Source organism: Tenrec ecaudatus, chromosome 13, assembly GCF_050624435.1.
Source record: "Tenrec ecaudatus isolate mTenEca1 chromosome 13, mTenEca1.hap1, whole genome shotgun sequence".
Lineage (NCBI taxonomy): Eukaryota > Metazoa > Chordata > Mammalia > Afrosoricida > Tenrecidae > Tenrec > Tenrec ecaudatus.
The window spans coordinates 58,430,261-58,574,439 of NC_134542.1; the positions used below are offsets into that span (position 1 = coordinate 58,430,261).

Consider the following 144,179-nt stretch of genomic DNA (forward strand, 5'->3'; position numbering starts at 1 on the left):
TGCCAGCTTTGCATGGAACCTGGCACAGAAAAGAGCTTTGCAGCAGGTCTGGGCTGTGACACAGCAGCATTACAAGGGCCATATGTGGGGCAAACACTATGATGTTAGAGGTGTCAGTTGTGGTTGAAGGTGCAGTATGGAATTTATGGAGCTCTCCGTGAGAGAACTGCAGTTCAGGCTGTGGGGCCATCCTCTGCAGAGGACAATCGTATGCCTTTTGAGAAAACAGTTTTTGGCCTACCTCAAGTCGAGAGGGACTGCTTGACCATGGGCACATCATGAACGTGTCTTGTGGGGCATACCCTATCGTGAATTCTGAGGGCCCAAGTCACAATCCTTCATAAAAGGATGTCTTACATTTGGAAAAAGTATTAATTTTTTAAAAAAGTGACCAGGAGGCATAAGAGATCTACATGAGGATGTAGCATAGATTTCATGTTAAGACCAATACTCCTCCCTCAGTGAATTCACATTGACAGCCTTATGCCAAGGCGGGGATCTCAACCCACCAGAAAAAGGAAGATAAAAAGGGGCCAAGCTTAGTGTATGGATGGGTTGGCTCCGCACAAGGGTAAAAGCTGAAAATAGACTGCAGCTATGCTCCGGTCCCATTCAGGAACCGCAGAGGGACAATCTTCTGAGTAAGACTGTGGGAAAATGGCCAAGTTATTTTTATCTCTCTGTACTTCTCCTTTGAAGTTCCCTTTTTGACTTCTTCCCTTTTCTTTAGCATGCCTAACTTTTTCTTAGTATCTGCTTCTTTGAGGATTTAAGGCATTGATGACTTAACATGACAAGCCTAGTCTTTCCTAGTTCCAATAAGTCTCCTAGTCTCAATCCCAGCTTTCTTATTGCCAGTAAAAATTGTAGAAGTGTTTCTTTCGGACATGTTTACTAGATTCATCTCCTATGCCCCTCTTGGCACAAATAAAATATATTCACTTACATATGTCAAAGTGCCAAAATATAGCTTTAATTATAGCCAACTCTCTATAGGAATAATAATGTTTGCTTGTTTGGGTAGCTGCCCTCCAGTCGGTTCCAACTCATAGTGACCTTATGTACACCAGAATTAAGCACTGCCCCATCCCGCCCCGTCCTCACAATCTCTGTCATGGCTAAGCCCTACTGTTGCAGCCACTGTGCCAATCCATCTGGTTAAAGGTCTTCCTTTGTTCACTGCCTTCTTCTCCTTCAAACAAGATTTTCTCCAAGCAGGAACTGGAAACACAGGGAATCCAGGACAGATGATCCCTTCAGGGTCCCTTCAGGACCAGTTTTGAGAATGATGAGGGCAACAAATGTACAAATGTGCTTGACATATGATGGATGGATGTACGGATGTGATAAGAGTTGTACGAGCCCCAAATAAAATGATTTTTAAAAATTGATGGTCTGTTCCACAGTCAGCATGGGTCTGGTTTAGCTGGGGATGTTGTGCTTCTCCATCATCTCTTCCCACAGCGGTAGTCAATTTGATTTCCGTGCATTCTATCGGGAGAAGTCCATGTGTATCATCACCAATTTGTTACTGAAAAGAGTATTTATGATGAGGAAGTTGTTGGTCTCGAAAATTCTATCACGTGATCTTATTCTTCATTTCTATCACCAAACCCATATTTTCCAATTAATGTTTCTTCCTTTTTGTTTCCAACTTTTGTATTCCAGTCACCAATAATTATCAATGCATTTTGATTGTTTGATCAATTTTTGTTATCAATTTCAGGCTGAAGATGTTGGTAGAATTCTTTTGAGGTTGATGAATAAATCTGAATAAGAGTATTGATTGGATTTCCTTGTATGTAAAAGGAGACATCATTGTACTTCAAGATAGATCTTGAAATGTCTTTCTTTTTTTTTTTTTTTGGTGATGAATGACATGCCATTCCTCCTGAATCTGTCATTCCAAGCACCATAGTAAACCATATGATTCTCTAATTCAAAATGGCAATGACAGTCCATTTTGGCTCACTATCACCTGGAATATCAATCTTTGTGCATCCATTTACTTTTTGATGAGTTCCAATTTTCCGAGATTCATAACTCATACATTCAAAGTCCAAATTATTAATAGATGTATACAGAGGTTTCTTCTCATTTTGAGTCATGCCCCATTAGGAAAGATACTTTCGCCCACCTGGGTCATTATGGTCAACTCTACTTTGAGAAGGCAGCTCATCCTCCGTCAGGCATATTGTGAGTGACTTCCGCCCTGAGGGGCTCATCTTCTTGCAGTGACAGCTGGTGACAGTCTGCTTGTAGTTATTCGAGTTTGGGCATTTGGCAATGTTTCGATGCCATCCAGGAGGTTTTCAGTAGCTGATGCCTCAGGTGTGGAGAGTCTATTTTTTCTTCCTATTGTTCTTAGTCAGGGAGCTCTGCTGCAATCTGCTCGTTTTGGGGGACTCTGCTGGTTTTTTGACATAGCGGTGACATGGTTTCAGACCCACAGCCTTACACAAGCCTCCAGAATACAACAAACAGACACAAGTGGTGGATAAATAGTACTAGGTAACATTATGATGATTCTTTTTAACTATGCCCTCGAGCCCAGCAGTTGTCTAACAGTTTGTCATACTGTGACTTTTCTACACCGAATAAAGAAGACCAAAGAAGAACACTGAATTTGAATTAAGTTTCTGGTGGAGAATTTTGAAAACACCAGAACAACAACAAAAATCTGTCTTGGGAGATGTAAAGCCAAGATGCTCCTCAGAAGCAAGGATGGCGAGGCTTTATCTTATGGACACATTATCAGGAGAGACCAGACCTTGGAAAAGAACATCATGCTTGGTAAAGTGGAAAGGCAGTGGGAAAGAGGAAGACTCTTGACCAGATAAATTGACACAGTGAAGGCAACAATGGTCTCAAATAAAAGCAACAGTTGTGAGGATGGTGCATGATTTGGGAAATGTTTCTGTCATGCATGGGATTGCCATGGGTGGAAACGGACTTGACCCCACCTCACAAGAACAACAGCCACTGAGTACTTCCTTAACAATGTGTGTCTCGAAATGACCAACTGCCTTCATAAAAAGTCACAGCCCTACTTGCAACACAGGGAACCCAGGACAGATAAAGTCCCCAGGACAGATAATAACGAGAATAGTGGAACCCAGAGGGGACGGTGTGGGGAGAAAGGGGGAACCGACCACAATAATTGACATGTAACCCCCTCTCTGGGAGACAGACAACAGAAAAGTGGGTGAAGGAAGACTGCAGTCAATGTAAGCCATGAAAACAATAATAATTTATAAATTATCAAGAGTTCATGAAGGAGAGAGAGGAGGGGGATGGGGGGAAATTAGCTGATACAAGGGGCTCAAGTAGAAAGAAAAAGTTTTGAAAATATGAAGGTAACATATGTACAAAGGTGCTTGACACAATGGATGGATGGATGGATTGTGATAAGAGTTGTAAGAGCCCCAATAAAATGATTTTTTAAAAAAGAAAGAAAAAAAAGTACAGCCTTAAAGATTATCTATTGCTGTTGAGAAGATCTTTACTCATAATAACCCTATTGGACAAGGCAGAGAACTGCCGAATTGTTTTTAACTTTTCCCATTTAAATTAAGTGAGAGTTTACACAGAAGAACATCAGCTTTGTATTCAACAGTTTATCAAAGATCTCAGTGGCTTGCACCGTTCTGTGTTTTGTCCCATCTCCTACTTTTTGCATACTGTCTTCTCCTTTTTCCAAGTTTACCCCTGTCTATGCTCTATAGTTTTCCAGCATCAAAATCCGTTTCTTTTAGTGTGAAAACATTTTTTTCCATTAAAGTTTTAAAAAATATTTTAACAGTGATCTCATCAATATTTCTCTGTGATTGACTAATTTCACTTAGCAAAATGTTTTCCAATTCCATCCACATCATGAGTATTTTACAGATTAATCGTTATTCTTTAATATTGCTTAGTATTCCATGGTATGTGTGTGCCAAAGGTTATTTAATCTCAAGAAAATAGCTCCTGAAGTTGTAGACGCTGGCAAATCCTAAGTCCATGAGTCAGATGTCAGTCCGGAGGCTTCTCCTGACTCCCATAGTTGCAGAGACTAAAACACTCAAGATTAGCAGGTAAGATAGTAGACTGCTGATTGTGGAGGCAAATGAATCTAGAGCTTTGCCAACTTATCCATATATATTGTAAGCAGGCCACTCCCAAGAACGCCCCTTTCATTTGAATGGCTGCATATAGCATAGTGCATCATGAAAGATGACAGTATCAGAACTATCAAGTCACTGAGAATCACAAACTGTGCTTTTGCTTCTCAATAGGACCCAGCCAAAGACACTCTTGTACTCTTCTTTCTTTTGAAATGGCATAATAGCAGAAGCATACTAAAAGTGGGGTGAAGAATCATTTGGGCAAACCAAATGTATTATATACAATAGTTGTCTGAAACCAAAACATAAACCTCATAGCAATGTTACATCACAAAGTAGAACAAATCCTTAACGTGTCCAAGCCTGTAATATTTACAGAAGCATACTGCCATGTTTCTTCTCCAGAGTAGTCGGTGGATTCCAACGTTAGGTCAGCAATTGTGGGATGAACTGATGTGCCCTAAGAGCACCTTATAGTTGTTTTAGGGAAGGAGAAGATCCTCACACAGTTACACATAGTTGGACTTTCAGTATTTGTTACTATTGGAAAAGTTAGAAAATGACAAGGAAACACTTTTACAGCTACCTTATCACCGAACTCCATCCATAGAAGCTACTATTTCCATATCTGATAGCTTGCTTAGCCTCATGCTATCATCCCAACTGGGTACCTTACCAAAATGAATCCATTGTCTTCTTTGCAGAATTATCTAATCTTCTTTAAATCACCCTGTTTTTTTAAATTCTGTATCCTCTTATGTTTAAGGAACACCAGGAGTCCTGGTGGCTGCTAGCCACTAGGTCAATAATTCAAAACCACCAGCCACTCCACAGGAGAAAGATGAGGCTTTCTACTCCTGTAAAGAGTTACGGTCTTTTTTTTTTTAAACAATTTATTAAGGGCTCATACAACTCTTATCACAGTTCATACATATACATACATCAATTGTATAAAGCACATCTGTACAGTCTTTGCCCTAATCATTTTTTTCTCCTCTTTTCTTTTTTTACATTTTATTAGGGACTCATACAACTCTTATCACAATCCATACATATACATACATAAATTGTATAAAGCACATCCATATATTCCCTGCCCCAATCATTCTCAAAGCATTTGCTCTCCACTTAAGTCCTTTGCATCAGGTCCTCTTTATTTTCCCCCTCCCTCCCCTTTCCCCCCTCCCTCATGTGCCCTTGGTAATTTATACATCGTTATTTTGTCATATCTTGCCCTATCCGGAGTCACCCTTCCCCCCCTTCTCTGCTGTCCCTCTCCCAGGGAAGAGGTCACATGTGGATCCTTGTAATCAGTTCCCCCTTTCCAACCCACTCACCCTCCACTCTCCCAGCATCGTCCCTCACACCCTTGGTCCTGAAGGTATCATCCACCCTGGATTCCCTGTACCTCCAGCCCTCATATGTACCAGTGTACAGCCTCTGCCCTATCCAGCCCTGCAAGGTAGAATTTGGATCATGGTAGTTGCAGGGAGGAAGCATCCAGGATCTGGGGGAAAGCTGTGTTCTTCATCGGTACTACCTCGCACCCTGACTGACCCATCTCCTCTCCTAAACCCCTCTATGAGGGGATCTCCATTGGCCGACACTTGGGCCTTGGGTCTCCACTCTGCACCTCCCCCTTCATTTAATATGGTATATATATACATATATATACATATACACACATATACACATACATACACACACACACATATATATACATACACACACATATATCTTTTTTTTTTGCATGATGCCTTATACCTGGTCCCTTGGCACCTCATGATCACACTGGCCGGTGTGCTTCTTCCATGTGGGCTTTTTTGCTTCTGAGCTAGATGTCTTTGAAACCCACAGAGGCAGTTCTATACTGTCCTGTAGGCTCAGTATGAGTTGGAATCTACTCAATGGCGGTGATTTTGGAGTTTTTTTGGAGTAGTATTTAGGATACGTGTTTGACTGCTAACCACAAGGTCCATGGTTCAAGTCTACCAGCTGCTCCATAGGAGAAAGATGACCTTTTCTGTTCTCATAAAGATGTACAGTCTTGGAAACTCTGCATAAGATCACTATGAGCTGGAATTGACTGTATGGCTTTGTTTTGGATTCTCCCCTTTGGAGGTGTTGGTTTGTCAACCTCAAGCTGGGTGGTTCAAACTCACCAGTGTCCTTCAGAAAACAAAGATGAAATTATTTGCTCCCATAAGATTTAATTTTGGAAACTCTATATATAGTTGCTGGAAAGCAGTGGATTGAGTTGATGGATTCTCCCACTTGAGCTTGAAATCCTGGAACTTTATATGCATTTTGGAAAGCTTAATAGGCTCTTGGCCAAATTTTGTGAGAAGCCTGAATGTTAGTTGTCTGCTGTTAAGGTTTTCATGGAAAAGTGGCTCTTAGTATTTTTATTCCAACCACAGAAAATAGTTACAAATAAAAGTAGCCAAAACCCTCATGATGAGATCACTAAAAATATGGGTACTACAACAGAATGTGGTGAAGAAACTAGATTGTGCTCAGGTATCAGAAAGAATAGCATCTGGGGTCTTAAAGGCTTGTTTTTAAACAAGCAGTGAATTGTCAGCTAAGTTCACATGGAAGAAAAACACCAGCATGTGTGATCCAAGGATTGTCAATAATATAATCCAAATCTGAAGGAGGTATAAGACCTTAAATTATAAACACCTGGTTTGCAGAAGAGTATGGATGGCAGTGGAAGCCCAAATCCATTTGAAGGATCTACACATAGATTAATCCCTTTGGTGACCGTAGTCGAGAGATGTGAATAGCCTGGTTATGAAAGAGCACTATAGAGATGATTAATGTAAATTAAAATGTAGCATCTGATTTGATCCCCTTTTTGATACATCTCCATGTTCTAGCAGTTAACAAAAAGTAAATGGGAAATAGATACAGAGGAAACCTCTGGTGAATCCCCTGTGAAGATAGACCAGGGATGTGAATACCCGTGCTATCATACAGAATACATTGGAAAGTGGATTATGATTTATGACACATGTAACTAGGCTGAAATCTAACATCTTATCATGTAATAACAAGTAGCACAAGAAAAAATAAAATGTTATAACACTTATTGTGATAGTTATTGTACAGAACTTCTTGATATGATCCAACTATTGAATTATATATTTGGACTATATCCCAATAAAACTTTATTTAAAAAAATGTTGTAAAAAAATCCACTGCCCATAAAGTTGATTCCAACCCATGGGGACCCTATTGCAAAAACAGCAATACTAAACTCACTGCCATCGAGTCGATTCCCACTCAGGGCGACTCTATAAAACAAGGTAGAAATGCCCCAGTGGGTTTCCCAGAAAGTAACTCCTTATGGGAGGTGAATGGGCCACGTTTCTTGGATGCGCCCGCTGACGCTTACCAAGGACTACATTTCCCATCACACACCGCGGCCTCGGGCCAAAGCTCCCCTTGCGCAACTGCTTACTTCCGCTCGTCCTGGCAGCGACTGACCGGGAAGTTAGTTGCCATCTTAGTAAGGGTGAGATGTAGACGGAAAAAATTATTTGAATGTAATCATAAAAGATAGTATTTAAAATAAGCCCAAAGTGTAGCATAATACAGCTAATTTTTAAGGACTGTCACGCCCCGCCCTCCTTCTAGGCCGCGTCTGGGCGCGGGAAGTGACGTACTTCCGGTGTGATGGCGACGCGGAGGAGCGCTAGGTAATGACCCAATTCTACAGACTCGTGGCCGGCCGCGGGCCGGTTACGTTTTCTTGGACGGCGGGAGGCGGAAGTGGCCCAGGAGGGTGCGGGCCTGCCAGTTTGTCGAGGCGGTGACGGGCCCGCGAAGTGGGGCTGTGGGCGCGGGCCGAGCGGGTGCGGAGGGTGGCCGGGGTGCGGAGAACCAGCTTCCCGCCTTCGCGCGCGGACCTAGCTCCCTTTTGAGGCACTTGCGCTGTTTTCTACCATTTCACTAACGCCGAGCAGCGGCGCTGGACCCTCCGTCCCCGCACAGCGTGAGGCTCGGGCGTCGGGGAGTTAAGCCTCCCTGCCTGCTGGGCCTTCCGACGCCCTTGTCTTCAGAGTCCTGGGTTCGTGGGGGGTGGGGTTGGCAAACTAGTTCTTAAACAAGTGGAAGTGAACACACTTCCGCCCCCTTCCGACTTCATATCCCCGACTACTTAATTAAAATCTCGTCAGTTTCTTTTCCCTCAATCTGTCAACCAAATACAGATACTTCTTGGTGGGTCGGTCCGAAGACTCGTTTCTTATTAAATGTGTTCTTCCTCCGTCATGCTCACCCTTGATAACTTGAACCACCTTCCAGTTTCGGGTCTCCAGTGCCTACCCATCCTCTGAGTTCCAGATCCAGCAATACATTTTTTGTATGTAATGGTAATCGCGTGTTAACCTTACGGAGTCTAATTTCAGTGATCGCTTTATTTCTTCATGTAACCCACATAGCAGTTCTTTGAGGTAAGTGGCGACGGAGGTCTTGGGAAAGGCTGATCCAGAAGGCAAGCATTGGTGTGATTGAGTGTTGTAAGAGTACCCTTGACTTGGTCAGATGTCACAGACTAGAAACAGCAGGTCCCGGTCAACTTGCCTATTCCTGAATTGTATTTAGGCTTCCCTTGTTTTAGTACTGCCTGCCAATTCAGAAGTTAGCTTCAATTATTCTTCTACATAAAAGCAACTTTCAAAGTGGCATTAAAACTGATTCACTGTTCCTGCAGGCTGTGCCCTTACCGAGGTACTCAGTACCCTGGTACTGAGCTGGGTAATGGTACTTGAATGGTTTCAGTCTTGGTCTGACATTTAATAGGTCTGTTACCTTAAGTGTCTCAGCTTCCTTATCTGCAAATGTAGATAATAACTTTCTTGTTAGACTGTTTTGAAGATGCAGGAAAATACTGTATATTAGGTAATAAACAACTAGTTTGGTGTATAGAGTTGCTGTTAAACAACTGTTACAGTTGCCGCCGTTACTACTGTTACTGTGCCTCAGTTCCCCTTCCTAGGTTTTGCATGTGTCCCTTCCACTATTAAGTGCACAGGCTCTTTTTATGGAGCCTTTCTCAGCTCATAGACTGCAACTTGTGGAAGACAGGGCTGGCATTCTATTCTCCAAAAGCAACCATTGACAACCCTATCGAATACAGTTCTGCACTGATACCCATGAGGTCGCCAGAGTTGGAATTGACCAGAGAGCACCTGGTTACCCGTTATACTAGGGTGTTGCTGTGCTCCTACTTGCTTTTCTATCAGAGGCCAAACCCCCTGACTGCACATCCTGGCCCAGTGGCTCTGCAAGTGTCTTTCCAAGCAACAACATCAGTATCTCCCAGGAATTTGTTAACATGGCTTATGGTTGGGCCTCACCCCAGCCCTATTGAATCAGAAACAGGAGTGGGAGCCCATTAGTGTGCTGATTAATAAACTGTCTGGCATTTTCTCATCCCTGTTTCCTTTGGGGACCATGTCTTCTGTTTTGCCTGACTTCGTTTTGTTTTCCAGAATCAGCTGCCACCCTCCCCAGCTGGTTGGCATAGTTTATCTCTGACCACTGCTGGAATTCAGACCCTTGGCTACTTAACTGCATTTCCTAAGCCAGTTTTCCTAACTGGCTGACGGTTACCTCCTCCCTGATGATTGTACATTGCTGAGTGACCTGAACCTGACGCCACTTGAGGGAGGACACAAGGGCACCAGGAAGTGCAACAAGAATGTTAGATTTTGATTGTTAACCACTTGGATTAGAACTAGTGTAAGAAGTGCTTATTGGTAATCTACTTCATCCCACTGATGACTCCCTTGTGGCTTTGCCTACTTTTTCGCTTACGTATGAGAGTGAGTACGGGAGAGTGTTGGAACAGTAGGTTTTTGCCATGTTCCTTTCTGTTAGCATCTAGCCTTAGTTCTTCTATCCTAAGTACTTTTTCTCAGTGTTTACTGATCCAGATGGGCAATTTGGAGGCATTTTATTGTAACGAAATACACACTTTTCAAGGAATTTTTTTTTTTTTTGCAGATTGAACATCTGAACTATTTAATCAGGAAAGGATTGCAGTGAATTTTGCAATTTATAGTCATACTAGCTACTAACCAGGAGCCTGCGTGGCAGCATGGATTAACTCTCCAGCTGCTCCTTGGGAGAAAGTGATGTTTTCTGTTTCCATAAAGATTTATAGCCTCAAACTCAGAGGGGCTCTTATACTCTATCCTGCAGGGTCCTGCGATTGGGGACATGAATGCATAGTAGTGAATTTTGGATATTAGGTATTAATTAACCAGTCTTTGCCAGTGGGTGGATACATACCAAAAAGAGGGCCCAGACTACCCTGATCTGATATATATATATATATATATATATATATATATATATATATATATATATAAAGACCTAGTTCCTATGAGCATAGAAAGGAATCCTGGTGGTGCGATGCTTACGTGCTTGGCTGCTAACCCAAAGGTTGGTGGCCTGAACCCACCTCATAAGTACAGGAAGGAGACTTGGTGATCTGCTTTGGTAAAATTGCTACCTAGAAACCCCTACTGGGCCATTCACCTCTGCCACATGAGGTCACTGCTGCCTGCCAACAGCAGAATGGTAGAATGAGTTAGCTAAGAGAAGTGAGAAACCTCCTGGTAGACTTCTGCCTAACCTCTTTGGGAACCTAACTCATTCATGTAGCTGGTTGGACTAAGTCCAGCATTTCTACCTGCCCTCTATTAGCACAGTTATTTTCCCATCGTACAGCACCGTTTTAATGTAGCTGATGACAAACAGCCTGTTGATTCTAAGAAGTAGAATTAATAGGGGAATCAACATGTCTGTGGTGCTTATTAGTTTGAAAGTTATCGAAATACAGAGAGTTTTCGGGTGGAGTGGACGAAACTAATTCTTTTGTTTTTCCTCCCAGAACTTTTTATTATGAATTAGGTGGGTTTACATACCAGTTATCATTTTTGTACTGAACAACTTCACATATCAAACAAATCCCTCTCAATGGCTTACCTTATTTCCTGCCCCTTCTGAAAGTGTTTTTCTCAATCACTTCTTTTAGGATATCCAAGTAGATGTTTCCAGTAGTCAATTGGACATAAAGACTAGGGACTGTAAACAAATCTGACTGGAGAAAATGTCAAATCTCATGTTGAAACTAAGGGATAAAGATGATCTATGAAGACAATATGGAAACAAAAGATATAGTAATACTTACCCAGGAATTCTTGTGAATCAGCAGTGACACACATTCCTGAGTACAGAGTGAACTCAGAGAAATAATGAATATTAAAGGAAGAGAGAGAAAAAGAAATAGGAAAACAAGATGAATGTGAATGCCTAGTAAGTCATCAAGTGAGGTGTTCAGGGGTTAGTATTATCAAACACTAAAGAAATACTGCATAAAAGAACTACTTCAACGTTCTGAGATTTTCACATGTTAGAGAAGAAACGCAGTACATATATTAGTAAGTAACACTGTTGGAGTCGGGCAATACCTTATACTCAAATCCATTAACTTTGTGTAAGGCATTTCAAAAATCACATTAAGTCTGAGATTCAAATAAATTTGCCACATGCTTAAAAAAAACAAACTATTTTCAGAGTTTTTAAAAATTCAAAATTGCAGAAAAGAGGTGGACTTGTACCTAGTGACTCTTCAGAAAGGAACGGAAATGTTCTATTTTCTTGACATGGACCTGTGTGATCACAATACAGCATCGAGTAAATGACATGGTGGCCACAACTGACCTCCACTGGCTTTAGGGACAGTTCATCTCCACAGCAGCCAAGACCAATTGCCAAATAGTGACTAGGGTCTGCCTTGTGTCCACCCTCCACCCTTCTTTGACCCTGTTCTGACACCCACCTGTTCCTTCTTTGACACTACTTTTCTGCTGGGCTTAATCATTCCTTCTAAGGCCACTCAGAACTCAGACTGTACAGTGAAGAGGGTTTATTAGGGGAGTTGACAAGCCAGGATCGGAAAACGTTGTACAATCATGGGTCCATACTAGCACCTCTCAGCCAGGAGCCAAATCTCTCTGTGGTCCTCAGCCTTTGACCCACGTGGTCCCTTGGCTTCTGCTAGCCAGAAAGCCCACCTGCCACTCCACTGTACTGTCCCATGATCTCTGCCTTGTCTTCTGATCTTGGTGTAGCTGGCTCCTTGGCTCTGTTCACTGGTCTTTTTGCCGAAGCTTCTGCCACTTTAGGCACAGAGACCTAAATCAAATGTGCTTCCCTGGTGATTTTCTTTGACAGTCCCAGGAATTCTCTCTGGTTTGGTTACCAAATCGACCATTTCCCCCTATTAGTGTTTCACATACTCAGTTTCCATGGTATCACCCAGGCGTTTGATGGGAGTTAAGGAAACAGAAAAATCAAACTCACTGCCATTGAATCAATTTGAACTCAGAGGGACCCTATAGGACAGAGTAGAACTGCCCCTTAGAGTTTCTGAGACACTTCACAGGAGTAGAAAGCCTAATCATTCACACCTGGAGTGCCTGTTGGTTTTGAATTGCTAACCTTGTGGTTAGCAGCCCAACTCGAAGTCCACTCTGCCACCAGGGGTCCTGGAGATACAGTAGAAGAGCCAAAGAAACGTTTCCCTTCACGGAATTGTATCATGATGTGGCATATCATGGGACAAGTTTCTTAGTCTGCATATATTAAAAAACAACTAAAAAATGCAAGCAAGTGGTTTCCTAAATCAAGACATTTTTCTTCAGTGCAGATAATGGTAACGTCATACGCACCTTGTCATATAGTGGTGAAGAATGTGACCATATCTTTATGTGGTCCCTGACAAGGAAAATAATTGTTTTTGAACTAGAAGTTCAGTATTTACTTGCTAAGTACACATTATTTGGTTCTCTTAACCAAATAAAAAAGTTTGACTTTTGAGTACACTTAAATATATATCATTCCCTTGTTCAAGCACGTCAAGCAGAATTGTACAATTGCTACCACAATCAGTTTGCAAACATTCTCTTTCTAAGTGGACTCGTTTTACTAAAAATGACTTATCATTGCATGTATGAAACCAGTGCCCTTTTTCTGCATCCTTAGCATTGTGGTTGGAATTTGCATTTCTTTGATGCAATACTTTTCTTTTGAGAAGGCAGAATGTGAGGTATTTAACCATCACTGCCTCCACACTTTGTTGTCCCTGAAAGATCTCTTAATGTCTCCAACATCTCCTCAGCTCTCTCCAATAAGCTAAGACTTGGAATGCCTCGCCTACTACTCCAGCCCCTCCCTTGTGCCTCCATCAAAAACCAGTATCCCCATAGATTTTGACTTTAGTGGCACGAGCAAATAGGCTGCATTCCTACACTTTAAAAAACCATTTTATTGGACATTCGTAAGGTTTTAAAGACAATCCATACATCCATTGTATCAAGCGCATTTGTACATGTTGCCATTATTTCCAGAACATTTTCTTTCTACTTTAGCTCTCGGTATCCCCTCATTTCCTCCCTCCCCCATTCTACCTTCCTCATGAAACCTTGATAATTTATCATTTTTTTCATGTCTTACACTGACCGCTGTCTCCCTTCATCCACTTTTCTGTTGTCTGTCCCCCTGGGAGGGGGTTTATGTAGATCATTGATATTTGGGGAAATCATTTTGAAGCTTAGCTCTTGTTTGGGGATTTTTCTGTTATATTTGGAATACATTGAAACCAGTTTTTACTTTGTTGTTTAATGTTACCATTTTCCCTGTTGCGCAACTAGGGTGGATTTTTTTTTTTTTTTGCTGTTAAAATATTTGAAATTCACCACACCTGCTGTTACTATGTGGGCTGCAGAAGAGCAAGGCAAAGGCAGTCCATCTTGTTGACTTCCTTTTAGTCAACTTTTTAAAATGACGTTTCTATGCATTTCCCTAACATGGGCCCAGGGGACTCCTGAGGGACAGTAGCAGAAGTTCTCTTCCCGAAATCACCGAGAAAGCAGTGCATTTCAGCACTTGGTGGAATGTTTTCTCATTTTTTACACTCTTGACATAATTGCAGAACTTACAATTACATAGCTTCCACTTAACAAACTAAAGTGTTCCTTCTAAATGTTATTAAACATTTTGCTTTGCAATGCCTCCAGGAATTGACAGATTGAAAAATCTTCATTATTTTAAAACAGGTCCTTTCAGCCCGACGTTTCAAGATACAATGTCCTCCCTGTTTGGGATAGCAAGTGGTTTTGCTGTGTTGTATACTGTGACAAGGAAAAAGAAATTTAATAATTCATCATAAAATCCACACAGCGATGTTCAGGAGGGCAGCAAGAGCTATAACTAGATAAATGGCTCTCGTTGCAGGAATTTCCAGTTAGAGTTTTTCTACAGGCATATCCTGTATGTATCTGGATGATGATAGTATTTTATGCATTTTTTTTCTTTTGACTAGAACTCGGCAGCCTGCAGCATTGTCAATTTCATACTCAAATTTTCGGCCACAGGAATATGATTGATTATACTTGATTATCAGAAACCATGAAGGTTAAAGGATCAAAAGGGGAAAGATGACACTGATTAGAAAGAAAGCTCATTAAAGTTTGCGTAGCATAACTTAAAACACATAGCGGTGCACTTTGCTGTTGTTTTGGGTAAGCAGTTGAGAAGGAGCTGTGGCATGAACATTGATTGGGTTGTTAGCCATCACCTCGCTAGTCACTCCGCAGGAGAAAAATGAGGCTGCCTGCTCCTGTAGAGAGCCACAGTCTCAGAAACCCTAGATGAAGTTGCTCTGAGTTGGAATTGACTTGAGGAAAAAATGGGTTTAAAACAAGGAGGCGAAGGAAACAAGGGAAAATGCGTAATCTAAGTTAGGTGATTTATTTTTTCATCTTGTACCTGGTCACAGCAAATTCTAGGCATGGTATATAAAGAAATCCTTACAACTTAGCTTGTTGAAAAGAAGTGCTTCATTCTATGAAGAACCCAAACCTGGCAACTGCCTTCAAGTTGATTCCCACTTAGTGACCCTATGTGTACAACACGGGTAGGGGACCTTTTTTCAATTAATTTTAATATCATTCTCAGGCCATACTAGCTGAGCATTTAATTAACTCACCTCTAATGTGATGGTTGGAACTGCTTCTCTTTGGTGAGCTGCACGATGTTGGCTGGTATTGCTGGACGTTCTCTAGCCCTGCACTACAGGGTTTCTGAGTAACTGCAGGGTTATTAAATATTTATGACAGCAGACGGCCCCATCTTTCTAACATTAAGCAGCTAGGAGATTTGATCTTTGGACCTTGAGGCTAGCAGTCCAACACCTCCACATTTGTGTTCTCCAAACTGTGGAGGAATTGATTAGGATAGGGAAATTTAGATAATAGAGACTGTACTCATTTACATTTGATTATTTCCTAGTTGGGTGAAGTGAACAAGAGGACAGTCTTCATGAGATGGTTTGACACAGTGGCTTCCACAATGAGGCTGGCGCAGCAGCGAGCGATGTTTCCTTCTGTTGTACGTAGGGTTGCTTTGAGTCAGCACACTCAGTGGTACCAACAATAATCCTGCATCAGTTTATTAAAGTTGGCATTGTCATTGGTTTCAGTATCAGATAGTTTTTGACATTGGATACACCTTGCTTTGACTTTTATCTGCTGTTCATTCGCTGTGCACCTTAGGCAGGTTGCATCAGCTCTCTGCATTCTCAGTTCTCATCTTGGAAAAAATAGGGCTAGAAATCACTACACAGTAATCCTGAGGATCAAAGAAGGCTGTGTAATTGAAGTGATTATTAGCAGAGGCTCTTTGTGGCTACATTGACTTATTATTTATTATGCTTCTAAATATAAATGTAGTTACTCTTTGGATATCTCAGCAACATGATTTTAATTGGATATAAAATCTATTAATGTAGATGGTAAGTTATTTTGTTACAGAGCTATTGTATATATGGTCGATCCTCCCAAATGCTTGCCTTTTAAAACACTTAATTGAACAGCAGTTTCATAATCTTGCTGGATTGAGAAGTGTTCTCTTTCCATGTTTTGTCCTTTATGCAGAGATGGAGCTTCATTAGAAAAAGGGCAGGTAGAGAACACTGGTTAATTGGGTTCCTGTTGGATTCAAGTTCACATAGGGTTCTATTGTATAAATAAATGCCTTTATAGAGTACAGCAGATTGTTCAAATCAGGATCTTAGCAAATATATTGCATTTATTGTTATAACTCTTAAGCTTATTTTATTCGATAGCATCTATTCCTCTCTTGTTTTTAAACCCTCTGTATTACTGGATATTTTGTCCTGTATGTTAAAGTCCACCGGCAATCAAAGTTAATTTTAATTCACTGTAGCAGCAAGGGAACAAGCACACAGTGGGGAATTGTAGGGCGTATTAAACAGGAACGAGGGGAAAGAATTTATTACAGAGTTTGTAGTATGAGAGAGCAACCCAGAGAACCCTTGTCAGGGCTTAGGCAGGATTTGTAATTTTAGGGTGATGCTGAAGCAGTCTGTGGCCATATCTCAGGAACTAGTTTGTCATCTGACTTTGGAACAGATGATTTGGACTGGCATAGGTTTCTGTTTTGCAAGTTAGTGGAATTCGTTTTATAACTGGTTTCTGTTTCAAGTGTTAAATAGTTCTTCAGAGTTGTCATCAGGGTGTTTTTAATTTATGAATACCCTTTTTGTGGTTACCTAGCTTAAGCTGAATGTTGGACCATTATCATCTGGAAAGGTGTTCAATCTGTGCAGTACTCTGTTCAATGGGTGCCAGACTTGTAATGGTAGTAGTTCTGGGCTCTAGCACCATGCTTTCTGGTCCTTTATGTTGTGTGATCGAGCGTGTGTTGAGTCCTTTGGTATCACAGCAACGGCACAACAGTACTTTCAGACTCTGGGATCACATTTTTGGCCATGGCAACAAGGACGAACTCTAGAATTAGGCTTATCATACTATCTCTTATTTATCATAATCTATAATTAGTGTTTCTGAAATAATAACCAAGTGACTTTTGCCATTGATTTGAATATAGATTACGAACTCAAATTTGCTTTTATCTGAAGAATTAGTTATATACGGGACTTGACAAGAATGAGAATTTTTAGAACATCGAGACTAAAGGTACAAGCTTCTACTAATCATGTAGAATGATGTTTTCCACAATGGAGCCATACATAGCTATATTTAAATTATTGAAGATAATGCTTGGTGGCTTTTGTAAAGGTTTGCAGCCAACAAATGAGGTTCCCATTCAAAACGTTTGTTCTCCTCATGCTTTATGTGCACTAACAAGACTGGCCTTTTGCTGTAGACACCCACTGCCTTTGTTTTCCCCTCTCAAGTTTTCATTTTTTATCTTTTCAAAGTAGCAATTTATAAACATCCTGTCATCTGGATGGCTCCATTTCAGCCTGCATTGGTGCTGGTGTTGGAATAGATTGGCTTGCTTGAGCGATCACAGAACATTCACTGTGGCAGTCTTCTCCTGTGATGATTGTCAGCCAGGAAACCCCCTAGAGCAGCCCTCCCTCTGTCCTGCACGGTTGCTGTGAGTGGCCATTGGCCCAATAGCAGTGGGTTTGCTTGGGCCTTTAAGGTGAGGAAATCGTGATGCATTTCATGATTTGTGTGAAATGTGCATTGGCCCCTTGTTGATCATTGAAGATTTGAGCCTTACAGCTAGATTGTGAGCATCACGTGAACCAGGACTTTTGTTAGTTTAATCCGTTAAGGTCTACTTCCTTTTCCCAGTGAAGCAATTATTATTTTATTTGCTGTTTAGTTGTTGTTGTTAGGTACGATGGAATTGGTTGTGATCCATAGGGACCTTATACGCCACAGGACGAAACCCTGCCCGGTCCTGCACCGTCTTCACAGTTCTTCCGTGCTGGAGCCCGTGGCTGCAGCCGCCGTGCCAGTCCATCCCCCTGAGGGCCTGCCTCTTTCCCTGCTCCTCTGCTTTTCCCAGCATAATGCCTTTCTCCAGGGATTGGTCTCTCCTGGCAACATGTTCAAAGTATGTGAGATGAAGTCTTGCTACCCTGGCCTCTAAGAAACACTCTAGCCCCACTTCTGAAACTGCTGTTTGTTCTTTTAGCAGCCCTTGCTATTTTGAATATTCTTTACCAGCACCACAATTCAGATGCACCCACTCTTCTTCAGTCTTCCGTATTCAATATCCATTGTTCACATGCATTTGTTGTAATTAAAATACCATGGTTTGAGTCAGGCTCACCGTAGTCCGCAAAGTACCATCCTTGCTTTTCAGTACTCTTCACACAGTCCAGCCCTTCTAATTACTTAGTGTATAATATAACTGAAATGACTAAGAATGGTGAGAAGATCCAACTTCGACACCTTTCCTGATTTTAAACCATGCAGTATTGTTCTGTTTGCACATCTGCCTCATGATCCATGTTTACGTTCCACAGGAACACTATAAAGTGTTCTGGAATTCCCATTCTTCTCAAGGTCATCCATAGTGTAAGACCCACACACTTGAATACCTTGGCATAGTCAATAAAACACAAGTAAACATCTTTCTATGTTCTCTGCTTTGAGCCAAGATCCATCTGACATCTTTTTCTAAATCCAGTCTGAACCCTGAGAGTTCCCTGTCAATGTTCTGCTTCAAATGTTGTTGCACGATAGCTGCATGTGATATCAGTGATACTGTTTTATAATGTGAACATTCTGTTTGGGTCACCTTTCTCTGAAATGGGTAAAAATGTGGACCTTTTCCAGTTAGTTGGTCAAGTAGCTATCTTCCAAATTTCCTGACATAAGCAAATGAGCGCCTCCAGTGCTTCATCAGCTTGTTGAGACATTTCAGTTGATATTTCATCAATTCCTGGAGACTTACTTGGTAACACAAGTTTAGTAGGCGAGTCTTTGTTTATATCAGAATAGACTAATAAGATAAGAGGCACTAAATGGCTCATACATACCCCATCCCCCGAGACTGATCTTACGAATTATTATTCTTATTCTAAATTGTTTATGTGAGTTGAAACAATAGGAACAGTTGTTCTGAAATGGAATTTAAACAAAAGTACCAGAGTTGTTGACATGATAATATTCTTAGACTGGCTGTTTTATGGTCTTTAAGGCTCAGGATCAGAGCAACTCTTAAAACAAAACAAATCAACCAGGAAGCAAAACAGCAAAAACAAGAAAAGGTTGGGGGCCATCTTGCCAGTCAAAATCAAGTCTGGACATTGCTTACTAATTAATTAACTTTAGAAGAACCCTGCTGTACATGGCCCCCCTCTATAAAGTTAGACACGTTGGCAGTTGTAAACACAAACTATGGTGTGTTTTAGATTAAAATTACATTTCATAGATTAAGGCTTTAAAGGAATCTTACATATATTCCTTTACTGATTTTAAAGCCATGTTAACCATTGTAATAGAAAATTTTCTTGATTTAATGATTTGTGTACTTCCCAACCACAAAATCAACCCTACATTGCTTTATAGCATGTCAAGACTAATTGGGTATAGCGTATCTAACCTGTGGTCTTGTGAAAGCAACATTTAACTGGGCACCACTAGACTAGGTTTCTATTTACATGCCTGCAGCTAACTAGTATTGTAACTTACAGCATTGAAATGACTTAGCTCCAGTGTTCTCGCTTTTATTAAGAAGGAATTGAATTAGATGACCAATAATGCACATTCTTGCACTATATTTTTCACGAAAAATTTCCCGATTTTATTCTGTTACTAGGGGGCATAGTCTTTTACTATGTTTACTATTTACTAACTTCTAATTATTTTACAATTTTTTTGCATTTTTTTGTGTGATTTCATTACCTTAGACTATAAACCATTTAAATTTGTGGCTCCAGTAAAATGCTTGAATGGCAGTTCTATACACATATAACTATTGATTCAGAATTTTGTAAAAATCACTGATTTTACTTTAACAGTTTAATATTAACAATTAACTAGGTTTAGTGTCAGTCAAATACGTAATTGTCAAGTGTATGTATGTAGTTTTAATGCTTTTGATCACATTGAATTATATTATTTTAGTTTTAGTACTTTATATTTCCTTGTAAAATACACTTAACCTGAGTAATTATATTAAGAATAATAGAGATTTCATACTTTATATGAAACATTGGATGTGCTCCATTCAGTTTATAGAATTCAGTTACATAGATTTTTTTTCCCATTAGTATGAGACTCACATATCATATACTTTCACAGTTGTGTTGTTTTTAAGAGTTGCGTGTACATCATCACACTCATTTCTAAGGCACTTTTCCCTGTTCATTATTTGCTTCCTGTTCCCCGTCTCTGATAAGCTATTACATCCATTATTAAAATACCAGGATAATTATTTTTGGATGTAGGTACCAGGTGCTTTCACGGGGATAGTTTGAATAAAGTTATTGGGCATCTATTTTTAAGTTGATTCATTTCTCTCAATATCAGACACATTACTCAGGTTTTCTCTCCCATGAAGAGGTAGTGTCTGAAACCCACAGCGGCAGCATGACAAGTTTGCTATGAGTCCGAATCAACTCGGTTACAGTGAGTTTTTGGTTTTGAGGGGTTCTCTTGTGCAGGGCTGTCAAACTGGTGGCTTGTGAGCCGCATGCAGCCCCCGAGGTAACTTTTTGTGGCCCACGATGCTCTGAAATAAAATGTAACGAGGTAATTGTGTGTATGGTATTGCCTCGATCTCCCCTAAGTGCTACTTTCTTCATACAATTTTTTTTCTATTTTCATTTTGTTTTTCTATTTCATTTCAGAGCATCATGGAACTAAAGGATTTACTGATTTAAAAAAAAACTTCAGTTATTGTGTATCTCTTTGCTTATTGGCTTTCTTTGGTATATTTTCTAGGTGATGACTGCAAGCAGGAAAGATACACTCAAGCGATCCAGGCGATTTGGTACTTGTTGTTTGCAAGAATTTAAGGGTCGTTAGATCAAGACAGTTGGCAACAGAAAATGAAAAGTAGTGTGGCACAGATAAAAGTAAGTGCTTACATCTTATAATAGATAAAGTAAACTTGCAGTCTGTTTCCTCATCTTTAAGCAAAAGACATCTATATCATTGTACCACTGGAACCATCCAGTAGAGATTATGCATTATTTAATGGACACACTTGGCCAGCTGAGAGTGAGAGTGGACAAGAGAGCATTCTGTCTGTGTGTGTGTGTGTGTGTGTGCATGCATTAGTGCCTGCACAAATCAAGGACGTGCGTGTGAGTAAGCTTATGCAAAAGAGAAAGAAATTACAGAACTTTGCAGTCTACTCTTCTGAGTCAACAGGAATTGAAAGACGGATTCCCTCCTTTCCTTGGTCTCACTGTCCACATGTTTCGCCGGTGGAACGTCTTAGTGCCTTTTTATATTGATAAATGAGCTTTTTAGTCTGTAACTGGTCATCTAGTCAACACATATTTATTGAATTGGTATGTCCAAGTCACTGTCCTTGGTACTTTATTTGAGTAAAACTGGAAAAAGAAAGCTTTGTTCTCGTGGAATTTACATGCTAGTGGATTTTAACATTCTTTGAGGGGAAAGTAGGACCCATTGAGAAGGTAGCCATTTGACAGAGGCAAAGAAATGCAGGAGTTAGCTGTGTAGCTCCCTGCAGGAAGAGTGTGCCAGGCAGTGAGAACAGCAAGCACAGGGGCCAGATGCTAAGTGTGACTGGTGCAGCTTGTGAAAAAGAAGGTTAGGAGATGAGATCAGAGCAGTCAGAGACACCGTTGACTCCAGCTGTTTTCAGAACGGTTCCTCTGTATATGAGTGTACTTGTTTGAAGAGAATGTCAACTACAGGGATCTACATTGTCATCCCCATCCACCACTTCCTGGGCCTAGAAATAAGTAAAGAGGAATGTGTATTGTGTGATTGTTAATCTGCAAATAAATATAACCATTCCTCATTTCATTCCTCCATCATCTGCCTCATAAAAGGTTCTCCTTTAAGGCGTACCAGTAGACTGACAGTTGGCAACTGGTTCATGGCCTGGTGTGTAGAGAGTTCTTAATAGACTGAAAAAATAGACCTGTGGACTAAGGCAGGTCTCCCTGCTGCTATCCTTTCCACCTTCCACTGGCAGGTAGCCTCTGCCAGTGTATTTCCAGTAGGTGAGGGTAAGTGGGTTTCTCACGAAGGTTCCATCTATGACTAGATACTTTCGCATATTGAATCCTACTCTGGTCCAGTGTCACACTAACGGTTACACTTCTCCAGGACAGCCTAGTAGATGACACCCTCTGTATTAGGACCTGGACTCTTAAAGACAAAAGCCCTCCTTTGCAGTGCGGACTCTCTCAATTGAGTCATGTTAGTCGAAGAGCTGCTGTCTTTCTCAGAAGCTTTTTCCTGCTGCCTTAGAACCTGACTCTCCGGGTGCACGCTTATGGTTCTGGCAGTCCTCTCTAGAGCGCCTCACCCCCACCCCCAATCTAAGAAGGGGGCTGTTTTTAATCAGCTTGATCTTCTCAGCTAATTTTCATGTAATCTTGCCTCTTTCCTTCACTCTGTTAGCCACAAACACTTCCACTTACTTATTCATTTCAGGCCTATTCTGACCTCATTGAAGCTCAGATCTTTCCTTGATGTCCTAAGGACACAACTGTTTAGAATCGTGACACTTCAGTTGAGGATTCCCCAGGTTGGTTGTTGTTCCTTGAGCCTTATTGTAGCTTCCTTATCAAGGTAAAAGCAAGCTCCCTGCTTGTTGTACTCCTTTCTCTAGATTTTGAAGACTAGCAGATGCTCATAGCCTTCTCTTCAGGCTTATTGTCCCACTCACCTTCTCACGTGTATCCTGTAGCTGAAACTGTGTATGCAAAACCATATTTGTTTTGTTTAATGAACAACAGAGAATTTTTCATGGGAATCCTGACTGTATATTATCTATTATGCTAGCGTATACTCTAAACTTCATGATAAGGGAAATGAAGAGACTCGGGATATTTGGATCACCCCAAGAATGGCTTTCAACAATTTAGTGATATCCTAAACCATCCACCAAAGTTCAATTGACATCCTTCCCCCAACATTATCACATAGTTCCTGTACCTTGGTGATTGCTCACTACTGTTAACCCTTCCTCTCTATGCCAATCACTTGGTATTTGATCACATTTAACAAAATCCTTCTGATTCACAACTTCTGTATTTTTGGTTTCTCCCTCTTGCTCACAGCAGATGTTGCGGAGATGTGCTAAAAGTCATTAGCACAGAATTGAGGCCCTTCTCCCTAATATAATCAAAATAAGTGGACTGCCTTGTAAGAGAAAAAATTTGGAACGCATAATCTGATATTTTTAGTTGTGGGATCTTTATAATTGTCTCTCTCTTAACAATATCATAAGGGTACTGAGAATCCCTCCTATCATTTGTATCCTTCAGAATTATCTGCACAAGAAGGTTATTGCTGGCAATAAGTCATGAGGAAATACTGTGATTTCTGCTACCAGTTTCAATTAAGTGAATCGTGTACATATTTGGTTTCAGATCTTGAAAGTTTTATGTAACCCTACATTGTATGTATTGAACACTTAAACATTGTGTTGCTAAGTAAAATAATTTTTTAAATTTTCTTAAATGCACTCGGAACAAGATTTTAATATGGTTGCATTTAGTTTAAAATAGCCAAAATCATGACTACTTTAAATCATAAATTTCGATTACGTCTCTTTAGGTTTTATTACCACCAGTCGCTGTCAGTTCTGATTACAGCAACTTCATGTGTGCCAGAATAGAATGGTACTCCACGGAATGCCAGTGGCAGATACATTTTCAGAAGTGGACTTCCAAGGAAGCCTGTCTTCTGAGTTAAAATTTTTATCTTAAGTGTTCACAAGCCTCCAACCTCAGTAGTTAGACTGTTTTAGCAATTGTAATGGTAGTCTCAGAACTGCTATGACTTTGGTAATCCTAAAGCCAGAGAAAGTGGGAGCCTGTTTACATCCCTGTGCAGTAGTTTTCTGTTTTTAAATGCTTCTGTTTCCCAAAAAAGTAGATAAGCATATAAATGTGCAAAACAAGTTATTTTTTTACCTTATATTTCAAGATGAGGTCATTTAGCAAATATACTCCCCACCCTTTCACCTTCTTGCTATAGTTACTTTAAATCTTAGAACACAAACAAAAGCATGTCAATCTGAGTATTGGCTTATTGTATATAAAATCGGCTACAGGGATCAATACTTTGGTTTCTTTAATTTGATTTGTTCTTTAGAATAATGTCCTCAAACTGTATTTTCTGTATCTTTGTAATGGTACCTTGAAGTTATTTATTTCCGTGTCCGTTTTCCAAAGAAACTGGCATCATACCAGTACCTTAACAGTGTTTCATTCCCTTTCGAAAAGTGCCATCCATATGTTGCAGACACTCAAACAGTGCTGATGGAAAACAAAATGAACTTTCGTAAATAAGCGTCTTTAATAGAGAGGGTTGTTTTTCCCCCGGCTGCTTGTTTTAATGTAGACTTAGTAACCTACATGAAAATTTGGTTTTCAAAGCAAAGGAAACGAGGGAAGTGCAGTATAATGGCACGTGAACATAACGCAAAAGTCAGCTCTTCACTGGAAACACGCGGCCTGTGGGTTTTGTTTTCCAGGAGAAGCTCTGTTCAAAAGCCCTCTGTCTAAGTTTAAAGTTTAGTATCTAGGAGGAAAATGTGAACTGGGGAATACCTAAATTTGAGAATTTTTTCCTACCTTGCATTTTTGTTTCTGGGGAAAACATAAATGACACGATGAAACCAACATTACCTTGTGTAACTGTGAAATTTGGTTCCCTCTCATGCGGTTCTGTTAAAGTGAAGTGATTTCTAAGGCACTTTGTATCATCCCAGGTACATATTTCCTTGTCTGTTTTTTTTAACTTTGCAAATAAAACTTGAAATGCCTCCTCTGCTTTTTTCCTTTGAAGCATTCTTCTGGTCATGACAGAAGGGAAAACTATAATTCATATCAGAGGACTTCCTCTCCAGAAGACAGGTAAGCACTTTGATTTGTTCTGAAATGAAAATTTTTAATAATAAATTTGTATTAAAACGATGGAAATACATTCATTATGTTTATTATAAATAAATTAATAAAACACTGGGAAGTTTCTATAATAAATGTAAGAAGTAAATGAGCTCATAGGCCCCTGGTTTTAGGATGAACAACTTCTTTTTCATGGTTTGACAGCCAGTTTGCTTCAATAAGCTTTAGGTGGAGTTTGCAGGGCGGCGGCAGCACCAGTGGCTCAGACATAACTGCGGTTAGGAGACTGGTACAGGATCAGGCCGGTGCTGGTGCTTGTGTCGCTGTGGGAGGAGCTGACTCCATGGCACCTGGCAACAGTGGAGGAATTCGCCTTGAACTCCACGTTCCAGCAAATAGCTCCGGGAGTTTGTGATATGTCAGGCGACGAAGGATCGTTTGAATAGCTCAGACACTGAGCACAGTGGGAGCTGGTGAATGGAAAACTGAGTTGGAATCAGCATTAGAAGTGCTGCTTCTGCTGTCAGCCACTATCTCTACGTAGTTGCATATTTATGAGAGATTTTTACATACATTTATCATGTATGGTCTAGTTCATAAAATGCTACCACTAGCGTGCACCATGCATTCATCTTAGGCCTTAAGTTGTGCCATGTTGTAAGCTAAGATCATTAAAAGGAACTTAGGAAGGGGGAAGCCTTGTCTAAACTGCTTCCAGTCTTCTGACTTCCTCTGAATTTCCTATAGCGTTTTTATTTCACTTTGCTAAGTGACTCTGAAATCTTTTGCTTTACAACCATCATATTGATTGTTATGGTTTGATACCAGCTACAGGATGCAGTTATATGAGTAAATTATTGTAGATCTGTGTATGTTCTCTGGTTTTATTGACTTTGAAGATTTAAACAACACATGTGATGCTCTTTTTCCATGCTAATAGAGTAAGTCTATTCTCGTTGCTGTCTTGCTAATGTAATTTGAAGAATAGCAGTTGATGAATATGGTTTTTTAGGATGGAGTTAAACTAGTGAATGACATTGGTCTCATTTGTATTATAGTGCAGTAAAATGGGCTGATTATGCAAAAGAAGTCATAAATAGGACAATTTTTGCACACTAAGTACAGATATAGTAGGGGGCTTCAGAGAGTTTATGGACAAACTGGAATTAAAAGATGACGGAACTTTACTAAGAGCTTTTGAAGCCCTATTATGCCTTCTATGAACGAGTTTGTTTTAAGTGAATTCCAGGAATCGTGTCTTTGCCACACTCTGGCAGCTTTGGGGACCATGGTTGCGTTGTCAGCAAGATGTATGGGTTGTTGAAAACTGGTAAACAACATTTGACGAGTTGCTCAGTCATAGGGTTGCTTTAGCACATTACCAAGGTACGACTTTCTTAAACTCAATCTTCAACAATGTGCAATTTTGATTTTCCTGTTTTATATGTTAGATATGCAGAACAAGAAAGATCCCCCCGGGAGAGAGATTACTCTGATTACAGATCAGACTATGAGTGTTCGAGAAGAGGACGTTCTTATGATCGTGGCATGGAGTCACGGTTAGTACTGAAATTTTAACTATAACAAAGCTGTATTCGTTTATGTTTTCCTTAAGCTTCATAGTAGCAAAATGGAAGCTAGCTTTTATTGGGTATTCTTAGGCACCAGCCTAATTTAGGATTAACTTTTTATTATACACAATAATTATGTGAAGCAGACAGTGTTATATATCTAGCTTACAGCTAACAAAACTGAGGCCAAGTGAAGCTGAGTAATTTCTTCATGTTTGTGAAGCATGTGGCAAGCCCAGGTCTGTCTGACTCTAGGGCCCCAGCTGTTAATCATAATTATATAGTGTGTTAAGAGTTGGCGTATGCGGTATTTTGAGATCTGTACTGAATGAAAGTAAACAATTTGTGACACAGAATGATATAAATTTAGTGTCTGTGTAATGGCTGAGAAGCTGCACATGGTGTTAGTATTCTGGAGTTATTTTCCTAAGTAAACATGATTTCCACTTGACTCGGGAAACTTGACTGCTAACGGGACCTACTGAACTTAACCGCTGGGGAGATGAGCAAGGAAACTGTAGTGAAGGCAGGTAAACCCTTTTTGTAAACAAAAAACAATAATAGATTGAGGTTTGGAAACCCATAGAGGTGATATTTAAGCCAAGTCAGAAGTAAGCATCATTTATTTTTAATTAAAAACTGTGGGGTGTTATAATTTCTTGTTATTAGTCTATATTGTCATTTCTTTTTCTACCTTGGAGGAATTAGTAATGATTTTTACAATTTGTATGATTCTTATATATATAAGAACATTAGAAAGAAGCTTACAAACCACACTAAAGGGCCTCTATATTTGCTTAGAAGCAAATTAAATGGGGAACGATGGGTCTGGAGCAGGAAATCAGCAGGTGGAAGCAGTGGTGGCATAAAGGAAAGTGAGGTGAGCTGTGACCTGGCAGGCTCACACAGGGTAACTATTCCTCCTGGCTTTGCTATTTATTAGTCTTCTGTTTTCAAAAGCTTGCTTCCCACATTCTAATTCTTTCCCAATTCTATATCCTTCTGATGTGTATCACATTTTACTCACCTCATGACTACCGAGACGATCCCTCCCACTGAAGTTTGATCAACTCTTTCAGCTTAAAGCTCATCAGTCTTTTAAGAAAAAGTATTTGCCACCCAAATTATCTTTTTAAAGCTTCCTGTTGTGATGATTCTAAACTATCAATTGAAATAACCCCACTAAAAAACTAGGCTTAGCTACTAGTCCCTTGATTAAAAACAACTAATAACATAATTAATTGGATGCCTATACATATTCTTTCTGTGCTAGGTATTTTGCATACTTTTTCAAATGTTCTTGCCAAGTAGACACTATTACTCCCAATTTACAAATAAGGAACTGTGTTTAAAGGGATGAAGCAGCTTCCCTGAGGTTGCAGTTGACATAGTTGATTTATCATCCAACTGGAATTTGAACTCAGTTTTACTTGACTCCAAAACTCATACACTTTGCACAGCTCTAGAAGTATACTGAAGTTATACTGGAGTATAACTCTAGGTGGCACATTATAGATGCATGCAGTCCCATTTTGAAAGCCCTGCTAGTACAAAAGTTATGGGAGAAAGACAAGGCTTTCTACTTTCATAACGGTCCTGGAAACGCACAGAGGCAGTTTTACCCTGTTCGATAGTGTCACCGTGAGTCAGAGTTGCCTCTAGCAGTGAGTTTGAGTTTTGAGGAACTTTGATTTTATCCTAATTCTGTCCTAACAGTCATACTGCGAAGTGAACAGGCTGTGTATTTTGGTAGAATGTAAAGGTTAACAGTCCAAAAGAATCTGAAGGGAAATAATTCTATTTAGAATCAAGTAAGACATGATTTCTGAACTATAAAGAAGCAAGCACAATTAATCTAAGGGCATGGTTTGATCAGATAGCCAGTTGCCTTACCTGATGTTTCTTAAGAGAATCATAACCCATGTCAATTCAGTCACTGCCATGGCTACATCTGGGAGCCTGGGACCTGACATGCAGAGTAAGTAGCAGTTCAGTTGCCAGTTTGTGCCTTATATTTGGAACATGTACTCTTTGGATTAGGAGCCCTAGAGGCATAGTAGTTACGTGTTGGGCTGCTAACTGCAAAGTCAACAGTTTGAAATCACTCGAGGAGAAGATGAGGGCAAGTTAATTGTCTTGCAAACCCACAGAGGCAGTTCTATTCTGTCTTACAGGGTCACTATGAGTCAGAATTGACTTGAGGACAGTGAGCATACAGCCCTTCGGACTAATTGCAGTTTATATTTAAATAGCCCCCAAACCCCACCTTTCCGTACCCTTCCTTACAATATACAGACTGTCTTCACTGACCGTCTCTCAGGGCTCTTTAAACCTTAGTTTCAAAACTGCTCCTCTCAGCTGCCTATGAGGTTAACTACTTTTTTTCTTTACATGCAGTATTTCTAAGCATTAAGGGAGATATCTCAAACATATCCTCCAGATTTGGCTAAAATGGTGCAGCAGTAATGTGAAACTTATTTTTGTGTACTATATTCATAGAGCATCCTAATGGTGCTGCGAGGTAGGCATTGGTCTGCTGATCTCAAGGTCAGCAATTCAAATGTATCAGCTGCTCTTATGGAGAAAAGTGAGATGGTCTAACCCATAGAAGTTTACTGTTTCTGAAATCCTACAAGGGGTCGCTATGAATCAGAATTGACTCGATTACAGTGAGTTGGTGTTCTTGGTATATACAACTCATGGTTTTCCAAAACATGGGAAGAAGGTGCTCTGAGTATCCAAGACATAGAAGAAAATGGTTCCCTGGACAAACTCTTCTCTGAAAAAAGATAGTAGAAAAAAGGACTTGGTCTTTGTCATATCTTTCCTGTTGGTTTCAGAGAACAAGACTGTTTTTTTTAAGAGTTCATTTAATAAAGTGTTCAGTGTGTAAGTTCATTTGAGGCTGGAAAATGCTTGCTTTGGGGTTTTTTTTTCAGATCGTTGTCAGATAAACTGAAAGCTTCTGCTGTCTTGAAATTTATAGTAAAAGTGTAACATTGCATTGTATCCTAACAGTCTTATTCCTAAGTTGTTTTTGATAACTGTTACCATTGTGTTGTTGTTGCTCTCGTGGCAGCCTTATAGATGGACGACAGAACAACACGTTGGCCACCAGGTGTTCCATCACTTTTGTTGGCTAACCTAGGAGACTCATCTTCCAGCACGTTCTAGGTTTTCGTTAGCTAATTTGTAGAAGTAGCTGGCCTGGCCTTCGTCCTCATCAGTCTGCATCTGGAAGCTTCCCTGGGATCTGTCCCCCTTCTGGTATTTGCAATACATGGGATAGAGCTTCTAGTATGAAAAGATGATCTTTAATGGAGAGAAACTCTTGATTCTCTTTTGTGTATTTTTTACTATGCATGGCAGGTTAATTTGTCTTACTTTTTTCCTGTCATTCTCCTATTTAGACACTTAATGATTCATGACTGTCATATATATATGCATGTGCACACACAAATGTACTCTGGTTTTTGTCTTTAAGATTTCTATGTCTTGACACCAACTCATTTTTCCACTTTTTAATATAAGCAGTTCTTTATTGTTTCCTGATTGTTCTATTCAATCTAAGGAGCCCTGGTGGCACAGAAAGTTAGCAACTCAGCTGCTAACTAAAAGATGGGTGGTTTGAACTCACCCATTGACTCTGTGGGAGGAAACCCTGGAAATGGGCTTCTGTAAAGATGAACGCATGTGAGCCCCAAGGAAGCAACTCTCCTGGGTCGCATGGGGCCGGTGGGAGTTAGAATGGGTTGGACCCACCCAACAGACACCATGGGTTCTGGCCCAAACACTTCGCTTTCACTGTTTAGTTCTTCTTCTGCTACTTTTAGAAGACTCTTCTCTTCATCTCTGTGCCCCTACTCTAAGTCCTATGGAAACTTCAAAGTTTACAAACCCTGTTGCCATCAAATTGATTTGTACTCATAGGTTGGTTTCCAAGGCTATACTCTTTCGGGAAGCAGAGTGGCGGCTCTGGCTTTCATGGAGTGACTGGAGTGTTCCAACCACTAACCTTTTGGTTAGCAGCGGAGCATGGAACCTTCCTCAGTCAAGTGGTATTTTTACTGTCAAGCACTTCCTCAGTATCCAAACCACTTGTCCTAGAATTTGTGGTCCTACTTGTGCTCTCATTCATTTCATGTACAGTTCATTTTAAGAAAATGTATATTTTTGTCTTTTCTCCATTTAAAAAATATTTATATTACAGAAGTAGAGATCGAGAGAAACGCAGAGAGAGAGAAAGAGATATGGATCGGAAAAGGTTCCGGAAATCCCCATCTCCTGGAAGAAGGAGCCCAGAGCCATCCTTAACCCGCAGTTCTGCTCAGGATGAGCCTACTTCCAAGAAGAAGAAAGATGAAGTGGATCCCCTCCTTACTCGCACTGGTGGAGCTTATATTCCTCCTGCAAAGCTCCGCATGATGCAAGAGCAGATCACAGACAAAAGCAGGCATGTTGGTCTTACTAAGTACAGTAGTTCCCAATTTGCAGTGAGGTTCTGTTTTGATGACTGTTGTAAGTTGGTTCTGACTAGTCAAAACCACAGAATTTTGAACATCTGGGAATGAATATGAGTCTGATAAATAACATCAGCCAATTTCAGGTGGCAACATTGCATGCAGTGCATATTACTAGTAGTTAAGTTGTACAGAAAACCCCCAAGGAAACTATCATATTATGCAGTGTGTCGAACTTGGCTGCATCTTAAATCAGGGCCAACGCTACAAAGCAAAGATTACCTGTTTTAAAAAAGAAAATAGTGTGTGGTTTAATTAACTTTGGTAGTTGAAAATGTATGTTAGTTCGGATAAAGAAACTTACAGCTAGTGACTTCTTTTTAACTTTACTTCACAAGCCCCAATGAAGCTCTGTATACTATTTGTCCTGGCATTAACTCAGAACTTTTAATTTTGGGAAAAATGAATTAAAAAATTTGAAGAATATCACTTACCTTTAAGTGGTTTTCAAACTCTTTCATAGTTGAATGTGTACATGTAGAGTCTTTTGTTTGTAGATCACAAAGAGTACTACTGATAGTGTAGACCTCCAATGACTTTTTACAGTTGTACTAAATCAGAAACTGACAAAGGTTTTCTGTTAAATGAAAATTTTAAAAACATAAAAAGAAAAAAATATACAGTCCGTGCATTCTGATGGGATGGCTGTAATGTAAGGTGTGCTGTTATGTAGATGTGTTCTTGAACATACTTCACGTATTTGCAGGCTATGATTTCATTTATTTTCTTATAATTATTATCATTTGTTTATAGCATAAAACCCTTTATTTTCTATAGTCATTTTTTATGAGAAGTGTCATAAAGTTGCCTGTTTAGCTTATATTTTGGCATTTCATTTTATAGTGTGTTTACCAAAAAAATGGTTTTCTTTCAAAAGATTTCCTTTAAAGATAACATTAAATAAGCATTATATGTAAAATAAGCAGGTGCTGATGCTAACTAATAATGTTATAAGTTAAAGTGTAGATCATAGACATAAGAAAAACACAATCCCGGTCATTTATGTTATTAAGAAGGGTGTGGTCTCTAGTTGAGAACCATAGATAAATACAAGAAATTGAATTGGGTTTAGAATTTAATCTGCTTCCTATAAGCCCCTATATTTTACTGTACTTTTGAGTCATTTTATGGGAAAATAATGTGAAAAGTAAAGAAACACTCAAGTATATTTTATGTTCCTATTAAAACTTTTGTTATTGGATTTTTGACCAAATTTTATCAGTATTGAAATCCTTTGTCTTTTATTTTTTTAGCTTAGCATACCAAAGGATGAGCTGGGAGGCACTGAAGAAGTCAATCAATGGTCTTATCAACAAAATCAATATTTCTAACATAGGTATTATTATTCAAGAAATTCTCCAAGAAAATATAGTGAGAGGAAGGCAAGTGTCATCTATTGTATATGTAGTATTTCATTGTATTGTTCCAAAGGAACATGAACTATAATGCCTGATTTGTTGTGCTACTTCATTTCAAAGGTAACTGAGAATATTTCATAGACAATTAAACATTTTCTTTCTATTTGAGCCCTTGGTATCAGCTCCTCATTTTTCTCACCCTCCCTCCATAATAGGTTTTCTACAGACATTTATTTATTGATTATCTCAAGTCAATTAATTAGAAATAATAATCCATTAGGAATAATTAATAGTAAAAAATATATAGAAAGCAACAGAGTTACTTAAACCAGTTTAATTTCCAATAGAGCCAAAATGAAAATATAAGAATAAAATTTATCTTCATTAAATTTTAGAAAAGGCAGTGGATAATGATTTCCCATTTCCTATGTGGTTTTTACCAGTTGGTGACATTTTAAACAACCAGGAGATAGAACTAGTCTCCTCTTATTTGGAACCTCATGGCATCATGGTCAAACACTGAGCTGATCATGGAAAGGTTGAAGGTTTGAACCCACTGCTAGCTCTGTGTCAGAAAGGTGTGTTTGCCTCCATAAAGACTGCAGCTTTGAAAACACTATGGGCAGTTCTACCCTGTAGTATTAGTGTGAGTTGGAATCAATTAGATGGCAATGGATTTTATGGTCTATGTTACTTTTTTTATGTGTATAAGCAAAAGCTTCTTCCATATCATTTCCCATTGCTCTGACTTACGATCTCAGACAACATTGATTAGGGTTTTACGGTCCAAGGTAGCATGCTGTCGATGAGGTCAACAAAGATACAGAAAATTGTCCTAGTAGCCACTCCATTTTACTGCCAAAGAAGGAGGCTTAGAAAAGGTTTATGATTTGCATGAGGTGTTAAAATGTGTAGGCCGAAGGACCACACTCCCAACTGGCCCTACTGTGAAGAAGAGGGCAGTGTGTTTGTGGGAAAAGGGACCCTTTCTCATGAAAATATATTCATTTCGCCAAAGGATACCTGTTAAAAAGCTTGGATTTAAATTCGGGTTCTGAGTAACCTAAACTTTGTGGCCTTGGATAAATAAATTTTTCGTAGGTCCCGCCTTCAGCATAAATCGTGAATATAAGATTTACAAAACAGCACAGACAACTAGAGGAAAGTGAGTTTCCAGCCCTGAAAATCGCCAGCAATAGATGTTTTTGAAATTTACTTGGTGGATGCAGGCGTTAGAAATGTGTCTTTGTATGCCTCTTACCTATAGATTAAAACATTTGAATACTACTTAATAATTTCAGGAAATTCAAAGTACTATTAGTATTTTTCTTCAAAGCAAAAAGCATTCTGGAAGCTATATAATAAAATTAAACCCATTTGTTGCTTTCTAGACATCTCCGACATTTTAATATCCCAATAGCTCTGAAGACTAAGGAGGTGATTATACAGGACCACATAGAACTATCCCTATGTGTTTCTTTCTTTCTCTGGAGGAGCAGTGGTAGTTTTGAACTGCTGATCTTGAGGATTACAGCCCAACACAACCACTACACCACCAGGGCTTGGAGGGTTATTATGTGGAGCACTTATATTGTAAGCATATTTAATGTTGAAACCACGATTAACAGCTTTCTAGCATAGTGTTCCATAGAGTGAAGTTTGTTAAAATCTGTACATTGAGTTGCCTTGCCCTGAAGTTTTGCTACTAAATATGGTGATATTCTTATAAACAACTGAGCTAAATATTTTTAGTGATACCTTTTAAGATTTTTAAAATATAATTTCTGATTTGTTGTGTAGCATTATTAATCTTAAAAAGAGGATTTATAAAATTTAGTTAAAATTAGAGCAAAACTAAGTAAACTAAAAGGAAAAAGTTTGCCATCAGTTTAAGTATTTTTAATGATCCCATTTAAAAAGTTTTCATAAATCCATGAGAAGTGAAAGGAATAGTGGAGTGTTGGACTGTAAGGTTGATTGAGAAAGACCGAGGACAAGACCTACGTGCACGTGAAGTCGCCTCTAATTGATAGCGACCAAGCTTTCCAGAGTCAGTTCATTGTCCCTGGGACAAGCATTGCTGTTTCATGTGTCTGAAGAGATAGTATAATACAGAAGTACAAAAAATTGTTACCTGGCCTTGTCACCATCATTGTTCACCTATTTGTTATTAATGGTTACTGAGTTATCTGCCAGGGCTTTTGCTAAGATCACCATATTTTTTCCTTAGAACCATTTTGAAAGATCAGCAAGGTTATGTGCCTCACCCAAGGTGAAGCAGAATAGCCTTACTTTTGCCTGATTCCTGGGCGCACATTCTCTGCATTTCGACTGGTGTCTCCTTTGGTTACCTCTGCTGTGTGATCTGGGATGCTTTTCTTGTTCCAGCAGTGACTCGCTTGTCAGACTAAATCTAATAGCTGTTAAAACATCATGTTTTGATCATTATTTGTTACATTGTTAAAAGTAACTTCAATTAGTGTATTATAATTTCTCATTAAATGTGTATAGCAGACATGGCCATTTCCAAATTAGCTAGCAGTCGTGTGTTCTATTTCTCTGCCATGCTTTCACATTGGACTGGCAGTCCCCTTATTGTATCTTTATCTCCTGCAGCAGTGTTCTCAACCTTCCTAATGCGCGACCCTTTCATACAGTTCCTCCTGTTGTGGTGACCACCACCCCCAACCATAAAATTATTTTCCTTGCTACTTTATAACTTTAATTTTGCTACTGTTATGAATCGGCGACCCCTGTGAAAGAGTCGTTCGACCCCCAAAGGTTGAGAACCGCTGTCCTAAAGGAAAAGTCTATTTTTAGTTGTGTTTTTTTCTATCCCTTAGGAATAGACTGCAAAATGGAAGCCAACCCGATTTGTCTTTTAATCGTTGAATTAATTTTACATAGTTCATGGACCTATAATAGAAGTTGTGTGTTAAATCTAAATGTAGTACTTTAAAAAGAACTGGCCCCCCCACTTTCATTTCTTTGAAAATGTTAAGTAAATTATTTCTAACAATTTTTTAATGCGTCAAGCTCCAAATTAGAGGTCAGAAAAACAGAAGAGGCATTCGAAGAAATTAAAAAAATTGTAAAATTTTAGTCTAATAAAAGCAGAAATTCAAGTTTTTTTTCTAAAAACTATTTACTAGTAAGACAAACATCTCTAGAGAAAGTTATGAAAAAAAATTTTAAACATTTTATTGAGGGCTCTTACAGGTCTTGTAACAATGGATAACGTCAATTGTATCAAGCACATTTGTTCATATGTTGCCATCATTACTTTCTATTGAGTGCTTGGTGTCAGCTTTCCCCCTTACCTCACCCTACCTCCGTGGAAATCTTGTTCTTACTTAGTGTTGGTCAGCATTATTGCAGAGCAGTGTTATTACTGGCACTTTAAATGAGGGTTTTTGTTCTTTGAATGAAATCAGTCATTATTTGTGCCTCATGTATTGTTTTTCTTTCATAAACAGGGGACTGCTGTCTAGATCTGTCCTGCAAGCACAGAGCGCTTCTCCAATTTTCACTCATGTTTACGCAGCACTAGTGGCAATTATCAATTCAAAATTTCCACAAATTGGAGAGTTAATCCTCAAAAGGTTAATTCTTAATTTTCGGAAAGGCTATCGAAGAAATGATAAGGTATGTATGTGATGGACTTAGGGACTTGTGAATTACCACAGAGAGACAAACTAACAAACCAAATGTCAGTAATAATAAGCAATGTTAATTCTGCAGAGGAATTTTTTTAAACATTGTGTAATGGAGTCATGAGAACTCATTAGTTCTAGTAAATATCTATGGCCACAAAAGTTATACCTAAAACTAGAGCATTTTAACTGGTTAGCCGGAAATACCACTCTTTTATTGGTATTGGTTTTTCACCTTAACATTTTCATAAAAATTAATTTGGGTGCATTGCGTGTTTCAAACAATGTGTTAGTAGCTTCTGTAGGTGTAAAATTCATTTTAAACGATAGATAAACTTTTGTCTCTCTCTTCACTTTCAGCAACTTTGTCTGACGGCTTCAAAATTTGTGGCTCATCTTATTAACCAAAATGTGGTAAGTTGTTCCATGCAATATGTGGTTCTATTCAGTGACATGTTTTTTTTCTTTTTTATTTGTATTTGAAATAAGTATCTAGGATGTTATTTTACTTTAAAGCTATTAGATTCATTTCATATTCTTTGATATTAAAAGAAACCACAACATTCTTAGTTAATCAAATTGATCTGAACCCTTAATATTGTATACAATTTCCCACAATTTAAATTTCTACAAAGAAAACAACTTAAGTGTTTTGCCTTTTGTTATTGTTGTTGAGACTATGCACAGCAGACAGCATGCACTAGGTCCGTGGTTTCTGCATGGACAATTCGGTGACATTGGTTACCTTCTTCAGGTTGTGCCACCATTTTCACTCGTTGCTGAATTGTTCTTACCTCAGGAACACAAGCCCATCGCCCTCTAAGTTTCTTTTCTAATCACGCTAGTTAATTGCTTTTATAGAACATCAGAATTCACAGTATCTTCTCCGTACTTCCTTCCTATACCTAGTGCACATGCAGATGTAATAAATTATTGGTATTCTACAAGCTTGATTTCTTGAAATTGCATATACATAGTGATATTTTTAGAATCAACTTCTCAAATATAGATTAAATTATCTTAATCTGTTTTAAATACAACCAGTTTTTTACTACTTTTGTCTTTGTGCCTATTTTGTAACTGAAGATTATTGGGGAATATTAATTTAGCTTCTCCTTGAACCTGAAAAATAGATACTAAAATTGTTCTTATTCTCGATTTCATTACATTTAAATGCTCAAGATGCATATTAAATTTAATATAAATAAGTGAAAGAATTTTGATCATACGTCATCTTGTTTTAATGGCATTTTTTTTTGCTTACATGAAATTGCTTCTGATGTTTATCTTTAAAAAATCTTTGGATTTTAACCCCATTACATATTTTATTGTTGCATAGTTGTAATTTTCTATTTTGACCTCATTAATACAGTGATGACCATGTAAACAATTTCACCTGCTACAGAACATAAAATATGGTTCAGTCTTTGACTGTATATTACACTTGAACTAGAAATAATTTTTGGCATTGTCACAAAAGTTGACTGGCTTGGGATAGGATTTTCTCGTCACTAATGAAAGACTTGAACCTCTTCTCTCCTCTCAGATGTATTTTATATGCTTTAGTGGATGGTAACAGGAAGTCTTTCTGAGTTGAGATTCAGTCACCTGATTTTAGAAAAACATGCATGAAGCTTTGAACATGCTTTCTAGTTCATGTTCCCTTCACAGCAAAGCTTCTCAATAGGATTTTATTCTCACTCTTCTGGATGTTCATTTTTAAACCAGTCCAGTTTATTTTTTGTTTGTTTGTTTAAAACTGTCCACCAATCGTGAAGATGTTTTTTTGGTAAAATTAGTCTTCGTATATATTGAGACTATTTTATATTTGACGGAATTACTGCGTGGATAACTTTGGAAATGAATTAAAAAAGTTATGGTCTTGGAAAAGGCTATAAAAGGAGACATTACTACTCAATGGTTATAAAAATAATTATTTTAGCTATTGGTTCATGATTTTTCAAACTGTACTTTGAAGTTATAGTGTTGCATGTCTGTAATATTAAAAGGTATGTGTGTGTCTCAAATGGATATACAAGGGGGTACTCCCCCAAACAGGAATTTTTTTCCCAAACCATGTATTTAATTTTTTTTTAACTAAACGCCCTTATCACCTTAAAAGTACTCCCCATTACACTTAAAAACATTTTTCAAATCTGCTGTTCCATTCTTGGAAACATTTTTCAAACTCATTTGTTTGGATGTCTTATAGCACCTCCCTCGTTTTTCCCTTCACCTTTTATATGTGTCCTCAAATCCTGCCCTTTAATGCCCCTCTTCATTCATGGAACAAAAAGAAGGCGCATGGAGTGAGGTCAGGTGAGTGAGGTGCGTGGGGCAAGAGAGGCATGCTGTTTTTTGCCAAAAACTGGTGCACTGAGAAGGCTGCATGAGCAGGTACATTTCACATTATCATTGTGGCAAAACCAGTCCCCCGTCTGCCACAAATCAGGCCTTTCTTGTCACTTACTGTTATGCAATCTTTCAGAACCTATAAATAGCTTGATTAACAATCTGACCTGGTAGAATGAACTCCATCTTCCTCCTCACATCAAAAATACAAACAAGTATCGGGGTTTGGGGGTGTCCCCTCGTATGCTGTGTAGCAAATGCACATTTTGTCAGCGTCACCTGGAAATTCTGAATAGGAAGATACTGAAAGTGAAAGAAAAAAATTACTCTGTGTTTGGAGAGAGTACTTATATAACATTTTGATATCATTTATGTATTTTTGTAATATACAGATTAACTAAGTTTGAAAATTATGTCAGCAGAAAGTTAATATACCTAAAAGCATTTTTTCTCTTTCAAATGCCTTCGTTTTATTCAAGGCACATGAAGTCCTATGCTTAGAGATGCTCACTTTGCTCCTGGAAAGACCTACGGATGACAGTGTTGAAGTAGCTATTGGTTTTCTCAAAGAATGTGGACTCAAATTAACAGAAGTTTCGCCAAAAGGGATTAATGGTAAGTGTATCCTCTCTTTGATATGGAGCATTTATTTGCATATTATAATACTGCTTATTTGTCTTACTCTTTATTTAATTGTCTTTTCTTTCTTTTTAACTTTAGCTATATTTGAGCGCCTTCGAAACATTCTCCATGAGTCTGAAATTGACAAAAGAGTTCAGTATATGATTGAAGTGATGTTTGCAGTTCGGAAAGATGGATTCAAAGATCACCCTGTGATCCTAGAAGGACTTGATCTAGTGGAAGAGGATGATCAGTTCACCCATATGCTCCCCCTGGAGGATGACTATAATCCCGAAGATGTTCTCAGTCAGTCTGGGGTAGCTGCGGGGAGTGGGGCATCAATAAATGCAGAGATCAAAAACAAACACTTAACTTTTCTGGGTTTCTTTTAAGATGTTTTCAAGATGGATCCCAATTTTATGGAGAATGAAGAGAAGTACAAAGCCATTAAAAAAGGTATGTAGAATCAACGCCTCAGGAACACTACTGGGAGTAGTGATACCATGAGGGTAGGAGGAAGGCGGGGGGGGGGGGGGGGGGGACAGATGGAACAGATTACAGTGATCAATTTATAACACCGCCACCCCTGCCGCCCAAAGGGGATGAACAGCAGGAACATGGGTGAATATAGACAGCAGATGGGGTAAGATGAAAATAATAATTTATAATTTTTCAAGGGGTCACAAGTGGGGGAGGTGGGGAGGGAAAAAAGAGGAGCAACTACCAAGGGCTCACATACAAATCAAATGTTTAGAAAATGATGGCAACGTATGTATAAATGTACTTGATATCATTGCTGTATAGATTATTATAAGAGCTTTAAGAGTACCCGATAAAATGATTTATTTTTTTAAGTATATAGACTTTTTAAAAGAATTTATTTTAGATAAGCAGAAATAGATGAGGGAACTACATAAATAGTGAAGGGAAACATTTATAGACCAGTGATCCCCACACGAAGGATCCTCGGTTTTTGTTGAGCCATTCTCTGAATTGTTGCCTGTGTTATTGTCTCGTACTCACTGGAGACCATTTTCCAAAATATGGTTCACTATAGCTCACCAAATTCCTTTTTCTAGTTTCCTAAGAGCTTCCAAGTGTTTTATAGAATTTATTTTATACCTCGGGTAGTCCTTTTTAATTTGGGAATTCCCCATCCATTTTTTTAGGGCCTGTGAGAGATTGGCTAATACCTGGAAAGTAGCCCTTTCCTGTATTAGTATAACAGTTCTTAATCTGTGATCGAACATTTTTTTGTTCTCCTGAAAATTAGCCTTTGTCTGTGCAGGCTGTACCTATTGGTATTTATTAGGGATTAAAACTGGAAGTTTTGAAATAATGTTGTAGGTCTTGTTACATTAAATAATCTATTTAAAAATAATAATGACAAGCCAATTCATGTTAATATCTTAAATATTTTTAGAAAAATAACTTAAAAAATAAAGATATAGTGAGAGTGCCATGTTTTATATTACTGCAAATTTGCTGAATGTGTGACTCAAAAGAAAACTGGATTTTCCCATCTACTTATACAGTCTATTGTAACATAGTTTTGATTGAAGCCATTGAAAGGGTAAGCCTGCACAGTACACAGTTGGGAAAGGTATGACTATTATAATAGTTTTTTCAGATAGTTGTGTGTCCAGAGGTTCTGCATCTGTAGTGATGGGGGTCCAGAAAGTAAATCCTGACTCTGTCATGCCCTGAGCACTTACTGTATCCACGTGAGTAAATAGATGTGTGAGCCAACTCTGCTGTAGCCTCCCTCCCACCTGCCACTGTTTCACAGGTCCCCCATTGCCCTCCAATACTTTTTTGAGCATTATTCCACTTGTGCCTCATTCCTCCACTACTTATCTTGTGACTGCACCTTTGGTTTCTGTGGATTAATGGCTACTTAAACCCAATTCAGTGGTCAAATTAATCCATCAATGAAGGAGTATAGGTGCTGTTATTTACATAGTTTTTCCATTGTACTAGGTATTATAAGTAATCTGAGATGGTTTTAAAGTACACAAGAGGATGAGAAGAGATTATATGCAAAAACTACACCATTGTGTATAAAGAACTTGGACGTCCATAGATTTGGTATCTGATTGGGGTGGGGATTTTGGGAACAACTCCCCTAGATACCTGTGGATAGCTATATATTCTTGATACTATGGCAGTATTCAGCAAGTGATTAACTTTTAAAGAGAAATTGTTATGGGATTCTTAAGCACTATTAATGCACTTTTTATACTCTTCTATGAAATTTCCTTAGTCTGCCTTGTTACATGCATCTTTTATTCCTGCATGATTTTATAAATGTTACATTTAAAAATTACGTAAACAACGTAAAAATATTATGTTTATATATCTGCGACATGCTGTTACACAATAACAATCGACATTTGTCGATACAATTAGGTGTTTTCAGAAACATCTTAAGTATTAAGAGACTGTCTAACTAACATTGGTTGTAATTTTTCTCTTAAAAACTTTGATTTTTATCATGGTGTCAAATACTTTTAATTGTTTTTCTTGAATGACAGGCTCTCTTTGAGAATTGGAGAATGCCTAATATCCAGTTTGTCAGCTAGTCTTTCAAATACAAAACTTAAAAAACAGCTAATTCATCCTGCAGCACAGTCTCTCACACATGCTTCCCTACAATGCCTATCACCATGACACATCTGTCTTTCGTGGAAGTGCTGTATGTGAACTTTGTGTTTTGTCACTCAGACTGCTACAAAAGCAACCTGAAAGCTTGCATTTTAATAAAATAAAGTATTACTTCTTCACCACTTGACATTATTAAAAAACAACTAGGCTTCTCCTTCCCCTGTGCCAGAGTGTGGCAGCAAAGAGTGTAGTGATGATCAGTGCAGTTTGGTGCGTTGGTTGTGCTGGAATTGCAGTCAGTGTAACCAACTGCTTTGGCTCCACCATTAACGGCATATGTCACCACCGTGAAACTGAATAATGCCCTGCTGGTATTAAGACAATAGTTTTGACCTCATAGATCACTGGACCCGACCTCAGGAGTTCATAGACCATATGCTGAAAACCACTTTATTCAATCCGTTAAAAAAAATCCAGTAGCCGTTGCCTCAGGGATTCCGATAAGTAGATTCTAAAGTGGAAAGATGAGAGGATGATGTAAACGGTTAGATAATTCATTTGACCTTCATTCTTTCATAAAATGTTGTTCTAAAGCTGGCGTGGAAATGTGGGCACAGCAGGGAGCGAGCACAGCTTTAGTAATTAGCACCTAGAGTGGCCCAGGAGTACTTGGGTTTTGGGTCTTACAGCAGTTGGGAAAACAGCAGGCGTGCCTCTGCCTACTGCTGAATGCTAAACATGCTTTCTCTCTTTAAAGCCTAAGCCATCTTGCATAGTAATAAACTAGATGTCACACATCTTGCATAGTAATAAACTAGATGTCTCCAAGTCCTGAAGAGGTGTGTGTATCAGATAAAATCTGAAAGAAACTGTTTTTGTTGAATAATTTGTTCCTCATAGTATCACATTTTCTCCAGATAGTAAATATTATGTGTCTTCTGATTTTTACTGCTCTCCTTAACTTGAAAGAAGTTAGAATTTTTCCCAAAATTAGTTAGCTCCCAAACTCTGATTAAAAATCAAAATGCAAAAGTGAAGTGTGCCCTGGTTATAAAAATACAATGCATACAAGAAAAAAAGTGCCAAATATCATTTCAATTTTTTGCTTGCTTACAGCTATGAGACTGAACTTGCCTCTTTGTACATCTCTTTTTGATCAGCTTCTAAAGGAGAGTTTTATTTTAAGAAGTTATAGATAATTCTGTAGAAGTGCTCATCTTACCAATTTTTGTTGAGTTTTAAACTTTAGTTTTTACTTACATATGAAATGTCTCTGGTTGGATTATATTACGCAATTTAATAAGTATACACCTTAATAAAAATCTTAGTACTTATTAAAAAACACTCATTTATGCAATTATGTTAAGTAAATCATTAACAAGCTTTTTCTATAGCTATCTTCACTTTTTTATAATTATGGTTGTAATTATAAAAAATATTTCACTCCACTATGGTATTTCCCATTCTATTTTTTTTCCGATGGTCTACTTTTGGAAAACTTAGATGTCCCTTTTCTTTGTTCTCATAACTGCTTTTTTTCAGTGGCCACCTTTTTTATCTGTCCCAAGAATACCCTATGGCGCCCTCTAGGCAAATTAGTTGTAATTCTCTCTTATCACCAGGCCAATAACGAAAGCCTATGTGGGTGATAAGTTAGTTTTGTTATTTGATACAGTATTATTTACTGTGGTTCTCAATGAATGGATAATTATCTTCTCAGAATGAGATGCCTGTGTATAACTTAGTAAGTAACTTTACCCTAAACTTTTTTGTTCTTAAAGAAATTCTTGATGAAGGAGACAGTGACTCAAACACAGATCAAGATGCTGGAAGTAGTGATGATGATGAGGAGGAGGAGGAGGATGAAGAAGGAGAAGAAGACGAAGAAGGTAAAGGTGCAGCTTATCAAATAACAATGTGAAATACTGTAATGTTCATTCACTAAAAGGATATTTTGCCTCTCGAGACATTTCACAACTACTGGAGATATTTTTTGGTTGGAGAGGGATGTTATTGGTATCTAGTGGGTAAAGGCTAAGGAAATTTTTAAAACATTTACAAGTCACAGGACTGTCATCCACAACAAAGAATTATTCAGCCCAAAATATTACCAAGTTTGAAAACTCTTTCTCTGAAAGTAATAAATGAGAAAATTCATCTTAACAGCAAGTTGATTTTTTTTGTTTTTTATTACTTTGGTTATATTGTAAAATACAAAGAAGGTTTATTCATGTTGAGTATGTGAAGTTTGTGCAGTTGTGGCAAAAAGGGACAATGAGATTGACTAAATATCTGCTTCACCGTTACGGTAAAATACACTGAGGAGGCCAAAAGCTGTATTTGTACAGAAGCAAAACTTGGTGGTCTTCATCTTCAGCTCTGGATTTCACTGTTCATGAAAAAATAAAGTCAAAACTGTACTTTGTAATACATATATTGCATCTCTGAGAGCATTAAAAGTGTATTATCCCCCTTAGAAAAACAAAATGCAATTCCATCGAGTTGATTCCAATTCCTAGTGATTCTACAGAAATTGCCCTTGTGGGTTTCCAAGGCTGTAAATCTTTACAGGAATAGAAAGCATCATCTTTCTCCCACAGAGTGGCTAGAGGTTTCAAACTGCTTACCTTGTAAGTAGCAGCCCAACTGGTAACACTACACCATCAGGGTTCCTCTTTAAAAGGGCATGTGTACATTCGGCCATCTAGCGGAGAAGCAACAAAGTTCACATGGGAAAAAGACACCAGCCTGTGTGATCATGAGGTGTTGATGGGATCAGGTATCCAGCATCAAAGACCCAGAACAGAAAAATGTCAATGTGAATGGGAGAGTGTGAAGACCCACAGCCCGTCTGTAGACAATTGGACATTCCCTTACAGAAGGGTCACACAGAAGAGACGAACCAGTCAGGGTGCAGTATAGCACCAATTAAACATACAGCTTTCCTCTAGTTCTCTAATGCTCCCCTCCATGACCTCAGTTCTACCTTACAGATCCGGCTAGGTCAGAGCATGTACATGGGTACAGAGTAGAGCTGGAGACACAGGGAGTCCAGGACAGATAAACCCCTCAAAATCAATAATGAGACTAGTGATGCCAAGAGGGTAAGGGGAAGGTGGGGAGATAAGGGGGAAACTGATCACATATAACCTCCTGTGGGTGAAGGGAGACATTGATCAGTGTAAGACATGAAAAAATAATTTATAAAGTGTCAAGGGTTCACGAGGGGGGGAAACAATGAGCTGCTAATCAAGGGCTCAAGTAGGAAGAAAATGTTTTGAAAATGATGGCAACATATGTACAGATGTGCTTGACACAGTGGGTGTATTATGGATTGTGATAAGAGTTGTATGAACTCCCAATAAAATGATGAAAAAAAAATAATAAAAGGGCATATGTATTTTAGTTCGCAGAGCATAACTCTTCTATAACATTTGTAAAAATAAGTTTAATGTCTTTTAATCATTTAACTATGTCTTAATTTTTCATTAGAATTTATGAAAGTACAATTCAACTAAATGTTACTATTAAATATCGAAGTAAAGCTATCATATTTTACAAAAAATATATTTGTTAGATTTGTCTGACCAATTATATTGATCCACTCTTCCTTCAAAGTGAATTTCTTCCCATGAGTTATTTCAAATGATTAAATTTACATACAAATTTATAGAGAAGCAGACTCTAGTGGAAAGATGACTATGATCGGAATTTGAAACATAATGAACGATATGTTACCAAACAACAGCAAGAATGCCATGTTTTATAGCCTCTAAATGAGCAGTAACAAACACAAAAGGTTTTCCTGTTTTGGTTCTTGACTTGAGTGAACAAAACTTATTAAAATTACTCTTAAGATAAACCTAAAGAAAACAAAAATCCTCACAACTGGACCAGTAAGTCACATCATGATAAATAGAAAAGGTTAAAATTGTGAAGGATTTCATCTTGCTTGAATCCACAATCAATGCCCACATAAACAGCAATGAAGAAAGGACGCATTGCATTCAGTAAATCTGCAAAAGACCTCTTTAAAGTGTTGAGAAGCATGGATGTTACTTTGAGTCTGACCCAGCCATAGTATTTTCAGTCACTTCACATGCATGTGAAAGTTGTGCATTGAATAAAGAAGAATCAATGAAGTATGTTGTTGGCGACGAATATTGAAAGTACCATGGACTGCCAAAACACCAACAGATCTATCTGTGTTGGGACAAATACAGTCAGAATGCTGCTACGAGGCCAGAGTGGCAAGACTGCGTCCCATACTTTGGACATGTTATCAGGAGAGCTCAGTCCCTGGAGAAGGACATCGTGAGTGGTGAAGTGGAGAACAGCAACAAAAGAGGAAGGCCCTCCACCAGGTGGATTGACGCATTGCTGTCGCAAGGGGCTGAAACGTAAGGGAAGCTTGTGAGGCCGACGCAGGACTGGGCAGTGTTTGTTCTGTTGTTCATGGGCTTGCTCTCTATGGGCTGGAGCCAACTTGCTGGCAAAACAACAAAGACGTGAAAAAGTTACTTAATGTTGTAAATACTTATTTTACACAAAAAAATCTTCTTAAACTCAGATTCGGAATCATTTCATAAAAAAATACATTTTCAAGTCTTTTATTTTCTTAAATTTTCCTCTGCTTAATTTCTTCCAGGACAGAAAGTGACTATTCATGACAAAACAGAAATTAATCTTGTCTCATTTCGTCGCACAATCTATCTTGCTATTCAGTCAAGGTAAGATGTGATCGTTCAGTAGTGGGACCTCTTTTTGACAGGCAGATCAAGGATGCACTTTAACTGGATTCTCAGGCAATCTCTTTACCATCACCACCATCACGACTACCCCAAAATGATTAGTAATTCAGGACTTTTTTTTTAAAACATACTTGGATGATTGCATAATTAAGCATTTTTGGCTCTCTCATTTCTTATAATTCTTTATAGAGCTAGCATAGTATTTAATTATATAGTAGAAATATTTTTCCTAATCTTGGTCCTAAACAGAAGTATTAGTAAAGGAACTATTGTTTACTGATGTGCTATGGCAATGGAATTGTCTATCAGTGCCAGTGGAAATTACCATCTATATTCTTGTATAAGCCGAGTTTTCCAGCACATTTTTTAATGCAGTTTTTGTGGTAAAATTAGGTGCCTTGGCTGATATATGGGTCGCCTCATACTCAAGTATATACAGTACACTGGAAGGTTTTGAAGAACCTTTGATTTAAAATTAAATAAGAACTACTATACTATGAAAACAATCAATCCTCTCTGAAGCCTATGAGTTTGGTTTTATTATATATATTTGTTGCCACTGGGCAAGAGTGTCCCCTGCTAACAGGACTCTATCCATTATCTACCACTATTGTCAAGGTAATTCCAACCCATCACAGTCCTGTGTAAGGTTAGAGACTGTTTAAATGTTTATGGGAGCAGACAGCTGATGGCTTTGAACAGCTGACTTTATGATTAGCAGTCCAATGCCTAGCCCACAATGCTACATACCAGACCCTGTGTTTGGTTTTGAAGAGAAGTAAATGAGAATGTTAAAAGCTTAATGTAGCTGTTGTTTTTGGTGAGAATCAACCTATTGAGTTAGTGGACTCGGTATTTACATTTTACACAGGAAGAGGACTGCTTTCTGTGTCGTTTCATTACTAGGTTTTGTATATTTCCATTTAGTATGATATAATAGCAACGATGACTCAAGTAGGAGTCATCTTGTTTTCATTCTGTCTGAAAATTTTTTGGCTTTGGATTCATCTTCAGTGAGAGGAATATTAATAGCCAAACATGGGTTGGAAGTGTGGTTACTCTTAGCTATTTATTTTTCCCATGAAAGAGAAAACTTTTTCAGACAAGCTTAATAGGAGAAATTGTTTTATTAAAGATACGTACTCTTAGAGTTTGGCCTTCTTTCTGTCCATTGTATATCTTGTATACTTATGAACAGCTGATTCACTATTTTAATACTATTAACTTTGAAGAACTTGTGAAAGTCTTTGCGTCATTATTAAAAAGGAAGCATTTTTAAAAGTGACTTGTTGGCACTTTGTCAATCAAACAAAAGATATGGAAAAATTAAGTGTGAATAGATACAAGGCCCTTATCTTAGTAGTAATAAACAACTTTATATGTTGGTAATTGTTTAAGAAAACAATTATATATAACAGTGTATTGCCATTGAGTGAGTTTTGTTTTATTTATTTACTTTTGACTTATATTTCCTAAAGAAATGTCTTGATTGAATTATATACAGAATTACCTATAGAAAAAAAATTGGGAAAACATTGTTCAACACTGTAAATTAAAATAGCCAGTTTATGCACTACTGAAAATGAAGTTAATGGATAATTGCTACTATTTGAGCAAGTGGTGTTTGGTAAAATGTTAGGTGGGGTGGGGAGAAGTATCATATAGAACTGTGCCTCTAATGTTCTCTCAATTGTATAAATTAACCAAATACAAACCAGTTAGCATCCATTCGATTCCAACTCATAACCCGAGGGCAGTATAGAACTGTCCAATCAGGCTTTACAGGTTAGAAATCTTTATAGAAGCCACGCCAGTGGTCACATTTCTGTTTCATAGAGGAGCTGGTAGAGTCACATTACTGACTCTGTAGGTAGCAGCTGACTGCGTCATCACTGCACCGCCAGGATCCTTTGTATACCACAGTAGCGATCAAGGATAAAACTTAATCATAAGTCTGATCACTATGAGATAATTTTTATATAAATTCACTTTTAGACATCTAGAGAATAAAGCTAGGTCCGATAGTTGAACTACACGGAGAATTTTATTTCCCAGTTTCTTTTAAACTTTTTGTATTAGAGAGATAAAACCAGATTGCTGATAATTATATATAAATATATATTTATAAAGATAGTTAAATGTATAACCTAAGAAATGAACTGTTAAATTATATACAGATAGATATATAGTACAAGAAATGAACAGTTAAAAAGCAGTACAAATGACTCAGTGCAACTCACTCCTGTGAGAGAGTTGTGAGACACTAGTAGTCCTTCACATCTTGAGGGCTGCCAGGTAGTCCTCTGTAGAGTGAGTTAGGCTATCCCAGCACAGGCAGCAAACAGCAAGGCAGGTCACCAACTGTCAGCCAGGTCACCTACAGTCAGTCCCCAGCTCAAGAGATGTAAATTCCAATCCTGTGGTCTTAAAGGGACCTCAACTTACAGCAACACAGTCCACAGGCTAGGCGTCCCACAGGTAGTGTAGCCTGTAAATTGAGGCACAAAACAAGCAAGACAGCTCCACACTGGTCCAATGATCAAAGAGCAAGAGACAAGAAAGGCAAGGCTCACTGAGCCATTTATCTGTCTGCCCTTCAATTAATCCTACTTGTGTTTATCTGCCAGGCTGGCACAATAAACTATCTCACCTTTATTTTCCTCTTACTGTTCAGGTTCCTTAAATAAGATAACCCTTTTTTTGTTTTCACAACATAAACTGCAGGATTGACTTTGCTTCTGAAAACAATGCTTTCCTGTTTGTTCTTTATTTTAAGTGATATTTCCATCTTACTTTACCTTAAAGCTATAGCACCAGAGTGCGGTGAGGCTACCATGCTTCCACTAATTTAACGTTTTCTTAGATTGGACATGTTGACACTCATTTGTCACTGCAGCTTGAAAACTGGCATTAAGTAGACAAGACAATAATTTAGTAAATGTGTCCCTTTTTATGTTTTGTTTCATAAGGATATGTACATATATATTTAAATTTTATTTTATTAGGGGCTCTTACAGCTCTTCTCACAATCCATACATATATCCATTGTGTCAAACATGTTGTTAACATCTTTTTCAAAACATGTTTTTTCTACTTGAGCCCTTGGTATCAGCTCCTCATTTTTCCTCTCCCTCCTCCATGTCCCCTTGATAATTTAAAATTATTCTCTTTTTTTCATGCCTTAACACTGACCACTGTCTCCCTTCACCCACTTTTCTGCTGTCTGTCCCCCTGGAAGGGGTCCATACGTCAATTATTGTGATCAGTTCCCCCTTATTCCACCCCCTTCCTTTCCCTTCCTCTCCTAGTATCTCTGCTCCCCTTATTGGTCCTGAGGGGTTTATCTGTTCTGGATTCCACGTGTTGCAAGATGCAATCTGCACCAGTAAAGATGTTTTGGTCTAGCCAGATTTGTAAGATTCAATTGGGGTTGTGATAAGGGGGTGGTGGGGGGAGTAGCATTTAAGAACTAGAGGAAGATTGTATGTTTCATCGGTGCTATACTGCACCCTGACTGGCTTGTCTTCCTTGTGATCCTCCTGAAAGGGGGTCTCCAATTGACTACTGATGGGCTTTGGGTCTCTGCTCTGCCCTCCCCCTTATTCCCATTGATAGAGTTTTTTTTTTGTTTTCTTTTGGGTCTTTGATGCCTAATATCTGATCCCATAGACATCTCATGATTACACACACTGGTGTGCTTCTTCCATGTGGGCTTTGTTGCTTCTCAGCTAGATGGCCGCTTGTTTATTTTCAAGCCTTTAAGATCCCAGATGCTATATCTTTTAATAGCTAGGCACTATCAGCTTTCCTCACCACATTTGCTTATGCACCCATTTTGTCTTCAGTGATCATGTCAAGGATGGCAAACGTCACAGAGTGCACGTTAGGTTTTCTTGCCTTGAGGGAGTACTTGAGTAGAGGCCCAATGTCCATCTGCTGGCGTACTTTATAAATAAATATATGTATATAGATCTATTCCTTATAATTGTACATAAATGTATTTACATATTTTACATGCCTGTATTTAGACCTTTATAAATGTCCTTTGCCTCCCAGTTCTTTTCTCTATTTCCTTTTATTTTTCCTCCTGTACCACTATCATGTTCAGCCTGCATTTAGGTTTTGGTAATTCCTTTTGGCTTACTTGTCCTTAATCAAGCTCTCCTTGCCATCGATTTTAGATCACTTATTCTTCCCTTGTCCCTGGGTTTGTTGGCACCCCCCTCCTTTTCCCCCACCTCCACCTCTCGTGTCCCCCTGGAACTGTTGGTCCCATTGTTCTCTCCTCAGGATTGTTCATCCCACCTATCTTGTCCAGATAGACATGCAGAGACAGTAATATGCGCAAAAGCTAAGCAAAACAAAAAAAAAGAATAACAAAAGACAAATTAACAACAAAACAAATACAATACAACAAAACAAATACATGAATAAATGAAAAGCCAATAGCATAAATAGATAAGCCCTCAAACAGTTCCAGGTCTGTCTGTTGACCTTTATGAGTTTTCCAGTGGAGTCCTCTGGATGCCACACCTTTGGCATTCCTTGGGGACTTTGTTTCTTTGCTCCCTTGCTACTTTGCCGTGCACCCTTAGTGTTCACGCTGGTGCAGTGGGGTCGGATCTGGCACGTCTGCATAGTGTCCCCAGTGCTGTCCCCCTTAGCGCTATGTGTCAGCGAGGAACATCTCTGTGTCTCCTGGTGGGGCTGGCCTTGTGATCCTCTCTGTGCATTGGCTGCCCTGAGCCAGAATATTGTCCTCAGGGCTTGGTGGGCCAGGGTGTGTTCCACTCTCTCTCCTTCCCTCTTCCTTTGCTCCTAAGCAGACACTCCCCTCTTCTGTGCTGCAGCTTCAGTGCTGTCCTCTGAAGTGCATTCCTTGGGACTGGGACCAGGGGTGCCCACGTAGTTGGGATTGGTGGCCAGCCCCACAGACCTCTCTCTTGGTTCCCTGCTTCATGGCTGTATGTTGCATTCACATCTTGGTGTGGAAATCTGGTCCCTTTGGCCCTCTTCCGTGGAGATAAAAACTCCCCTTGAGTGGGTTACTGCCCCGTTCCCCCGCTACCCCTGTCTATCCCTGCCCCCCCCCCTCTTTAGTTGGCTGCCATCCGTATCCCTGGGTTGGGTTGACTCCCACCGTAGTACCTGGCCCTGACTCCAGGAATGGATGTGTCCAGTAGCTTTTCCCATAGCCCCTTCTTGGCATGTCCCCATCAGTCATCCTTTGTGTTAAACCCAGAATTCATTTTGGTTTATCATCCTTAGTAAAGAATTAAAATAACAAGTGAATGTAATTCTTTAATATTTACAGTGAGTGGAATTTTGAAATGATCTTGATGTAGGGAAGTGTAAGCTAAGGAAAACATGAACACATTATCTATCATACAAGGGCTCCTTGTCCATGGTACTTCACTTACCCAATAAAAAAGCGAAACTTGACAAATGCTTCATCAATTCCCTGGTGTTTCCAAAACAATTTCAGTTTTTTTCCTGGCTGCTAAGTTTATTTTACATAGAGAGCTAGAAAAGAAAAAAGCGAAATCTTCCTTTACCCGTTAAGTGGTGATGGTATGTGCCATCAAGCTAATTCCTGCTCGCAGGACCTGGTTGATCAAGTGTGATGGCCTCACATTGTCTCCTAGTCTGTCATCGGCAGAGGAGCATATCCCCCCAGGCTTTGCTTCCTTAGAACCGCTACTGGTAGGTGCTGGCCCCCTGCGCCTTTGGTTAGCAGCTGCATACGGAGCATTGTGTCACTGTAGCGCCTTAAGTTTGGCCTGTTTGGGTTTTGTTAGATGACTAAAGGTTGTTAACTCCAATAATTTAATCTTAAGCCTAGATAGTATCTAATATTACCTGTTGCCAATGTTCTTCCTTTAATTTAAGTTTTTTGTTTCATTGCCCTGTGCTTTCCTGGTATGCTTGTGAAACTCAGTAAATAATAGAGCCGTAGAACAGAGATGAACTCTAAAACTAAATTCATAGTCATTATATTTCAGTGAGTGATTATCTTACTCTACTGTTATCAAAAGAATGGGAATTTTAACATTGTACAAAAGGGGCAGTGCTTTTTCCTGAATCAAGTTCACCCTTGAGTTTGATCATTCTCTAAGATGACATGTGTTGAAGACCTATTTTTAATTCAGTACATTGTTTTAAAGTTTTCTTGTAAGCTAGTTTGGTTACCTTGATATTTTTTTAATGTTGTTCTTCATCTAGCAGCCCTGTGCTGACTGTGAGCCACGGTGAATTGTCGAAGGGGAGATTGAGCACTAGGTGTCACTCTGGGCTCCTGCAGCTTCTTGGACTTAGACCAGGAACATTTTAAATAGTTTATAATAAAAGAAGCTAGAAGCTTACATATAGGAATCTTTCAAGCTGAGAATTAAGTATAAGCCTGAAAATCTTGACCTATGCTTGTACTTACTTTGGTGGAAGGTTTATTAGGACCAGACTTCCTAATTTCTCTAAACACATAATATACATTTCAAGACACTGCTGTGCAAATTAAATGTTAATGATGGCCGTTTATTATGAAATGTTGAGTTGAGGAAATGTAAGTATTCCTCTGCTCCCTGCTTCTTAGGCTGTCTGGCCTGGAGCCAATCAAACAAATGCCTTTGAATTTTGTTTGTTTTTTTCTCCTCGGTGAAAATGAGAGGGTGGGGTCTCATTTGCCTCTGCATATTTTAAAAGTCCTAATTATGTACAAGAATCATAATCAGATGATATGCTACGGGTATTTTTACTACTGCAATAGATGTGCATTTGTGACTGGTGCATAAAAATAAATTTCTTAAAAACTCTAGCAGACTATCAATATATTTTTTTTAAGTTAGTATTTTTAAAGCTTTTAGTTTTTTTAATCTTCATTGTTAAAGTGTCCTCCCTGTTTTCCTAGCTAAGGTTTTGAAGGTGGTTACTGTATTTTTCTTCCTTAGATTTACTTGACGATTACCAACATTTGGCTTAGTGAAATGCTTATGGCTGTAGAACAGAATAGCAGGCGCTCTAGAAAAATACTAAACATTATGCAGCCTTCCCTAAAATCAGTGCTCTGACCCTGATTGGTTTGTAGGATACTTAGATGGGTCTTGTATTACTAAGCTATCAAATTGGAACTGTTAATAAATCTTTTATATCCAGTTATAGTTCTTCAGTGGTTGAAGGGAAACTTATTTGTAACACTAAGCATTTAATATCATTTAATTTCTTTTCCAGTTTTGCAAACATGACTTGTTCACACATCATTCACCTGTAGTTAAATAATACAGAATCACCTTATCTTTCCAAAGAAACAGTGCTGTTTTATGAAATTCACATTTCGTTAAGACACTCAATTTTTATACGAGCTAACATGCAGTTCATTCTCAGGGAATGGTTGCAAGGGCAGGCACCGTAGCTTAGTAGCAAGGAGCATGCCACTTCAGGATTCCCTGCACATCCCTGGTAGGAGTGATGAGGTATACTTTGTGAAGGTTAGGGATGTTTCTATACTGCTTTTATTTCAATAAGCTATTAGTAACATTTTTATTACCTGTATTCTTGAGGAGGCACAGACTGTGTTTTTTATATTTAGCAGAGGATACTATAGAGTCTAGTATAAAAAAGATTTTTCAAATATTATTAAGATAAGGATTTGGGGTATAAAAGAGTGCTACTGTTTATGCAGCCACCTCTTATCCTAACTTTTGACCATTTTATCTCTACAGTTTAGATTTTGAAGAATGTGCTCACAAATTGCTGAAAATGGAATTTCCTGAAAGTCAAACAGTACGTTAACACTTTTTTCATTTGAAGATTTATAGTCTTGGAAACCCAAAAGGCAGTTCTACTGTCTTAGAGGCTTATAATGAGTTGGAATTGACTCAGTGACAATGAATGAGAATGCCTTTACAAATACAGATCACAATAAGTCCTTTTTTTTCTAGTTGCTTTCTTATCTGTATTGTTCCCCACCCAGAGATATGTCGGGTCCTTGGAGCCTGTACAAAGGCCTCAAGTTTTGTATTGCACATGTTCCATTTTATGTGGTAGACATATAGCACAGACACGGAATTGAATGAATCCGCTCCAGCAGGCTATGTAGTTTCTAATTCTTTCATGGGGATCTCATTGATTATGTGCGTGAAGTTACTATTATGTCGGTGTCCTTTGATGTAGTGCTTTAAGTGTCAGTGATAAAGCATAGATCACGGTAAATGCATGGCTTATACAGTGTCCAGCAAGCTGTGGCCCAGGCCTACCTTATTTTTGCAAATAGTTTTATTGGAACATGTCAGTGCTTATTTGTATTTATATTAGCTATGGCTCATTTCCTATTGCAGCAGCAGAGCCTGAAATACGTTGCCCTTTACAGAAATAAGTTTGCTAATCTTTGTTTAGAATATGGATTCACTCTTGAAATACCATGGCATGGAATCTTGAGAAAATTTTGTTTTGTTTTCTGAAATTTAAAAGATTTTTCCCTTGTGAAGTCTTATTAGTATACTAATAATACAGTACTGATTCCTATTCCAATGTCATTGATATATTTTTGTCGGAAGAAAATAAATTAGTAAGTTAACTTTTAAAATCACTAATTGAAACTGAAATTATTATATGATCTTGTCACATTACTTGAGGAATATAATGAAGTCATTATAAATGTTATTAATATTAGTCCAGAAGATAGTTGTTCTAGAGGTAACCTCTTCATACTGTGATAGTATTTAAAAGAATGTCTTGGTGTATCTATTTTTGTGCACAGGGTTACTCAAGACTCTCCTAAAAAAATCACTGTAATATTTAATTAAAATGTTAAAATACTTAATGATTGAACGCCACAGGGAATAACTCTTGTAATTGCATTTAGTCCGGGTAAGAAAGTAATTTGTTTTGCTTGTAAGATTGACTTTATTAGCTGTGCTGTCAGCATATTACCACAGTTAATTGTTTAAAACTTGATTTACCTTTGTATTATTTTAAAACACAACATTGGTAGAAAAAGTTAAAATGTATTTAAATATATCAGATTGGCATATCATGGCATAGTTCAGAAGTTTTTTGCATTGTATAACTTAAGTTCTGATAGGTCGATCCTTTCAGAACTTAATACATTTGCAAACATTGTATAGGTTCAAGTAAGTTTTGGCAAGTCTTTAAAAGAAAATTGCCAGAAACAACTTCTCCAAATAGCCATAGGTTGTGGAGTGCGGAGTCTGAGCTGGTTGTCGTTTAGTAGACGCTCGTTTTGTAGGTGGTGCAGGTCAGTGGAATGTATGGGGTGGTAGATCCTCTCGTGATCTGCTCGGTGAGTGGTGGAGGCTGGTCTTCTGCCCTGTGCAGCAAGTACAGTGACACTGTCCACGTGTGGCTGTTAAGCACCTGTGCTGTAAGCAATCGAAATGTAAATCGTGATTGATACACAGCTGTTGGTTACCATGTTGAAGAGCAGAGTTAAGAACCTATCTGTACTGTGTTTCTCAAAGGCCTCCTTCCTTGCCCTGAGCCTCCTCTGGCGTCTCTCACATACATTGTTTACATAAAGATAACCTAATTTCTTTTCTGTAACAGTGATCACACATTAATTTATACCTTTATTCCTTTAGCCCATATTGGCCAAATGTCTTTATCTTTGAAATTGCTGTGACTATAGTACTTGTTTGGGTAGGGTTGAATGAAGAATTAATATTTGTTAATTCCGAATCTCTAATTCATTATGCTGATCCTATTTCCTAACCAAAGACTTACTAGGGGATCAGAATGTTGACTGGCAGGTTATTAAGTCTCTTCAATAACCTACCTGGACCAGATATTCCGGCAGCAGTTATGGGACAATTCCATGTGCACAGCATTTATTTTGAGCCTAAAAGTTTTAGCTGCTGAGGCATTTTTATTTGTTTCTTTCCATATATTTATGTTTACTTCATCAACCAGAAAGTTTTCCAAGTTAGCATTAAAAGTGTACACATTTATGCTTCGTAAAGACTCAGCATGCTCTGCCTATCCATACTAGAAATTAGTAATTGAACTTAAATTGTTGGGAAATATTTAAACTTTGTTGTTAAATGTTGTCTTGGTGGGTCTATTTTTAAAGAATTCTGCATAGAATTCTTTAAAAATACAGTACTTTAGTCTTTCTCAATTCTCATACCGGGGTTTGTGAAGTGGTTCATAGTATATAAATTTAGAATTTTAAAATAATTTAATTAGTGTAAATGGCTGTCAAAGCCGTCACCCAGACAGAAGACTTTAAGAAACTGAACTTCAACAAGATGAAGAATTTTATTTTCTCGTTATGACTAACATTGACAAAGTTTGAAAAGTTTAGTGATTTTTAAAAGTAAAGTGGAAATATCTAAAAAATAATGATAATAAAATAGCTGAAATATCTAGCCTTTATCTTACAGGTAAACTATAGTATATATTTTGACTCGTTAATGCAATTGCTTTGTCCACAAATAGAAAGAACTCTGCAACATGATACTGGATTGCTGTGCCCAGCAAAGAACCTACGAGAAGTTCTTTGGCTTATTAGCTGGGGTGAGTTCTTTGCTCCTGAAAGGGCCGCTTCTCTCTGCCCTCCAGATTCTTCCCTGACACTGTGAACTGATGCTGCTCCTTTAGTCTGATCTAATACAGCAGCGCATCTTTGGCTGAAAATTAATTTCTCTCGTTGTAGGTTTCTCCGTCTTGGAAGCATTTTAGTAGTGCTTTGCATGAGGCACACTGGTGGCATAGTGGGTTATATGTTGGGCTGCTAACTGCAACATCAACAGTTTGAATCCACCCTTCTCTCCCAAGGAGAAAGACGAGGCTTTCTGCTCCTGTGGTGGTTTGTGGTTTACATGTTGGACTGCCAGCAGTTAGAGCACCAGCCACTTTGAGGAAGATAGGTGGGCCTTTCCACTCCTCTAAAGAATTACAGTTTCAGAAACTCACAAGGGCAATTCTGCCCTGTCCTTTAGGGTCACTTTGAGTTGGCATCGACCTGATGGCAGTGAATTTGGATTTTTTTGAACAGTTTACAGCCTCAGGCCTCTATGAGTCAGAATCAACTTGATGGCAGATTTGGTTTGGGTGGTTTTTAACTTTTCTTTTTAATTTCCCATGCTTTTGTAACCATTTCCCAATGAGAGCTAATTACTGTTTTTTGTTTCGTTTTTTTCCCCAAAATCTCAAGACAGCTTCTGATATTAAGTACATTTTTAGCACAAATAAAGTGTGAGTTAAATTATTATTTTTAATCCAAATGATATTCATTACATAGAAGTATGCTTGCAGACCTTATAACGTCTCTGATCATCAACATATTTAGAATTATTCTAGCCATAAGTCCCAGGTAGATCAAGGTCATATAGTAAGTTCTTGAACAGCTCGTATACAATGCACGAAGATTTGGTGATTTGAAAATGTATTAAGTACTCACTGCAGGTTCAGTAAATATAGGAGGATTTAATGTGCTTCTATACCTATTGACATCGAGTTTTTTTTATTAGCGTTTTTGCATGCTGAAAAAGGAATACATGGAATCCTTTGAAAGTATATTTAAAGAACAGTATGATACTATTCATCGTTTAGAAACAAACAAGTTGAGGAATGTGGCCAAGATGTTTGCTCATCTTTTGTACACTGATTCCCTTCCATGGAGTGTAAGTAGATGGTTCAATATCTATACTTCTTTTTTGATCCCTTTTTATTCTAAAGTAGATATTAAGTATAATATAATTATAATTTTACTTGGGAAATGTGCTTTTTAATTATCTTTGAGACTATGTACGTATTGGTTAGTGTATAACATAGGGCTCAAAAAGCTATGTAGATATATATGCATTTAAGGAATATCCTGGATTATATTAACAGCCCAGCTATATCACGGAACTTTTCAATAGTGATAGTTAGGAACATTGCCAGGGTAGATGTTTGGAGCTTTAATATTCTCTGTGCACATGCTTCTGTGAAGCTGTAAAGTGGAGGATCCCTGAGTCAAGATTGTAGAAACATGCTTGTCGTAAGAGGATGTGTATATTGAAGTTGAGTACGTGACAGGGAAGAATTTCTATAGTCTTGGTGGGAAATACTCACGAGATTGAAATTTGAAATGTGTTTTTAAGCTGTCATTTACTATACAATTGCTGTTTCCTCCGCAACTGTTTATGGTGCTACCACTCATTTGCCGGTCATAGCTGCTGGGGTCCAAAATGAGTTAAAGATGGGGCCTGTTGCATTTCGACAAGGTTGCCATATAAGAGAAGAGGGAAAGTATATCCAAGAGTAGTGATAATATAAAGCAAAAGGTTACATTACGTGCAAGTAAAGTTGATAAAGAATTTTTTTTTTTAAAGAAATTACAGCCAGGGAAAGAGAAAAGAAAGAAGGAAGGCTGGATGGATCATATTGTAGACTATAGTAGCAGAAGAAAATGTTTCAGGACTTAAAAATGTTAGATAATTCTTTTTAATTTTTCATTGTAAGTTGGCTCTGGAGCCTAATTGTAATCAGTCTGACTTCTTTTAATTTTCAGGTTCTTGAATGTATAAAACTGAGTGAGGAAACCACGACATCATCCAGTAGAATTTTTGTCAAAATATTTTTTCAGGAACTATGTGAATACATGGGTCTTCCTAAACTTAATGCAAGATTAAAGGATGAGTAAGTTTACCACTAAGTCCTTCTCGTTCAAATGCAAAGACTACAGAGTTAATTTCTCTCTGATTTAGTGGGAAAAAATAATTTTGTATGCTACTTATCATTGCTGATATTGAATACTTAACAGGTTTATTTTCCTGTAACGCAAACATTGAGCTTTGGGTGATAATTAATTTTGATCATCAGTGGACATCTAAGATTCCCCATTATGTAATCGTTCAAATTATCACACTGAGCTAGAGCTTTTTCCAAGACTATATACTTCTTATTTCAACTCTCGAGTGCTCATTACTATCAAGCTTGGCTTCTATGCCACCCACCCTGTTGAAGTCCAGATCTTTGTCCTTTGTCATCCACATGCCCCTTGATATTTTTGCCTTAGTTATACGATTGGCCGCTTGCATACGGTGAACCTTTTCCTCATTTTTCATTTTACCTTCATTCTCTTCTCAATCTTGTATCTCCACCTGAGTCTGCACCTCCAGTGTTAAAATTTACCCAAGTCGTATCCAGGGTCCTATCCACTCTGCGGGATGCCATTAGTTTCTCACGGCATCGTGTAGTTGGCTATTTGGTACTTGTCTTCTGTTCCAAACCTATCTATTCCTTCTCTAGCACTCTAGAGATATGTGTCCTTGTCTCTGATTCTGCTTGGGGACATCCTCTTGTTCTTTCTAGCAAATGCTTCATCATTCCTCTTTTGTGTCCCCTTTTTCTATGAAACCGTCTCTCCTGAGTCATTCTGTGCTGGCACCCAGTACTTGTTCCAAACCACGTTGTTTGATGAATGTTTTTCTACATGAATTCCCGTCCTATTAGTGAATACAGTCAGTCTTTGCATTCTTCATTTCCCTTCCGTTGATTACTTGTCCCCACCTTTCACTGCTTAGCACAATGTTGTGTTGTGTGTATGCAAATGTCAGGATATATCCCCCTGTAGATTTGGACACACATGTACACATATACATACATATATATGTATATATATCTGCTTTTTAAACCTGATAAGTGATATAAACCGCTTACCATACTTAATTTTACTTTACTTACTGTTTTAGAAGTTAGAAAAATCTTGAGGAATGACTGTAAGGATTTGTTTCTTTATTTTTAAGGTGTTCTTTTTGTTCATTATTCTTTTTTAGAACTCTGCAACCCTTCTTTGAAGGATTACTACCCCGAGACAGTCCTAGAAACACTCGGTTTGCCATCAACTTTTTTACTTCTATAGGTCTTGGAGGCTTAACGTAAGAACATTTTTCAGAGTCTTGTTTGCATCATTACGGAATTGCCCCAGCATTGCAGTGAAAGTAGTGTCTAACGTTACGTTTTTAACTAGGGATGAGTTGCGGGAACATCTGAAAAATACACCAAAGGTCATCGTGGCGCAGAAACCCGATGGTGAGCAAACTAAGTCCTCGGCGTCTTCCTCCTCTGCATCGTCGTCTTCAGAATCTGGCTCCTCTGACTCCGGTTCTGACAGCAGTGAGAGCAGTTCAGATTCTTCCAGCGAGGAGAGCGCGTCTTCATCTACCAGTAGTCATAGCTCTGCCTCAGGTACTGAAGCATGTCGTCCATCCTTTCCTTTAAAACAAGTAGACTGCTAGTGATGGTCAGTAAGGAAAAACAACGTTGATTGCTTAGTATTAAGTTGTTTAAAACCAAACCAGACTCACTGCCAACGGAGTCGATGCCAACTCATAGCAGCCCTGCAAGACAAGTGACAATAGGCAGTTTTAAGGGAAGGTAGAACTGCCCCCCTGTGAGTTTACAAGACTGTGTGTAACTCTTCATAGGAGTAGAAAGACTCATCTTTCTCCCACTCAGTAGTTTAAAAAAACAGTTAATTGTTTAAATGATTAATGATTTTGCTTCTAGATATAAGAACTCTGGTGGCACAATGGTTAAGCACTTGCTGGTAAGTGAAAGGTCAACATTTTAAACCCACCAAAAACGATGTGGCCGCCAGCTTCCATAAAGAGGACCACCTTGGAAACCCCATGGGAGTTCTAGTTTCTCCCACAGCATCACTGTGAGTCAGAGTCTACTCGTGGGTTTGTAGACGTACTCCCATGACAGTGCCCTTGCGCATGTCTTTGGATGACAGACAGGGTGTAGGTCTGTGCCTACACCCAGTAGAATCGTCTCCAGGGCAGAGTGGAGTGTGTATTCAGCTTTAGTAGGTCTGGTCAGTGCTCCAAGTGAGGGCTCCAGCGTGCAGTCTCACCAGCCGCTGCACGCTACACGCGCTGCTCCCAGCCTTTGATGCAGCCCTGCTGAGCGAAGCCCTGTTGCTTGGCGGCGACATGTTGAGCTAACAGCGAGGGCAGAGCTTCTACCCACCAGCCGGTACTCCTCGAGGGAAGAGGAGGTTCCATAAAGAGTTAAAGCCTTGCAGATCCAAAGGCCTCTGTGGGGTAGGGTTGCTGTGAGTTGAAATCGTTTCAATGGCAATGGCTTTGAAGGGTGTATTGTGGTTTTGATATTTATTTGATTACCATGGAAGCTGATTAACATTTTATATATGATTGACCATTTGGTTATTCTTTCTACTTGTAAAAGCTCCAGTATTTTCCCCTTCAGTACATCGTCTTTTCTGCTGATTGGTAGCTCTTTATGTCTTCTGGGTATTCATCTTTTGTTGCTTACATGTATGATAAAGAACTAGTCCCACCTTTGTCTCAGCAGCAGCCCTGTGCCCGGACGAATCCGGAGTCGGCACGTGCTCCCAGGGAGAAAGCCATCGCTCTTGGCTTACTTTTCTATTATTTCCCCCCTTGGCTGAATCTTGACCCCACACTTCTATTGAATTTTCATTAATTTTTATGCCTTTCTATACTTTCAACTTTTTATTTTAAACTAATTTTAGGCTCAGTGAAAAAAGTTTAAAAGTGGCACAGAAAATTGTCATATGACTCTCACCCGTTGTTCCCTAATAGAATTCTACGTAGCCATAGTTCAGTCACCAAAACCAGGAGATTAGTAGTTGAACAGTTAAACAACAGATCTCATTTGAGTTTTACCTGTTTCTTCATTAATGCCCTTCTCCCTGGTCCAGAATTCCGTTTACATTTAATTGTATGTACTCTTCTGCTGTCTGTGAGAGTTCCACTCAGTGTTGCCTTGGGTTTTGTTTTTACTTTATTGGGGGCTCTTACAGCTGTTATACATTCCATACATCAGTTGTATCAAGCATATTTGTACATATGTTTCTATCATCATTTCCAAAACATTTTCTACTTGAGCCCTTGGTATAATCTCTTCCCCCCCCCCAACCCCTCAGCCTCGTGAATCCTTGATCAATTATATATTGTTATTATTTTGTATCTTTTTGTGTGTATCTTACACTGTCTTTTGTCTCCCTTCACCCACAAGTCTGTTATTCGTCCCCTTGTGGGGGGAGCTATATATCCCACCTTGTGATGGGTTCTTCCTTTCTTCTGCTTCTCCTTCCCCATCCATCCCCATCCCCTCATGATATCACTGTCACCACTACTGTTCCTGATGGGTTTATCTGTCCTGAATTCCATGTGTCCAGAGCTCTTATCTGTACCCACATGTGTTCTCCTGTCTAGACAGATTTGTAAGGTAGAACTCGGTCATGGTAGTGGGCAGGGGCATTCAGGAACAGAGGAATGATGTGATTCATCAATGCTATGCCACACATTCCTTATAACCCTTCTGTGGGGCGATGTCCAGTTGTCCACAGATGGGCTTTGGGTCTCCACTCCAACTCCTTGTTCACATCATTATAGTTGTTTATTTTGGATCTTTTGATCCTGTTGACACCTCATGATCACACAGGCTGGTGTGCTTCTTCCATGTGGGCTTATTTGTGTCCCTGCTAGATGGCTGCTTGTTTAACTTCAAGCCTTTAACCCTATAACGCCTGAATTTTTAATTTCAGGGGAAAAAAATGTTTTTTTGGTTTTATTCATTACTTTCATAGGTATCAATATATATAACAACCAAAATATATTAAAAATATATAAAATTTGCAACGTTTCTTAAATGTAACCAAATTGTCACATTCGTCCATGGATTTATAATACAAGAATAAAAAGAGTGCCTTCACTTCTATATTATTTTTCATCTTATTTTATTATTTAATAAAAAACCAAACTGATAACTTATTTTATTTATAAAATATAATACAAAATGTATTTGTTTATAATTTTAGTGTGAAATTGAACAAAACAATTTTTTTCTTTTGTGATACAAAGATGAACTTTGCATTTGTTGCAGGAAAATACTGGTGCACCTTGCAGTTTACAGTTGTGCATCTTCCTGTGTTTGTGACCTCAGGGTAATGGTGAAGACCATGCAAACCGGTACCTCTCGCAGGATTACTTTTGGTGGCAGGACCTCTTCTCTTTTTGTTAGAAAACTCACCATCGGTCAAGCTAGTAGTCTGCCTCTTTTTGTTGGTCTGTTACTTTTTCCTTCAAGAAGAGCTTCGGGGATGCTCATTTTGAACTCTTGCAAACTTTGTATTTATTTTTTTTTTTTTGGTAACTGAAGGCTCGCACAGTGTCTGCAATAAAGTAGCCAAGAGTTCACAACAGTCACATCTATAAACTGAAAACATTATTTGTGATAATATTTTTTCGATCTGATGTGAATTCTGTACAGTGCAATTAGCGAGTCTGTCAAATCAAGCAGTGTACCCCAAATTGCTCAAGTTCCTGGCTACTCAGTGCAAGAGGTTAATTGGGATTTTGCTGAATTGCATAAAGATTTGATTGGTCGACAATATGAGTAATGATATACTTGATTAAGTCCCACCAGGCATTACACGCCTCCTTGCCATCAATGTTAGATCTCTTGTTTCTTTTCCTTGAGTTTGTTGGCTACCCCCACCCCCTTTTCTCCCATGTCCTGTCGTCGTGCACCCCCCCCACCCTCCAACAGCATTTTCTATTGTTTTCTCCTTGGGATTGTTTGTCCTGTCTATCTTACATAGATAAACATAGGGAGAAAGATAGTTTCAAGTCTGTGTGCTGACCCTTATGTATGTTTTCTAATGAAGTCTGATGAGGTGCCGAGCCCTGTCCCCCAGGAGACTTGGTTACTTTGCCCCTCTTGCTGTCCTGTTGCATTCCCTTCACGTTTCATCCCTCTGCATGGGGAAGACCAGACACACTTTCCACACGTGATATTTTGAAGTCACTTGATCAGTTCAGTTATTTTAAGGGCTCTCCTTTAGTTTAGATTGTTCTGCTGTTTCCTCGTGATTAGAATAAGATTGTGGATTTTGGGCAAAAATACTACTGAAATTATATATTCCTTTAGGTGTATGTCAAGGGGTTCATAATACTTGATATGTTTTCTTACACTTTGAGTCTTCTGTAAGAAATAAAAACTTGTCTCTTCTACCCTTCTTACTTATTTACTCATTCATTTACAATGGGACTTCAAAAAGTTCATGGGAAAATGGAATTAAAAGACATGTAATTTCCCCATAAACTTTCTGAAGCTCTATTTTATATCAGTGTGCACTCATACGTTTTTTTTAATTTGGTTCCGATGATTCCTGCTCTGGCAGTTAGGAAGGAGGGCGCTGGGTTGATTCCTGGGTTCATTTGACACACCACGTCCTTCTTTAGCACACACCCTTCATGGCAGCACAAGTTGTAGTGCTTCAGTGCCTTCAAACAAGGATTTTCATTTTATGCAGCATTTTGAGTTCTCAGCTGGGGCATAGGTCGGTCAGAAACTTTTCTACCCGATTTTGAAATAGAATAGCTGTAGGAAAGGACTTTAAAAAGCATTTGTCATCATAGTTTGATTTTAGCTCAGCTTTCCTGCCGAGGTCTGTGCTGGTTTCCCCAGGCTCAGCCTGCTCTCGTTCCCTTAGTCTTCATCAGGGTTCGCTCTTTTGTCCTAAATGTGTGTGTGTGTCATTCTAGATTGTGTGTGCGTGTGTGTCATTCTAGATTGTGTGTGCGTGTTTTGTTTTTCTTATATCACATTTGAGAGAGTTAGCACTTTCCCCTACAATCTTAGATTGGAAGACTAAGCATTGCCCCCTACACTATTTTACAATTCATGGTGTTTCAGTCCAGAATTACAGGACTCTATAAATATTTTATGATACCAAAGCAGGATTCTGTCTTCTCAAAAGAAGTCTTACCTTTGAATTACAGTGTCCATTTACCTCTTTCAATTCTAAATAATGTGTTTCATAGGGTTTGTTTTGAGAGCAGATGCTAACACAGCATGAGTTGTTGCAGTATGGAAGCTTGCTTAGTCCAAATTAATTTGCCTTATGCAATTTGAGTGGACTTTTTTTTACATTGTAATAGGATATAAAATAACATAAAAGGTAGTATTAACTGACCTCAAGTTAGAATATTGTAGAGCACATTTTGCAGAAGAAGACAAGATTATATTTTGTTATGTGATTGCTTTTCATCATTCAAGACACTTTTTGAGTAGTGTAAGGTAGGTAGAGAGATAGATGTTCGTTTAGCACAGAGCCAGATGGTTTCTGCTTGGGTAACTGAAACTCAGCTGAGCTGTTTGATGGGAACCAGAGAAGTAAGCCCTTAGTGGCAAACCAAATGACTAGCTATACAGTGTGCCAAGAAAAGCATTTGGCAGAAGTAGAGGCTGGCACAGTGAGGTCACAGTGAAGGTAGGGGAGGGTAGACCATTTTCTGCCATACTTTCCTCTCTGTAATCATATAAATTTGACTGAAATTGTGGTTACTTCAGCATCTTTGATTTATGTGCCCAGCAGTGAAATTCTGTCATTAAATCTTTATTTGTGATCAGTTGAGTAAAGGTTTTCAAGGGCTTTGGGGAAAGGTTTTATCAAAAAGTACTGTGTATACTTAAGTGTAAGTCGACCTGAATATCAGCCTAGGTACCTAATTTTTTTGGAGGGTGAGTGAGTGAGTGAGTGAGTCAGTGAGTGAGAGAGTGAGTTAGTGAGTGAGAGAATGAGTGAGTGAATCTAGGTACCTAATTTTATCACAAAAACTGCATTAAAAATGTGCTGAAAAACTCGACTTATACATGGGTATATACGGCTTTAGTGATTCTTTATAAAAGCATGTGGGCTTTTCTTATCCTCACAGTTAGTGCCTCTCTGGTAGCACAGAAGAGCAGAACTATAGTTTATTTGAAAAATAACATGAAGCAACCTAAAGTTCATGGAAATGCAGAATCATAAGATAATTTAATTTTTTTTTTTTTTACAAACTTTCTGTAGTGCTCTCATAGGGTAGATAAGGCTCTTGGATTCCCTAAAGATTTATAGCCTAGGAAACACATATAGAGTCGAAGCTGTCAGAATCAACTTGATGGCAGGAGGTTAATATTTTGGACAGTATGTGCATAGAGTTACACAGATGTAGTCATCTCTTGTCCCCTGTCTCTAGTAAGCTATGTTGCTAGTGGTATGATCATTAAATTGTGATTACACATAAGCTCTGATACCATATTTCATATGAAACAGGCACATGAACTAGAATTTCCATTTTTGATAACATTTGTAAGCATATCATTCTAGTTACTTCCATTAAAAATAAACTTACAACATTTGCTATAGTTTTAAGTTTCTGTTCATTGTCTTGATTCTTAAGGATCACAGTAGTACTTTAATAATGAATACTGAAATATTAGAGTCTTAAAAATCATGCATGTTATAAAATATTTTGTTTTCCAACCTTCCATTTGATCAATGTGGCTTTGTGTCCAGTTTGCCTGAGTTAGTCAGCCTATAATGTATTTACATGTGAATTGTTAAGAAAATCAGTTTAAAGTTAAAGCTAACGATTTTGTTTTACATACACAGCTAAAAATTTAAGAAAGAAGGTCCACGGGAAGACCAGAAGTAAAGAAGTAGAGAAGTTGATTAGGAAACAACAAACAAAAGACAGAAAAGACGAAGAAAGAAGATCAGAGCAAGGGCACCAAGAAGCCAGAGCTGCGAGAGACCGGAGGTCAGGAAGGCACAGAGACCCCAGTGTAAGAGAGGCTGGCTGGAGAGATGCCTCCGCAAACTACGCTTCCCACAGAGACGGTCCTTCCGAACGCAGTAGTCACGGGAGGAGTGTGAGTGACAGAGACCAGGAAATGCACACGGGTCTGGAAAGTAAGCATGGTGACCCCAAAAAGACTAGAGAAGAGAGAAGACACTCATTTTCTGAAAATGAGAAGCACAGATACCAAACTAAGGAGAATGACCATTTTAGAAGACAGGAGAGATCAAAGTCAAGGGAAAAGACGAGCAAACACTCAGGCTCCAGAAGTGACGACAACAGGTATCAGAACGGTACTGAAAGGCGGTGGGAAAAACCTAGCAGCTACTCTGAACAATCCAGAGAATCAAAGAAAACTCGGCGAAGAGAAAAGTCCCCAACAAAGCAAAAATGATTCTACGAATTAATACAAACTGAACATGCCTTACACACTCATTTGAAACAAAATATTTTTTACACTGATTGACGAACTTTATAGAGAATTCTTGTATAAAGTACTGGTTTGTATTTGTACATTTAAAAAATGTTTTCATTTAAACTTGTTTTATAATTGATGCATCACAAAACTGTCAGATCAGTTTATTTAAAGGGAAAGGTTTTACCAGCGAGGGATGTAAACATTGCTTATATTTTGTGAATAAAATGATCAACTGCTCATTGAATCTGTGATTTTTTTTTTAATTTGAAAAATGCTTTTTTCTCAATTATGTTTCCAATTGTTTACAGAACTAGTATAATTAATTATTTGTGTGCTTTTTATTTATAATTGAAAACCAAATAAATGAACCAATTCAGCTTAACATTGCTAACTTTGTTAATGAGATGTTAGTTTTTAAAAGAACCTGGTTATTTTTCTGTTTTGTTTTTGTTATACAATAGAGGATTTATTGCAAGTTTCATATTGTATCTTCAGTGAAATATATGGAATTTTTGTCATGAATGTAGTAGTAAAGCTAGGTATATATGTCAGTCTTTAAAATGATGCATAGTATTTAAAATTAGGATTTCTCTTAGTTACAGTTCCTTTCTGGACTGCTAGATAATGTTTAATTGAAATCCTGTGCAGTTAGTGCTCTTTATCAGCCTTGTAGTTTCATCACTATCGGTGAACTAATGTGTATTTAATTTTTAATTTGGAATGGTAGGTCATTGGAAAAGATATGGTCATGAAAAAAATGTGTACAGCCTTAGTGAGTAGTTCTAAATTTTTATAAGAATTTTAGTTTCCATCACTGTAACTCAACAATATGTGACCATAATTATTATATTTGAAATAAAATATTACCTTTGTGATTTTAGATTTTTCTGACAGATACATAACCTTACTAAATCAACTTTTTGTGTTTGTTCATTTTAAAAGTACATAAAATATATTTTAGTACAGAGTTCGAGAATAGGAAGATTACTATCTTAATATTTGGCCCTAAAACATACTCTGACTCAAAGGTGTTCTATTTTTTGTTATTATTTAAAATCTTACATACAATTTCTAATAAAGTCCATGAAAATAAGGAAACCTTATCCCCTCCCATTGAAAAGTCCAGTATGGCAGCTTAAAAATAATCTTACCCAGTGTTTATACCCCCATGGTAGTTAAAAGATGGCTTCATTAGACAGGACCACCATAAACAGAGCATTTCACAGAATTCTGAGTTTAGAAAACTGGATTGAAAGAACTTAGGTTCTGAGCCCTACAGGGGACAGTTTATTTTTGTACCGAACACTGATAAAGATCATAAAAATGAGAGGGGGCTGGGCATTTTTGCTTCTTGGAGTCACTTTAGTTCATAAGTTACCTTCCAGATGTTAAGTCGGAACCCTGTCATTGAGGACTGCTCTGCACTGGGCGCTGTGCCTCGGCCTGTCCTGGGACTTCGGTCTAATGTGTCCAGTGATGAGAAGAACTAAGGTGGAAAGAATAACAAGGATAGGGTGTTACATATGAAGATGAAAGACCCTCTGAGAAGGTGCCTTTTCATAGTGAGCTGCAGTCATGTGGATTTCTTCGCAATAACTGAGGCAGAGGGAAGTCAGTGGCATAGATCTTTTGTCTATGGTAAGTCTCGACAGAATTTTTAACATTTCCTTTTCTACTTGTTTTTGTTTTTTCTCTCACTATTTTATTTGCTCAGAAGAGCAATGAGCCTTCAAAGCAAGAATATTTAAGTATAAACTCATTAGAAAAAAAGTGAGTGATGGATGATTATGAGGAACCAGACATGTGCCTTTGCAATGCATTTCTTACAATATTAATAAGTTCACGTATACAGTGTATGAAGATTTCTTACTTTCATCCTTTCAGGGCACAGATGTGAAACATTTCCTGTTTGTGGTTTCTAATTTCATACTATTTTTAGGATTACCATTTCTAAATTGAGTGGAGTTTGGAATACTTTCCTTGAATTACTCCTTGTTTTTCAGTTTCTCAACTTCTTTTCCTCCAACTTTCATTCCTCCATCTATCCTGGATGTGTGTCGTGCAAACAGACGAAAGAACACTGCACTGGTTACAATGAAGAAAGGTGGGAGTCGGGGTTGTATTGAAACAGGACAAGGCTGGACACGATGGGTCCGTACAGGGGCTTCAACAATGGGCTCTGCCCTGACAGCAAGTGAGGATGGCACAGACCAGGCAGTGTTTTGTTCTGTTGCACTAGTCTCTCGAGGGCCTGTCGGCTAGCATGCCCAAGGTTAGTGAGGGGCAGACTCGCCGTCTCACTCTGAAGGAGAACTTCCAAGACAGATTTTTTTGTGCGTTTGGAAGCCTGGTATTTTCAGTATTCTTCCCCAAGACCATAATTCAAATGCATCAGTTCTTTAATCTTCCTTATTCATTGTCCATGTGGGAACATGCATATGGGGTGACTGAAAGTGCCATGGCTTGCGCGGGTTAGGCAAACCTAATCCCTCAAAATAATATCCTTGCGTTTTAACAATATGAAGAGGTCTTGTGCGGTATATTTACCCAATGCAGTGTGTCCTTTCATCTCTTGACTGCCGCTTCTGTGAGCATTGATTATCGACAAGACAATCCAAGACAAGTCCTTTACATCATCAGCTTTTTCTCCATTTATCTTGATGTTACCTATTGGGCCAAGTGTGGGAATTTTTCTTTTCTTTACACTAACCCCTGGTCCATATTGAAAGCTGTAATCCTTGATAGCAAGATCTCTGATTGTTCATCAGCTTCCAGTCTTGGTGCTACTTTGTTCATTATAGATCAGCTTCTCCGATTATTTGCTCAGCATACAGTATGATAAAACCCTGATGCACACTTTTCTTGGATTTGAGAAAGTTGAGGGACAGTGAAAAAGAGGAAAACCCTCAACAGCATGGATTGACAGTGGCTGCAATAATGGACTCAAACGGTTTTGAGGATGGCGTAGACCTATCCATCTAGTGTTCATTCTTTGTAGTGGCGTCACTGTGAGTCAGAACCAACCTGACTGCATCTAACAATCTTGGTGGTGTACTGCATGACCATCCCCTTTTTATTGACATCAAAATCCATACCGCTTTTATAACTGCTCTAAGTGTCCCGCTAGCCATCTAGCTCATCTGATTTAGTATTGTTACTGTTGGACCAAAAGGTAACCAATGGGGGTCTTGTCACCTCAGAAAAACTTAGGCTCTTGACTTCACCCCTGTTTTATAATCCGTGAACCCTTTTTCCCATCATTTCTTTTCTCTTCCATGGTCCTACGTTACTAGCCAAAGGTTCGATTCCAATTACACCCGGTCCTTCACCTACTACTAAGCAACTAATCATTGGTAAGCATGGCTGGATAAAATAAATATACAGCCAGGTAAAGTAGTGTCTGGGCTACAAGTCTCAGCACCAAGTACTGGTCAGATTTACTACACTTTGTGAACATGCTTGCTTTACCGCTCTTTGAAATCAGCTGCATCTACCCTAAAAAGCATCACACAAACCTTCACTCAGTTTACAATAATGACTCCTTTTTAAAACTTTGTCATCTTCATATTAAATTTGTAAACAGTGTTTATAAATAGACATCAGATGAGAACTTTGAAATTTGCAGTAGCAAAACCACTAACCTTGTCTGCATGTGCGCCCACATTCAGTCTCTTGTTGAATTGGGTGCCTGTCCTTGCTTTTGTCAAAGATCGGTCATTCCACTTGTGCTCTGGATTCCATTTTTAGCATCCCAGTGATTGTAGTCATCCACTCCCTTGTAAAATTAGTAGTTGTTCTTTTTCATCCAATGGGCCTGAAATGTGTTCTAATGTTATTTCTTACACTCCTTAAAGCCGCTAGGCTACAGTTGATTGCAATCTATCACTTTAGTGTGCTCTCAAAAGTTTTTGTTCAAGTTACTAGTGACCTCCATCTTGCCATAGCCTAGTCATTTGAACTCTTGAAATCATTTCATTTCAGACACACTGCAATGTCAAGTTCTTAATTCTTTTTAACCTTGGCAGCCATGCTCCTCATCTCCAAGTCTAAATCTGTGCTGGGCCCCTGTTCTCTGTGTGTAACTACTCGGGTATGTGTGTAAGTAACCTGTACACAAAAATTTAGGGGTCTTTCTTCAACTGAAACTTCACCCCCATAGTTCTAGACTTTGGTGTCCACAACTCCCTACTTGACATTTCCATAAGGATGTCACATACTGCCATCGTCGATCTCCCATGACCAAAACAGAACCAAAAGATAAAACACTGCACAAACCAGAAATATAAGGTTACTAAAACCTATTATTTCTATTACTACATGAAGTGGCTATAAGTCAATGTGCTATGACTCAATAGCAATGCACATGACCACCTGTGGTGGTTACATAATTGTCAATTTGAGAGGATTAAGGGTGAAGGGGTGGATTTAGCTTATCAATCAGGTTGCAGCTTGATGACCTCATTTGGAGGCACTAAGGAGATAAATCTCTGGAAGCGGGCCACATAGACACACCCTGCGAGACATTGCCCTTGACAAGACACATGGAGCTACGCTAGAACTCGAGCCAGAAGAGCCACGTGGAGACCGCTGCCAGCTCTGAGATGCTTCCACTGCCACTGGATCCACAAGACCTTCCACCCACTGGCCTGCGATCGTGATACGTTGGATATCATTGCATGTGTTTCATGAGTCTGAAGAGGAGTTTCTAGATTGCTATTGACATATGGGCTAATACCAGACTTATGGACTTGATCTGGACTGGGATGTTTTCTTAATATTCAACTGCTCTTGTCTATATTGCTCTTTCTTATACACATGAGTCGCCCTGGATTTGTTTCTTGAGTCTACCCAGACTAACACACCACTGTAATTAAAAACCCTTGAATTACTGTACTAAAATTTGAACTGTTCCCATTTTCACTCTTGCTCCTCAATTATCTTCAAACAACATCTAAAATGGTCTTTAAAAAATAAATTTTCAGGATTTTTATATGCCCTCTAAAAATCCAACTTCATTCTACCTTGTCTTAACACTTAACATTTTAAGCATGCATTTCTAGAATATGCCAAAAACCTCACTTTAGGTCTTGTGTATCATCCCCTCCCCCCTTCCTTTATTCATTTAGGTCAGTGGTTCTCAACCTTCCTAATGCTGTGACCCTTTATACAGTCCCTCATGTGGTGGCCTACCCCCCCCCCACCATAAAATTATTTTCATTGCAGTCGCGACCCACAGGTTGAAAACTGCTGATTTAGCTCTTAATTTAATTGCCATCTTCTTAGAGGTGGCTCTCCAAAAGGGCTGTCCAGCCCATACAGTTACTATCACATTACCTCATTGATATGTAGTATTTTGCAGGGTCAGATACTATCTATTTTTTAGTTATTTGTGGACTGTGCCACAAATTAGAAACTGTACTTGTTTTCTAGGTGTTTTATCCATCACCTAGAACATAGTTGGTACTCAATAAATACTTATTGAATGGATGAAAATGGATGGTCAACTAATTTTCACAAAGCAATATGAGAATTGACATTGTGACTCCATATTAAGAGAGTAGTCGAGTCCAGAGAAATTAAAGAAACTCAAATTAGCAAAGGTTGTTAAATAAGAGGGTCAGCTTTTAACTTGACCAACTTCATACCAAAACATAGCTGGAGATGGATAAAAGCTAGAGAATGAAGTATTTGATTCCTAGGTTGCCACCTAACAGCTCTAGAACTTTAAAGTTATGTTGCCTCTCTGGCCTTCAAATTAATCTTTTAAATGTTTATTGTATTTGTTTTATGCAGTTGTGCATCCACTTCTCTCAGTTGAAATATGGTTAAATTCCAAGGACCATCTCATTTTGCAGAAATTGACATGACAAAAAGGAGGATGACCACATCAGATCACAAAATGGAAGGCATTTGCATCATTACATAATGGTCAAAATACATCACATAACCACCAAGATGTATCATTACATAACTGCCAGACCACAGAATAATGGCCCGAACAACTTGACACAACCTTCACTATCATAAGGTTACACTCACATTACACCTCAATATATGCAACTACCAGATGTGATGTCAGGGTGCAAAATAGATTTTTCATCTTTGCCATATCTGCCCAATGTCAGATAATGTGCTCATTGATAAATAAATAAGTATCTTCTGAGCCATGGGGGCTGGTGGGTTACATGTTGGGCTGCTATCTGCAAGGTCGGCAGGTCAAAACCAGCTGATCTGCCGATATGAGGCTTTCTACTCCCATAAGCAGTCTCAAAAACCCATATTCTGTCCTATGGGGTTGCTATGAGTGAATCTACTGGATGACACGGTTTTTTTTTTAAGAGTGAGAGTAACATGTACCAAGCCCAGGCTGCTATCCACAGGCCAGCAGTATAAAACCATCACAGCCCCAGGATAGAAAGATGAGGCTTTCTACTCCTGTAAAGAGTCATAGGGCCACTTCTACAGGTCCTTATAGATTGTGAGTCAGAATTGACTTGATGGCAGTAAAATGTTTTTTTTCCAGTATGTACCAGGAAGTAAGAATTCAACAAATGTATTCTCTATTAGCATGCAGTTAAAACTTGTAGAGCACAAGTAAAGCCCCTAGACTTGTTCATTAAGCTTTCTTCATCTTATCTGTAATAGAACTTATAGTTAAAACTAAATTGGGTTAAAATCGCTATGCATGGAAAATGGTTGGGTTTTTCTGGAATCAACATGTTACGAAGAGAGTAATTTTCCTGTGTTTTTCTGCTATCTTAGTACTTGCCCAGATGTGCACACCCTTTTCACTTGAGCAGCTTGCTTCTTAAGCCCCTTATTTCACATTTCCTGAATGCATTGTTTGGGGAAGAAAAATAGTTTTGGTTTCTCTGATAATTTTGAGTGAAATTTTAATTCTTGACTTTAATATTTCGTTACATTACTTGTTTTTGAGTCTGCTAACATAATCATTTTTCCTAGTTCATTTCTGCCTTATAACTTTCATGACACTTTTTTCCCAAGCCAATTAATTATCTTTTCAAAATAGTCAAATACCCTCTCCCAGATCTTTCTTAATCTTTTATTCCGTCCCTGTGTATTCCAGGAAGTGCTCCATGCAAGCAAACTTTTAAAAATCTCTGATACTTTAAGGAGCCCTGATATCACTGGTATAAGTACTGGATTGCTACCCACAAGGCTGGCGGCTCAAACCCAGCAACCACTTAACAGAAAGACGGTATCTGCTTCCGTAAGACTTCCTATAGATGTTCTTGGGAACCCCATGCAAAGTGTGAGTCAACTTGATGGCAGTGGATTTCTTCTACTAGAGGAGAGCTACCAGTGCCCAATTTGACCTCTAGTCAACATCCTCTTAAGGTGGACATCTTCGTATCGTTTCACAACCCTAATGGAACCCCCTCCAAATGGCTTCCCTGGTCATCCTTACTGTGATCACCTTCGTGTGCACTGAGCTTTGAGATGGCTTACCCCCAACTTCCAGTTGTGCATATCAGACATCTCATTTCCAGTGTCCTTTAAAATGCTACTCCTTAGATACATTGGCAGCATGTTACATATCACAAGCATACATTTTTTGAAGTTCCTCTAAAATGTATTTCAATTTTCTGGAAGTGAAAGAACAAGTCTCAACGCCAAGACAGGTCTCCCTGCCACTCAAAATCTACGTTAGTCAGGAATCAGATTGTTGTGTTCACCTCAATTAACCTATGTAACCAAGTAGAAGAAAGTATACACCATATATACTTGTGTATAAGCTGGGGATTTTTTTAGCACATTTTTAATGCAGGTTTTGTGGTAAAATTAGGTGCCTTGGCTGATATTCGGGTCAGCTTATACTCAAGTATATACAGTATTCAGCTACCCCAAATCTCATAGGGCAGCGGTTCTCAACCTGTGAGTCATGACCCCTTGGTGGGGGGAGGTGTTGAATGACCCTTTCACAGGGGACACCCGATTCATAATAGTAGCAAAATTAGTTAGGAAGTAGCAACGAAAATCATTTGATGGTGGAGGGGTCACCACAGCACGAGGAACAGTTAAAGTGTTACCACCTTCGGAAGGCTGAGAACCCCTGTGCTAGGGCTTATCTGTCTATGTGTGTACACTGCAGAAAGAGCACACGTCTTCGTGGCTGAGGAAAAAGACATATATATATATATATATATATATATATTTACCATTTAATTTGAATATTGTGACTAAATATATATGTACGTCTGATTAGATTTTAATCTCCACTTTACCACTGGGCTGTGCGTTGACTTTTGGGTAAGTCCACTAACTGCTGAGCCTCTTATCTAAAATGGTCTCAAACAGTGCCTCCCTCAAAGCACGAGCTCTCTGTGCAGATTTGGAAATACTAGGTATTGAGAGTGGATTATTACTCTGATTGATTGCATGGTTATGATTGCCATGGAAGTTGACACTGCTTCATTGAGTCAGGAATGGTAAACTCAAACTACCTATGTGGGGACCAGCAGGATACCACAAAGGTGAAAGCTCGAATTGGCTACTGAATTAGAGGCGTTTAAAGGCCGCAACAAGTGATCAGGCCCCCTAATTGTGCCCATCAAAAGCTGGCCTGAGGTTGGTGATCGGCTTGACTGTTTTTCAAGAGAAAGGGTCAAAGTTTTTATGTAGCTTTGGAATTTTGAATGTTAGTAGTAATATATTTTTAAGTTTAAACCTAGGCCAAACAAAATGATCTATAGCCCAACTATCTTTTGAGTTTTGACCCCAGTGTAGACCCTCAACAGCTATCCTTTTGAATTGACATTATTTCTCATACAAAGAAGACCATCTTCTTAGTTTCTGCTCTTGTTAATAGTGGGAGGATAAAATCAACAACAACAACAACAAAACCACGCAAAACAATGCCAGAGAGCCGATGCTGACTCATCAACCCTACAGGACAGGATAGAACTGCACCTGCGAGTTTGGGGACTGTAACTCAATATGAGTGTAGAAATCACTGTCTTTCTCCCTCTGAGAAGCTGGTGTGGTTGAACTACTAACGTTGCAGTTTGCAGCCCGGCTCATACCAGTCTGTTACCAGGGCTCCAGTGGAAGGACACAGCCCCTTTACTTTCTTGAGAAAGTACTTTATTACATTCATTTCGGAGGACTTTGCCAATTTCAGTAACCCTCTCTAGCTACACCACTCTGAAGCTAATTAAGGTGTCATTCTTCATCGGCCTACTTAAATAGTTAAAGTTTATTTTGCCAACCTGGCCGATAAACACATGTGGGGTTAATGGAAGGGCAGAGAGAGAAATGGCTGGGTAAGTCTCACTATTCTAGTTCTCCGGTCTCTTGCTTTGTGATGGTCAGACCAGGATGCAGCTGGCTTAGCAGTCCCCTGCTTCAGATGGCAAGGCTTACTTCCTGTGAGACATCCCCAAGGCAAAGCCGCATGCACCTACCCTGATGCAGCCCTGGGTGCTGGAGCAGCCATGTGGAGACCCCTGCCAGCACTGAGATGCTTACACGCTCACTAACTTGGCTTTCTTCCTGCAGTGAGCATCATAGTGTGTGTTTTGTGAGATGGAGGGGGACTTTGTGGATTGGTGTTGGACATATGGGTTAATGTTGGATTTGTGGGCTTGGGCAGCACTGGGTTGGGATGTTTTCTTGATGTGTACTTAACCTTTATATAAAACTGTCTTACACATATAACTTTCTGTGGATTTGTTTATTTAATGTACCCAGACTAACACACCTACTCTTCTACACTTCTTCATATATCCAAATACAATTCTTCACTCAGCCTCTTTTCTAACTTTGTACAATTGGATCTACAAATCCCATCTCGCTTTGGAGTTTGCATTGCTGCTCTCTTATGCCCAGATCAAATTCTATCACTGCTGCTCCAGACACCTGGCTATTTGTCCCTATCTTTGTCCCTAAACTTCAGGCTCTTTTTACTCTGTTGCTGGACTGTGAAGTGATGGTTTATTGATCGTCTACAGTGCTCCAGGTAAAACATTCAAATTGGATGTGGTAATAATTTATAATAATGAATACCAAGAAGTATTAAAGTCCCCAGAATGTCCAACTCTTGCAAGATGCTAGTTGGCTCCACCTTTCCCCCACTGGTCCCTTGAGTATATTCCCTCATGTCTCTGGGTTCTGTTCTGTGAATCACTGCAGTGTCCCACAGGGCTCTGAAAGTTTGAAGAAATGTCTCACACAGTGGTGGGTACATTTCAGTCCAGGCAGAAGGACAGGCAGTATAAGCCAGATGCTCTCGACTGGTTTTTGCCAGTGATGAGATCACACCCCCTGCTTCTCAGGGGATCGTTTTAGATGCAGCAGGATGGTAGTGTGGGGAATACTGTTCACAATTACTCACAGGGGAATCCTACCAATACCTTCCCCCATATTACCAGATCCATGCAAGGAAATGTCCTTTGGTGGGAGTTACATAGTGCAACCCCATTTCACCCAAATGTAATTATCTGTTCTCCACCTCTGGACTGTATCTTCTTAATGCATATGTGACTTGGGCTTCTGTGAGGATGTTTTCAGTAGGCACTGTTGTTGGTAGATATCATGGAGTTGGCTCTGACCCCTAGCCATTTATGCACAATAGGACAAAACATGTACCCAGCCCTGCGCCATCCTCACAGCTGTTCCTGTGCTTGAGCCCACGGATGCAGCTCCTGTGTCAGTCCATCTCGTTGAGGTCTTTCCTCTTTTTTGCTGGCCTCCACTTTACCAAGCAGGATGGCCTTCTCTAGGGACTGGTCTCTGCTGGCAACATGGCCAAAGAAGGCAAGGTAAGCATTGGCTGCCTGCTAATCTTAACCCAGGCTTTCCCAAGCCACTCCAGAGACAGCTTTCTTCCTCCTCTCAGCTGTAGAATAGAATTCCTGGTATCCATTGTATGTAATAGTAACTGAGATCATCATTAAACAAAGAGTGTGGCTCAGTCACAGCGACAACCAAGGTTAGAACTCAATCTTATCCCATTCCTGTTAGCCAGGGGTGCTCAATACATTGATCGCCATCTACTAGTCAATTGCAAATGTAGTGTGGGTAGATCACATGGCATTAAAAAATAGACATAAGCCTATCATCAATCCTGTCACTTAATTGAAATACAGCACAGTCAATCGGATACAATCTTAGGTATCACACACATGAGCAAACAACTGCGCCAAGTGCAGCAAAACTGACAAATGAAGTTATCGCCAATTTTTAGACCTTGCTTTTTTTCTCTTAAATGTAAGAAAGGGTATTAAAATGAGTGAGCTGGACCAAGTAAGAATACAAAAACATATCGCTTTCATATGGAATGGGAGATTTTGACACTACCAGCCGGCATTCAGCTAACCAGAGCGCATGAACAGTTCTGGAACTTACTTGCAGAGGGAAAGTACCCAAACATGAGAAAATGTGCTACCTCCTTGGCTGAATTATTCAGCTCTACTTATTTATATGAGTCACCCTTTACCCACACAAAGATCATTAAGTCCAAGTACCATTCCACCATGACTGATGATCATTTGGAAGTGTGCTTGAGGCTGTCTGTCACCAGCTACTGTCCGGACTATGCATCCCTGGGTCAGTCCATTCAGTACAAGTCATCAGAGGAAACTCAGGTAATGACAAAAAATGTACACAGTTAATTGTGTTGTGTTGTGCAATATGGACTCATGCGGTTATGCAGGGTACATAACCATACATTGTACATCTAAAGCATTCTCAATGCATTTATGTATAAATGTAATAAATATATGTTTTGCATTTTTGTGGTTGATAGATCATTTTGACTTCATCATTTTATAAGCAGCTCACATCCTGGTGTTAGCATATAATGCCCTCCAAATGGGACCACGGCCACAGGGGAATGAGATCCAGATTCATGACATATCACATATGGATTATGACTAGAAGGCCCACATCAATTGAGTATTGCTCATTGGGGATGGGGGTGGAGGGGAACTTTGCAAAATGTTGGATAGGAAAAATTGAAATAATAGTATGCATGCAGATTCATTTTAAAGCATTAGTTCTATCTTGTCACTCCTGTATAAGCCCGATGATTCCCCCTACCCTATAGATAAAGACTAATTCCCAGCCTGCTACACCAGTCCCTTAGCTAAAGTTCAGCCTGCCTTTCATAATATTTGCTCTATTTTGACAGACGCTTTAGAGCATCTAATTCTTAGGATAAAGTACGAGATTTCTCAGCCTAACAGCTGTCAGGTTAAGTTGCATGCTGGTGTCTACCCAGCAAAGACTGCTGAGCCAAGACCCATCGACCACTTTATCGCACGTGACGGGGAAAGTGAGTTTTTGTAAGACTGTCCTGCTACATGTTGTTGCCTGGCTGGAGATCTATCGCCTTGGAAATTGTGCTCATTCTCATCCCAGAATTTCTGTCTTCCTCTTATCATTTGTCAAAAAAAACAGGTTCTTCTATTTTCCTATCTGAGTCCTCCAACATTCAACACATAACCATCTCGCTACTCCTGGGAAGGTTTCTGACATGGAGCAGGATTCAGGGTTCCCTTCCAGAGCGCTCGAGGCGAGACAGGCGTCCACGGGAAGATGTGGTGCGAGACTTACTACATCCTGTGGTGAGGTCCTTTTGCTTTCTATCTTACCACCCTGAATTGTCCACTCATCTGGAATTTTGCCTGAAATCTTGCCATTTCCTCACATCTTGCAGTAAATATGAATCCTCACCTTCAGCACTGTTGACATTTGGGTCACTTAATTCTTGGTTGTGAGGGGCTTCCCTGTGCTTCGAGGATGGCTAGCAGGAGGGCTTTACGAAGAAAAGGGGCATCAAGCTCCGTTTTTGACATTCCAAAGCAGCTAGAGGGACAGCCAAGTATGTCCTGGCGACAAATAGCTCCTTGTTGAGCACTCTCTTAGACCCGACTCGGAGGAAATGCTCTTGGGTGGATGACTGTTAGTAGGACTATTCTTCTCAACATCACAGCTGTCCGTCCACTCATGTAAAGCTGTGCTTGCTTGTAGCGCACTCTTGGTTTTGTTTGTTTGTTTTGAGGAACTCATCAGTTAAGAAAGTGCAAGCAGTTTTCTAGCTGATTTTGATTGGCAAGCTATTCTATTATCTCATTCTAGGCGAGATGTTGTGCTTGGCATTCTGAGCGTTCCGTCTCTGTAAGTGAAAGCATGACCAACTTGTTAGCGTTTTTCCATGCAGGCTCGAGTTGCTCTCTGTAGCTGTTCATTATAACCAAAAACCCATCCTAGAAATGCAAAACAACCTTCCATGGTTATTATATTATTTAAATCCTGTTTTAAAAAATTAGGTTGTCCAAGAGCCACCCACCGTAATTTTTTTATTAAATATTTCATTGACAGTCAAATTGATGTTCAACTGAGTTAACAGGTTGTCTGTATTCAGTAATATCAGGCATTCCAAGACCCCAAAGCTTCGGCAAATGGAATGGAAGCTGGCTCAAAACAGTTTGCTCGTCAAAATAGAAAATCCTGGAATAAATATCTCCAGTATGAGTGAGGAGTCTGTTTTGAGACTCGTATTTCATATATCACTCTATTTTGCTTATGCAGAGATCTCCTTCCTTAAAACTGTCTGCCTGGAACATCATTGTGAGGGTTGTACTGAGCATTTGTTGTTTTGGTCTTTTCTCTTCTTAAATAATTCTGGTGAATCTGCCAAAGAACTCTGCAACCTGACTGTGCATAGTGTTAGTTTCCTTGGGGGGCGTAGTTCTCGCTCTAGAAGTGAACATACCAAAGCTGGCCCAGTCACAGTCCTTCCCTAGTAGCTTTACATTTGGGGCATGAAGCGCAGGGACCAGTATAAGAGCACCCTGGGGCAAGGGTGTGCTGTGGAGCATCCATTGCGATGGCGAAAAACAAACAAAACCTGTCTGCAATGAGAGGATCCGTGCAGCTTAAAAGACCACAGAGCCCAGATGGAAGGGGAACACTGACCATTTTGTTTACACAATTCAAATGTGCGATTGCTAGCTACATTCTTGAACTCCCAAGTATTTAAGTTTTATTGTGATTTGAGTGAGTAGACTGGTTTTCCATTAACAAAAATTCATGTATATTTTGGTTTGGTACGTTAATTGCAATTCCCACAATGCAACAGCTCTATTCCACTTCCTTCCTGGGTTTATCACATTCATCTTTCTTTTCTGTCCTTTTTTGCCTCCTGAGCTTTATCCTGGGAAAATGCTACCCTTTTGATCATGCTTGGTTGATCATGTTGTGGAATGTGTACCTTCTTGGAGTTATTGTTCACTGTACAGGCCTCGCTGCCTTTGGCAGAAAATTGAGCCATTGGGGTGAGCTTGGTTCCAGATTTAAAGGGCGTTGAAATCCTTAGTCCTGGTTATTTCAGCTATTGGTCCATGGAATGTATTCTTTTCACTATTGTTTTGAGTTTTGTTCCACTCCATTTTCTCCCACTCCACCCAGGACTCGATCCGTAATCTCAAAATGGTCAGTGGTGGCGGTAGCTGGGCACCTTCCAGTTCTTCTGGTCTCAGGGTGGTGGGTGCTAAGGTTTGAGTGACTCATTAATTTGTTTGTTTGTTGGCCACATTGTTTCCTTGTGTCTTTGATTGACTTGGTTCTTCTTTGCTCCAGTGGGAAGAAACCAGTTCTTCAGATGGCCATGCATGAGTTGTTAAGGTCTCAGGTGCTACTCACTGAAGTAGGATATATACCTTTGTCTTTGTGGACTCTGTGATACCATTTGACCTAGTTGTCCTCTTAGACTATGACCCTGAGCCCCAATGTTTAGCAATTGATTCCAAAAAAGTGTTTGGTTATGGCTTAAGAGTTTTCATAACTTTGCCCTTTATCTGCTCTACTATAAGGATCACCCATAGAATAGTAGGCTACGTGTTGAGCTCCCAACAGCAAGGTAGCGCTTTTCACTCACCTGCCACTCCTGCAGAGGAAGATGAAGCTGTCTGCTCCTGTAAAGAATTCACAGAGAGTTGCTATGGATCAAAATCAGTCCCAGAGCCATGGATTTGGTTGTGGTTTGGTGTGTGTTGTACTATCTTCATGGATATACTTTCAGAGCATATAAATATATATGTAGAAATATCCCACCTCAAACCTATAAATATTGATGGGTATAGTCACATGCATCTTCCCACTTTTGTTCAGCTTGTCGATCTGTGTATTCACAGGGAGGCTATTCCTATTATTGACATATGGTATAAGTGATAGTACTTCCCTTTGTTCCTTGTAGCACTTGTTCCCCTCCCAATGTCTGTCTTGTCCTTATTGCAGATGGCCTTCCCCTTCACCCAAGTTGACCCCTTACTTCCTCAGCCCTGTAACCTTCAAATACTGTTTGCTTCTATGAGTAAACCTTTTAAAAATTATTATTGTAGTGGTCTCATACAATATTTGTCCTTTGTGATTAGCTTATTTTACTCAGCATAATATCCTTCAAGTTCATGTTATGAGGTATCTCACAGATTCATTGCTGTTATTTAACAGGGCATAAGACTCTATAGGAGAGCTGGCAGCATAGTTGGTTGCGCAATGGGCTACTAACCACAGGATCATTAGTTTGAAGCCACAGGAGAATGAGGAGGCTTTCTGCTTCTGTAAAGATTTACTGCCTTGGAAACTCTAGGGAGCAGTTCTACTCTGTCCAATGGTGGTGTGATGGATAGAAGGAAAGGCAGACTCTAAAGTTGACCTGTGGGACAAATTCAACTTAGGACATTTGGTTAGCTCTGAAACTTTATAGGGGTCTCTAAATAACTTACCTTAAATGGGATTAATTTTATTACTAGAATTCTGTGCTCTACTTTGATAAGTAACAGAGAAATTAATTTTCCTACAGGACCTTCCTTTGGCTTTGAAATGTACTGCACAGATGCAACAATTCAATTCACAAACAAAAACTGGTTTCACATTCCCAGTGAGAAGGACTAACTGCAGCTATTTTGGGAGCCTTAATGCCTCTTTTAAGCCACAAAGATACTTGAACACATTACCTTAAGAACTAATGTATTCTCCTGATCATTTTACAATCCGAAAATCTGAGCAGGAAGAACAATGAGAACATTCTCAATCTTCTACAACAGAAATGTCTGCAAATGCCATTATACACAAATAAATGCAGACACTCATCCTAGACATACTGGAAAATTATGAAATGCAAATATTACCCATTTCTCACATTCAGAGAACTATTTTGTTGGTACCTTTAATATCATTTTATGTTGAAAAGAGGAGAAGACAAAATTCTTATGAATAGTTATCCAAGAGAGAAAAGAGAAATTGTATCTGTGGTTAATAAAAGATGCTGCTTGCAGTACACAGAATCACATTTACAGCTGTGAGCCGGCATGCCTTGCTCACGTAGGTAGGAAGCAAGTATCAGGGGAATGATGGGTAGTAAGCACCAGGGAGATCAGACAGTTATAGGAGAAAGATAAATGACTACTATAGGCAATTTTCGCTGCCAAGAAGTTTATCTTTAGTTTTTCAGATATCTTTGTAATCTCTAATTTCAAATCTTGTAGGCACTCGATAAAATATTAAAGAATGAATGGATAAACAGTTCAAAGGTTGGTTCCTGTGTAAATATATGTTTTGAGGTTCTTGAGATTTATAGAGTTTGAATGCTGAGTCAACTATTAACCTAGTTGCAAGTCCAAATATATCCGTTTTCTGATCCCTCTTCACCACCATCAAGTCGATGTGACTCATAGTGACCCTTTGGGAGAAGGTAGAACTGTCCCTGTGGGTTTCAGAAACTGTAACTCTTTTTGGAAGCAGAAAACCTCGTCTTTCTCCTGTGGAGTGGCTGGTGGTTTTGAACTGCTAACTTTTGCATACCAGCCCACCATGCAACCACTATGTCACCAGGCTCCAAGGGAAAATAACAAGTAAGAAAGCATCCACTTAATACCTAGGCCACCAACATAAAGGTACAAGGTATGTTCTATCCAATAAGAAATCATCTTCAGAATTTAAGATGCAATCAAGATATTTTCTTTTTTTTAATTAATAAATCATTTCATTGGGGCTCCCACAATAATCCTGACATCAATCATATCAAATCAAGATATTTTCATATGGCGGGGAGTTAGAAAAATATTCATGTTCATCAGATCAGCATTAAAAAGAAGGCTAAGAGAATATCTTTGAAATAGTGAAGATGCCATATTGAAAATAGCAGGCAAAAAAAGATATTACATAGAAACATGTATGTGTTCAAATTTGATTTTTAAACGATTAATTGCTTAAACATAATAACAAGCAATATGTTACTTGTATACCATATATAAAAGTAAACTATATGATAGGAATAGCACAGAGTGGGAGGGAAGTGCACCTGGCACAAAGTGTTTACACTTGGTCAGGCTATAGAATTCCATTTGGAAGACAGCGACAAGTGAGAGGGGATATAACAGTGTCTAAGGAAGGTGACTGCTGTAACTAGTAAATGATATAAAGGAAGGTACAACTAAAGACCTGCAGGGAAGCTGAACTACAATACTGTACAGTTACTGATTCCCCCAGAGCTGCTAGGGAGGGAGAAACAGGTATTAAAAACACAGGGAATGAATAAAAAAGATCAGCACTCCAGACTTAAATGCAAACATTTAAATGATCTATTTAATAGTAATAAACTCTTCAGTTAAAGTCTTAAAATTGGTAGCCTTCTTAAAAAAGGTGAACTTCTATATGCTGTTTACCCATAACATACTTCAAATATAAAGACAAGGTTGAAAGTAAAAGAAAGGACCAGGATTTACCGTACATATGGTATATAGGACATAAGGAAGCTGATATGGCTGTACATATTAATAGATTCTTCAAAAGAAAGAATATTACTGGACAAAGAACAACCATTTATAATAAAAAGGAAGAAGGAAATGTGTATGTACCTAAAATAAATCTAAATGATTTAAGTCAAGGTCAAATGGATAAATTCACATATAAAGATGACGATGTTAACACTTTTCTCTGAGTAATCAATAGTGTGTAAGCAAACAACGCATCAGAAAAGATATGAAAGACTGGAAAATGATAACAATGACTTGCCTTATCAGACAGAAAACACTGTATCAGAAGCAAAATACGCCTTCTTCTCAGTTGCATGTGAACACCATCGATTGGGCCATAATCAGTCTCAATAGACTCCAAATTTTGAAATCATATAGAACATGCTCTCTGACTTCAACAGTATTATGATTTCCAGAAAATCCCCAAATATTTGGAAAAGAGCATACTTCTGAATTATCCATGGATAAAAGAAGAAATCACAAGAGAAATTTAGAATATTTAGAATGGAATGATAATTTAAATCAATATTTAAAGAATGTCTGAAATGCAGCTAAACCTGTCTTTAGAGGTAAAATCATCAGCCCAGTATTAATAGAAAAGTTCTCAATGCAAAAAGGAAAATGAAATATGAAGGTCAGAATGTGGAGAGATGAGAACCCCCCCCCCCCACACACACAGCTGGTGGGCTGTGAAATGAAGCAGCCACAGCAGGAAGCTGCAGGAGGGCTTCCTCAAAGAGGAAATAGAAATACCACATGACCCAGGGATCCCTCCACTTGCTACATCTGCTAGAGAAATCAGCATCCTGAAACAGATAGCTCCACGCGCACCTGAGAAAATGGTGTGGAGACCACATCTGACCTCTGGCTTCACGAGGAAGGAGAATTTATTTCCACCCCCTCTCAAGGTCAATTGCAACAAGGAGAGGTCAGACAGGTAGGCCTTCACCCTCCTGCTTTCTTTACCCTATTCTGATACCAACTGGTCGGTTCCTCCAAAACACTCCCCTTTTCCACTGAGCTCAGTCATTTGCAATGACCACATATAGGACTCACAAACAACCCCCAATAGTGGGGGCTTATTAGTAGGGAAGTTAAAATGTTACCACACATCAGGACCAGAAAGCCTTAGGGATACAGTCATTGATCTGCAGCAGTCCCTTCCCTTAGCCAACACCAGCTTTTCCTCTCTGACTCTCAGCCTCTCAGCCACATGGTCCTTTGATCTCTGCTTCCACACTGGGACCAGGAAGCCTACCCACTGCTCTTCTGCAGCCTCATAGTCTCAATGCTGCGCCAGTGCTCTTTCTCATGGTTTCTCTGTCTTTGGGTGGCCTGGTCTCTCTCTGCTGCCTCCACCAAGTCAGGCTGGGATTTTAAGCATTCTCTACTGGTGGGTGGTGGCAGTTAGATGATTTTATGTCAACTAGACTCACCTGGACAGGGGTGGAATTAAACTTGTCAATCAAGTCACAGCCTGATGACACCTCCTGGATGTCATAAGCCTTTTGTATAATAAGAGCAAGGAGAATAGAGATAATCTCTGTGCTGCTCTGCCTTCCTGATTACTGGGACTTTGGAACTGACCCTGAGAGCTGCTGGTGCCTGACTTTAGATCCATGTAACTCTGCACCTATCAGCCTGTGGTCATCCTTCATCCTGCCTGAACTTTCTGTGTCACTGGCATGGGACTATTTGAGTCTTAAGAGGGATTCCCAGACTAGCATCACACTTAGGGACTTGAGTTGGACTGGGCTGGGATGGTTTTTTGATATATTATTACTTCTTGCTATAAAGTTCTTTCCTTTTCATAGATGAATGTCATTGGATTTGTTTCTCTAGACAACCTGGCAAAACACATGGCTATTCTTCCTTGATGGTCCCAGGACTTCTCTCTTATGGCTTCTGAGATGCCTCACTCTTAAAGCCAGGAGAATGGAAAAACAGACCCAATCCCTGAGTTAAATCCTCTACCCCTTATTCTCATGGTCCCGGTCAATCATTTGCTGGGAGTTATAGAGAAATAGACAGAAGGCCATATTAAGAAATTTTACTTTACAACAATAATCAGGTTCATAGCACTCTTCATAATATCAAAAGGATGGAAACCATCTAAATGTTTATCAGTAAAAGAATGGATACACTTTGCTACCTACACACAGTGGAACGCTGTAACACCAGTAATAATGATAGTAATGATGATTAATCTGTGTGATAGCCCATAACATGGATGAGCCTGGAGGGCATTACACTGAGTGAAACTAATCAACTCTAAAAGAAGAAACATTGTATGAAACCACTCTTGAAAAGTCAAGAAAGAGCTTTCACACTAAAAGAAACTTTTTTTAAAAATGGTTATCAGGAGTAGGAGAGATAGGGAGGGAAAGTCACTGGCTAGAAGCTAGAGATGTGTTCATTTATATGAAGATGAAGGAGGTAGGGAAAAATGATAGAGGAAGGAAAAACATGAGGAGGAGGGTTAGAGTTAAGGGTAACAGGTAAATTGATCAAGCAACAGTAGCGCTCTACAAGGAGATGGGTACATAGACACACAGACTGAGCACGTGTGGGAGGGAGAGTGGCAGAACCCCCAATGTTTCACAGCAGGTACTTGTGTGGGGGTATTTACCTCTGCTTCATATGTACCCACGAATGCAGTGGAGCATGCATGACAACTTCTCGGACATAGCCAACTACCCGAGGAAAGGAGTCCCTGGGCCGGGGGTCTCGGGCCACAACAGCATGCACTATCATGTCATAGCCCACAAGGAGGCAAAAGGGTCTTCAAAGCTCATGAACAGTCATGCCAGGTGTCACTATTGGCCTCTCCCTGGACTGAGAAAGGAAAAGTGCAGAAAATAGAAGACACATGAGAACAATTAGTGCAATAGAACATCACTCGCCACAACCCGGAGACCAGAAGAACTAGACAGTACCTTGCTATCACTGCCAACTGCTCTAACAATGATCACATCAATGGTCCTGGCTGAATGGGAGGAAAATGTGAATCTTAACTCAAATCCATGAAAGAGAGCAAGCTTCCTGATGGAACCTTGTTTCCCTTCAGGTCCGGAAATGAACTTACCCCATGACAAACAACAGATTGGTCAATGGAGCAATAGCACTCGTGAATTGTACACACCTTAGCATATCGACCATTTGAGAGAAACAAAACGAACTCACTGCCATTGGGTCAGTTCTGACTCAAAGCAACTCTATAGGGTGGGGTAGCGCTGCTCCTGTGGGTTTCTGAGACTGTAACTCTTTCAGGAATAGAAAGCCTCCTCTTTCTCGTGAGGTGGTCTCCCCTGTCAGCATCCCAATGCGTTATCCACTACACAAGGTCAAAATTCAGAAGGATTAGCAAAGAAGGAAGCATGGAAACAGGAAACATGGTGGCGTAAGTGATATCACAGTGAGGGGCTGGCAATGGGTGAGAGGACATAAAATGCTTATGAGTTGATCGATGTGAAACTGAGCGTCTGCTCTGTAAGCTTTCACCCTTTTGCAATAAATTGTCTAACAAAAAATGCAAGCCGCATTTATTATGAGGAGCCCTGGTGCACAGGGGTCATGAGTTGGGCTGTGATCCACAAGTTCAGCCATTCGAAACTACCAGCCAGCTCCCCAGAAGAAAGACTGGGCTTTCCCACGAACGGTTACAGTCTTGGAAACTCACAGGGACAATTCTACCCTCCCCTATAGGATCACTATGAGTCGCCATCAACTCTATGGCAGTGAGTTTGTTTTGAGTTTTGTGTTTATTATTAATTTTTTTATGGTTTCAGGACTTAGCATCTTTACTTAGTGAGTTTTCCCATCCTAAGCTTATAAAATATGTTCTCCTGAATGTTTCATTAAAAAATAAGTCAATTTATAACTTCCATTGCTTACATTTCTAAGAGATACTTTATATGACCTTTGTTTCCAATTTTATTTTGTATGTAACGTTAAAAGTTCATTGCTTTGTCGATAAACCATGATGAAGCATAGAACTGGATCACTGGCCCTTTCTCTTCTTACCTCCTCCCAGTTCAAAAGGCTTGCATCGCTTAATATCCAACATTCTCCTAGAGCTGCAGTTGGGCTCAACACATGCGAACCTCAACACAATTTTCTTTGTCGTTTTAGCCTTCTTCTGGAACATTGGCTTAGTCTGCCCACCGTAGCCACTCTGCTTCCTGTCATATCGTCGCTTTCCTGGGCACACAGGGTCTTAGTCCTCCTTGTACTGTGTCACTTTGTGGGGTGGTGCTTGCTTGCCACACTCCAAGTCCGGCGGGTTTTAGGAGCGTACACAATGTTTATGGGAGCGCTACCAGCACGAAAAGAAGCCTTTGTTTTCAATTTAAGAAGCTAGAAAAAAGCAGACAAAAATAAATTCAGTATAAGTAAAAATGAAAAAATAATACTTGCAATGAAAGGTATAGAAAATGGACAAAGAGAAAAAATGAACTATGTTAAAGGTTGACTTTGAAAAGATTGCTAAAACTCATAAGTATTTGGGACGGATCAAGAAAAGAGATAAAACATGAATAGTCAGTCTCAGGAATGATAGAAGGGCCTTAATTACAAATCCCACAGATAGTAAGACATTAAAGGGATATTACACCTATTTTTATGCTAATAAAGGAGGCAATTTAGTGAAAGAGGTAAATTCATAGAGCGATATAAATTATGAAAGCTAACATGACAAAACACAGAAAACTTCAATAGCCTTAAATCTGTTAAAAAAATAAAAACTTCGGGAATGAATTAGAAACTTCCTAAAGTTTCAAATATATAGGAAGAGAAAACATTTCCAAATCACTCTGAGAAGTCAGAGTGACTCTGACATGGAGGGGAGACAATGACATTCAAGAAGAAAACAAATCACACACGACCGAGGACGGCTAAAATAAAAACCAAACTCAAAACTTCTGACAATACCACACCTTGACAGGGACTGGATCAACTGCAATTCTTGTGCATTCCTTATACATGTTGGGAGTATACAATGCTGCAAATGCTTTGGAAACCATAGCAGTTTATTTTAAACTGTAAGCATGCATTTAATGATCTGGTAACTCCACACCGAGGTAATTATCTGAGAGAAATGAAATCATATTGTTCACCAAACACCCCATACAAAAATGTTCATGGCAGCATTATAATAGTAACCCCAAACTGGAGTCACCTCAAGTGGCCATCAGTCGGAAAAGTAATAATAATGAAATAGAATTACAAACATGACTAATTTTTAAATATTGTGCTGAATGAAAGAAGCCAGGCACAAAATAATAAATACTACCTTATACTGTATATGACTTCTAGAAAGCAATGTATTAGAAATTTGATGTGCAACGTGAAGGAATACAAGAGAAATTTCTGAAATCAAAGTAATATTTTAAATCTTGACAGGACTTGGGGATAGGTTATGCATTTACCAAAATGGTATAAACTTTACATTCACTAGCTGTGCATTTAACCATGCATAAATTCTACTTAAATAAACATAGCTGGAAACAAAAACATTTATGACAGCTTATTTAAGAATATTTGAAAATTGCTAGTTAAACTAAAATATGAAAAGTATTCTGGTTTAAGAATAATACAGGATAGATAATTTTTGTTAGAAAAGCTAAACAACTTGTTAATATCATTGTTTTAAGTTTTATTTTAATTTTACTCTTAAGTGATTTTAGAAATTCTGTCATTTAATTACAAGGGTTTTTTTCCTTATAAATCACATTCTTCAGCATATTTTATTCTGATTCTCCACTTATGCTTCATCCCATTTAATTCCTGAAGTGTTCAGAACAGACAAATAAAGCCTGACATTGACGTGCTCAGAACCGTACTGGGTAGGCATGCAAGGGATAACAGCAAACTCGCTCTTCCAGGAATTAAAAATCGAAGCAAAGGGACTTTTAAAAAGTGTGTGTGTTTTTTTTCTTCAGAATTGAATGTTGAACTACTTATGTTAAATGTTTTAAGTCCTAAGCAAATCTCTGTTTAAAAGCCTATAAATCTCAGTGCTTGTCTTACTAACAGTCCTTATTTTAACCCCATCTTTTGATAAACACATTACCTCAAAAATTAAATCGTCTTATCTTTGCTACAGAACTCTGTTTAAAACAAATTTCAATCTCAACAGTCTCATCATAATTTTACTAGTCCCAGATCCCTAAGTAATCTGTTGTTAAGTATAATTTAGAAATGAAAGTAATTCAGTGTTAAGAGCCTAAGTTCTAAAGAACAATTAAAAGTCTTAATTCATCGAAGTGAAAGTCTTTAATATACTAAAGACCGTATAAGCAAACCTAGCAACAAGCGCTTTACTCAGTGGAGAGAAACGGAGAGCTTTACCCCTGCAAAAGGAACCCAGACAAAGATGCCCTTTTTCACCACTCTTCTTTGCAGAGGGTCCTGGAGTCTTAGTCAGAGATATTAGACCTAAAAAAGAAGTTAAAGGCATCCAGGTTGGCAAAGAAGAAGTAAACCTTTCTCTGCATTCAGATGATATGATTCTCTTATCTAGGAAACAACACCAACAAAAACCGATAAGAACATTGCCAAAACTAATTGAAACATTTGGCAATGTGGCATGGTGCAAGTTCACCATACAAAAATCAATAGGATTCCTGTAGACTAATGAAGAGTTAATAAAATCTGAAAGGTATTAAATCTTCTGAGTAATCACTCAAAAGATGAAACAGCCATAAACCTATCTGTAACCAGAGAAACAAACAAACAAAAAAACTTCTACAAGGAGAACTACAGAATATTGCTACACGAAACTGAAAGAGACCTATAGAAATGAAGCAATGCTCCATGTGCATGGATAGAAAGACTTAATATTGTGAAAATGTCAACATTATCTAAAGCAATCTAAAAATATAACGTAATTCCTATCCAGATCTCAGAATCATTCTTCCAAGAAATAGAGAAACTGATCACCAATTTTAGGTAACAGGATCATTCGAGTTAGCTATTTTATGCAAAGAAATTTATCGTGTTGGGAAGAGTTGCTTCCTCTTATTTAAATGGGTATTTATAATAATAACAAGGATATGATATGTGAATTATATACCAATAGAACTATGAACTATAATATATTTTAAGTAGCCTGAAAGAAAAAGAATTCCACAGTGTTTACTACAACTGCAATTGAACCATTAGATCTTTTGTCCTTCAACTCAGTATACAGTTTGCTTCCTTGCTGAACCCTTCTGTGCAGTAGGGGTGTTTCTACTTCTCTCTTTTATTGAGTATGAGGCTCTTCAGAGTTCAGTTTTATTTGGGGTCTACAATTAACTCTCTACATTTGATAGACTCTCAGATTTGTTTCCTAGGTGATGTTCTCATTAGTATATTGTTATGTGTTTTCAGTTTGTAATTAGTTTTCTTTTGTAAAAAAATTATTTTATTGGGGGTTTATACTGCTCTGAACACAATCCATACATCCATCCATTATGTACATGTGTACATCCATCCACATTTGTACATATGTTGCCATCATAATTTTCAAAGCATTTTCTTTCTACTTGTGCACTTGGTATCAGCTCCTCATTTTTCCCCCTTCCTCTCCCACCCTCCCTCCCTCATGCACCCTTCATAGTTTATAAATTATTATTATTTTGTCATGTCTTAAACTGACCCATGTGTCCTTTCACCCACTTTTTTGTTGTCCATTCCCCTGGGAGGGAGTTATATGTAGATCCTTGTGATCAGTTCCCCCTTTCTCCACCCACCTTCCTCTTCCCCTCCTGGTATCGCTACTCTCATTAGTGGTCCTGAGGGTCTAGCTGTCTTTGATTACCTGTATTTCCAGCTCTTATCTGTACCTGTGTACAGATGCTCTGGTTTAGCCAGATTTGTAAGGTAAAATTGGGATCACAATAGTGGTGAGAAGGAAGCATTAAAGAACTAGAGGAAAGTTGTATGTTTCATCGGTGCTATACTGCACCCTGACTGGCTTATCTCTTCCTTGTGGCCCTTCTGACATAGGTGTCCAATTGTCTACAGATGGCTTTGGGTCTCCACACTCCCCCTCATTCACATTGTTATGATTTTTTGTTCTCGGTCTTTGGTGCCTGATACCTGATCCCAATGACACTCGTGATCACACGGGCTGGTGGACTTCTTCCATATGGACTTTGTTGCTTTGCATCTAGATGGCTGCTTGTTTATATTCAAGCCTATAAGACCCCAGCACTATATTTTTGATAACTTGGCACCATATGATTTCTTCACCACATTTGCTTATGCACCCATTTTTGCTTCAGTGATTGTGTTGGAAGTTAAGCATCATGGATTGCCAGGTTACTAGAACAAAGTACTCTTGTGTTGAGGAAGTACTTGAGTAGAGGCCCAATGTCCATCTACTACCTTAATACTTAACATATAAATATATGTACCTGTATCTATTCCCCTAATATTATATATAAATATATTTACATATGTATATGCCTATATTTAGACCTCTATAAATGTCCTTTGCCTCCTAGTTCTTTCCTCTATTTTAAGGATTAGTTCTCTAAAGAATAAAACAATTCTTGATTTGTAGTATTGGACAGTTTCTGTACTGTAAATACTGGCATGGCTAATTTCAAATAACAAGAGTGATATCACTGAATGTGATATTGGAAAGAAATGTGTCAGCTGCACCAGTAAAATCCAACTTCAGCATACTGCTGCTTACATCTTATATGACTGTGAAAAGGGAATTTCACTTCACCATAATTTGGCATATCTTTCAGAATGAAAGACTTTGACTACCAACCATTCAAGGGAGAAAGATGAAACTAAAGATTCACATACTTGGAAATCTATCATCTAAATTTTGGAAAAACTACAGAGTTTTCCCCCTTTGACAATACAATGAGTTGGTTGGAATTGACTCATCCATGAGTTTACTTTTGGGTGGTAATCTTATGTCAAGAAAAAATTTTTAAATCCCCTTGGAAATATCATGATCCCAATTCTACCTTACAAATATGGCTAGACCAGAGGATGGACACTGGTTCAGATATGAACTGGAAACACAGGGAATCCCAAGATGGATGATCCCTTCAGAACCAGTGGTGAGAGTGGCAGTACCGGGAGGGTGAATGGAGGGTGGGGTAAAAGGGGGAACCGATTACAGGGATTTACATATAACCTCCTCCTTGGGTGATGGACAACAGAAAAGTGGGTGAAGGGAGACGTTGGACAGTGCAAGATATTACAAAATAATAATTTATAAATTATTAAGGGTTCATGAGGGTGGGTAGTGGGGTAGGAGGGGTAAAAATGAGGAGCTCATGCCAGGGGCTTAGGTGGAGAGCCAATGTTTTGAGAATGATGAGGGTAACATATGTACAAATGTGCCTTATGCAATTTATGTATGTATGGATTGTGATAAGAGTTGTTTGAGCCCCCAATAAAATGATTAAAAACACCCTCCCTTTTGAAAATATAATTTATTGTTTTAATTTTAGTATTGTAAAGATAGATATGTTAATTATAGAAAATTTAAGAAATATGCTTCCGTAACTTTGAAAGTAAAGAGAAGAATATTAAAATACCTCTTAAACATTTAAACCAGAGCTAAGCATTGATAATATTTAATGCTTGGATTTCTCATGTTTAGTTTATGTGTATACATTTAAGTATCTCTCTGTGGTTCTATTTAATTTGTATTATACTCAATCCCATTTTGTAATGTTTTTGACTTCTTTATGATACTTAATGAATAGTTCTTCATGTCATTAAGCTTTCCTCTACAATCCATTTTTTGAAGGCTGCACAATGTTCTTTCACAATACCGAGTCATGATGGCTGGCCATTTGTACTGTCCCACCTCTGCCATTAGAAATGATGATGACACGGGCATAAGTCGTAGTCGTCTGGTCAGACCTCTGAGACTGTGCTTTTCCCATCTCACAATGGAGGTAATATTTTGTCTACGGCATTATTTTATTTTTCTCCTTTCTTATTTCCGCCTTGCTCCGCTGTATCATATTCTGCAGAAACTCATTTTTTCTTACTTTATCTCTTATTCTTGACCATTAATGACCCTATTTATAGGTTTATAATTTTGATTTGTCAGCCAAATATATTAACCATTGAGCATTGATACCATAAAGAGATGCTGTTTTTTCCCAGCTCTGTATTTATTTAAATCAATTTCCCTCCTGGATATTGATGGCTGTCTTAACTATTGATATGGCCACCCTGTAAGCAATCAAATGCATTTCTGTCCAGCAAATAAAAATATTGCCAACCCACTCCGTCTATCTTTGGCAAAGGCGTTGCGACAGCATAGCAGAGCATCAATGCCAAGCAATGCCAGCTTTTTGTAGTTTTTTTCTTCAAATAAAAGTGAGTCATCAGTTTATGAAAATAACACTGGGGATCAGTCCTTTATCTCTGAGCACTCTTTATGTCTCCTGCTGCCGGGGACTTTTCTTGATCGAATCTCCTTTGAGTGAATCATTGATCAGGAAAAGACAAAGCACAAGGCATGATGGCGTGAGTCGAGGTTGACCACTGGAAAAGAACAGAATATTTAATATAGTGCAAGCTTGAGGTAGGAAGAGTAACTGATAATCGCCCAAAGATTGATGGTTAAAAGGGAAACATTCAATATTGTTATTTATTGTAACAATAAGTTACAGAATACCTTACGCAATATTAAATCATCTTAAAAAGTCATGTTGTAGAACACAAATACAAGCATTTTCATTGCTCCAATAGAACGGGCTATAGTCCTATATGAAATCATGAACAGATTTATATGGCAGAATTCTATAGTATAAAGATTACAGATAATATTCTTGGCCCAATTCAATTTGATCTCTCCTGCCTGAGTTTTATATTTAGACAGACTCTCTTCAACCCGTCTTATCCATTTTTCTACTCCAGAGTATGTATAAAATTATCTGTCAGTCATATCCTAAGCACAAACTAAGTCAGTAGTTCTCAACCTGTGGGTTGTGACCCCTTTGGGGTTGAATGACCTTTCACAGGGGTTGCTCAATTCATAACAGTAGCACAATTACAGTTATGAAGTCACAACGAAAATAATTTTAAGGTTGGGGGGCACCACAGCGTGAGGAACTGTATTAAAGGGTCGCAGCATTAGGAAGGTTGAGAACCACTGTACTAAGTGCACGGCATCCTTAATATTCCGCCCTGTGCATGGTGTTGCCGGTTGTCATTGAGTCCTTTGGGACTCACCAGGGTGTGTCTGTGGGTAGTGGAGCTGCTCCGGAGGGATTTTCAAGATTATGACCTACTGAAACAGGTGGTCAGACCTGCCTTCTGAGTTGGCTCTTGGCCGGTTTGAACCACTAATCTTTTGACTAGTAATATATGTTCCACTGTGCCACCCCGGGTCTCCAGGATAACAGTGTGCATCAGGATCAACAACAGCAATGATATTTTTGTTTTATAAAATATATATGATATATATGATCTAAAATATAATGCAGAAAGCCTTCTTGTTGATCAGAATAGGCACTGAGCCATGGAGCGGATGGTAGCTGGCTCTTATAGTTCTATGACAGCAAGGTCAGAGTGGGAGCTCTTTATTTCAACTACAGCCATCTAGATCTTAGACAGCCTCATCATGAATAATGACTTTAGGCCATATCTTTCACTTGACCTTGGATGGGAAACTTACTCTGTAATAGAGTCTGAATCAGTTCAGTGGCAGTGAAATTTTGTACATATGTATATAAATCCACTGCCCTTGAGTCAGTTCTGACTCACAGTGACCTTACATAGGGTTTCAGAGAATGAAAATCTGAAAGGAACAGATAGACACATCTTTATCCTGCAGTGTAGTTGGTTTAGGCTGGATTGTCTAGAGAAACGAATCCAGTAACACTCATATATAATATAATAAATATAATATAATATAAATGAAATAATTTTATATCTTGAAGTAATTGTGTATCAAGGAGGCATCCCAGCCCAGGACCATAAGTCTGTTGCAAGCCAGGGCCTTGGGCAGACTCACAAAGCTGTAAGCTGATGATGCCAAAACGGTGAAGCATAATGCAGGGAGATCCAGGCTGGTGAGTACAGAGTTGTGTGGATCCACAGTTGGTGGAAACATGGCAGGGAGCTGACAGTTCTCAGAGTTGAACAGTCTACATGGGGCTGCCCCTGCAGGTAGGCAAAATCCCAGCAGGAAGGAAGGAAAAGGGACAGAGAGAAAGAGAGAGAGCAATTCCTAGTGTTTCACACTCTTATACAAAGACTTGTGTCAACAAGAAGGTGTCATCAGGCTGGGATCTGATTGACAGGTTGAACTCCACCCCTAGCCTGAAGTGTCTAGTTGACATAATATCTACCTACTACAGTGACTGATGAGTTTGAGCCATTGAACTTGTAGTTGATAGGTCAATGTTTAACATGCAGCACCACCAGGGCTCCTTATACATGTATATTGGCTATAATAATAAGCATATTCTATTTAATGATTATTGGTTCACTCTTTACTCAATAGCAAAAATTATTCAACTACTATCCCTAATCCTAACAAGCCGTAATATATTGGTACAGTACATGATAAGAACACAGTCCTAACAATGGATGAATTTTTTTTAGCAAGATCAGCCCAAGACACGTCCTATGAGGCAGACATTAACGATGTTTCAAATGCCCAAGATTTTCAAACCACCGTACCACTCAATCATCTTTGACATAAACTGCTCATCCTTCTCCCAGGATGCTGCCTCCCATTTTCAGGATTTGTAATTTGCTGCATACTTTCATGGAGCTCATAAACAGTCCAGGAAATGGCTCAGGTGTCTGGGGACTCTGACAATTCCCAAGCCAATGAGTTAAGTGTCAGCTTGGGGGGGGTTCTCCTCATTCACATGATTGCAGTAATGGAGGACCCAAACCAGCAGGTCAGACAACAGGTTGCTGGCTCACAAACCTGTGGAAGCTGATGAATCAGGTCAGTTTATAGGCTGCATTTTCTGGGCTTGAGAAACTTAAAACTGGTGGGTCAGACAGCAGGCTGCTGACTCAAAGGGAATCAGAAACTGGTGAATCATATCAGGGGCATCAAGGAAATGGCTCACATGGTTGTAGAAGTTGGCAGGTACCAAATTGGTGAGTCAAATGTCACTCTGGAGGCCTTTCCTACCCACATGACTGCAGGGGATAACCAACTAAACTAGGTTGGCGGGCCAGATGACAGGCTGCTGGCTCACACAAATATGGAAGCTAGAGAATCAGTTCTGATCCTAGACTTTTGGCTCGAGCTACAAGAACTGGGCCTCTGATAAAGATGTGCCAAATGCATGATCCAGAGCAAGAGAACAGACATGGTTTACTTTACTTTATATTGGTTGCATTCCGTACCCTCAAGGAAATTAAAGGTGGTGTCTTCAGTCAGACCAGTCCATTTCTACCCATAGTGACTATACAGGGCAGAATAGAACTGCTGGTAGACTAGGATTTAAAGACACACAATGGAAGATAATGCCATTGTGACACTATCAAGTTGTTCATATATCACAACATGACCTGGGACAAGTTATCGAATGGCCCAATACTGCATTATGAGTGCCTAGCTTTAGGGTTGGGGGAATGTTAAATGCATCTTCATAAAATCAGTACAGTTTGGGGCCTGTGGTGAGCACTCTGTCAGTGACTGTGATCATAGAATATGCTGTAAATTAAGACAAGTTTGAAAGTGAACAAAGAAGAAACACCAAGATAAATTTTAATGCCTTTTTTTGTGTGTTGTTATTTGTGTTCTTGTATACTTGATCTGGTTCCAAAAGTGATTAATAGATGCCACTTGAGGATTGTGACAGTCACTGCCATCGAGGATTGTGACTCACGGCAAGCCTGTAAAATAGGAGAGATCTTCCCTAGTGAATTTGAGACTGTAGCGCTTCATAGATGTGAAAGCCGCGTCTTTCTCCAAAGGAGCAGCTGGTGGTTTCAAACTGTTGGCCTTGCAGTTAGCAGCCTAACACATAACACTATGCCAACAGGGCTCCCCGAGGATTGTGATAACTGTGCTTCATTTGATATTCTTTGCTGAACTTTTAAATAAAATACGAAGGACTTTTAAGGTTATTTAAATTATTAAATTTAAATAAGTGTCAGAGACAAAAGATACTCATGCATCACTTTAGTTATTTTGAGGGTATAAAGTTGTTTTAAAAAAAACCAAAAAATTTTTCTATACCATAATGTTAATTTTAAAATCAATTTGTTTTTTAAAGCTCTGGTTCTATTCATCATTTTACTTTATTCGGTTCTTCTTAGATATATTTCTATTTTATGTAATTTTATTTTTCTTTCATAAAATTATATTTATTCTTATAACCAATGTACAGTTGAATGCAAAAGCCATCAACAGTGAAGGGACTAACATGACTAATATGCCTACAAGAGAAACATGGTTGAATCAGAGACATTAATATCTCTAATGAATAATCCAGAAGCAAATATGTTGAATAATAAAATCTAGTTTTATTCTCTACTAAATTATTGAAAATCCATATGGTAACTGTTAGTATATGAGAAGGCTTGAATGTCCATTATATTTCTTCCACTTTTTTCCCTTCGTTTTTTTTGGGGGAAATATATATATATATATTTATTTATTCAGAATTCAGGCTGCTTTCTTTTAAAAATGTCTTTTTTATTTCAAAAGATGTTTTATTGACATAAAAATGAGAATTTTATAAATAAGTTGGCACCAAATATTTCACATAAATGCATATTACAATGTTGAGGTCAGAAACCCACTTTATCCCTCTTTGCTGCTTTTTCCCCTTCTGCCCACTTTCCTGGAAGTTGGGGGAGCTCGCTGACAACAGTCACAGATCCAACGACCTGGTGGGGTAACACCAAGACCCACACAAAAAGTATGGTAACCTCTGTCACACACATCACAGAACATCATTTCTTCCTCCTGGTGGGGCTGTCCATGTATGGTGCATGCTTTACATTCCATACACTGCCTTGATTCTTATTTTAAGTTTCTGTAATATCAGTATTTACTCCCTGATTAATTAAACTATTTTGGAAACTGAAAAAAAGATTTAAGTAAGAACAAGTTCTTAAATGGTACTCAAGTAGAAGGAAGGAAATTCATTCCTGAGATGTAAGGTTAGCACTTGTCATTCAAACCCCAACCAAATCTTCTGCATTTGGGCAGCTTCTGACTCATGACACCATAGAACTGCTGCTTGTGTTTAGCAGTCCATTGCTTCAGACGCTGTGCCACCCTGTTCTTTAGGCTGTCGCCAAACCAGCCAAAACCAAGGCCACTGCCATCAGATTGGTTCTTGTCATCTCAAGTGTACACAGAGCAGAGTAGACCTGCTCCCCAGGGCCTCTGAGAAGTTCGGTCAATAGGTCATAGGCAAAGTGGGCACGGAGTCTTTGTAAACGAGAGGTTAAAGACGAAAGGGTAAGAGATTGTGCAGCGGGATGGCTTTCTGAGCAAAAAGAAGATGTTTTGTTGAGCAAAGTCAGTTCTGGCTCATGGAGTAGACAGTAGAATTTTTGCTGTGATTTTTCCTGTGGAATTTTTGCTGTGATATGAAGTCACAGTGAAGTCCTGCCTGTCATCTGAGGCACCTTAGACAACCTGAGCACTAATATCGACTTCTAATTCCTAACTGTTCCCTGGTCTGGGATGAAATAGTCACAATCTGAGAAGGAAATCTTTGATTTTAGGATGGGGGTTGGGGTCATAGGAAGTCTTCTTCACTAAAGAGTCTTTTTCATTTAGTTTTATTTATTTAATTTTATTAGAGACTGAGTGCTGGCAGTGAGGATTTTCTTTCTCTGGGCAGGCCCTTTCAGGTGACAGTTGTGCCCTTGAGTTTGGCATTGACAATTGTTTCTACAATCCCAGCTCTAAAATACTCCTTGATAATCCATTAGACACACTGAGAGAAACATTACTCTTGCAGATCTCTGGGACTACATTTATTGAATTTCTGTTGTAAGGTGTTAAATGCTTAGTCAGTCAACCTTTATTGAGCACACTTTGAGTATCCGGCACTATATTAGATGCTGTTGGCAGGCAGAAGAGACATAATAGATGAACCTCATGCCTCAATCTAATTGTGAAACAGGAAAAAAAAACACATACCAAAGACAAGAGTCCTTGAAACATATAAACAAATAAAAAATATAGTTCACTTTTATATGTGCTGAAATCTACCAACGAGCAACCATATAATTCATTTATCACATATTTATCAAGTGCTATAAACCAAAGTTGTCACCCTTGAGAACTTAGGTATGCCTGATGTACACCAGGTATTTTCAATTGCCTCACATGCATGTGAGCGCTGGATAATGAATAAGGAAGATTGAAGAAGGATTGGTGCCTTTGAATAATGGTGTTGGAAAATGATATAGAAGATTCTATGAACTGCCTTTGCAGTGGTCAGGAAAGTGTTGAACTCTTAACTGCAACATCAACAGTTCAAAATTACCAGCGACTCCAACAGAGAAAGATGATGCTCTCTGTTCCAGGAAAGTTTACAGCCTTCAAACCCAATATAGGGTCTCTATGAGTCCAACTGAACTCAGTGGCTCTTGGTTATGAACTTCCTGAAGAACAAACAAATCTATCTTGGAGGAAGTACAGCCAGAATGTTCCTGAGATGGAAAAAGTTTGTCTCACATACTTGAGACATGTTCTCTGGAGGTTCCAGTCACTAGAGAAGGACATCATGTTTGGAAAAGTAGAACCAAAAACCTAAAGCCTAAAACATTGCCATTGTGTCCATTTGAACACACAGTGCCCCTGTCAGTTTCTGAAGCTAGCTATAAATTTTTATGGAAGAGAAAGCTTCACCTGGCAGGTTCACACTGCTGACCTTGTGGTTAGCAGCCCCGTTGGGACCTGTGATGTCTTTTATGACTTCAGAAGTCATACACTATATCCCTTCTTATGTGTTCCATTGGCCATACAGGCTGACACTGATTAATATGAGTTGGGACAATCTAAGGGCATGAAGATCAAGAGGTGCCGTTTTGGAGACTAGTTATAATGCTTGCAAATTGATGATACAATATTATAACGTATAATTGATTTGGGAGACATTTGCAAGTCTCAATTTGTGGTTTGTCTACCTTTCTAACTAGAAGATGAATGTCTTGAAAATAAAACCAATTTCCTTTCTTTCTGTGCCTAGAACAGAGCACCAACAATTGTGCTTACTAGATAATGGGTATTTAATACATATTTCTTGAAAGGGCAAATGAATAAATGGATGACTACAGATGCCTGCCATCTAAGAGGTACATTAAAAATATCAGAACCCAAAGATCAAGTCTTGAGTCAAGATAATGTAAGAAGGTACACAAAATCCAGGTTCTGCATGGAATTTGGAAAAGTAAGCCAGGTGGAGAGTAAGAACTATAGGCGCTCTGGTGATGATGTCAAGTGCTGGCCTGCTAACCTCAAGGCCAGCAGTTTGAAGCCCCTAGCTGCTCCCAGGGAGGAAAGTAAGGCTGATGCTCCTGTAGGGATGGATAGCCTCAGAACCTATAGAGGCTCACTATGAGTTGGAATCAACTCGATGGCAGTGGGTTCTTGGGTAATCAGCAATGGTTTCATCACGGTATTTCTAATTTCTTGAGAAGGACACTTTAAGGATTAGACTGGACACAGCATGACTGAGTCAATTGTCGATGGATGAGTAGGTCTTGAAACAAGGGAGTTCAGATTCTCAAGACACACCTCTGAATCACATCTCTGGGTCATTATCGAAGAAAGGGTCACTGCATTGAGATCATTACTGAGACAGATTGCTACTTTTCATTTTTATTCAAATGCTTTTGGTGGAAATGGTAGAGAATTTGGAGTAGATTGTCTCTTGTAGTATTTGTTTGGGGGACACGACGAGGCCAGTTTCGTTGAAATCTCCAGTAGATCCCACAGCTTGACCAGAACCAAAGGAAGGCATTGGTCTTAGACTCCGAGTCACCTCAATCTGCAGAGACCCCGTGCACAACGTAATGAATCATTGCTCGGTCCTGCACCATCCTCACAATTGCTGTTAGGTTTGAGCCATTGTTGCAGCCGTGTCAATCCATCTTGTCAACGGTCCTCCCCTTTTTCCCTGGCCTTCCACTCTCCTGAGCATGATGGCCTTTTCCAGGGCTGGCCTTCCTAATAACGTGTCCAAATGACCTGAACGGAAGTCTCTCTTGTTCACTTCTAAGGATCATCGTGACGGAACTTCTTCCCAGACATGTTTGTTTGTTCTTTGGCATTCTAAAGCACTTTCAGTATTCTTCACCAGCACTGTAATTCAAATGCATCAGTTCTTCTGTTTTCCTTATTCAATGTCCGATCATCACACACATATGAGGGGATTAAAATGCCAACCCTTGGGTAAGGTCCACCTGAGTTCTCAAAGTGATACCCTTGCTCTTCAACACTTAGACATGTTGTTCAGCAGATGTACCCAATGCAATGCATCCTCTCATCTCTTGACTGCTGCTTCCACGATCCCTGACTATGGATCCAAACAAGATGAAATCCCTGATGTCTTCGCTTATCATGATGTTAGCTATTGATCCAGTTGCGATGTTAGCTATTGATCCAGTTGTGGGGAATTTTGGTTTCTTTACATTAAACTGTCATCCAAACGAAAGGCTACAATGCTTAATCTTCATCAGCAAGTGCTTCAAGTCCTTCTCACTTTTAGAAATTAAGGTTGTGTCATCTGCATATTGTAGGTTGCTAATCAACCTTCCACCAAACTTAATGCCACGTTCTTCTTCATATAGTCCAGCTTCTCTGATTGCTTACTCAACACATGGATTGAATAAGTAAAGTGAAAGCATACAACTGTGAAACACACCTTCCCTGATTTTTAATCAAGCAGTATCACCTTGTCCTAGCTGCACAGTGATATCTTGATCCGTGTACCAGTTCCATACAAGTCCAATGACATATTGTGGAATTCCCATTTATCTGATGGTTATCCACAGTTTGCTATAATCTACACATTGAATTCCTTGGCATAGTCAAAATACAAGCAAATATAGTTCTGGTATTCTCTGTTTTCAATCAATACCCATCTGACATCAGCAATGATATCATTTGTTTCACATCCTCTTCTAAATCCAGGCTGAACCTCTGGCAGAGCCTTGTCAATGTACTGCTACAACCATTGTTGGATGATCTTCAGCAAAATTTTACTTGCATGTGATATTAATAATAATGTTCTATAATTTGAGCATTTTGTTGGGTTGCCTTTCCATGGAATGGGTACAAATATGGCTATCTTCCAGTAAGTTGGCCAAATATCTGCCTTCCAGAATTTCTGACATAGGTGATTGAGTGTTCCAGTAATTTATTAGTTTGTTGAAACATTTCAATTGGAATTCCATCAATTCCTGGAGCCTTTGTTTTTGGCTAATGCTTTTAGTAAAGCCTGAATTTCTTCCTGATAGATCTCTCTCTCTAGCTGGGGTGACACGGCTCTACATTTTGGGAGGAAACCCATTGACACTATTCTGTGTTGTTTATCATGAGGAGGCCTTTGTCCAACTTGTTTGCTGGGTCTGCCATGAATCCAGAAGAAAGAAGCCTAATTGGACTGAGTAAGCCTTTTCCTGGTTCTTGTGTCTGGACCAGTTTTTGTGATCTGGCCTCATATCATCTCTAAGGACCCAAGCCCCAAGCCAATCAATTTAAAGCCACCTCGTCGATTCCTACAGACTCATAGGTACCACATGGGACAGAGTAGAACTGCCCCGATGGATGAAGATTAAGCATTGTAGCCTTTCGTTTGGATGACAGTTTAATGTAAAGAAACCAAAATTCCCCACAACTGGATCAATAGCTAACATCACAACTGGATCAATAGCTAACATCATGATAAGCGAAGACATCAGGGATTTCATCTTGTTTGGATCCATAGTCAGGGATCGTGGAAGCAGCAGTCAAGAGATGAGAGGATGCATTGCATTGGGTACATCTGCTGAACAACATGTCTAAGTGTTGAAGAGCAAGGGTATCACTTTGAGAACTCAGGTGGACCTTACCCAAGGGTTGGCATTTTAATCCCCTCATATGATGGATTTCCCAGGCTGTCAGCCATTACGGGAGCAGAAAGCCTTAGGATTCTCCGCTGATGGCTTCAAGCCACTGACCTTCTGTATAGAGCTTGATCCCAACATGTCACTCATGAAGCTGCCAGGGCTCCTTTCTCTGAGTCTAGGACTAATTAAATTAAATCTCCTTTACAGACAAACATAACTGCCTCTGGGTTCGCATAACAAGACCTTCAGGATTATGTACAATGCCCGCTCCCCTTTTTCTCCTGCCAGGCTTTTGGAAGAAAGTGTCCCAGTCGTTCATCATCCCTTTGTGAGAGCAGGTGAGGTTACAGCACCCTCTTTCTGTGTAGACCCTGCTGTTGGGAGCTGGCAGGGTTGGTATTTGTCAGGTGCACCTCTCCTCTCTACTTACCTGCTGCCCTCCCAAGATACGCCAATGAGCAGCTACCTTCTCACAGATGCCTAGAGGTGAGCCCACAGGGAGCACCAAATGGAGGCATCACCGAGGGGAGGAACAGACCTCTTACAGGAGGTAGATGTGAAAACTTTTTGTCTTTTGTTTTGTTTTTCAATTACTAACCTGATTGCTGAAATCTGCAAATAACAGGGCAAATCTCCATTTCTACCAGAAGGAAGTCCAAAGGAGAGTACTGTTCCCAAATCTGGGGACAAGGTCAGAAATGGTTCCCTGAGAGTGAGGTGAATAGAATGAGCATCTATTCATATCCTCCATCACCCCCCACCCCCACCCACACACCCTTGCTCAACGTTTCCCTGCATCCCACTCTACGCTGGAAATAGATCGATAGACTGTTCCGTGAGACTTATGCAAGGCTTAAAGGCTCTCAAACATCTCGCAGACTGAGATGTTCAGAGTGGGAGTTTACCCAAGGGGCTAGCAGTTGAGATTTCGCAGGATTTCTGTGTACACAAGGAATGTATGTGGGGGCTTCCACAAGTTGGTGGAGGAAATTCCATTATCTTTTAATTCGATTAGACTTTGTGAAGCCCTTTGTGTAGGGGCTTGAGATAATCCCACATCAGAGCAGGTAAGAGACCCTAACAGTCTTCTGGCTCTCCATTTCCTGAATTCACCCACAGGTGCCCCACTTCACCCCCAAATCCCTGCAAGTTTAGCTTTGTCTCATCATTAGGACCAAAGTGGTCCAATACCGAGTGTTAGTATGCTCTTGGCTCTTGCACACCATGGGTCAGCAAGCCTGACGCATAGCGACCCCCTGTGTCGGGCAGAACTGCCCCCCAGGCTTTCCACGGCTCTCCTCTTAGGGAAGCAGACAGCCAAACTTTCTCTCACTTAAGGCTGACGGGCTCAAACTACTGACCTTGTGCTTAGCGACTGAGTGCTTATCTACTGGGCCACAGGGCTTCTGTTGGGAAGGAACAGCATGCAAAGAACCTTGTTCAGTGCCTCCTCCGTACAGCTGTGGCCTCTCTCTGAACTTGGTGACCCAAGCCCTCTGTGACTCGTTTCTTTTCATTGTCTAAGTCCCAGGCATGAGTCACGGGTCTCCCTGAAATCTGTCCTTGGCTATGATAAGGTGGTCTCCTTGATGATTTGCCTGGTCTGATGTAACCTCCTGAATCCTGGCATTGCTTATCCCCAAATTTCTCAGCTTTGCATATCGGCATCACCTAGGAAACCTTTTTTTTTAAGTCCCAGTGTTCATGAGCCTGCCCCAGGGGCTCACATTGATTATTTTGAGGTGAGGCGAGGTGATACTGGCGGCCTTCCTGGACACCTATGAAGGAGCAGAGCAGTTGAGAGGGACTTGGCAAGTAACCCAGCAGGAAGTTACAAGGGCTGTCTGAGTCCAAACTCCGTGTTCTGTCCGTGGTATCCCACTGGGCCCCACAGGGTGATTTTCCACAGGGTTGCTGATACACACGTTCCTTGTGGGAGGTCTCTATGTGTCTTCCAAAGTATAATCATTTATCAGTTCAGGGTAGATGTTAGGTCCGCCTGTTAGAGTCAAGTCGAGAGTGAGCTTTGCACCAGAATCAGTAAGCCAAAGTGGCCACATTAATGTTCATTTCAAGTGCAAAGTGGCTGCCTGACTTCTTCGTCCATCTATAATGGGCCATGGAACACAGCCCAGTTCCTAAAATACTTTGAGATGGCTTTAAAGCCAAGGACGTATTGCTGAGGCCCTAAGTACAAGAACACATGCCCTGCTTTCTCTCCCACATTGAAAGAATTTGCTGGAGCAAGGACATCTGGGGCTGCTGGGTGATGGAAATGGATGGGACCCAATGTACACTGTTCTGGATTGACCCATATCTCCCCCAAATACCTGTTATAAATGTTAGTCCCTGTACATGTCGATGTAATCCCATCTAAGAGAAGCCCGAGAGTGCTTGCCTGCTAACAACACAGGCAGTGGTTCAAATCCATCAGTCATTTCATAATACAAAGGTGGCAGTCAGGTGCATCGCCTTGGAAACCCCATGGGGCAAGTCTACTTTGTCCTGTAAGGTCACTGTGAGTAGGACGCAACTTGATGGTAATGAGTTTTAGCAGGCTACAATTCAAGATCAGAATCTAGTTGGAAGTAATAGGAGACAACTCAGGAAGTAATTCTTCAATCAGGGCCACTTCCAACCAAGACAGTTCTGTTTCTTTTCAGCTGTAAGAGCCTCTGTGCCTTCTCTCAGCTGGGTCCTGATCAGCAAGTGTGACAGTTCTTTAGCTCCACCAACAAGTGCCCAGAAGCACCCCCCTCTAACGGCAAACCTCTTGCCCAAAGGCCCTCAGCTCTCCCACACTCGTTGGAACAGCAAGCCCACTGTAGTCGCTTACCAGTAGTATGGCTTTCACCTCTCATGCTGGTCTCTGCCATGGTTGCCGCCACGTCTCACCATCTGGTGCTTTCTCCAATGTCACAACTCTCTTTCTCCCGAGTGCAGAAGGTTCACAGCACAGGGCTCCTAGATCCAAAGAATGGATTCAGCTCCAGGCGCTTCTTGCTGACGGTGAAGGCTCTGTCGATCTTTGTCGGGTTGACCCTTATGGAAACCTTCCCCTTGTCAATTTTAACGACCTCCACCAGGACTACACACTGACCGCATGACCCTTGTAGACTAGGGTATTTTAATTTGTGTAGTTGTAATAGGACAATTTCCACAAGGCCATATAATATTGGGTGGTTTTATACACCCTATTTGCATAGTAGAAGAATCAATTCCTTTGCAAGATCATGGCCTACCTAATCATTTGGACAGAATTGGAAACCTAGGCCAGCAAAGCCATACATATAAAAAAGTTATTGCTTTGTACGATTTCTTTGTGATGTGAATACAGTCAGATCATGCACGATGTGTTTTAAGCCAATCACTATCACTACATCAAAGGAGCAGTTTCGGCATAGAAGCAAGCAAGCACAAATGGGGGCACATGGATGCCACGTGGTGATCAACAAGGACCCGGGAAGAGAAGCTGGACCAGACAAGTAGCTCCTAGAATGGAAGAAGAAAGAATGTACCCCGAGCCAGCAACCTGAATTAGGACTTCTCGCCTTCTAAACTGGAAGTAAATAAAAATACTGTCCATTCAACACACCCACATGTAGTATTTCTGTCATAGCTGCCCTTGACAATGAGAACAAGTCAAAATCTATTGCAGTATTATTCACAACAGCGAAAAAGTGGAAAATTCCACATGCCCATCAGTGGAAGACTGGATAAACAAAAATGTGGCCTATGTCATAACATAGTGAATGGGGGCGGGGAGTGCGGAGTGGAACCCAAATCCCATCTGTAGGCCACTGGACATCCCTTACAGAAGCGTCTCGGGGAGGGGACGAGCCAGTCAGGGTGTGATGTAGCATTGATGAAACATTGAACTTTCCTCTAGTTCCTAAATGCTTCCTCCTCCCCCACTATCCTGATCCCAATTCTACCTTACTAATCTGGCTAGACCAGAGGATGTACACTGGTACAGATAGGAACTGGAAACACAGGGAATCCAGGGCGGAGGATCCCTTAAGGACCAGTGGTGTGAGTGGCAATACTGGGAGGGTAGAGGGAGGGTGGGTTGGAAAGGGGGAACCGATTACAAGAATATACATGTGACCTCCTCCCTGGGGAATGGACAACAGAAAATGGGTGAAGGGAGATGTCGGACAGTGCAAGATATGACAAAATAGTAATTTATAAATTATAACGTGTTCATGAGGGAGGGGGCAGTGGGGAGGGAGGGGACAAAATGAGGAGCTAATGCCAGGTGCTTAGGTGGAGAGCAAATGTTTTGAGAATGATGATGGCAATGAATGTACAGATGTGCTTTACACAACTGATGTATGTATGGATTGTGATAAGAGTTGTATGAGTCTGTAATAAAATGATTTAAATAAATAAATAAAATTAACAAGAAAAAAATGTGGCATATGACACAATGTAATAGTTTTCATCCATAAAGAGATATTTTTAAATCATTTTATTGGGAGCTAGTACAACTCTTATCACAATCCATAAATCCATCCATTGTGTCAAGCACATTTGCACATTTGTTGCCATCATCATTCCCCCAAAATTTACTTTCTACTTGAGCCCTTCATATCAGCTCCTCATTTCACCCCCCTCCACCGCTCCCCCTCCCTCATGGACCCTTGATAATTTATAAATTATTATTTTGTCATATCTTGCACTGTCCGACGTCTCCCTTCACCCACTTTTCTGTTGTCCAATCCCCAGGGAGCAGGTTATATGTAGATCCTTATAATTGGTTCCCCCTTTTTAACCCACTTTCCTTCCACCCTCCAGGTATCGCCACTCTCACCACTGGTCCTGAAGGGATCATCTGTCCTGGATTCTCTGTGTTTCCATTTCTTATCTGTACCAGTGTACATCCTCTGGTCTAGCCAGATTTGTAAGGTAGACTTGGGTTTATGATAGTGGGGAGGAGGGAGCATTTAAGAACTAGAGGAACGTTGTATGTTTCATCATTGCTACACTGCACCCTGACTGGCTTGTCTCCTCCCCATGACCCTTCTGAAAGGGGGTGTCCAGTTGCCTACAGATGGGTTCTGGGTCTCCACTCTGCACTCACCCTCATTTACAATGATATGAGAGTTTGTTCTTTGATGCCAGATACCCGATCCCTTTGACACCTTGTGGTCACACAGGTTGGTGTGCTTCTTCCATGTGGGCTTTGTTGCTTCTGAGCTAGATGGCTGCTTGTTTATCTTGAAGCCTTTAAGACCCCAGACGCTATATCTTTTGATAGCTGGGCACCATCAGTTTTCTTCACCACATTTGCTTATGCACACAGTGTCTTCAGTGATCTTATCGGGAAGGTGGGCACACACTGATATGATTTTTTTGTTCTTTGATGCATGATAACTGGTTCCTTCTATACCTCATGGTCACACGGGCTGGTGTGCTTCTTCCATGTGGGCTTTGTTACTTCTCAGCTAGATGGCTGCTTGTTTACCTGCAAGCCTTTAATATCCCAGATGCTATAGAGAGATGAAGTTTTGATACTTGTCCCTATATGGACTTAAAAACATTATGCCAAATTGGATCATACAAATATGCATGAAATATGAATAGACAAATCCACCGAGATAAAAGATGAGTGATTAGTTACCAGAGACAGGGGGAGTAAAGGGTGTGAAAATGATATGTATATCTATCTGGATCTCCAATCGGTTGAAGGAACTACTGGGAGCATTGGACATCTAACTGGCAGAGCTCCAGTTGATGACTTGGAGCGAGTGTCCTCTCTTCTATGTCTCATTGTCAAACTCTTCCCACCTGGATCTCAGTGGGAGTCTACCTGGTGTCCTGAGCATACAAAGGCCCCTTGGGAAAGAAACTCCTGGTGGAAAAGACCACGGCCACCTGCTGTGAAGCGAGGTGTGCGGGCTTCCTTTCCCAGGCCATCTCCTTCCTTAGCTGGCTTCACTGTAGTTTGTGTCAGAAAGGTCCTTCTTGCGGGCAGCTATCTTCCATGGCCCATCATCCTACCAGCTCCTGAAGCCCCTGGGGGAAGTTTGGAGGGGGAAGGTCATATTTTGCCTCACAAATATCACCATACTGTGCCAGAATCAGGGCAGCCACACCTTTCCAACTGTGCAGTCATCTGGGATGCTGGGTGTAAAATCCTGAGCTGAATTATTTTCAGTTCTGCAGCACTTGATAAGGTGTCTAAAGTGAGAGCATTTTATTTCTCAGCTTTGCAGAGAATTACACACATGGTTCTCACTCTCATTTTACTTTAATATGTGGAGTGATTTCATTACAAACTATGACTCCTTTATGAGGGAATACATCTGAGGAACCAAACGCCATCTCCCAGCGGACTCAGACATTCGTAAAGCCATCAGAGACGCTACAGGCCGAGGTTTTAGAGAGTGAGAGAGGTAATACATCAACTCTTCATACATATTCTCCTGACTGCTAGGGAAATTAAATTTGTTTTTCATCCACCGAAACCTCAACTCATTTTGATTATTTAAATCCAATATGTGTTTAATGCTAACATGCAATCAATTTAACCGTTCTATGAAAACCTAGTCCTGAATTTTTTTTTTCTCAGTAGAAGCTTTCTGTTAGCATATTCACTGATGATCCAATTTGGGGATTTATAATCTTACATTTTTTTCAAGTTTAAAACTTTTGTATTGAGCTACCCAGCTGGACATTTTAAAAAATGTATTTTATTTCTCTTAGCATTCTTAGTTAATGAGATGGCAATGCCACCAGTTCAAGGACAGGATCATACTAATCTTTGGCTCTTAAGGCATCAGAAGTCGACTGCTGATTTCTTCTTCCTAGTCGGTTCTTAGTTGAGAAGTTCCAATGAAACCTGCTCACTATGGGCGGCCCTGATGGTGTTTGAAATGTAGGTGGCATCGCTTCTAGCAGCACTCCCTCACTCAGTCACTGCCATCGAGTCGATGCCAGCTCCTGGCAAACCCTATATATAGCACAGAGTCCAACGTCCCTGTGAATCCCGGAGACTGTATCTCTTTACTGGAGTACACAGCCCTGTCTTTCTCCCAATGAGTGGCTGGTGGTTTCGAACTGCTGACCTGCAGGGAGCAGCCCAATGCATAACTGCTATGCCACCAGGCCTCCTTCCAGCGTTACCGCAGCACAAAACGCCACAATGTGACACACTGACAGACGAGTGTTGGAAGAGCACTGTAGACAGAAGAAAAGGGGCCCAAGCCCTGACACTGTTGTGGCCAGCTTCTGGCTGCATTTAGATGTAGAGGTGTGGAACACGTGACACAGGATAGGACAGTCAAAGGGAACCTGGAGGTTCTTTTTGAGGGACTGATGGGACACAAGGATGGTGCTGGAGTCAATGACATGGGGAAGACTGGGATGGGGTGGGGGAAGTATGTGAAATTCAGAAAGTTGGATTAAGGATCTTGACATGTTTCTTTCCTTCAGTAATCCCGTAAACTACAAGAGCTGATCAGGTTCAGGTTTTACATCAGAGATGCTGGCATATTTACCCATCAAGAACATAATATCTGATTGTCTTGCTACTTATGATATTAGCAGTGTTGATGCTCAATGCCTAGATACATTATTTATTTAGAGATTCCACTATGGTGACAGTCAAATTCTATCCTTCCCTCTTTGTTTATCAGCTGAATGTTTCCCCTCACCGGTGATTTGCCGACTCGTTGTTCCCGCGGGTTTAGGAAGGGGATACTAAATGTTTGATTCTCTATATTTAAACAGTTTCAAGATAATATGTAAGTTCTTTACTATCTTCCAATACTGAACATGATTTTTTGAATGACATGAACTCATGGATTTAAATATATTTGATGTGTTTCATGCACTGCCATATTATTAATGCTCTAATTGTCCCTGGTTGTGCTTACTGGGAGCCTTTTCTTTGGCCCCTGAATCCTTTTGACATTCCCTGACAGCATTTTTCAATCGTTTTAAATATATAATTTAATATGATAAGCTGTTTGGGAACCATATTGTATAATTTCCATTATATATTAAGAAATTCTCCAAGGAGAAAGTTTTAAGTAATGATAGCAAGAGTATACTTGCCTAATGATGTAAATATACAATCTGAGTGTCAGTTGTGCAGGAGCCAAATCCTTGAGAAGTTGAGAAGGAGCAGGGCAACTGGAAGTGCTGGCCTTCGACTGGCTCGGCGACAGCTCATGTATCACAGCAGCACGCGGGAGAAAGCAACATGCTGTAGAAATATAGAGGCCATGTGGATGACTAGGTCATAAAACGTGGCCGAAATAACTCTGGGTTTAATCACTACATTTGCCACTTATACCTTCTAGACTTACATGTAGGTGCAAAACTCACTCAGCCGATGTGTTGAACACATTTGGTTTCCTCTAAACAACCTCCAACCCAGAAACCACAAACTAAAGGACTAGCAGTGCATCGAATTTTCAAGGGTTGTCAAGGGTCATTTAAAGCTCAAATGAAAATGCTGTAAGATTACAAATGTGTGTCTTTCTAGAGTGTTTTTTTCTTTTTAACTTCCAAGTTGGGGATTCATTTGTGTCTGATGTACTTGTAGAAGTGGTACGAGAACTCGTAGAATGATTGATCTTGTGGTTTGTTTGCTTTTGCCAACTTGAATCACGACACTGGTCAGACAGGTCTCGCTTTCAGCCATACAGGTGAGCAGCCCATCTGGTCTGATGGCCTAAAGGATTACCTGCCCTGTGTTCCTTCATAACCACGACTGCAGATCCACCTTTGCCACTCCTCTCTTGGCAAGGCTATAACGCCGTCTTCTCTCGCATTCCCTTCTCGTGGCCATGGCCTCCATCCTGTTGCATTATGGATGCTGCCATACAATGTCCAGGCATTAAAAATAATGTGAACCCACCTCTTCCAAGTTATATATATGTTACAAATGCACCTCGTGGCATCGGAATTGTCTCTCCTCTCTCACTAGAACTTGGCTCCCCACATCCTTAGCCCCGCTGGATGGAAGAGCATTTTTCAAGAGACAGTTATTGCTGTTTCTTGTGTGACCTTATATATAACAGGATGAAACTTTTCATGTCTTCCACCCCCTTCATCAGTTTAAGTCATCTTGAAACTACAAAAAGATACACCCTAGGGAAGCCCCTCACGATGGAAATGGATAGAGGAAGTAAGTCAGACTATAGTAAGACTACCCAGCAGTGATTGGGGAAAAAAAATGACCCTTTTCTTCTTTCTTCCTATGACACGCGAAGCTCCATGCTCCCAGGAGTCAGAAATTGTTCTGTTTACTAGTTAATGGTATTCGTGTGCTATAACTAACTAGTAATGGGGTTTAAAAGGTGATATGTGTGGATGACTGAACAAAAAATGTTGTTCCAATTTTTCCATAAAAATTTTTGAACTACTTTTGGGAAGAGTAAAAAATTCAAATATATGCATGAACCACTCATGCAGAGTTGAATGTTCAAAGTACAAATTAGGATCTAATTACTGAGTCTATAGTATTCACCATCAGATCCCTTTAAAACCCGGAACTTCTTTAATGTTTGTTTCCAGACCATTAACTACTTGATACAGAATCTATGATGGGTTAAGAAGTCTAATGTATAAAAGTAGAAAGCATTAGACCAAGATGGATGGGAATTTAATGTTAAACAAATTATATATAGAGAGGAAAAAAGAACTTATTGATCTCTACATATTAGAAATAAATCTATTTGTAAAAGTGAGATAAGAGTATTAGTTACTGCTCACAGGCTATCATAATATTGTTGTAATGGCTTCAGGGATTGAGTATTTTCTTCCTACAATATGAAGTACTTGCCAATATTTTCTGTTTCTATTCTGCAGATTGCTCTGCATTCTATTTAAAACATTTACTCCAACTGTTTATATGTCTTCCAGCTATTGATGAGAGAAAGCACAGTGTCACATTCATATAAGTTCTATAGAGTCATTGGAATTTAATGCGTCCCAGTTGGTGATAAATCCTAGTGTAATAATTGGGAGTAAGATGGAGAACATAGGCAGTTAAGCAGGAAAGGGAGAAAATGCAGCCATTTCACTGACACAGCTGGATCATGTTAAAGTTGCCCTCCTGTGGTGTAATGAATTATGTCGCTCCTAATACGGCAGTTCTAGCCGTAGCCTTTGAACTTCCACCAAATGACTGGGCAGGAGGATGCAATGTGAGGCACTGTGGCCCATCAAGAGGATTGGACAGTTTACCAAGCAGGTAAATACAATGCAGTGCATCTTTGTGGGAATGGTACCACAGAAATAAGGTAGACAAAACCGTAATGAGGTGATTGGTCAGTTCTGTCCACGACAAGGCTTATCGTGAGCCCCCTTTCAGTTGGAAAAGGAGCACTCCCTACCATCAAGAAAGAAGAGGCAGGCAAAATAAAGGGTGTCCTGTGAGCCTGAGATCCTGGCACTAAACTTCCTTATGTGAGAGACAAATTGCTGTGACATCAGAGAGGACAAGAAGCAGAGACAGAAATGATGTCAGCAGATGCAGTGGAACCAAGAGACTTGTCAGGAGAGAGAGTTGTGGGCTTCCCGACCAACCCATGGACCAAAGAAGCTGAGTGCCTTCAAGAAGAAGGTTTGCTGGCTTTTTATCTGGGCGCTTAACTAACAGATATCAAAGAGCTTTGTAATATTTGTTCAAGAAAGACCAAGGCCAGGCCTCTGTCCTTATAAGAAGTTAACTCAATCAAAGAACTGTGTCCTGAAAATTCCTAAATCCAAACTGAATCTATTAATTCTCTAATAAGCCCTGTGACTATAAATATTGCCTGTGGGTTCTGTGTAGTCATTTCATTGAAGTATCAAACCCAGTTGAGAAGTAATGAGTGTTACAGGACAGAGAGTTAATGTCATAACTGGTAACAAAAAGTTTGAATAGTGGCAGCATGTGTCATCTCTACTTCATGTGAATCAACCTTGGTCAGCTATGCTGACGATCTTGACTTTGCTTCTCCCTTCCAGTGAAGTTAGAGGAGGCTAGACTCCTCTACTAGGACATTTTTACACCTCCTGAAATTAATTCAATATTTATACTCATGAGTGATTTGAGTGGGACAGAATTTTAGCCTTCCTATCTTCACGTTGCTTTTGTTCTAGGCTGGCAATTTAATCATGTGTGTTCAAAGAAATCTATTTTATTTTATATAAATATATGTCTAATGATTAAAAGATTATAAAAGCTTTTTTAATGCTTCTCAACTCAACACTATTGAGCTTACTATTGTTGAGTTGAGAAACACTGAAAAGTATGTTACATTCTGCATCTGCCCATACTAAAGCCTCGTGGGTTTATGATCTAGAGAAGAACATTAAAGTAATAATACATTCTAACTTAAGATGCAGTGTTATAAAACTAATGTCTAGACAGTATTCTGCTGGTATAAATTACAGTGATTTTTTTTTTCCAAACTGGGATTTTGTTTGTGTGCTTGTGGAGAATGGAAGTTTTCAGTAGGCTGAAGTGATGCAGAACACAGAGGCAGAAAAGCAGTGGACTTCTTAGAGAATTGTGAGCGCCTCAGGGGGCTCAAGCTTAGGCGATGGGATGGTGGCGGTGGTGGAAGTTAGGACGGGAGACCGGAATAACAGCAGTGATCCAACTAAGACAAGAAGAACAGGCTTTCCTCATCCTTAGTAGATATTGGGGGAAAGCTTTTGAACATGGAGTGTTCCGTTTAAGAAAGGCAACTCTGGTGCCAATTTAGAGGAGTTGAAGGGGCTGAGAGTGCAGTGCCGGAGCTCCAATGGAAGGGTCTTGCATTTACCGGATGAAAACCAAATGAGACTTGAAATAGTGTAGGAGCAATGATAAAGGAGCGGGGTGGTTTTACCTTTTACAGGCATAGGATTGTGATAACCTAATGACTGAGCTGCATGGGAGTAGGTGTGATTTAGAAGACTCCTACATTTGTGCAGAATAAAGGAAAACGGAGTTAGGGAAAGCTAGTTAGAAAGAACTAGTTTGGAATCAAGCTATGCACGATCTCAGCAGTCAACGGCAAAGAAGCAGGAGCTAAAAATAAATGACTCAGAGGGCAACAGAAGAAGCAGACGTACCAAGGGAAAATCAGCCAGCTGGTGGCGGCTTTGAGCCTACCTTGGAAGCTGGACCTGGTGATCTGCTTCCAAAGGCACAGCCTGAAGCTCTACAGGGCACTTCTGCCCTCGCCCAAAGGGATCGACAGGAGTCAGAATCTGCACCGCCACAACGAGCAGAAGCCGTAATTGGAAAGTTGCTGTTCATTTTTAATAAATTGATGAATTTAGAAGCAAGATTTCAATTGGTTGAGGAGTAAATGCAGGGTGTGATCCTGGAGAAACAACAGTAGAAATCTATTTTTGAGAAAAAAAATAGAAGACTCATTTTTATAATGAGTTATAATGCTTTGGGGGGGGGAATAAGGTTGGAATGAACGTGCTCATGTGACAAGGGAAGCTAATTCTAAGGGGCCCACAGTGAGATGGAACAGTAATCTACTGCATTGGTAACTGGCAATGAGTTATGTTTCCCCATATGTATGCCCTTGTGTAGCCTTTCTTGAATCTGGGATGACACTTGGCCAACAGAGTGTGGTGTTCTTCGGTAGACTTCCAAGCCAAGGCATTAAGAAATCTGGCAACTTCTTCTTTTTCACCCTGGGAGAAGCTTCCATGTAAGAAGTCTAACTACCTTTATGCTATCTTGTTATTAAGGAAACATAAGCTACTCAAGTGGAAAGGTCCTGCGGAGAGAGAAGAATGTCCAGTCAGCCCTACTGCTCAATCACACAAGTAAAGAAGTTCTCTCACAATTTCAACCCTGGAAGATGTTGCACGGATTGGAAAAGAACCATCTGTGAGAAACCCCGCCCACACCGAAATCCTGAGCAAGTAAATACAGGTGGTTTTAAGCCTCTATGTCTGGTGGTGATTGTTATGGGCCCCAAAGAATTTTTGATTTTGGAAAAGATCTTTTCAAACCTGGTAGACACAGTCTTGATGAAGGGATTAAGGGCATAGAGAAGGTGAGAGGAGACAGGCCTCGTTGAATGATTAGTCTTGGAAGCGAGGGGGAATTTTGCTCTTCCTGAGCCAAGGGAGGAAGGAAGGAAGAGTGGGAGGAAACTGTGGCTCAAGTTAGATCGAGATGGGAAGGCAATCGGGCCAGTTCCCATTAACTTGTGAGGTGACATGGAGAGACCGAGGACCTCACGAGGGGCTCGCCACTGAGGAAGCGTGGGGAAGTGTGCCCGTGCAAGGATTCACAATTCACCCCACGAGGTGCACCTGGACACCAGGGCAGTTTTAATGACTTAGGTGAGTGTGATGGTCACAGATTTCTGAGAAGGCCAAGAAGTCTAGCTCTGTGATATTTCTGCTCCCATCCTTACAAAGACCAGCCATGTCTACTTTGTTAAGGTGATTTGAACTCTAGCTATAGAAGCAAATGGAAAATATATTTATGTAATTGGCACTTGTTTTAAATCTTTTGGAAACCTTTCCCACTTCTAAAAAAGAAGCTATGGATCTGTTGCCTACCCATTTGCAATACAGGGAATAATACCCATTAGCAGTTGCTGAATCATATACCTGAGATTACAGGCAAAGCTATTTATACTAAAGAAATCGAGTGCATATCTATTTTAGCTTCCTGCCCTATTTTCATACTTCTATCCATTTGGAGTTTTTGTCCCATATGTTGTCCTCAGCACTCTGTCTTAAACTGCCGTCTAGTTATATGTAGCTCAAAAAAGCTGCTGTCCCATATAAGGTTTTATTTCGGTAGGGGACTGGTTTCTTTGCATCTATTACTTCACTGCAGATAGCTTAGGTCAACTTTAGAAAGTCCTCTGTGATAGCAAACAAACCAAATAAAAGCTCAGCAGTTTTATACCCTGAACAGTACAGAGTGACAGTTCTTTACAGCATCTTTTATGGAACATAAACTACTGGTGACGTTGCAGTGTGACTAGTGTAGAAAGCAAGCAAGGCTGGAGTGATGCAGTGACTGAGACGCTAAAAGGAATTTATGACATCCTCATGTCGTTATGGAAGATTATCTAGTTTCTTCCACCATGGCCATGGCCTTGCCTTGACCTCCAAGTCTCCCTTCCTCTGATTTCTCACTTCTCTGAGCTTCAAACTCATCTTTTTATCATTGTTTTTAAGACCTGGATTCTCTTCAGGTCCTAATTGCCTGGGTTTGTTCAGTTCTGTTGGCTTCGTCTGAGTCTATGATAGATTGGAATCGGTGGGCCTGGACTTCACCTTCTACTAACTAGCATGCGGTGCTATCATAAGGAGATAACTTCCAGTACATTGTTTTCACTGAATTCTGCCATTCCCTGCACAGTGAGGGGAAAGCTGATGCATTTGAAGTGAGTGGTTCGAATAGCTCCTGCTAGATTTGTTCACCAGAAAGATTCTTTCAGCAGTTACTCAAGATATAACAGGACAGCATTCTACCCAGAAATCTGGTTAGTATTCGTTGCTCATTCTTGAATTCATTATTTGGTTGGTAGTTAATAGAGACCCTATTTATGTTTATATATGCTCTCAGTGGCATAAATGGTTAAGGCCATCATCCTTAAAGGCTAGTGGTTCAAACCCAGCCCAGGCATCTCTGAAGCCAGGTAATCTGTTTCTGAAGGTCACAGGTGTAACAACAGTATGGTGCCATTCTAGTCTGAAACGTGGGGTCACGTGGAGTCGCACAGAGTCACCATTCAATGGCAACTAACAACAATGATGTTTGTATCTATCTTCTGGAAGTTAACACACATGAGGACCAGCGCAGAATTACCACCAAATGAAATGGACACCAGTCTAAAGGGAGTCAAGGTTATGTGCCAAGGTATGTATCATTTATAAACAAAACATTTCAACTGAACTAAGATCACACTTTTTGCTATCCTACTCAAACTACATGCTGAATAGATTGGGCAGCAGAAAACAGAATCAAATAAATCTATGGCTTGGAAACTAGATTGGCACCAATACAGTTGGGAAAGCCAGGCCAAACTTGAGATGCGCAAAAAAAGCACATTTCCTAAAGGGCCTGAGAGATCTTGGCACGCGCGACTGAACAGTTGAATCCTAGATCTACTCATTTGTGCCAACTACTTCCCAGCACCAATATCAAACCTGCCTAATGACACCACAATTTCCCTGCTGAAAATGAACTGTTCCTGGCCTGAAAATCTGCAGAGGGTAAATGGCAAGAAGATACCAGAACCGCATGCAGAAAGATAAAGGGAAACATTCATAGAAGACTTGAGCACACAGGATTCCTCAAAGACAGTTGGCAGAACAATTTCCATGTGTGGCACGGTTTGAAACAACTGACCAACTCAGCTCACTGCAAGCGAGGTCTTCCAAAATCATAATTTGGAACAAGGATATTCCAAAGATCACAAAGCAAAGAATAAGGGTCAGAGATAATAAATGGGAATATAAAATTCCTATTTTGTCCAGTCCCTGGAAAAGGACATACTTCTTGGTAAAGTGGAGGATCAATGAAAAGGAGGGAGCCCCTGCACAGGCTGGATCGATATGGTGGCTATTATCGAAGGTCTCAATCGTGGTGAGGATGGCCCAGGACTGGACACTGGCTCGTCGTGATGTCCCGAGCCCTAGGCGTTGCTGTCAACTTGGTGGCACCTGACACAGCATGATCTGGTGGAAAGAGCACTTTTACCACGAGGCTTGCCCTGGGTGCTGTTAGGTGCCGGTCCCTTTGGGACTGAGGTGCTCTTTCCTTTGGCTTCCTGGGACATTGGTTGCTGTCAGCTCACAGATGATTCCTTATCCCCAGGCAGAGAGATCTATCTGCCTTGCCCAGTAGCACGCCCCTCCCTAGGCAGCCTCTTTTTCCTGAAGAAAATGTGGCCTTTGTCTATTTCATTTCCTCCAGCATCCTCTGAGCTGCACATCACTTTGCAGTGTTTTGAGAAAGGGGGAAAGTCTTTGGGAGAAGGATTAGATTGCTGAGAGGAAGAGTGTTGAGAGCAAGAGATGCAGGAGAATTTGTGCCAAATAAAGAAAGTGTTTGGCAGTGAAAGGGGATTTTTAAGTATTGTGCTCAGCATGGTCCCATTATGGTATTTAAGCAATATAAGCAAAATAAGGGAGTTGTTGGAACAAGCATTGTTATCTGGATTGACCGTGATCCTCCTCTGAGGCTGGATTATGTGTGTCACACTTTTTAGGCTTCACACAATTTGTTAGCTTGAATACATTAAAAACAGTTGTGCAGCCATCACCACAATTTTAGAACATTTTATATTCATTATCATTAACTTCCATTTCCCACCTCCCCTGCTATAACTTTACGAAGCAATTAATCTAGCTACTGTCTCTATAGATTTACCTATCTTAGATTTAATATTAAAAAATCATACCAAAAAATATCCCAACCCAACAATAATAACAAAATAAAACACAGAAAAATATCAATCCAAAGAAAGCACATAATATTAAAACTAGAACAAATTTAAATGGCTCAAAAGGGAAAATAAATGATAAGATGTTAAATTTTAACCTAATTGTTATCTGCATTTTATTAGGGGCTCATACAACTCTTATCACAATCTATAAATCCATCCATGTGTAAAGCACATTTGTACATTCGCTGCCCTCATCATTCTCAAAAAATTTGCTCTCCACTTAAGCCCTTGGTATCAGCTCCTCATATGTTCCCCTCCCCATTCAATCACTTTCTGGTGCACCCTATCTGAGGACAAGGCTGTTCTCATCCCTGCTCAGGTGTTTGAGGGAATCCAATGGAGGTTTGATCCAAGTGGGGACTCCACATGGATTTTGGGCTTTCACTGTCATCCATTGCCTTCTGCAAGCGAGGTGATGAAAACTTAAGCTTTAATACATTTTCCCACGATCTGATCTTGGATTTTATTATTGGAAACTCCTGGATCACACAGGCTGGCATGCTTTTTGCGTGTGGACTTAATTGATACCTCACTTAGATGACTGGTTATTGTCATTAAATAAGCTTTTAAGACTATAGATGCTATTCTTTCTGCACCATCTGATTTCTTCACCACACTGACCTATGACAGCCGTAACTTCAGTGACCCCATCATTAGAGTTAGTGTCAATCAGGACCACATCATAAAAACAGGGTTTTCTTAGGTTAAGGCTTATGGTTAAGTGAGAGTTCAAAATCCATTCATATACGCAAGGTTAATAGATATCCCTATTACACTTTCGTGGCAACATTACCAGATTTTTGAGACAGAATACACAAGAACCCCAGTACTTGACCACATCAGTCCTCGCCATAATCACATTTCGACGGGAAATGTCAAGAAAATTTTGCTTCAGAGCTTGAACGAAACATCGTAATCTGACCCAATGCATGTGATTTTTGTAAACAAATTTAGTTTGTGTTTTGGTCACTCGGCATTAGTTGGCGTTGTTAGTGCACGTTGTTAAAATCTTTTTTCGCCTGTGTTCCAAGCATTTTGCTATAATTATCTTAGTTTTTGTGCTGTTTTCAGATAAAAACATGGTTTTTTTATCTTTTCTGAGAGTTTTGTTTTTGAAAAGAATCATGATAAGGAACTGGTTAACCATGTTATTGATATTATTGATGATATTTTAGTAAATCCTTTTAGAAAACAACTAAGGAAATGCCAAAAGCAGACCACATTAGACAGATTTTTTTTATAGAGAAAGTCATGCAGGTCCTAGTGAAAAAAAGGCAAAGAAAGGAAAAAACTCCTGAAAGGCATCTACCAGTTGATTTCATGGAAGGGGATTCCCCTTCCACACAATAACTCTCTCTCCATCCCTGCTCTCCACATCCGTGTCCACAGATCCAGATCCTCATCCATCTCAAGGTATGGGACATATGGTAGTTGTTGAAAACTTTTTAAGAGTTGTGTTTCTTATTTAAATTATATTATTTATCTCTGAACTTATTTACTTTGAAATTTTTGTGAAACAGTTTGTATAAAAAGGCAAGGTAAGGGTAAAAACTTGGTGATCGAGAACAGATTAAACCATTTTCTTTTTTTTTAGATGTCCATTTTTAAAATGTCCTTTTTTCCTGTTTTTTAAAATCATTTTAGTGGGGGCTCATACAATTCTTATCACAATCCATACATACACATCCATTGTGTCAAGCACATGTGTACATTTGTTGCCATCACCATTCTCAAAACATTTGCCTTCTACTTGAGCCCTTAATATCTGCTGCTCATTTCCCCCCTCCCTCCCCACTCCCCCTACCTCATGAACCCTTCATCATTCATAAATTATTATTTTTTCATATATTACACTGTCTGATGTCTCCCCCTGCCTTCTTCTCTGCTGTCCATCCCCCAGGGAGGAGGCTATACGTAGATTCCTGTAATCAGTTTCCCCTTTCCACCCCACATTTTCTCCACCCTCTGGCACCGCCACTCTCACCACTGGTCCTGAAGGAGTCATCTGTTCTGGATTCCCTGTGTTTCCAGTTGCTATCTGTACCTACATATATCCTCTGGTCTAGCCAGATTTGTAAGGTAGAATTGGGGTCATGATGGGGAGGGGGGATGCTCTGTTTTCAATGATTTCTTTTTTTTTTTAATCTTGTGATTGTCTTTCATTTTTCCATTCTATTTTTTAAAAACATTTTATTAGGGGCTCATGCAACTCTTATCACAATCCATACATATACATTCATCAATTGTATAAAGTACATCTGCACATTCCCTGCCCCAATCATTCTCAAAGCATTTGCTCTCCACTTAAGCTCTTTGCATCAGGTCCTCTTTTTTTCCCCTCCCTCCCCGCTCCCCTCTCCCTCATGTGCCCTTGGTAATTTATACATTGTTATTTTGTCATATCTTGCCCTATCCGGAGTCTCCCTTCCCCCCCTTCTCTGCCGTCCCTCTCCCAGGGAGGAGGTCAAATGTGGATCCTTGTAATCAGTTCCCCCTTTCCAGCCCACTCACCCTCCACTCTCCCAGCATCGCCCCTCACACCCTTGGTTCTGAAGGTATCATCCACCCTGGATTCCCTGTGCCTCCAGCTCCCATATGTACCAGTGTACAACCTCTGCCCTATCCAGCCCTGCAAGGTAGAATTCGGATCATGGTAGTTGGGGTGAGGAAGCATCCAGGATCTAGGGGAAAGCTGTGTTCTTCATCGGTACTACCTCGCACCCTGACTTACCCATCTCCTCTCCTAAACCCCTCTATGAGGGGATCTCCAGTGGCCGACACTTGGGCCTTGGGTCTCCACTCTGCACTTCCCCCTTCATTCAATATGGTATATATATATATATATATATATATACACATATATACATATATATACACATATATACATATATATACATATATTTATCTATTTTTTTGCATGATGCCTTATACCTGGTCCCTTTGGCAATGATTTCTTATGGGAAAAATTGACTTGGAACTCAACTGCATTGCCTCTAAACACTACTTCTAGAACGGATTAGCATCAAGGTCCTGGGTTCTACTGTATAATTCATCTCAATGAAGACTTTATTATTTCTAATAATAGTATCATTAAAATAGCCACTGGTATAGAATTTAAAGTATTACTGAGATAAGGGGAATATTCACATATGGGAAAGCTTTTTAGACTAAAATGCATGCTATAGTCACTTATACATATTAAAAACGTAAGTAACTGCATACTGTTGAAGTAAACAATGAGGGTTAGGCATGGGACAAAGTTCAACAGCATTCATTCACTAGGGCAGAACTAAGACAGCTTCAGAGCTAAGAATAAATGAACGTGGCAAGTACATCAAAGTCTGAATCTGCCTATTATTGGGCAACCTCAAAAGCAAGAGATTTGAACCAAAGTCCAGTGATTTCCAAATCCACCAGCTTGTGGTAGCAGTCTTCTTCTTCTTCTCTCATGAGAGACTACAGTGTTTTTTTAAAGGAGCATATCAGTTCTTTTAATATGCAGCAGGTGAGTTTAATGAAAAGTCTGGCTCACCAAGTGGGAAGAGAAGCATTGACTGGAGTGTGACATACATAGCAGCAATCAAACCCCTTGGGAAGGAACCCTGGTGGTGCAACAGTTAAGCACCTGGCTGTGTGTTACAAGGTTGGTGGTTTGAACCCACCTGGTGACTCCAGGAGAGACCAGACCTGGTAATTTGCTGCTGGGAAGATTGCAGCCAAGAGAATGCTCTGGGGGGTATTTCTACACATGGGATGGCTGCAGGAGCAGCGAATTATTTAATCTAGCTCTACTAGCAGTCTTTAACTCCTCCTACCAAATAATCTTTTCCTGCATGGGTCTGGGTAGAAGGTTGGGGATGATACTGATAGTATTCACCTATGAGCAATTGCAAACAAGATTCCCTGGAATGCCATCCTGCTGTGTATACAATGAGCCCTCAGAAAGCAGGAGGAGGGAATCTCGTGACCAAGAAGAGCCAGGAGTGGAGCGTGTCCTCTGGACCTGAGATCCCTGCCCCGTGAGTCTCCTGGACACGGTAGACAGCTGTGACATCAGAGGAGCAGCAGCAGAACCAGGAGCCACAGCATGAAAGAGAGTGATGAACTTCCCAACCCACAGAGCAAGTAGAGCTGAGTGCTTTTGTGCAGGAGGCTGACTTGGGGAGCTGGGTGCCTCTGGACACTTCATTGGGGAAGTCGGACTTGCTAACCTACAGAAGAGGTTAACCTTCAGTCTTGGAGCTGAAGCTTACGGAAAGGGAGTGCCTCGGGGCATTTAGTTCAGGGAGGCGGGTTTGCTGCAGAAGCTGAATGCCTTTGGGTTGCAGCTTACAGCAGGGTGGCATGCCCTTTGGGCATTTACTAGCAAACTGGACAGAACTTCATAACATGTTCTGATAAGCAGCTCAGCCCAGAGCAGTTCTCACTGGGACAACAGTTTATTAACTTCCTTCATAAGCTATTTAATGGTGAATTTTGTCTGTGAGTATGAGTAGCCCTTGCAGTGGATATTAGGCATGAGAGAGGTACAACAGGGAGCATTAATGAAGATGTTTACAACGGTCGTGGTCAAAATCGACTCGAGGATGCACAACAACAGTAACAACAGACATTTTGTAAGTTATAGCTCCAACAATGTTCACAACACTTCAAGAAACAGATATCAATTGCTCTTTCTCAATCACCAAGGGTAATAATTATGTTAATATTTCACTCTTCAGGTTACTTTTCCTGTTTTATATTTAGTTGGGTGCAGAAAAATACATACTTTTTTGTGTCTGGATTATTTCACTCCATGTTATATTAGTAAGATTCAGCTATAATGTTGCATAATCTACTGTTGTAGATCACTCATTCTTATTGTATAATACTCCATTGTGTACCTAGCTTACTTATACATTCTATGAGAAATATTTATATGCTTGTAAATATTGACATGCTTGACTGTTAACTGAAAAGCCATCTGTTGAAACTGACCGCAGGGAAAAAGGCCTAGCAATCTGCTCCTGTGAAGATCACATCGTAGGAAACCCCACTGTGTCGTAGAGACTGTATGAATTGCACTCACAGTTGTATTTTCTCATCGAGGCTCACTGTAGATGGGAACCAGTTTAACTGCACACAACAAGTAAATACATTGCCCATACCACCAATCTCTGAAATCAAGTGCACATCTTGTTCACTGATCTTAGGAACCTGGTGACACACATGATTGGTAATCAACTGCTAGTAAACTTGGTGGTTTGAATCCATCCAGTGGTACCATGGAAGAAAAGGTCTGGAAAACTACTTCCATAAAGGTTAGCCTCACGTGGGGCCAGCCCCAACCCCAACTACGTGCATACCCCTACCTCCTTCCCCCAGAAGAATTCACTCCAGAGGACAGCACTGAAGCTACAGCTCAGGGAGAGGAGCATGTCTGATCTGAGCACACAGGAGCAAACTAAGAGGGAAGGCGAGAGAGTGGAGGACGTCCTGGCCCACCAAGCCCAGAGGACAATATTCCTGCTCAGAGCATCACAGAGAGAACCATAGGGCTGGCCACACCATGAGACACGACATCCCTCACTGACCCATAGTGCTATGAGGGACAACACGGGAGGCACAGTGCAGGAATTGTGCCCAGTCTGACCCCACCACACGGGGACAAAATGCTAAGGGTTTGCAACAGAGCATCAAGGGGAGCAAAACAGTGTAAGTCCTCAGGGAATACCAAAAAGAGACTTTGAGGCCAGGGCATGACACCCCATCAGGCACTACTAGAAAATACTCCTAAAGGTCAATAGACAAACCTAGGCTTTAATTTTTTTGGTAGAAGGTTTTTGTTGTTTTGTTTTGTTCTGTCTTGTTTTTGTGCTTATTATTATCTCTCTGTGTCTATCTAATAAGATAGGCAGGATAAACAATCTGGAGGAGAAAATAAGGGGACCGACAATTGGAGGGGAGGGATTGGAAAGGGGGAGGCGGGGGAAAGGAAGTTGATGTTAACCCCAGAGACAAGAGAAATACAAGTGATCCAAAATCGATGACAAGGAGGGTGTAGGAGGCCTGATAAGGCTTGATCAGGGTAATGTAACTGAGAGGAATTACTGAAACCCAAATGAAAGCTGAACATGATAGTGGGACAGGAGGAAAGTAAAAGGAAATGGAGGAAGGAACTAGGAGGCAAAGGGCATTTATAGAGGCCTAAATGCAGGCATGTACATATGTAAATATATTAATATATAATGATAGGGAAATTATATGTTAAGTATTATGGTAGCAGATGGACATTGGGCCTCTACTCAAGTACTCCCTCAATGCAAGAACACTTTGTTCTAATAACCTGACATTCTGTGATGCTCACCTTCCAGACATGATCACTGAAGACAAAATGGGTGCATGAGCAAATGTGGTGAAGAAAGCTGATGGTGCCCAGTTATCAAAGTATATAGCACCTGGGGTCTTAAAGGCTTGAAGATAAACAAGCAGCCATCTAGCTGAGAAGCAAAAGAGTCCACATGGAAGGAGCACATCATCCTTGTGTGACCATGAGGTGCTGATGGGATCAGGTATCAGGCATCAAAGACCCAGAACAAAAAATCATATCAGTGTGAATGAGGGGGAGTGAAGAGTGAAGACCCAAAGCCCATCTGTAGGCAACTGGACATCCCCTTACAGCAGGGTCATGGGGAAGAGACGAGCCTGTCAAGGTGCCATATAGCACCCATGAAACACAACTTTCCTCTAGTTCTTTAATGCTTTCTCCCCCTCGCTGGCCCCCCACTATCATGACCCCAATTCTACCTTACAAATCCAGCTAGATAAGAGCATGTACACAGGTACAGATAAGAGCTGGCAACACAGGGAATCTAGGACAGATGAGTAGAGATTCAAGCAGGAGGGGAAGCATGAGGTGCAGGGAGAAAGGAGGGGACTGATCTCAGTGCTCTACATGTAACCCCCTTTCAGGGGGATGGACAGTGAAAAGGAGGTGAAGGGAGGCATTGGTTAGTGTAAGACATACAATTTATAGATCATTATAAATTATAAAGGGTTCATGAAGGAGGGAGGAGGAGTATGAGGAGCTGATACCAAGGGCTCCTCAGCACTTGGAGAGGGGTTCATACACATTGAGATGTGCTCCCGTTAGAAAAGACACGCCACATTGCAAGGACTTAGTGTGAAAACGTAATTTACAATGCTTCAACAATTTTCCTATCGACTTCTTGCTACAACAGTAATGGTTTGTATATATTTAAAGATCTATTTTAAATGTTTTCACTTTTTAAAACTTACAAAATGTAACTAGGAGAGAAAATCTACCATTGTGTGACATATGTAGGTGTTGTTTTTTTTATTTGACAGTGTTGTTCTAGATAGCTGTCTTATGTAAGTGGCTCCATTATAAGTCAAAATACAACAATAAGTGGTCTCCTAAATTGTTTTTTTCCAGAAATCCTCTGGAGGTCCAGGGAAGACTTGCTCAATCATTGGCATGGTCCAGTTGCCCCTTTAGCAATTGAAGCTTCATCCACGTAGAACCCGTGCATGCCTGTGCAAAGGTGTGAACACCGCAATATGGTTCTGGTAGACAACACACTTGGGTGTTATATTAAGCACTGATACTTCCACAATTAAAAATGTGACAAGAGATGTTGATTATGGCAGTATATGAGGCTAAAACTTAGGAGAATTCACATTTCAAGCCTCCACAGGCAAACCACTTCTCACTTCACTTACAGTCATTGATAGCTGCTGTGGGTTTTTATGGTAATTGTGGCAGCTAAAATTCAAACACTTCATATATGGCCATATCATTTATATGGAATCATGTTGGAGGCCAGCTGAGTAATGAAAGTGTCAATTAATTTTAAAGTTTTCCACCACGTGTTTAGCTTTATCACCCACATACCCTGTTTAAGACCAAGTTGAGCATGCAAATGAAAGTCCAAGTCCCCCCAAGGCCCAGATTCATCAGGAAGTTAAAATGAGCCTATGAAACAGGACTATACCAGGCAAGAATTTAAAAAAATAAAGGTATATAATTCCTAATTACTCTGAGTTCCATAGTCTATTCATATTCAAGGTTTTATTGACTTACTGCTTTTAAATGTGTAGAATCCAGAACTGCTAAATGTTTATTCAGAAGGTAAATGTTTTTTTAATAAATCTGAGTTCTCTTATTTTGTACTCACCTTTCTTGCTTCTCTGGTGTTATTGTTACTCAGTATTGGCGAATGCACACAGAGACTTCTTATCTTTGAAGTCAGAGGAGCTTTCATTTATTAAAAACCTATAAAATATGGCCTCGTGATAGTACATTAGATTATGTTTTGAATCCCCAATTGCCCTAATCTCTTAATTAAAACTGGGGCAATTTAAATCATGCCAATGATGTTTTCCTGATTCTATATCTTAATTGCATTTAAATGATGAATATTTGATGCTGTATATTTGTCAAACAAATAGGAATAAGCACCCTAAATCTCCCAAAAGACTGTTGCTGTGATTTAGTAGCGCTAGAAAGCCTTGATTAAAAGGATTAGGAAATTAGACACAATATGTAAACGAGTCCAAGGGGGCAAGTTCAAGGACTTGACATTCAGTACCTTTGTGGATGAAAAGGAAAACTATGCTGGTTTCAGAAACGATTAAAAATTGAACAAGCATAGAGTTTTCATCAGGAAATAATCTGGTTTTAAACTCTCCATTATTTTTTAAGCTACGTTGGGGACTATTTTGGCAACAGCCTGGCTTCTGTGGAATGATCCTCTGAGAAAAGCACTGACTAGAATCTGTTTTTCTAGCACTGGATCCTTACATAAAACCAGCCCATTAACGTCTCTGTCCCATAATCTTGAGCAGGAATATAACGTATTACTTCAAAACAAGAACTGGATGAGCGAGATGGTGGTCCTGGGTGCTCCTCTGCAGTTACCACCCACAGGGGTAACCCGCTGAGTGACTTCAAGTTCCCTCCAGGCCCCGGAACCAGGAGGCAAAGGACCCAGCTTCTTGGCATTCTTCTCTAGGCACAGAACTTTTACCACGGAACCCGGAGTGTCCGACCTTGGAGACCACTGCATCCAACTCCCTCTCTTTTTTTTTTTTTTTTTTTTTTTAAACATTTTATTAGGGGCTCATACAACACTTATCACAATCCATACATAGACATACATCAATTGTATAAAGCACATCTGTACATATTTTGCCCTAATCATTTTCTTTTTTTTTTTTTTCTTCTTTTACATTTTATTAGGGACTCCAACAACTCTTACCACAATCCATACATATACATACATCAATTGTACAAAGCACACCCATACACTCCCTGTCCCAATCACTCTCAAGGCATTTGCTCTTCACCTAAGCCCCTTGCATCAGGTCCTCCTTTTTTTCCCCCCCTCCCTCCCTTTTCCCCCCTCCCTCATATGCCCTTGGTAATTTATACCTCGTTATTTTGTCATATCTTGCCCTATTCGGGGTCTCCCTTCCCCCCTTCTCTGCTGTCCCTCTCCCAGGGAAGAGGTCACATGTGGCTCCTTGTAATCAGTTCCCCCTTTCCAACCCACTCACCCTCCACTCTCCCAGCATCGTCCCTCACTCCCTTGGTCCTGGAGGTATCATCCACCCTGGATTCCCTGTATCTCCAACCCTCCTATGTACCAGTGTACAGCCTCTGTCCTATCCAGCCCTGCAAGGTAGAATTCGGATCATGGTAGTTGGGGGGAGGAAGCATCCAGGATCTGGGGGAAAGCTGTGTTCTTCATCGATACTACCTCACACCCTAATTAACCCATCTCCTCTCCTAAGCCCCTCTATGAGGGGATCTCCATTGGCTGACACTTGGGCCTTGGGTCTCCACTCTGCACTTCCCTCTTCATTTAATATAATATATATATACACATACATATATACATATACACATAAATACACATACATACACACACTTATATCTTTTTTTTTTTTTTTTTGCATCCAACTCCCTCTCTTTAGGAGACGTCCCAAGGGGAGGCGACACACTCGCGCCTGGCAAACCTGCCCCTGCATATCAAGCACCCTAAGGCACAAGTAGATAAAATGATAAGGGTACATACATAGTGACCCTGACTCACACATTCAGGCATTCTTGTCAACACACGGGCACACACGCTCATGCTCACAGAGTCCTGGTTCGCTGCTGCCAGAACATTCTCCCACGGGGAGAGTCTAGTGAGGGAAGGAGGGAGCTCTTTACACGGACCCGGTCTTAACCTTTGATAAGAAATGCTGGAGAAAACCTTCAGGGGGACATGCTCAGATCTGGTGTTGCAGTCTTGGGGCGGGAGCAGGGGAGACAGCTTATTTATCTTTAGCCCTCAGCTGTGGATAGTGTTTTACACATAGAAGGATGTGCAACCTTCTTTTCAGAAGGATTGGTGGCACAGAGAACTCAGGCTTTGTTCATTAACAATTTACACACTGCCTACTTCCAGGTGGGCAACATGTTTACGGTAGGGTTGCCAGTCGCTTGACATGCATGCGCACGGACAGAGAAAGCTGGAGGGCACAGTCACTAGCTTGAAGCAGCCATAGAAGGAGGTTCTCATTTTTTCCCAACAGTTTTGTTGGCACAACATTTACATATCACACAATTCAATAGTTCAGTCATATCAAGGAGAGTTGTACAATCATCACCACAAGCAAATTGGCACTGTTGTATAACTATTGATTAAAAAACAATCCTGCCCTATTTTGAGGTCTCCAAAGTCTTTGAGTTTTGATTGAAAGGGCTACCCTCTTGCCAACTACAGCACTCACTCAGACACTAGGCAGGGAGAGATCCTATGGGCGGGGTCTGACTGCCCGTGTGGGTTTCTAAGACTGTAACTTCCTTTCTTCCACAGAGTGTCTGGTGGTTTCAAACTGCAGACCTTGTGATTTGCAGAACAATGCGTTACCCACTATGTCATGAGGGATCCTACACCCTCCATCCAACATGGGCTTTCTCAATCTCAGCATTACTGACGTATTTGTCTATGTTATAGGTGGATTTGTGTTAAAATTTTAACACTAACTCTGTTAAAATTTTAACACTAACTCTGGTGAAAGTAACCTTGATTGGGAGAGAAGGGTTGGTTTTTTTTTTTTACTCTGCAGATATTATTAAACAAATGAAGTCACACAGGAGTAGTGCAGATCCTAATCTTAATGCATTTTAGCAGTTAGTTGATAAAGGGGAAAACCAAATATGAAATGGAGTTCCACACGGAGTAGAAGCCATCTGCCCTCTGAAGATGCATTTACAAGCAAAGGACCCCCAGGGATGTCCAGCAGCCACCAGAAACTAAGAAACAGGCAGGGGACAGTTTCTCTTTACATCTCCAGAAGGAATCCACCCAGCTAGTCTGGATAGCCCTTTGTTGTAAGAGGGCTGCGCATCCCTGAACAGTAGCCACAAGGTGTCAGTAGCACTCATCTCCTCCCCTACCTGTGAAAAACAACAAATGACTTCAGAACCTTAAACAATAAAACACATGAGACAGAAAAAATAGGGCAAGTTTGGGGCCCAAATTCATGATATAAATAAACTATTCAAAATGCACCAATGCACCACTAAAATGCACAACAGAAGATAAAATAGATGACTAGGATCTACTAAATATTAAGCACTTTTGTGCATCACAATGCTTCAAAAGAGTAAAAAGAGAATCTACTTACTAGGGGGAAATTAGCAATGATGTAACTGACAAGGGACTAGTATCTGAATTTACAGGAAATGGCAACACTCAACAACAAAAAGACAAGCCTTCCAGCTAAGAAATGAGTAGCGAACATGAACAGACACCAAAGACACTCAGGCAGCCACCATGCACTTCAAGAAATGCTTAAAACCTAAAGTTATAATGGAGACACAAATCAAAACTACAATGAGCTATCATCTCATGCCAGCCATGAAATCAAAGTACAAAATTCAAAAGCAAACAAACGTCGGTGTGAATCTGAAGGGATTAGCATTCTCTTACACTGCCAGCGGGGCTGTAAATGGCACAACCACTGTTGAAAATGGCATGGTGCTACCTGGAAAAGTTGGATATAGAAACAACATATGATCCATCAATCCCACTACTCTATGTATGTCCTGAGAAATAGAGCCACGGCATAATAGATGTATGCACACTTAGCATGTTCATGGCACTAGTATGGAAATAATCAATGTGGCCATTCATAGTTGGATGGATAAGCAAATGATGGCGCATTTACACAATGGGATACCAAACCACGTTACAGAAGGATATATCTCTAAAACTTTGTATCGCATGGATGAACCTGGAAGACATTGTGTTGAGATAAGTCAATCGCTAAAGGACAAGTGTGTCAGAGCACTACTATGAAAAATCAAGAAAAGATTTCCACATGGAAAGAAGCATTCTTTGATAGTTGCACGGGATGAGAAGGTGAGGGAGAATAGACACATACTAACTGGGGAGGGGATGACAATGGAGGGGATGAAGGCAAATGCAGATACTGAGAGGAGCACAAGAGTTAACTACACAAAGGTCAATACTTTCACACACTCAGTTGCCACAATAAGAGCAATGCTAATAATCTAGAAGAGAAAACATAGATAAACCCCAAGTTGAACACATGTGGGAAGATGAACGTGGCTACATCCGCAAACAGACACATGTACACATACACCTGACAGAGGATATTCTACACATGCATTCATGTGTTCTGCACATCTATCCATGACTACAGTAAATCACAAAAGGAAAAATACTGTGCAAAACCACTGGAAGTAAAAGTCAAGAAAAGGCTTTCAGATAAAAAGAAGCATCTTTGTTGGTTAACAGGGATTGGAGGGAAGGGAGGGTGAGTCACCAACTAGACAGCAAGCGCACAGTCATTTCTGCAGGGAAGGGAAAGGCAACATATCATAGGGGAATCAGGACACGACCAGGGCAAACCAGGATTGGAAGGTGCACAAGGTTAGCGAATATTTCTTTTCTCTTCTTTTTAATACTTTATTGGGGGCTCATACAGCTCTTATCACAATCCATCATACATCCACTGTGTCACGCACATTTGCTGCCATCATCATTTTCAAAACATTTTCTTTCTACTTGAGCCCTTGATATCAGCTCTCATTTTTCCCCTCCCTCCCCAAGCCTCCTACCCTCATGAACCCTTGCGAATATTTCTATGTATGTATTTTTATGTGCAGCAAATATATCCAAGGATATGATAGAGCATACCGGGGATACATTTCTGAAAACTTCATAGTCAAAACCAAACACTTTGTGGGAAAAAGTCGCCGGACTTGAGAGCTAGGGCCAGTCTTTGGGACAGAGAGGTCAATCGGCTTAGCACAGTACACTAAGACAATGTTCTATATTCTACTTTGATGAGCAATAACTGTGCCTTAAAAGCTTGTACGTGACTATTTAAGATTCAAGTATTGGGATCTCCCCGACCAGAGCGAAGAAGAGTGAGGGAGATCTAAGATTCAAGGAAACTATTAGCCTGAAGGACCCTTGGATCACGTAGACCACGCCTTCCACTGCTCTGAGACCAGGTGAACTTGACTGTGCCCAGATGCCGCTACCGACATCGGTATCAGGATCACAGCAGAAGGCCCTGGACAGAGAGGACGGGGAGCATGTAGAGCACACTCGCACTCATGAGAAAACTAGACTCCTTAGTTTGATAGAGACTGGTGAAAGCCCGGGAGACTGTGGCTGTCGCCACCCCCAAACCTGCAAGGGAGCCCAGCCCCAGAGATCACCTTGGAACTAAATAGTATCGTGTCCTTTAGAAGGAATAACGCGCCTCAATACATTCAGCCGTAGGAGACCAAACGACGGGGGACGGCAGCTGTCCAAAACCAAAGTCCAGAAGGCGTGAAGGAGCAACCAAGAAGCATCAATGGAAAGGGGAAGTCAGGGAGGAAGTGGGAGAAGTGCAGTTGCAGAGAAGAAATTGCAACCAATGTCTTGAAACAAAAGGCGTATAAATTGTTGCATGAGAAACCAGTTTTTCCTCTGGAAACTTTTAAAGTAGAAAGTCATAATTATACCAGTTATAATAAAGGCATAAGAAATGTACTCACAGATTAAGATTTATTAGTGGTCAACAGGGGGAGGGGAAAAGAGGGTGCATGCTTAGGGGACACTGACCTGCTAAGGATCATGGTATAATTTTGGAACAGATAAGAGCAATTGTTGAACAACAGGATACACGTAAGTAATGACACACACCTGTACATGTGAAGAGTGTTGGAAATATTTTGTTACGTATCTGTTTACCACAGCAGAGAAAATGAGAGGCAGAGTATGGCTTATCAAATAGTCATTATAGATAGATACTACAGGAAACAGGTTTAAAAAAGTATCTAGACAGAGCCCAGGGTACCCTGGGCTGATGGTACCTGTATCTGCAGCACCTGAGCCACATTTTATAGAAATCCGGACCCTTTAGGGGTCCTGTCAAACCCAGGCAGCACTCACTGCTGTAGAGTCCATTCCAACTCGCTGCAACCTTATAGGGCAAGGTGGAACTGCCCCTGAAGGTTGTGGAGACTAACTTGTTACTGGAATGGAAAGCCCACACACTCTCCCACAGAGTGGCCGCTTGTCTGGCCGATGGTTTCCAACTGCCGACCTTCCATAACCAACCACTAGGCTATCCACTCTAAGGAGCCGAGGAAATTCTATGTGGACTATGTTTTCCTTTACTACTTAAGTGTCTCTGGTGGAAGTTGCCCCCATTAAGGACAAGGAGAATCCCCATAGATATAGAAAATATTGCAGGAAATGGGACATTCGGATCTTCATTAGCAGCCAGTCCCTCTCCCCCTATCCTCCCACCCTCAATTTTTCTCCCCTGCCTTCTCTCCACACCCTCACAGCCCTTCCAGCTGCCTGTGAAATATTCCCCACGCAGGAAAACTCAAAGTTCTGAGACTTATTACCCAATAGCCTGGTGCTTCAGGACCCAGTGGGGCACAAGTGTTGCAGTCAGCTGCTACTGTAAAGGTTGTCATTTCAAATCCACCCAGAGACTCCTTGGTGCATCTGTAATACCAGGGTCACCATAAATCAGACTTTACAGAAATGGGTTTGGTTTTTGTTTACTTTTAATTCCACTTCCCTGATTCCCTGATGGTGTGCCAGTTCACTATTGGAGGGCTTGGGAACCTGTTCATAAGAAAGAGATAGATAGATCGATCGATAGATAGATAGATATAGAGAGAAAGAGAAAGGGACACAAAATCCCTTTCTCCCCATGACCATGGATTATTAATGTCCCACACACCAATGAATAAGGGCTAGGGACACCTCTTTGCTGAAATATTATTGATTTAAGTCATCCTAAACAAACTCGGTTTTCTTCCTAAATAACTCCTTTGGTGTGAACAAAAAATTCACAAACCAATTTGGCTAGAGAAAAAGATGTGTGGGAACAGGAGACAAGTCGGAGAAGCATGCTACAATTGATTAAAATGAGCATATCAACACCTCTTTTTTATATATAAACCCCCAAAGCCATGCATATATACATATTGAAAACTTTCCATCTTCTGAGTCATTTCCTACCAATAAAGATGTATTATTTTGCAGGGTTTTTGGTTGTGATGGTTGTTGTTGACTTCGTTGTGTAAGCTTGAATCCCTGGGGCGGTTGGCAGGTTGGAGATTCCTGGTGTCACGTTCCTTGGGCTTGACTGCTCAGCAAGTCAGCGGATAGAAGCCACCATCCGTCTGAGGGGAGAGACTTGGCAGTCCGTTTCCCTAACGAACGCAGCCTCGGGAACACCATGGGCAGTTCTGTTCCGCATCGCTAGGAGTTGGAGGTGACCGGAGGATGCAATGAGGTTTTCTGTTTGTTTGTTTGTTTGTTTTTTTGTTTAGGGGGGTGGGGGATGGTGGGAGTGGGTAGAGTGAGTTGTGGGTTAGCAAGAACACAGATGGGAACATGTGCAGGCAGCAAAAGCTTTCTCTTCTTCTTTCTGTGATTTCTATGTTTGCATGCTCTTCAGTGCTTACGGAGGAATCCAAGGGGCCATTCATTTCAGGTGCAGTGAAGAAACGATAGGATGGAAAGACACCCGCTGATACACAGGGGCGGGGACTTCTTTCTAAACCACTGAAACAGTTTCCATAACTCAGTGTTCTTTTAGTTCACAGCAGGGTCGCAGAAAGGCTGGTAGAAGCTTGTGGAGCCTGTGCCCGGAAGGTGCGTCCCAAAGGCATTTGTGTTATCGCTAAAGGTAGACAGACACTGTTTCTGCTACCATACTCTGTCCCTAGTCCCTTTCCCTGCTCCAGTCCACATGTTTCCTCTGATGCTAGGAGGGAGCTTAGATTCTTATTACTGAATGGTTAAGCTATGTGGTATACTTGCAGTAAATAGAGACAGTAGAGCTAAACTGAGAAAATGAATAAACCTTATAAAATCTCAGTGTCAGAAATTTATAAGTCTCTTGAAAAGCAGGTATTCTGAATTCCAATTCTGTGGGTTCATCCACGGGTGGGTTTCATTAGGTTTCTAAGCCCCTTGACATTGAACACACGGAGAGTTCCTGAGACTGTTTCCATAGCGTTCAAAGATTTTCCAAGGTTTCTATAATCAATGAAAGGTTAAGAGCCACTATATTAGAGACAGTGATGAATGTGTTGTTTTTTGCTTTGTTTAGAATTTTGGCTTGTTTCTTAATGTTCTATGCATTTGGTTTTAAGTTTTCAGGGACCAATGCTTTCATTGACATTTTGCCCAGGATATATTTCCTTAGGTGGCAAGCCATTCTGGGGTTGAAAGATCTAAGGAGATTTTACCCTTAGTTAATGTTAATTGACTTAGGTCTTACAGAATGTTGTTTCATAGAAATTAAGGGGTGATTTCCTGTTTTAAAGTGATATTATCCTGAGAAAGGACAATGCTCTTTTGGTGAAAGAGCATGGTGGGGGATTTAGCCCCGGGGACGCACAATGACTTTAGTACCTTTCCATAAATATCCCTGGAGTCGTTGAATTCCTTCTGCTCTCGGCTAAGATCACGACCTTCCTACATAGCTCCTAGAGCAGGCTTGCACATCAAATGACACAACCAAAGTAAGGTTAGAGAACTTACTGCCACTGATTTGATTCCAATTTAGAACACCAACTCTATCGGACAGAAGAAAACTGACCCTGTGGGTTTAACAAAAAAAAACAAACCAAAACTCGCTGCCATCAATTTGATGCTGGCTCCTACCGCCCCATACGACAGGGTACAGGAGGCCCTTCACTTTCTGAGACGGTAATTGTTTCTGAGACAGTAGAAAGCCCCTGTGAGTTTACAAGGCTGTACATTCTTTTTCATCATCTTATTGGGGGCTCATACAACGCTTATCACAATCCATTGTGTCCAGCACATTTGCACATTTGTTGCCATCATCATTCTCAAAACATCGACTTTCCACTTGAGCCCTTGGCATCAGCTCCTTATTTTTCCCTCCCTCCCCATTACACCCTCCCTCATGAACCCTTGATAATTTACAAGTCATTGTTATTTTGTCATATCTTGCACTGTCCAATGTCCCGCTTCACCCACTTTTCTGTTGTCCAACTTCCAGGGAGGAGGTTATATGTAGATCCTTGTAATCAGTTCCCTCTTTCTACCCCACCTATCCTCCACCCTCCCAGTATCTCCACTCTTAGTACGGGTCCTGAAGAGATCATCTGTCCTGGATTCCCTGTGTTTCCAGTTCCTATCTGTACCAGTGTACATCCAGTTGGATTTATAAGGTATAATTGGGATCATGATAGAAGAAGCATTCAGGACCTAGAGGAAAGTTGTATGTTTCATCATTGCTATACTGCACTGTGACTGGCTCGTCTCCTCCCCACGACCCTTTTGTAAGGGGATGTTCAGTTGCCTGCAGATGGGCTTTGCGTCCCTACTCTGCACTCCCCCTCGTTCACAGTGATGTGATTTTTATTCCTTCATGCTTAACACCTTATCCCTTTGACACCTTGTGATCACACAGGCTGGTGTGCTTCTTCTATGTGGGCATTGATGTTTCTGTGCTAGATGGCCCCTTGTTTACCTTCAAGCCTTTAAGATCCCAGACGCTATATCTTTTGATAGCCAGGCAAGGCTGTACATTTTTTGGAAGCAGAAAGCATCGTCTTTCTTTTACTGAGTGATTGATGGATTTGTAAAACTGACCTTGTGATGAGATTCAATGTCCAGCTTTCACATGCGTATGATGCAATTGAAAATATTCTGGCCACTGGTTCAGCCCATGGATGCACCTGTCAGTTAGTGGTACTGTGGTGGCTGGTGTGTTGCTGTGATGCTGGAAGCTATGTTACTTCACCTGCCAGCAGGGCCACCCAAAGTGAACAGGTTTCAGTGGAGCTTCCAGACTAAGAACAGTCAAGGAAAGTGGACGCGGCTCCCCATTTCAGAGGGCGAAGCCCCTGAAAACATGATGGGTCATAGCAGACATAACAAATACTCTTTGAATAAACAAACTCAGGAAATTTGGAGATTAAAACAGGCCCCTCCAAAGTGAACAATGTGGCCTTTCAAGTCTCTAAGCCTGTGATCAGGCAGCAAATCACTCATGCAGGCTGGCTTAAGTAATTCCCAACAGTAAACCCCTTATCACAATCTTTGACTTGTCTGTTCCCCTCAACATGTTAAGTTCCACTTAAACTGGACAGGAGACAAGGACTGTGTTTTCTTTCTTTCTTTTTTTTGTCTCTTTGATTTTTTTAAGGATTGTGTTTTCAACTCTGAGATGAGACCCAGAGTGCATAGTAAATGCTTGGTTCTATGTTAGTGGAGAAAAACGAGTGAATGAAAGAAAACACAAAGGCATTCCGGCACAAAGGCATTCCATCAAAGCAGGTGTAATCACAGTGTAAAGAATTCACTTGTGATGATTTCACTTGTTCTGATTTACAGAATCCTCTAGAAAGTATTAGGCAGATGAGAGAAGAAACTATGACATCTGAAGAAATATCTGGAAGGAGAGTTAGTCAGAGCAGGAGAGAGTCAGTCCTCCAGAGACCGGAGCCAGAGCGCTTTGATGGCAGTATATACCAGAAGGCAGACCACCTGGCTCCCCAGCTTGAAGTAACCTGTCACACAGGTACACCAAAGTAATGACAGGGCTGACTGCAAAGTGCTTACAATGTGGATCGGTAGCTGCGCCTGGCATCCCTAAGTGTGAGCTCCAATAATGTCCTGTTTGGGCTTATGATATGAAATCTCTATCAAGGAAACTAAGTTAATTTCCCCTTGTGCAGACACCAAGTATGGTTAATGTTGGAGTGGGGTTGATTCAAGTGCTTGACAATATTCCTAGCTGTAAACATAAAGTTATACCTTGAATTTTGTGACCAGGAAGAAAAATTTTGGACCAAAAAAATACTTTATCTTTAGAATTCCATCTGTATTATATAAAATAGGTAAATACACAAATGGGCAACCACCAAAGGAAACACTTACTTCTTTTTCTAATCATTTTATTGAGGGCTCATACAATACTTATCACAATCCATACATATATAAATTGTGTAAAGCACATCTGTACATTCGTTGCCCTCATCATTCTCAAAACATTTACTCTCCACTTAAGCCCCCGACATCAGCTCCTCATTTTTCTTCCTCCCTCCCCGCTCCTCCCTCCCTCATGAACCCTTGATAATTTATAAATTATTATTTTGTCATATCTTACACTGTCCATCTCTCTTCACCCACTTTTCTTTTGTCCAACCCCCACGGAAGTGGTTATATGTAGATCCTTATAATCGGTTCCCTCTCTCTACCTCACCCTCCCCGTATCACCACTCTCACCACTGGTCCTGAAGAGATCATCCATCCTGGATTCCCTGTGTTTCCAGTTCCTATCTGTACCAGTATACATTCTCCGGTCTAGCCAGAGTTGTAAGGTGGTACTGGGATTAAGATTGTGGGTGGGGAGGAAGCATTAGGAACTAGAGGAAAGTTGTATGTTTCATCGGTGCTACACTGCACCCTGACTGGCTCATCTCCTCCCCACAGCCCTTCCATAAGAGGATGTCCAGTTGCCTACAGATGGGCTGTAGGTCCCCACTCCTTTTACTTTCCTCTTGTCCCACAATCATGCTCAACCTTCATTTGGGTTTCAGTAATTTCTCTCGGTTACATTGCCCTTGCTGAATCCCTTCCAGGTCTCTCACACCCTCCTTGCCACTAATTTTGGATCACTTATTGCTCTCTTGTCCCTGGGTTGGTCAACACAACCTCCTTTCCCCTGCCTCCCCCTCTCCCATGTCCCCCTGGAACCATCGATCCCATTGTTTTCTCCTCCAGACTGTTCCTCCAGCCTATCTTATCTCGATAGATCTGCAGAGATAATAATATGCACCAGAAAACAAGGCACAGCAAGACAAAGCGACCAAAGAGAACACAACGATGACAACAACAAAGAAAACCAACGACCCAGAGAAGAGATGATACAAACAGCGCAACTATGGCCAGCACATTTACTTCACCAGGGTGTTCTGTGGTCTCCATGACCCTCGACTTCAGGTTTCTAATCTTCCCAAACTGATTGTATGTAACAAACAAATAAACAACAAAAAATCACGGTGATGTCATGAGAGAACACCCGTGACTAGCACAGCCACGCTTCCTTACGCTCTTGAGCATCTTTATTTAGATCTCTGTAAATGGCACTTCCTTTAGAAAATATCAAGCTGTCCATCATTTTTCTTCTGTGCAGTTGTCACGTATTTAAAAATACTAACACCTTTTGCTCCACCGCCTTGTCGGGAACGAAGAAGGAAAGAAAGATCCACTTTATGCAGGGCTCCCAGGACCAAGATCTAGAAAGCAGAAGCTGGGCACATCAGTCAAGAAGTACCTGACCCAATCCAGAGGGTACTTTTCCCTTCTTCACTGTCTTCTTATGAGCTTTTTCTCTTCATTAAGTCACAATGCCAGGCAAAGTCAGGGGCATGCTGTGCCTGTCAGTGTGGTTTGTAGATCAAACGGAAGCCTATATTAATCATCCTGCCTGATTTAGGAACCTATTAATTTTCTGAGCGCGGTGCCCCCATGGCATGAGTCCTTTAGTCAATGATCTTGTATGGTGTCCTTTACTTTTCTCTTCTTGTGCTATAAAAAATGTTAGTTACAAAGAATCATTTAAAACGAAGTCACTCTTTCCACCACCCGAGTAGATAAAGGCTCGGGTAAAGAAAGCTGGGCAGCTTCCATTTTCCTCGGGACTTACAGAATATATTGGAGGTGCCAGTCCTCAGCTAATCTAGGCGGATGAACTAAAGTCCATTTTCAACTTATCAAAAGGATTTTATAGGTAATAAACTAAAACTCATCCTCAAATGTAAGGTTCTCAATATTTTAGTTAAAACGGGCTGATTTCAAGTTCATAAAAATCTTGAGATTGTGGAAAGAAAGTGATATTGAGTATAAAGTTCTCAGGAGATGGAAGATCTGAAGAGAAATGCTGCTGTGCCCGGGAGACCCTCAATGTGGTTCATTGAAGCCGAGGATGGGGCATGCTGCATGTCCCAGCTCCCACACGCACGCGCACACCCAGAGGAAAAGGGATGGCGAGCCTTTGGGGAACACTACCCAGGGAAGCCTCAGTGGCTCCCAGACGCTGTGTAACATCATGGAATCAAACTTTGGATTTTGTCGCTTCAAAAACTATCATACACATGCTTGTTCACACCAAGCTTCCTATGGCTCATAGGTAATAAACTTAAGTCAGAACTGGAAAAATAGATCATACATTTTTGAATAGAATTTTTATTTTAGAGGAAATTTTTTATGTATAAGATACTATGAAGTTCAATTTACTAAAGGAAGATTTGTTTTTTAGTGAAGAGTTATGTATGCAAACACAAAGCAGCCTTGGCTACAGTGCTGAGGTGACCAAGTCAGAAGGACAAAATTAATCTAAATATGCACGTGGTTTTTATTTTAGCTTCTCTCTGCCACTTCATTTACTGTTATGCTTAATGCTGGGTTCTACTTTTAGCCCGTGGGAGAGGGGAGGAGGGTAAAAGAGACTTATAACATCTGTAGCAATGGACAAAAGAGTGAATAATAATAGGAAATGTCTATCTACCATCTGGTACAAACACAGATGTGTGCTTTATTTAAAGACAGCAATCCTGGACTCTAAAAAGGGAAGCTGTGCAACACTCTACAGAAAATCAAGAGCCCATCCTTGACTGGCTCTTAATGAATAAGAAGCAATATGCCCTGCTTGTGATCAATTTCTAGAACATCACAGGTAAGGGTTGTCCTTTTCCCTTACAAATGCGAAGGTCAGGATGCTCCCCACCATCCATGGAGTCATTCAAGATGGTTTTTCATGTCTAATATTTATACAGTGGGCTCAGTGGGGGGCTGCTAGCCCCAGAGCCTGTGGTTCAAATTGAGGCAGCGCTCTTCAGGAGAAAGAGGGCGCTGTCTG

At 40.0% G+C, this 144,179-nt stretch overlaps 1 protein-coding gene across 3 annotated transcripts; it reads left to right on the forward strand.

The window, feature by feature from the left end:
• Positions 1–7,599: 7,599 nt before the first annotated feature.
• On the forward strand, positions 7,600–68,349 carry CWC22 (CWC22 spliceosome associated protein). 3 transcript variants are annotated; one of them, XM_075529025.1, is made up of 20 exons: positions 7,601–7,810; positions 20,921–21,054; positions 24,980–25,047; positions 26,490–26,597; positions 30,820–31,062; positions 32,383–32,511; positions 35,964–36,132; positions 36,501–36,554; positions 38,972–39,107; positions 39,213–39,419; positions 39,507–39,569; positions 43,499–43,606; positions 46,366–46,447; positions 54,184–54,244; positions 56,918–56,995; positions 57,952–58,104; positions 58,977–59,104; positions 60,244–60,345; positions 60,438–60,655; positions 66,900–68,346. In XM_075529025.1, the coding sequence occupies exons 2-20, from the start codon at positions 21,028–21,030 to the stop codon at positions 67,478–67,480; spliced, it is 2,715 nt and encodes a 904-aa protein (XP_075385140.1). In that variant the 5' UTR covers positions 7,601–7,810; positions 20,921–21,027; the 3' UTR covers positions 67,481–68,346. The 3 variants fall into 3 exon arrangements, with proteins under 3 accessions (XP_075385138.1, XP_075385140.1, XP_075385139.1); XM_075529023.1 differs by having other exon boundaries at positions 7,600–7,810; positions 38,972–39,419; positions 66,900–68,349; XM_075529024.1 differs by lacking the exon at positions 7,601–7,810 and adding an exon at positions 8,064–8,566 and having other exon boundaries at positions 38,972–39,419; positions 66,900–68,349.
• The last annotated feature ends 75,830 nt before the right edge of the window (positions 68,350–144,179 follow it).

Bases quoted from the DNA above. Each gene is read 5' to 3' on its own strand.
- CWC22 (XM_075529023.1), top strand. From the start codon at position 21,028: ATGAAAAGTAGTGTGGCACAGATAAAA. The intron at 56,996-57,951 runs GTGAGTTCTTTG...TTTTTTTATTAG, and splicing joins TCTTTGGCTTATTAGCTGGG to CGTTTTTGCATGCTGAAAAA. The intron at 59,105-60,243 runs GTAAGTTTACCA...ATTCTTTTTTAG, and splicing joins AATGCAAGATTAAAGGATGA to AACTCTGCAACCCTTCTTTG.